Source organism: Gossypium arboreum, chromosome 1, assembly GCF_025698485.1.
Source record: "Gossypium arboreum isolate Shixiya-1 chromosome 1, ASM2569848v2, whole genome shotgun sequence".
NCBI classification, from domain to species: Eukaryota; Viridiplantae; Streptophyta; class Magnoliopsida; order Malvales; family Malvaceae; genus Gossypium; species Gossypium arboreum.
The window spans coordinates 112,668,341-112,801,749 of NC_069070.1; the positions used below are offsets into that span (position 1 = coordinate 112,668,341).

Here is a 133,409-nt window from a genome sequence, read left to right on the forward strand (position 1 = left end):
GTCTTACAAAAGCTCCCCACAGCCATTTACATAAGGGTCCCTAAAAAAGGCAACCACTTGTAATAGCATAAAAAGTGGGGAATATAATTGAACATTGCAATTCCAACTCAAGGACCCAAACAAAACAAAAGCCTATGTTAATACACAATTTGACATTTAATAAATCACCAAACTTACCATAAATCAGAAACCAATGTAAGGTGTAACACACGTACAAGCATGTACCGGGACATGAATTATTGCTTTCTTTTCATATTTGTAAAATATAGAGAACTGAAATTCTAGAAAGTAAAAAAATCAAAAGGACAAATTGTGGTTTTCCTGTAGTAATTTGAAATCAGGCAGCTGTCTTGAGTTTCTTTGTGATTCCGGCAATGTACTTCCCTTGGTGGAAAGCTTGCGCGAACTCAAGTTCGGATGGCATTCTTGTTCCGTCCCCAGCATAGGTTCCTGCACCGTAAGGGCTTCCACCCTTCACTTGCTCCATCTCAAACATGCCAGCACCAAAGCTGTATCCGATGGGAACAAAAATCATCCCGTGGTGAACAAGCTGAGTGATTGCAGTCAACCTGTGATTAATTTGGAAAAGATACAAGTTAGGTTTTCATAGCTGTTCCATTTAATATTTGGTTGTCGTAAGTCTATCATATGATGCTGATATAAGAACTTACGGTGTAGTTTCTTGTCCGCCACCTTGAGATCCAGTGCTATAGAATATCCCAGCAGGTTTTCCAGCAAGTTGCTGAGTTCTCCATAGACCACCAGTTGCATCCATAAATGCTTTGAATTGGGCAGACATCATGCCAAATCTTGTTGGGAAGCCAAAAATAAACCCATCAGCCTCAGGAAGGTCATGTGGTGTAATGATCGGTACATCACTTTTTGGTGGTGCACTCATCTTTCCAAGAATCTCATCTGACAGAGTCTCAGGGACCTGTACCAAATGTATGCCACAGTTACTTCATTTACTTTATCAATTCTATGAATGTTGCCTAACAAATAAATCTTGTGAAGCTTCTTATCTATATATATATTTGCAACAGCAGAGCTTTACAAAACTTGGTTAAAAAAATGGAAGGCAACGAATCAAATCAAGGAGGTTCAATGCAACAACAAAGCATATTTGTAAAGATTTCATCAATAAAGAATATCAAACCAAGAAACCACAAGATGTTCAAATAACTAATGGGCAATAAGATATGGGATAGCTGATTAAGATCTCTTATAGGGAAAATGGTCAAGGGTTCTCAAAAGGAGACAGCAAAATGACAAACTTTTAAAAAGCACTAATTAAGTAAAATATAGCTTGATGGAGAAGAACAGAAGCATTAGAAAAGGAGGCTGGGGAAAATATATACATTGCAATCGAGTATGAAACAGATGAGACCAAAGCCTAGTTAATGACTTGTGACCAGACATTCTAAACAATTTACCAACCTTGAAACCTTTGGAGAATAGGACCAATAGATTGCATTTTAAAATCTCTTTTCACCTTCCTTATCCATAAATAAACTGTTCATTGCTTTTAGGTTATCTAGACTACTATAAAGAAAGCAGGTATTTCAACCACAGCAGCATGCTACAAATTATTACCTGCCATAGTTTCGCTTCAACACCTTCAACAGATGCTGCCCCTTTCTTTATCTCCTCTGCTAGTTTTTCCACATGTCCATACATGGAATAGTATCTATAACATCAGCGAGAAGTTTTGATCAAAAATTATTTAAAAAAGAAGGAACAAAAGAAGTTCCAATAAAAAGAGACACTATATTTGCAAAAGGATTAAGCATAACCGAGGCTAAGAGAAAAGTATTCTAATGAAAATAATAAATACAAAAAAGAACTTGATTGAACCAAGAAATATAATAATTGAAACCAATGTATGTTTCCAGGTAATAAAAAGGACATAGCAGTTTTCACGAATTATATTATACATTATGGTCATGAAATTTTGGCTCGACAACGAGTCATTAGGCTATCATCAAAAAATAGTATGGTCAAAAAGTTTAACTAAATTTAAGACACAACTGGACCACTTAGTTTGATTCACACGACAAACTGCCAATCACAACATCATACAACTTTGTGCAATCATGATGAACAAGCTACAATAAACCACCAATCAGCAAGTGTTGAAGTCTAAGTTAAAATCACACAAAAGCTATATCACAGTTCAACATTTAGTGTGCTGGCTCATAAAACTCAATTTTGATAACTATTTTAAGGAAAAATGGAGATACACTAGACCATCAATCATGGGCAGATACATGACCCAAAGAGTAGGGGAGCTTGAAGATCAATGCCAGGATAAATTTGTGGCAGAGGAAAATTCTAGAAAGGGACATATAAGGGGTCAGAAAACAGAAAAACTATGAACCAACCAAAAATTGTCTGCCCATCTTACCATACATCAGTATTCATCTACAATAACACAGGGCAAAGAGTTCTAAGGTGAAAGCTGCCACAAACTAGGATACCAGAATAAAACCAAAAAAATTAAGCAACCAGTATTAAACTAGCAGATTGAGTGCATAATGACAACTGCATAGTATATAACTAATCACCCCTGAAGAGAGCATGCTATGCCATACATGATACCTTGTTACAAGGGAGAATAGTTTCGGTCATTTCTATAATAAACTAATGTCAGATGTCGCTTGCAGATGGTGCCAAGAAATTTATCTTATGTCAATACCTACAGATGTCATTGCTTTTGAATTCCAAGAATGCATATGAGTAAAGAATAAGCATACAACAAAAGCATCCAGAGATATCCAAAGTGCATACAATCTATAGTAATATAGTAATTCAATAACATGCCAAATGTAAGTCTAATATATGGTCATACTAAAAAACATTGCTAATGGTATACGATTTTGTAATTCAAAACAATAATGATGGAATCTAATGTCCTTAGCCCCACCATTCAGAATCTCAGATAGGTTTAGTTTCTTAAGAACTTGCTCTGGCCCCAAATAAAATAAATTGCTGACTCCACTTGAGCCCTGTTTAAACTTGCTCTTGGAGGAACCTCACAAACAAGTACAGATAAGGACAGTAGCAACTGCAACTAAGTGACATTGACTCAAGTATATATATAGGGAATAGTTGTGAGGACATTCTTGATTCATCTAAAACTCAAAAATATGTCGGCAAATACAGAACTAGATCCCCACTCCCACCCCCCTAAAACCGACAACCTGTCTCCATATTATTGTTCAACAAATTCAGTTCCTTACACAGGTTATGTCTTAGTTACCACGTCGTCTCAGAGAGCAGTACAAAAATCGCTAGTTAATGCATAATGCAAACATAGTTTCATCTTTAATACAAATACTAGCAGACATTTAAGAAAAAAAAAACAATTAATCCGACAGCATAATAATTTTAGAAGCTAAATCTCCAACTAGAACAATAAAACATAGCCTTTCTCAACCCAAATCTATATGCAACATGTAAGTTTTCCAACAAATAGCAAACAATTAAATCATGGTTTAATAAAATATGCAAAACAGATCCAGTTAAGAGTTCATGGTTTACTGACTAAAAAACTGTCCTTGATAGGCTCATTTCCTTTTCTACTTCCTAATCAGTTTTCCCATGTATCAATTCAAACAAACATAACCAAATTGAACACAGCTTTAATCTGATTGACCTTTTTGATTGTGCCTCATAAAATAGCCAAATTAATCCCATTACCAACAAAAATTAGATGAAAAAGAATCTGAAACTACTGACATCGTAACGTCTATGGTTATTTCTTAACTAATTGACTCCAAAATCAACAGCCGATAAACAAAAACCAATTGATATTGCATTTCTCCGGTATCCAACTTGAAATTAATTTCAAACTCAAATGATTAAAAATCGCATTTTTCCAGCTCCAGAAATTATACTTTGGGGAACTAAATCTTACTCTAATTATTGTAAGATTAATTGAAATTCCAAACTTTCCGTTAAATTATAAATACAGAAAAGAAAAACCGAGTTCAGCAGAATCAACTCAAAGCAATAAACTAATTTAAAAAATTAAATCAAAAGAAAGCTAAAAAAAAGGGAAAAAAATCACAAATCTCAACTCAACTGAAGTAATAAAAAAATCAATCAAGCATCACAATCAAACAGCATTTCAAACCCCACACCCCCCCCCCAAAAAAAAAAAAAAAATAATTTTTTTTCAAAATTTAAGAAGAGGGAAATAGAATTAAACTACATACACAATATACACTTTGGTTGCCATCGATGAATTCCTCAGAAAATTATGACAAGAAAATTCCCTTTTGTTTGAAGTTTGGTTTTGTTTTTTTTTTTTTTTTGCTTTTTAATCAGAAAAGAATGGTTGCAGAATGTGGGAAAATGGAGGAGGCCGAAAGCTGTATTTATAGTTGATTGCAGGGTTTAATGTAAAGGGTGTTTAATTAGTTAGTAATATTGTGATTAAGGAAACGGTGCCGTACGTAAGGGGTTTTAAAATGGGGTTGGTGGTTTATTTTAAAAACAATTATGAAATTTAATGATGAGATGTTGTTGTCACGCTCATCATCATGCGGGTCGTTACACATAATAAATTTAATGCTTCCTTTATTACTTTTTATTAAATTTGTTGACTAAAACTTATTTATACCTTTTTTATTTTATATTTTTAACTGTTCTTTAGGTCTAATTATGGCCTCAGTCTTTCTATTTTTGAACTTTTTAATTTTAATTTTTAAATTGGCCATTTAAATATTCAAATTTAATGTAAATACAATGATAATATTATTAATTGAACTTCAATTTTTTTAATTAGATAAGTAGAGGAGAATTATATATAGAGTGATTGAATTTGAAAATTCCAAAACATATAGGGAGTGAGGGCATAGTTAAACTTTTTTTGTAACGAATTTAATTGTTTATAAAATTTAAAGAAACGGTTTGGTAGATGATTTAATTTGTAAAAATGTTAGTCAAGGTTTGACTAATGGGAAAAAAATACAAAGGATATTGGTACAAATGAAAAGATTTGTGTTAAGTAAATGGGGGGACAAAAAGATGGGTGTTTTAATTGCAATGGGTGAAAATGAATTATTATTTGTTTTTTTAGATTATTGGAATTTGGGGTCCAATAGAAAAACAAAAAGGATGAAATTGAAGAAGAGGTGGGTTAATTAGTGGCATACCAAAATCGAACTAATGCTTGGCTGACAAATATGGGATGACGTCTCCCATGCTACATGCTGATCCATTTTTAGTTGAATGCCCCACTTTGAATATAGGGTTTAGGCTTAATTCCTCTTTTCATCCTTGTATTAGAGTTAAATTATCATTTTAGTGTTTGCACTAACTTTTTTATCAGTTTACTGCTAATACTATCATTCTGTGATTTCCTTGCCTAATCCAAATTTCCGTTAAAAATATAGAAAAAAAAATATTAAGTCTAAAATTCCAAACTACTGAATTTTTTATAAAATTATTTTGATGTTCTGGATGCTTATAAATTATAAAATTATTTTTTATTTCAAAATCTAGAAAAAATTATTTCATTTTCCAAATAATATTACATTACTGATCATCGATCTGACAATTCATGTTGTCTCAAGCTTCTTTTATCACAACCTTGAAATCACCTTCTATTTCAACAAACCGAAACCCATCTCTTGAGCAAATCTAATTGCTTGAGTGCTGACTAAAGCTTCTGCTATTAAACCGGCTCTATAGACAAACTTTTCCCATAATAAGTCCATCACTTTTCCTTTTCACAATGCCCATACTTGATTTAAAGCGGAAAAGCATTGAAAACCAGACAAAGAGTTGAAAAAAAAGAAGAGAATTTAAACATATTTTTTAATACTTTTAAAAATTTAAAAGCAATTGAAATATGGTTTTACATTTGTAGAGGAATAGGAAATTAATTTAAAATATATAATTAATATATTTAAAATACGTATTTTATTTTTAAAAATATAACATTAAAAGTAAATGAATTTTAAAATGGATTTTAAATAACTTTTCATTCCTTTTCATTTTTTTAAAAATAACATAAATTATAAACATTTTAAATATAAAATTAATTCATGTTTAAAACTAATTTTAAATGCTGACTAATAAAACTAAAAAGTACATTAAAATTTAATTAAATATTAAAAATTATTATAAAAAAGCATATGGAGATATATATGAGGACAAATATGTTTTGAATTTTACTTCACATTACGTTTTAGTCACTCAATTTTTAAAAATTGTGTAACAGCCATTAATATTATTAAATTGTTATATTTTAGTCACTCATCTGTTATCTCCGTTAAAATAAACATTATATTTATCTAATTTGATCAACTAGAATGCATATAAAAATATATACTTATCCTATAAAACAGTATTGAAAAATGTATATAATTTTTTAAATAAATCATTTTAAATTTTTATTTTATTAGTATAGAGACAAAATAACGATATTAAAAGTTTTGGTATGTGTTTCAAGTAATATTTTGATCTCTCAAAATTATATAAGTTTCACCTAATTCTTTCAAAATTTTAAAATTAAAATTCATATAATAATAAATTTATTCTTTTAACTTCAAATTTATAATTTAATTTTGATATCTCCTAAAATAAATTTTTGACTTTATACTTGATTATTACTAATAGTAAAATGGGTTTAGCTATCATTTTAATTGAATATGCGTTTTGTTTCTGAAATATTTTCTATTTTCATTTTTAATTATAGAACACAGTTTTTATATTTTTATTTAAAAAAACACGATAAGTAAATAAAAATAAAATTTTGTATTCAATAATGAAAACATGGAATATGTTTGGCACCTGTTTTTTTAAATAATAAAAACATGAAAAATAAAATAACATTTATATGGATTTCAAGCAATGTATAAAATTTAATATTTGAAAAACTATTACTTTTTCTTTTTTCTGTATTTATATGAGTTTGAACTAACATCAATTTGTTTAAAGTTAAAAACTTTTATTTTTGCCATTTTTTATAATTGTGAGAGAGTAACGAGGTTACTTGAAATCAAACCCAAACTCTTATACCTACAACATACTATTAGTGCTACTAGGTCAACAATTTTTTAAAGGTTTTTAATTTTCACATAATTTCATTTACCTTCAACCAAACACGATTTCTTGAAACTAAACGGAATCTTAATTTTTCATTTAAATTTAAGTAACTATTTTCGTAATAAAAGTTTAGGAGACGTAAAGCTACCTCAATTTTGGGGTTATAGTATGCCACCGACTTCATAAAGAATTGAAAATGGTACTTACAAAATACTTGTAACACCCCAAAAATCATAGTATTAGAATTAAATTAGAATTAATAAAACCATTAAGAAAGGAGGTTTAGTCTAGGTGGTAGAGAGCTTAGTAAATTTCTTAGAAAGTTAAGGTTCTAACCTCACTCTTTTAGTTTTCCTCTTTTATTTTTCAGCTAGAAACAAATTCAATCTAGTACATATATTAAATGTGGTAGAAAATAATCAAGTATGGTTAGTAGCCTAAGTGGTAAGGCTTCTAATCCCTTTTTACAACCAAGTTTGAATCATGCTAAAACCATTCCCCTATTTTTTTTAAAAAAATTTCAGATAAAAAGGGGTATATTACCATTTAGCCCTTTTACTTTTTGAAACCCTAACTATTTAATCCATTTTCCTAATTACATGTGGATTTCTACTTCTTTTCAACCCTAATTAGATTTATTCCCTTATTTCCTTTTCATAAAAATCTTCATCTTTTTTTGCTAGAAATCTTATTTTGATCCCAAGATTGAAACCGAGTCTGTTCCATCGATTTAGCGAAACACCATCAATTACATCTCTAACATACCAAGATCAGTAAGAACATTCCAAATCTTGATAATTAGATCTCGAATATCTATAGAATACCTGTTCGCAACAACTTCAAGATCGATAAAATGATCTTTTACGAATATTCCCAAAAATCTTGATAATTTTGATAAATCTTGAATGTCGATATTAATTCTTGCATATTTGTTGTTCAAAAGACCCATTGTAGGTGTCCCAAGCCAGACTTGGATGTGAGGATCATCGTGCAAAATCCAAGAAGTTAGATGTGTGTTCTTTTATGAGAAAATTGAGGCAAAACCTAACCTAGCCCAGACCACAAGAGTGTGTGGGCCACTCATGTGGACTTCACGACCCCATACACAACCAATCCACCCTTGAAACCCTTGGATTTTGCTTCTCACACGGCCTAAGTCCTTCCACACACCCATGTATTCCCTGTAGGTTGAATTATCGAATTACCACACGACCACAGTCTCTCACACAGCCTAGCCACACGATCGTGTACCCCTTCCACACGACCCAAGGCTTCCCACATTATATAGTTGTGTGTCTCTTATAACTTAGATATTATAGTTTTAACCCAAATTTTTATGTTTTGATCAGATTAGTCCCTGAATAAGTTCCGAACTATTTTTAGTGAATTAAATCATGCAAATAGGTCCCTGATGATGATGATATGAGATATGGTAGAAATCATGATTGATCGATTTAATGTGACAAATATTTGCATGAGTTATGAATAGTATATGTTAACTTTGTATATATATACTTGCAATCGTATGAATGACATGCCTATATTATTATTCATACTGAATACATGAAAAGCTTGAATTGCTACTAATTGGCCATGAGTCAGATTATTTAATATGCCTTAATGTATTGCATGGGTTGGCTTGTTATGAATGAAGGAGGATGAAGCAATATATCTGCAAGAAAAATGACAAGTGCAGAGCATAGCCATGCGACAGTTCTTATCTGCAAATTGTTGTGTATTCACAGACAAATGACAGATTCCATCTGTGGGTATTGTTGTGAACCCACAACCAAAGGTCGATTCCAACTGCGAGTTTATGCTGTAGAATCTATAGCCAAAAAATAGGTTTTTATCTACAGGACTTTTGCTGTGAACCAATAGCCAAAAGCGGATTCCAACCACTAGGACTTGTTGTATGTGCACAAAAAATACAGCAGTTGTTATCTGCCAACCAGTAGTGGTTTTTCCATGATGTGGTGTAAAAGTAAAGGAGTTATAGGGAACTTCTACTGTGGTGTGTAGTTGTGGGGTAAAAATTATTCTGTTTAAAACCCGAAACTATATGACATCATTTAAATCATGTGTATACAAATCTGAAAATTATATTATGATGCAAATGCGTGAATCTATATATATGTCTATATATGCATGGAATATGATTATTGTGGCAATTCTGATGATTTGATTATCTTGAAAATTGTTATTGTGATTTCTGATATATCAGTGATGGTTGCATTTGAAAAATCGATATTATGAACTGAATTGATATATTTGATTATTCTATGCAATATTAATAAATGTGTCCTAATGAGTATCACATTGATTTTGTTGTAAATGGACTCATACTGAGCATCAAAGCTCACTCACCTTTTAATTTCATCCTTACAGATAACCCACCAAGTTAGGACGCGGGCACGACATCTGGAGGGTGTAATAGCCCGTCTGGAGAAGTTTTAGTATCTGGTTACTGTTTGGTGTCCTAGTAAAATAAGTGTAGATATGAGTAAGTAAAATATTTATTTTCTCTAAGTATAGGATTCTTTGTATGCGCCACTTGGCAAACTCTTAGTTTTGGCATAGATCTATGGTTTGGTGGACTCTTTTGTTAAGTGTATGCCACCTAGATGCTTTGGAAAACTCGTTTGGTTTGCAGTTGAATAGATTTGTTTAATATTTTAGTAAGGAAATTTAGTTAGTTAAGTTGAGACTTAGTTAGAGTGGAACTAAGCTATTGTAGATGAAAAGATTTTAAATTATGATTAATGCATTTAATCACGGGAATAAAAAATGTTAGTGGAATTATCTGATTTTTTCATGAAACCTTGTCTCCGTGCTTAAGCATATATGGATAGTAGTGCCTTCACTAAAAAATCTTTGTGTTTTCTTTGTATTCATCTTCCTCATTGGTTTTTTTTGCACTTTCTGAAAAACTTAAGTCCAAAAAACATCTTCGAAGTTAGGTTCGCTGTAGTAAGCTAACTTACACGTTTGTTTTAGTTCATTGGTAATTTTTGATGAACCTTAGGTTATTTTCGAAGTTATTTACGTATTTTTAGTTCTACATGCATAAGTGTTAGATTGGTGTGTAAGGCATAAAACTTTTTGATTCTGAGTTTAATGTTGATGTTTCTTACATGCATGTTTAGATTCGATAGAGTAGTGATCTGATATGTTGAATTATCCATATTTTTAGCTCAAGAAGCTACTGAAGGTCCGAGTGACAAAGGCAAATGACCTGTTATATAGACTTTGGTATACTTTTGGTGAGTTCCTTCTTACTTCTATGTGTGCGGTATTTTTACCTTATAGTTTTGTACGGTAACTATTCTTACCTTGTAAAGGATAACAAATATATGTGTATAAATAATGGTTGTCCAGAGTCATCAGTCTGAGTTCAGTATGTCTGGAATAAAGACTATGAGTCATTTTCATGTTAAGCCACAATCATATGCTTCTGATATGAATGATATGATATGATCTGATATGTGGATATGAAGTTGAAGATATATGTTTGTGTAGCCTCTGGTAGACAGATATATTATAAACTAGATTGGCAGATCATGATAAAACATGTTACTGATTGATTCTGATATGGGGAGCTATAAGGAGAGAATGTATATGAATGAAATGAAAACATGTGATATGTTTCTGACTTTGAATCTGGGTATGTGGCTGACATGAAAATGGAATGTCTGAGTTATGTCGTGTTGGTTTATAGTATTCGCGCATGTGATACGCCATCAGTGTACTGAGTATGTGAGTCCTGTATACGCCATTGGGCGTACTCTATGATACTATGAGAAATTTCTTTGAATGACTGAGTTGTACTATTAGTATTCTTATTTAAGATCTCAGCGGAGCTCACTAAGTTCTTATGAACTTACCCCGTTACACTTTCCTTTTCAGGCCTATTGAGTAAAGGATAACTATTCAAAGGACTACGCGAGTGAGCACCTGCTACTGTGAGACATTTGTTTATTTGTACTATGCATGACATGTGGAAGTGATGTCTAGTTGTATTTTGATAAGGATTTGTATTTGAAACTTATGTTTGATAAACTATTTTTAATGAAGATTCATTTAAGTTTATGAAATGGTTTCGCAGTGTAATATTTCGAATGATATAAATATCTTATTGAAGTTTATACGCCATTTGACTCGTACTTTATTTCAGTATTTTATTAAAGGTTTAATTTAAACACTTAGATTTACAAAGTTTACGCTAGAAACAGTTTTAAAGATAGATGATTTCTAAGTAGTAACACGTCATACTTGATCCTTTTAAGGGATCGGGTTTGGCGTGTTATAGAGGATCTCAGCACAATCCAACTTATTTTCAATTTATTAAGACGTATTCTTTTGGTTTATTTTATTATTTAAGGCCTATAATGTTTTATTTGAATTGTGGCATGAGATTTAAGATTTAAAATGTTTTTATTGTTGCATGACATTTAATTATGATTTTAATTAGGATGTTAAATTTTTACTATTAATTGATGATGCAAGAACCCCGATTTTTATTAAAAACTTAGGTAAATACCATATTTTCCGCTGCTAAAAGATAATTTAAACGTTAAGGAATTATAACTCGACATCTAAACTAAGTTTACTATTAAACTAAATAAAAATATTAAATCAACTCTTTTCAAAAACTCTGTTAGCCCTTTAAGCCATCTCGGTTTCTAATGTAGTCTTTTGAATTCAGGTTTAACGTCTAGATTGAGTTAGGGAGGTTTCAATACTTACTGAATGAAATTACCATAAAATTGAATTTTAATATTTACTTAAATGCTAATAATTACTCAACCAGATGAATTAATATTTGAATAATTTTCTTAGATTTTAAAATTGGATGAATATTGCGAATGTTTAGGCTGCTTAACAAAAACTTTTGATAGCCACCATTATTGAAATATAGTTTGTACATTTGTAGAGGAATAAAAAATAATTTAAAATATGTAATTAATATAATTAAAACATAATTAGATTTAAAAAACATATTTTAATTTTTTAAAATATAACATTAAAAGTAAATGAATTTTAAAAACAGGTTTTCAAATAAATTTTCATTCCTTTTGATTTTTTAAATAACATAAATTATAAAAATTTAAATATAAAATTTAATTCATGTTTAAAACTAATTTTAAATACTGACTAATAAAATTAAAAAGTAGATTAAAAATTTAATTACATATTAAAACAAAATATTAAAAAAGCATATGGAGATATATATGAGGACAAAGATGGCAATTACATGTTGGTTGGAGAAAATTTCAAGGTAATGTGTATAATTTTATACAAAGTGTATTAAATCATTATAAATATTAAGATACACAAGAATAATTTTATGTAAACTACAACCATTGTCTCTTAACTTTATCTCAAATTATGTTTCAGTCATTCAACTTTTAAAACTTACGTAATATCTATTAACATTATTTAACTTTTACATTTTAGTCACTCATTTATTATTCCGTTAAAATGATGAGGAGGCACGTTAAATTAAAGGGTTAATAACTTATATGACCCTTAAATTATAACTAAAATATCATTTAAATACTTTCTAACCTTATAAACTAACTTTTATGAATTACTTTTATGTTTTAAGGTATAATGTATATGTACATACATATAATAATTTAATTTAAATCTTTTAATTTCTTTACCATAATATAAATTTTTTTAATTTGTACCATAAATAAATAAGTCTAAATACAAAATAATTTATTGTATTTTAATTAATACATACAATTAAATAATGTATTGCACAAGAATAAAATTAGTAATTTAAATACGATTATGGTAGGTAAAAAATATAAATGCAACACAAATCATTTGAACCTGACCTAGCTCTGTTCAAACATTATATCTATCTAATTTGATGGATTAGAATGCATATAAAATATATGCTTGATCATATTGAAAAATGCATATAATTTTTCTTTTAAATGAATCCTTTTAAAATTTCATTTTATCATGGTAGAGACAACATAATGATGTTAAAAATTTTGGTACGTTTCTCTCGAAAATGGTATAACTTTTATTTAATTCCTTCAATTTTTTGAAATAAAAATTTATATAATAATAAAATTACACTTTTAACTCTAAACTTATAATTTAATTTTGATATCTCTTAAAATAAATTTTTGACTTATTACTATTAGTAAAATGAGTTTAGCTATTATTTTAATTGAGTATGCGTTTTGTTTCTGAAATATTTTCTATTTTCATTTTAATTTTAGAACACAATTTTTATTTTTATTTTTTAAAATTAAAAAACCTTAAGTAAATAAAAAAATTGTTTTCAATAATGACAACATGAAATATGTTTGGCCCCTATTTTTTTATAATAAAAACATGAAAAATAAAATAATACTTATATGGATTCGAACTATAATACTGAGTTTAATATTTGAAAAATTTGAGTTTTTTTTTTTTTGTGTCTATCTGAGTTTGAACTAAGGCCAATTTGTTTAATGTTAAAAACCTTTGTTTTATCATTTTCAGTTTTACAAAATATATATATATTTTTGATAATCATGGAAGGAAAATGAGATTACTTAAAATCAAATCTAAGCTCTTATGTCTACAACTTACTATTATTGCCATTTGGTCAACAACTTTTTAATAGTTTTTAATTTTCACATAATTTCATTTACTTTCATCCAAACAACTTTTCATAAAACTAAATAGAGTCTTAAATTTTCATTTAAATTTAAGTAATTAATTTCGAAATGAAAAGTTTAGGAGGCATAAAGCTATCTCAATTTTTGGTGTTAGGGTATGCCACCGGCTTTTTATAAAATTGAAAATGGTACTTACCGAATAAAATTACTAGCGAAACTTTGAATTTTAATACTTGCTAAAATGCTAATAATTATTCAAGATGAATTAATATTTAAATTGAAATTGGATGAATATTGGGATAGCCACCCTTATTGATATATTGGATCAGAAACAATAAAACATGGAAAAGCTTGGAAGCAATTAGCTTGGCAGCATTTGGTATTAGTATTTGTAGTCGAAGGTTTGAAAGAACATTGCAATTTGCAAAAGTTCTGTTTGATAAAAAGAATTATTTTTCAGTAAAGGTTAGCTTTTGTACTTAACAGTAACTAGGAATTCTCCACATCATGGGTTACATTAGACAGCTTTGAGAAGCCAATTCAGCTTTTTTCAAGTCAACAAAATCCAACTTCCTGTCATGCATTCATTTGATTATGTATAATATGCATTTGCATGGTCCAATGCTCCAACCACATAATAATAATCATCATCATTCAATACCAAATACTAATTTATATCATTTTATGTGACTCTTAAAAAGTTGAGCAAGTTTTCACATGATTTTGAGGTCATTGGCGCTCTCTTACCTAACTGTAAACTTTAGTTAAAAGCTTATCGAAACTCCCTTTAATTACTTGCCCTGAATTTGATTGATAGTAATATATTCCTAAACATTTTATTTGAAAAAAATTGCATTTTATCTTGGTTTTGAGAAACCCTTTTAGGAGTAAATATTAAGTAATACCACTAACCTTGGTTAAAAGAATTTGAATGTTGAATCAAATGGTAAGTTAGTTGAATCCATATATAGGTCAAATGGCAGCATTTGGTTGAAGATGGAAAAGTAATCATATAAACAATAAAGGTCAATATTTTTTTTACCATAATCTCATTAATACAACCCTATGAAAAAGGGAGATGGAGATGTTGATTCTTCCAGAATCTACAACCCCTTTTACAGGAGGAAATCTTATTTGATTTGCTTTTTTTTTTTTTGTCCATACTTTTCACTTGGTCCTTTTTTCAATTTTTTCTTCATTTTTTGAATCAAAACGACGTGGTTGATATTGATGCATGGAGATTTGTTAGAAAGATTGAGGAAGTTCGAGAAGCAGATTGAAAAAAATTTTATATTTGGAATTTTCTTGAAGATGAAGAAAATTTATATAAAAAAAATCGCGTAACCAATAAAAAATTGAATAAAATTTCGTGTTTAAAATTTAGTTAGAGATAAGAAAAATTTATATAAAAGAACTAGTGTGGGTAATCGGAAGAGTTGTCCTATAACATAGGACTATCGAGTGCTATTATTAGAGACTTGAGGTATTCTATTAAAATGTGATTGGATGAAGCTTAAACTTTATTTTAATAGAATTATCGGTTGACTACTTTTGAAAGATTTTATGGGATGTGATTAAAAAAAGTTTAAATTGATCCAGTAAGAATTCAGCGAGAAGTGTATTAAAATTTGGTGAGTTCCTTTTGTTTACAATAGTTAAAGTAGTGTAACAAAAATTAAGTTGTATAAATATATAAAATTTTATTTTAATTCGATTAATTTATGTATTTATCTTTTTAAGTCAATAAATCCTAACCCCATGCTTCCATCTCTTTCATAAAATATAAATACCCCCCATAAATTATCTGAATAGAATAAAGACCCCCACCAAGAATGGAAAATTGACTTTTGCTTCAATGACCCCTCACACTGTCATCACCCCTGCCATAATGTTTCAATCCTTGTTTAAATTTTTAGTCTTTTCTTTTTTGCTTGTTTTTAAAGTTATAAAATTAACCAGCTGTCTCAGCTTTGCTTACCTATAATCTGATGATATTACCTGTATGATTGAAAAGGCAAAGACTGAAATAACAAGCAAAAGTGGTCCTGGATTAGCATCAAATTTCACATCCAGGAGGAACCTTAAGGAAGTTCAACAGCCGGCCACCACTTTTACTATTAACCTAAGCCACTTTTTTGGACCATCTTTTATGTTCTTTTTCCAGAAATGAATGATATCTAAAGGAATGGGGAGGCTTCAACAAATCCATTCCAGGATTAGATTGAAAGTTGCTGCTTACCCCCCTTTTTTTTCCCTTTGCATTCATTGTAGAAAAAAAATTTGAAAGTTGAGCCTGGAAATTGTCAGCATGACAGCATCAATAACCAGTTACAGCTTTTGCAATCACATTTGGTTTTTGCTTATCCTTTTCTTCCAGGGTGATGATCCCAAAGTCATGTCATCTTTGAAGTGATAAAATAAAAGTCCATATGTTCACATTTAAGGAGGCAAATTTGTGGAGGCCAGAAAAACGAAAAAAAACCGAAGTTTCTCTTAGTGGATATGTCCTTCACATTAAACATGTCATATTCCCATGATAAAACTGAGTTATATATGATTGAACTTCAAGGTCCTTAACTCTCATGTCCTAAAAAATTCTTAGGTGCTTTGCAACATATTTAGGGATACTTCAAGGAGCCAAATTTTAGAGGTAATTTGGTCTCAGCTCATTGTAACATATTGGATCTGGCAACATGTTCATTAGAATCTTAACTACTTTTTGTCAAAATGAATCAATATGCTGCAAAGGCTTCATGTTCCGTTAATGATATTAATCAGCATTCATGGTTTTATGGAACAGATATATGTCATGGGACCGACTCATGGTTTACTGTTAATGTCATCATTGATTTCGATTCAAGAGGGAATTCATTTTCGCTTCCCAACATCAGAACCAGAGATGACATGGTTGGTCTCCCCTTGGAATGCTATTGTGCACATATAAGGCTAAGTGGATCCATTATGATCTCCATGCCTGCCGCAAAATGAAACCCTTATAGCAATTTTGTTTCGAAAAAGTTACAGGTAGAAAATACAATATCGAATACAAAATTAATCAAACATTTCAATCATCAACCAACGAACCAGTAGGCAGTACTAACTAGGCGAATTCAACACAGTTAAACTAAAGCCAGACATGATGAGACTTGAACTTGAAACATAAAGATTCAACGTCCTACTCCCAGTCACCAAACCAAGGCTTGTTTTGCTTTTAGCATCCGTATGTTAGTTCAAGATACGAAACAGAAATAACGACAATAGTATCTGTTGACTCTTGCATGTTTAATAAGGTTGTCATTGTTTTTATGGCAAAACCCTCGAACTTTCTTCAGTTTGGGTTATAGAAAAAAAAAAATAGAAATAAAATGTACATGAAATAAGCTGGCTATTGAAATGTTACACTACAGTCTCAAGGAAGAGCACACCAGAATTTTCCAGCAATCTTTTTCATTTAGTTTGTAGATCCTAAACAGCATCAAGGAAGCAGTCAGGCTAAGATTAGCAGGGTCCAGAAATGTCAAAGCAGAGCATTAGCAGAAGCCCCATTGAATCATGAAACTATATTGTATAGGTAGATACAGATGTCACTGCAAAATCCCATAATTGTACAGGAATTTACAGGTAGTAGAACTATGGTTTCTTGGATAATACACAATCTATCCCCCAAAGCAAAAAAGAAGAAAAAGAAGGTACCTACTATTGATCACTATCATCAGGCTCTTACTCTTCATCCTCTTCTGAAGAATAATCTAAAACGAGAGATGAGAGGATATCCTTGGCATTGGGATCATCAAATTCCACTAATTTCCACCATTTTTTTGGATGAACATAGCCTAACTCGAGAGAAAGAGGAGATGGTTGCCCAGTTCCAAGCAGGGGTATCGAAAAAGGGATCTTCCTTATCTTTGAGCAATTTATTATTGAAAGATATTTGAGAGACTCGGAAGGGATTCTAACTCCGCTACTACAAATGCTTTTCAATTCTGGTAATTTGATCAAGTGCAATGTCTTTAACTTGGGAAAAGCAAATGTTGTTATAGAACCCCTTCTGTCTACATTTTGATTTTTTTCATCTTCTTCTGCAATTATTTTCTCCAGCTTTTTACAGTGCTTAACTTCAATATACTCCAAGTGTTGGAAGCCCTGCAATAGATGAACTGGAAACAATTTCTTTATGCTAGAACAATCAATCAGATAGAATTCTTTAAGAGAAGTGAAGATGCCAGGTGGTGTTGGAGTGTGAGATGTAGATGCAACTGCTGCTACTCTTACAAGTTCATTTAGGTTCCACAAGTTTCTAAGACGAAGAATCTCAATGTTCTGCAATGAGTTGCAAGACGATAATGACAAATCAACCACGCACTCTATCTCTTCACACCAACTAATGGTACATGTCTTCAACTCATTTGCTTCACAGAACAAAGAAATATTGCTCAAACTTTTGAGATTTCGACAGTGCTCAACAGTAAGTGTCTTTGTGTCTTTTGGGAGCACCACAAAATCTTCATTCCCCATCTTGCAATTAATAAAACAGACCCCTTTGTCAATTTCAACATCCTCAAGGTTATCAAACCTACGAAGGTTCTCCAAGTAGCCTGTCTTAGGTGATCCAACTCGAAGCCAGTAATTGGTTGGCCATTGACTCAATAAAGACTCGGCATATCCTTCAAAGTCTTGCAGCACATGAAAAGCTCCTAAAAGAATCTCCAGCTTTCTGAGTTTGGCTGCTTCCTCTCCATTTAAATTCAACCAAGCTTTCAAGACTTGGAGTTTAGAAAACCTTGATATTATTCCCATTGGTAGATTCTTTAGACCACTTGCATATAAATTGAGATATGTGAGGTTTTCTAGCATTTCTATACCATGAGGGACTTCCTTAATATCTGTATTAAAAAGATCCAACTTCCTCAATGCTGTGAGCTTTGCTAATGAGGGCATGTGTCTTAACTGGCGGCACTGTCTAAGTATAAGTGCAGTAAGACTTGTCAAGGTGGAAATGGAATTTGGCAGATCCCAAATTCCAGTATGAGAAAGATCTAGAACCTTTATCTTATGCATGTGCTCAAAGAAAGATCCTAAAATCTTTTCAAGGTAATAATTTTTTTGCAATAACAAGGTTGACAAATTAGGGCATTTTGGTGATATCATAAGAACTTCTGATATTGAATTATTCATCAAGGAAACCTTCTCAAGAGATTCCTTCCATTTATGCTCACTTGGTATTTTCTCCAATTCAGTACCAGCTTTTACCATAAAGTGATCACCTCTTTTGATAGACAATGCCATGTCTCTCACAACATCATGCATCTTCACTCCTTCCTTAACATTGTCAATCATTACCTTCTCTAACAAGCAATTATTTACAAGCTTATTTAGAACAGTATGACCTCTGTCATGCATTGCCTGTCTATTCTCTAATTCATCAATGAGTTCTTCATCTATCCAATTTTCAATCAACCCCTCCTTTTCAATGTGATAATCCTCAGGATACAAGGAGCAATATAAGAAGCAATTTTGGATTTTTGAATCTCTCAAACGATCATAGCTGAATTTCAGGTGCTCAAATATTATGGTATCGGATCCTTTCACACTTGTAACCCTTTCACGTAGTTCATTTAGTGCATTCTTCCACTCAAAGGCATCATCCACACCTTTCATGCTACTAGCTATAGTTACGATAGCAAGTGGTAGACCACCACATTCGCCAACAATAAGGTTCACATGTTTTTTTAAAGTTGGATATTGTAGAACACCATCCCCCACCTGACGCAAAAATAAGTTCCAGGATTCCGCTTGTGAAAGAGGCTGTACTTTAAACACCTTGCAACCCATGGAATTGCACACCTCGATTGATCTACTAGTGATTACCAGTTTGCTCCCATTATGTGATGCTGGTTCAGGGATTCCCACATCCGAGAGAGCAAACTTTTCCCAAACATCATCTAAGATCAGCACAAATCTCTTTCTCTCCAAGATTTCCATTAGTACAGTTGGCCACTCCAATTTATTTTTAGGAAGACTGTGGTCCAAAGCACATGCAAGATCTTCTTGTAATTTTACAACATTGAATTCTCTGGATACCGTCAACCAAATCACTGCATCAAACTGATTTTCCTTTAACAATTGATTGTTGATATGCTTCATGATGGTGGTTTTGCCTATGCCACCCATTCCGCATACACCGATCATTCCAACGTCATCGCCCCTCAGATACTCACAAATTTGTTCTTTTACATCCATTCGGCCTTCTAAATCTGTTGTTAGCAATGTCACTCCAGTGGCTGGAGGACCATCAACTGCCACACCTTCCGGGAAACTGCCTTGTTGGTAAATTCTCTCAACTTCTTCAATCTTTCTGCAAACAAATCTCCCTAGGCGTGCACGAGAGAAGTATGAAACAACACGAAACTTCATTTCTATCTTCTCCATTTCAACATTTGTGCTTCGGACAGTTTCAAACCACTTCTCCACTTCTTTCTTCACCACTTTTCTGCAACGAATCTCTGCTTCCTTTTTTAGTTCGAGGTCTTGCTTTCGGATATTTAAATCGTTCACTTTTCTTCTAAGGTCATTAACATTTTCTTCGAGTTTTCGGTGTTGATTTAAATATCTACTGGTTGGTCCCCCCAAACACTTTATCACTTCAAACAGTGGCACTAAAAACTCCATATTTATTAGGCCTCCTTCCTGTAGTTCACAAAACAAACATATATAATACATATATGTTAATTATATCTCCCAAAAAGCTGTTCCCAACAACATTTATACATCAACTCTCTTTGTTGTTTATATTAGGTGAATGCACATATTATTTTTCCAACTTAAAGAAAAAAACATCATAATTCCTTGAACATATATTGCCTATGGTTTGTAGTTTTGATTTACAACAATAAAAAAAAAAAGGAGGGAAAAGAAGAGAGCTAAATTAAATTTCAACAATAATAAGCATAAAAACCCTAGAAAATATTAAGGTTGTCAATTCTTGATTAACGTAATCTAACATAAGTAATGTTACATCCTTACAGAAGACGTTTGCGCTCTGTTTAGTTAATGAAAATTTACAAGGAATAAAGAAATTAAAGGAAGAAGAAAATAAATAGAAGAAAAATGACAATTCTTAGCTTGTTTAGTGATATAAGAAAAATATGAAGGAAAATTTTATCATCCATTTACTTAAATAAGAGAATATTAAATGGCAGTGCTAACCTTTTTTATTCATTCCATTAGGAAAAAAAAAATTACAAATTAAAGTGAAACTCAAGAACATTCAAACCCTATTAGTATGATCAATCACACCCAAATGAGTCAGTCGTCCAAGATTCAACTAAATAACTAATATGATCCACTGACATGGACAAAAAAGCAAACACCTGGTTTGCAACTTCAAAACTGCAAACTTCCAAGAGTTTATTTAATGTTAATCCTTTATATTTTCCTTAATTAAAGACGAGAAAAAGTTGGAATCCTTAAATTTCATTTTCCCTTTTCTCCAAATTTTCCATAAATCAAAAGGTCCTTAAGAAATGATTGCAAGAATAAAAATTGACATTAAAAGTACCTGGGTTTCTTTTCCAAATTATATTCAGAAAGATGAGCTGAAAATTAATCCCCTTGGCTCCTTGTGAAGTACAAAGATGTTGGGGGGAAAATAGCTGACATAATGCAGGGAAAAATCTACAGTGTTATACAGGTTAAAATCTAATATGTTAAAATCGTAAACTAGACAATTCCATCATTAATTACCTGGTGTGATCAAGTGATGAGGCAATTGATAAGATGATACTTCTCTTATCCTCCGTGGGTACTGTTTGTATTTGTAAAAGTATGGAAATTAAGATCACTTTCAAAGCAAATTTAGTCAAGAAAACAGCAAAAATGAATCTCTTTCTTTGCTAAACCCTCTATGATTAGAAGACAGTCAATTATCATATACCATTGGCGATAGAGAGTAAGTCAATGACAATAAGGTATGATCAAAAGTAGTGTCACCGAACTTGGATAATTAATGAAAGGTGGAGACGAAAATGGATAAAATGATATAAATATATTAATAATAATTTGTGGAATATGAGATAAAAAGACAGTAGGAAACCTACAAGGATTGACGATTAAATTTTACAATTACCGAATGGAATTTCTTGATTATTTACAATCTGGGTTTAGAAAACAATTTATATAAATATCAAGTTTTAAAATCAAGTTCCAACATTAGTCAAGGCAGCAAACTTAGACTAGTAGCTAATTATTGGGTTTTAGTAAGGGGTGAGAAATTTCTTCAATGGAATTTATTGAGTGCGCGAGATCTTAAAATTAAAATTATTTTATTTAAGTCTTTTTATAATTTATATAATTTTAAAATAATAACGATAAAATTATACTTTGATCTTCAAATAATAAAATTTAATTTAACCTTTAAAAATAATAAATATACCCTATTAAAATAATAAAATTATACTTTTATTATCGTAAAAATATAAAATTTAATCCCTAAAATTATCTGACTTCACCCTTGATGGGATCCCAAATGATAATGATCCAAACCAGAGTTAAAGTTTACAAGACTTTTTACTTGTATACTAATTTGCTTTTGCATCTGCAGCATAATTCAAGAATCTAAACATTAAATTTAAACAATTTGTTGAGGGAACAAGAATTATCACCACAACAATTATCTTCCTTCAATCTCTAACGATTACTGAAAAATATAAAACCAGATGACTCTTGCTTGATCTTATCTTGCTCAAGGTTCAAGTGAGATTAATAGTTTGGAGCATAACAAATTGAGTGAGCCATAGAACCTCTTTCTTATCTGGCCTCTAATAATGATAAACTTATTTCATTTCTCGAAGACGATCCGTCATTTCCGGATGAACAATCTGCTTCAAAGGGTTTCTTGTAAAACAAGAAACCAGGTTGTTTAGGCAAAGGCAATTCATTATGACTTCCCAACATTAGAACCACGGATGACATGTTTGGTCTTTCCACAGGATGTTGTTGTATACATAAAAGGCTAATGTGTATGCATCTTAGCAAATCGGATAGGTCTCCAGTCTCTGCTAAGAATTCATCAGCAAGATCCAAAGGTTTACCTTCTTTCCATAACCTCCATGCCTGCAGCCAAATTCAAACCTTTTAGCATTTGTAGTTTTAAGTGACAACATAATACGATAATATAATATGTGTTGATGTTTACATGTTCAATGAGGTTGCCGCTTTGATTTACATGATAAAATCCCCTGTTCTTCTTTCCACTTATAAGCTCCAACAATAATATCCCAAAACATAAAACATCTGACTAAACAGAAAACACCCCATCAATAGCATATTCTGGTGCCATATAACCACTGCAGAATATTGCCAGATAAAAATATGAAGTTATGTGAATTTGTGGATCAAATAGTATAGCAATGTCATAATAGTAGACTTACTAAGTTCCAACTACTCTATTGGTATTGGCTTCTGATTGATCTCCTCCAAAAGTTCTTGCCATGCCAAAATCTGAAATTTTTGGGTTCATCTCACTATCAAGTAGAACATTACTAGTTTTAAGATCTCTGTGGATAATCCTCAACCTCGAGTCTTGATGAAGGTAGAGTAGTCCCCTAGCAATCCCACAGATAATCCGAAAACGCTTAGACCAAGTTAAGACTGTGCGTCTCGTTTGATCTGGAAAGTAGGCATTCGTATTAGTCCTGCATCTGATTTGATCATTGAAGAAGCAAAAGTGAAAGCATTGAGAGGTTTGTAATGATTTTCATACCAAAAATGAATAAGTCAAGGCTTCTGTTAGGCATGTATTCATAAACCAGCATTCTCTCATCTCCTTGCATGCAACAACCGAGAAGCCTTACAAGATTCCGATGCTGAAGTTTGGCAATCAACTTTACTTCGTTCTTAAACTCGTTCAGTCCTTGTCCGGAACTCTTTGAAAGTCTCTTCACGGCAATTTCTTGTCCATCTGCTAGTGTCCCCTGGAAAATTTTGCAACACTTCTACGAGCTTTCAATATAATAAAGAAAGATCATTGTGCTAAATTACAGCAAATTTTACCTTATAAACAGGACCAAAACCTCCTTGACCTAGCTTATTAATAAATGAAAAAGAATCAGTAGCTTGAGCTATGGTACCAAACTCGAATACTGCAAGCTCCATATCTTCATTCTCGTCTTTATCCTCTCTACCATTTAGATTCTTGTGTTCCACTTCATCTGTAAACAGTATAAAACATTGGGTAGCATTTCCCATTGCCTATTTTCTATATTGATTGATTTATAAACATGATTCTGTACAAGCACTTGGTGCATACACTATGGGACTCTCTGTTTCTTAGATCATACAAATTTGTTAAAAATTCAAGTAAAACAGGAGAAAAGATAAATAGTCCTGTTTAGTTTTTCTAAAAAATGGGATGGAGATTAGGATTTTCCATTATGAGCAATTTCTAACTCTTCATTTTCTTGAAGCATCTAACACATTTTTGGATTTGGGTATGAGATATAATCCTCCAACTGTCCTCTGAATACATAAATTTAAAAAACCAAATATATCCATGTTGGACAAAATTACTTTGGCATTTTCAAAGAACAAAATCAGTACATTTATGAGGACCATAATTAGCGCTACCTTTAAATTTTCTCCTGCTTCTGCGAATGTAACAGACGATTAAAAGAAACCCCCAAAGCGCAGCAATTACTGTCCCAAGTATGATAGCAAGCTTCACCTTAGCCTTTTTCTTCTGTTCTGCCATTATCAATATTGATAAAGAAGCACAAATATTAATTCTTTATCCACAAAAACCCAAAAAGCATTATCGCAAGATGTAACAAGAACATGTAGTTTATAAAGCAGTACCTGCTTCTGAAGCAGACACTCTAACGTAAAGATCCTGACCATCTGATTGAAATTGTTTGATATCAAGCAGATCATCAAACCACATGGCGCAGCCACTACCTCCTCTTGTAACATATACATTAGTGTAGGCCATGCAAGAACAGTTCCTCAAGCATTTAGCCCTACATTCCTTGAGATTCATAGTTTGATTGACCCAAGAATTAGTGGCGTCTGGGGTTTTCACCTTCTCAATTCTGATAAAGCCATCTCCACTCTGGCAGTTGAGTGGCTCACTGTGTATGCACCCGGCGGAATAATCCGATGAGTTCCATCTCTCGAGCCTTCTCGGCCTGAACCCTGTCAAACATTGACAAGTCGGGAGCTTATTGCCATCACAGTCCACATTTGGACCACAACGTCCAAATTTGTCACAGTAGTCACTTGGCATCATTGAGAACTGCATCCAAGTTTGAGCTTCTGGGTTCCATGTATACCTTTGTCTTACACTTTGGGTTTGGTTCAAAACAAACCTCGACATCACTGATTTGTTTTTGAGGGAATATATGTAGTAAACCTCATTATCGTTCCAGATAAAATCAAAATCAAAGATGGGATTCAACCTTAACTTTGGTGTCCCACTAAATCCATCGCCATTCCATAACCCACTCCGTTGGTACTTTTCTGAGCCGTTCCTTAGCACCATCTCTGGGCTTCCGTGGAATTCTACACCAAAAGTAAGATCACCTGGAGATGGATCATCCCAGTTCTTCCAGGCTGCTAGTCTTCTATGGAAACCAGTTCTTAAATCAATACCAATTTTCATCCCTGGTAACATTGTATCTGATGGATAATCAAAGCTTTGCCAAAAGTAATTCTCTGGTTTACTATCCTTTCCATCTCTGACAACAAGATTACCAGAATCCAGGAGCTGCAATACTGGATTCTCAACTCTAGCTGTGGAATTAGTCGACCAAACAGCTGTTGTGTTCTGAACTTGAAGCAGGATTTTCCCATTACTTTGTATCTTCAACAAGCCAGTGGAATCGTTTATTGGGTTTATCCTGTTTGCAACCCAAACAACAGTATGAATGGGGATGTTGTTGTACCAGATTCCCAGGTAGCGGTTCTTAGAACTGCCAGGAGTGAAGAAACCCAATTCAAAGCTTCCGTCATTGGGGACCAAGGTCATGCCATCGGTGAGTGACTCTGATAGAGTAAGGGTGTCGATTGCAATTGAAGGTTTTGAGAAGATGGTGAGGAAACAACAAGCAGTGTAAAAATAGAAACCCATTTCTTGGATGTCTAATCTGATAGCAAATTGGTCTCCGAATTAAGTATAGATTCCATTTTAATCAACATTTAAGTTCATGCATTGACTAGATGACCATAGGCATGGGGTAATCGAAGACTTGCAAGGCTTGACCTAGTAAAAAAGCAAATCCTCTGCTCGGGTGCCCCCTTCATCAGGTAATGCAACGTGTTTCTTCTTTTATCTTTAAAATTTTTTTATTAAAGTTTACTTATTCTTGGGTAAATTCTCTAATTGATCACCCAACTTTTACTATGCTTTCATTTTAGTATAAAAAAATTCATTTTGGTCACCCCATAATGTCGTCGTCGTCATGAAGCAAGTTACAAGAACGAATTGATGTAGACCGAGTTTGGTGTTGGAAGCAAGGGCATGGGAGGAAAAAAAAGGTTGGGTTAAAGAAGAAGAGAATGAAAGGAAGAAAGAAAATTTTGATTGGTGCAAAAAGAAGTATTTTATAGTGTGATTTGATCAAATGGTTTAATGATTGAGTGATTAAAAGGAGAAGCTTTTTCTAATGGTAGTGAACAAATTGAATGGGATTTTTTTTTATCAAACTAAAAGTTGGATCAACAATTAAGTAGTTTATCCTTTTATTTTCTAACTAAAATGTAAGAATAAAAATGACAATAATAAATTAAAAATTAAATTAATTCATTATTTTTAATTTATAAAATATAAAAGGTAAACTACACCAACTCTGCCTAAGCTTTAAATTTTTTTGAAATGATCCTTAAGCTTTGATTAAAATTATATTTTGATCACCCAACTTTCAAAAGTTGTATAACTCACTACCATTATCAAATTGTTACATTTTATCACTCAAGTGTTAACTTCAATTAAAAAGTAACATTGCACCTTAATTAAAAGGGTTAATAACTAATTTGGTCCCATAATTAAAAATCATTGGGATATTTTTAAAATTTCTTAAATATAATTGTAAAAGAATTTTTAAAAAATTAAAAAATTTAAATATGTAAAAATCTAAAAAATTATTTAAATTAAAAATAAAATAATTTTAAAGCACAACTTTTATTATATAAAAATTTTAAAATTTTCAAACTAAATTCCATTAAATTTTCACAGTTGATAAACACATTCACGTTGTTTTACCTAGAAATTACTTTGTCAAATTTTTTTTCTCAAAGTCTCAGCAAAAGACATCTCAATACAAGATTCGAATTTCACTATTAAATTGATTGTTGCTACTCGAGTTTTCAAGAAACAAAATCTACGCTTGCAATATTGCTTTCATTCTTGAGATTCATAAAAATTTCTACCATCAACGACTTATCTTTTCTTGATAATTATAAAAAAAAAGGAGAAAAAAATTAAGTAAGAAGACGGTTCTTTGGTAAATTATTTTGTTTTTTTCTTTTAATTTATAATACAAAGTACTCTACTTTTTTCTAACCCATTAATTTTTTGTAAGTTCAATAACTAGATTGATTAGGTATTTGAATATCTTTTATATTAGAATTTTGAATTTTTAAATTTATATACAAAGTGCTGTTCTCTTCCTTCAAATCCAAAATTTCTTCTTCCAAATTTCAAGTATAAATAAAACATATATATATATATATATATATATATATATATATATATATATATATTTAATGATCTAGGAGCCTTCATCTATTTACATGAAAAGAGAAAAAAAAAAGGAAAAGAAAGATGAAAATGAAGAGAGCATAAGATAATAAAGCAAACGAAAAATGACTATGATTAAAGTGAATGGATATTTAATAAATTTTTTTTGTGAAAGTTTAAATATTGTGAACTTTGGTGAGATTCAACATGAAAAAATTAGCTGCAAAATTCTTGGGTCTTTATACAATTTATTTATTTATTTATAAGATTTTTATTTTTTTTACAATTTTGTTAAAAATTTTAAAAATATCAAAATGATTTCAACTTTAGCTCAGGGACCAAATTAACTATTAACCCTTTGAATTAAAGTGTAATGCTACCTTTTTAATGGAAGTTAATAGTTGAGTGACAAAATTGTAACAATTTGATAATGTTAGTAACTATTATGTAACTTTTGAAAGTTAGATACTAAAATGTAATTTTAAATAAAGTTTAAAGGTAATTGGTTAAATTTACCCAATATAAAACAGAAGAAGAACAGATTTTCTGATGCTAATTTATGAGGTTAGATTTGTAAGATGATTCTTGAATTGAATTTATAACATTGAATTAAATAATTAACTATCTTAAATTACAACTGTAACATTAAACAACACCTAATTATAATGTTTGGGAACATATTTATTCAATTATTTTTATTCTTAATTAAATTCTATCTTCTAATTGTTTGGAATTATATTTGTAGTTATTTTGTACTTATATTTGTATTGTAGATAAAACTTTCAAAAGAAGTTTTCTACTTCAATATTATTGATATAAAAGTTAAATTTAAAATAAATCTCAAAAGATGTATTTTTATGGAATAAATTTTAAAATTATACATGAACTTTGATTTAATGTGTAATTGTATACATGAACCTTAATTTGATATAATTATACACGTGAAACTCTAATTGTGGTTCAAATGTATACTTAAAACTTTAATTTTATTTTAATCATACACATTTAAAGAAATAAATACATAAATCTATTTTGATATTGGATAAATATAATTATTTATGTATGCAATATATAAATATAAAATGATGTTATATCAATAATTGTGTTAATAATTTACAAGAATTGAATTAAATCGAAATTTCATGTATAAAATTACACAAAATCAAAATTCATGTATACAATTATACATTAAACCATAGTTCATATATGATTTTGAGATTTATCCCTTTTTTAAGAAAAGTTAGATTTAAAATAAATCCCAACTCATATTTTTTCTAAATTCATTTCTAGAATATTCAATTCTTTATTAATGTTCAAATAGACAAGTTTTTTTAATGTTAATAAATATAATATAATTACAAATATAATTGAGTAATTGAAAAAATAATTTAAATAATATCAATATCATATTAATATATTATTATTATTATTATTATTATTATTATTATTATTATTTACTCTCATAAAAATTAACTTAAATTAAAATTGCTTTAATATGATTTAGAGTAAAATATAGGAGGTCACAAGTTTCCTTTCTGATTATTCAACTATTAAAATTTTAAATTAATCACTTAATTTAGTCGATTTTAGTTAAATGTTTGAAGGGTGGTGAGTTGTTAGTTTAAAAATTATATAATAATAAATTTAAAAGAAAATTAAATAAAATTTAAAATTCAAACTAGTATAATTTTAAACTTTAAAATTATAAAAAAAATCTCAAAAGTTGGTCCTTTTTTGGGTAATCACATGGAAATATTAATCAATGTTTATAAAAGCTCAAAGCTGGACTTACACTGTATGGTTCTAAGATCAAACGCCATAGCCAAATTGACAGTGAAATCCCGCAAAAGAAGATGATAGAAACATACCAATTTCAGCACCTCTTTCCACAACACAGACTTAGAAATCAACATTTTTTTTCTTGACACAATTGCTTGAACCTTATAGCTGCAGATAAGCCATGAAGCCAACCCCAACAATAACAACACCATAATCTATAGACAACCTGTCAATTTCACTGCTATAACTCCTAATTTCACCAACAAGACCCGTTAACCTCAAAAATCCATTTCTATTTCTTTCATGTTCCCTCAAAGAGACATGATTTGGAAAATAACAAGATGAGAAAACACAATCAAAACCTAATCTAGAGCCTAAAGAAGGTGACTTTTGATTGAAGTGTCGAGAAATATTGCCTTTTTGGAGTGGCTGTTGGACTTGCTCTATAATACCCCTACCCGTATTCATTGCCGGAATAGGGTACGAGGCATTACCGGAGTTTACGAATTAATTTTTTTTTTGATATTCAATATAGCCCCTTTATAAATATCTAACCTTCCCTGCAATATTAAATCGAGACCAATCCACATCAACCAAACCAATTCAACATATTTTCAAGATAAATTCATGCATATTTATAAGATAACGTCATCACATACTCAATAAGATTTAATTCCATATTTTGTTCATCTTCTAATTAGATTTATACAATTTATGGTGATTTTTCAAAGTTAGTATACTGCTGCTGTCCAAACTGTTTTTGTACAAGCTGTTTATTACCATTTTTCCCCTAAGCTTTTAATAAATAACAATTTCGTCCCTACTCAATTAGCCTCTCAATTGAGATGATTTTTCTCAATTAATACTTTATTCTATCACCTTAAACTAGTTTACAACCTTTACGAATCAGAATTTCAGCAATAGACTTTAATTCCAAGCATTTTCACAATTAGGTCCTAAAAATCAATTTCTATTGAAATTACCTAATAAAATCATATCATAAACAAATTAAAGATTTAATTTCATTCTATTTCATCATAAACTTACAGAAATAAATCATGGTGACTTTCAATTTCATCCATGAAATAAAAAACTAATGAATTTAATAGTAGGACCTAGTTGTAAAAGTCTTAGAAACACAAAAATTACAAGAAAAAGGTAAGGATTAACTCACTTGGTGCAAAAATTATGAAATAACAGCTTAGAGAACCCTTATATGGCATTTTTAGCTGCTGTAATTGAAGAGAAATGAAGAGAAATCTAGATATTTCCTATTTAGTCCTAGCTTTATTTAGTTAATTTTGCAATATTTCAGTTTTGCCCTTAATTTATCAATTTTCCTGCTGATTTCATGCCCTTGCCGTCCAGCCCAAATAAATTTTGGGTCTAATTTCCTTTTAAATCCTTTCACATTAGACTCTTAAGCTATTTAATCATCCCATCCACTTTTACACCTTTTACAATTTAGTCCTTTTCATTTAATTAACTACGCAAACATTAAAATTTCCTAACGAAATTTTAATACCGCATTACTAACATTTCATAAATATTTATAAAAATATTTTCAACTCGGTTTTACGAGATAGAGGTCCCGATACCTTGTTTTTACCCAATTTCTTCAATAATTTCTTTTTCTAACTAACCACTAAATCGGTAAAATTTTTCTATCAATATTTTCATACGATTTTCCTATCGTATCAATTTTCATGCAAAAATATTGAAATAAATTTCTCTTTAAATCGTATTTGTGGTTACGAAACCACTGTTCCGATAACTTTGAATTTAGGCCATTACATGCTCGAGGTCGAGTGGCAAGGCTCGTAACAGTTGCAGCAAATCTGAAGCTGAGTTCCATTGTCGAGTCAAGGAATTGTTTTCTTTGTCAAGATCCCAAGGTAAATAAATTCGTTTTTTCTTATTAAATTGAGGAAAAAAAGGAGTTAAATGTGGTAAAATTACATGTGACAATAGTGGTGATAAACATGTGACAAAATTATTCAAGTGAGTAATAAATTAGTCTAAAGGAAGATTTATTGTTCGATATGTCTTTGTTGTCAATGTTGATTACTATACCAAGATATCACCTACAAGTAAATATTTTATCCAAAGATGAAATATGATTGAGTGCTTGATATATTGATACGAGGTTTACCTTTATTCAAAGTTATTAATTTAGCTTATATTAAAGTTTTATGTGAGCTTGTTTTGTTCAATTCAACTATTACTATACCAACATTACTGTATGCATTGATTATATTCTCATGTTAAATGATATGAACTTCAAATCATGGCAAGAGAATCTTATGACAGTTCTCGAAGTCATAAATCTCGACCCTACGTTAAGGTTGATTCTCCTCCATTGTAACACCCCAAACCCGAGACCATCGCCGGTGTCGGACACGAGGGGTTAACAAGCCAAGTTCACATGTTTTGCCCACCAATTTGACATTTCCAGTCAGGCTGGAAAACTGCGTCACTGTCGCCTTAAAAATCATATCTCGAGTTTCAAAACTCGGAAACTGGTTTCGTAAATTTTCCCTGAATTTAGACTCATATATCCATCCATGGATTTATTTCTAGGATTTTTGGTTGGGCCAATTGGTACAGTTTATTAGTTAAAGTCACCCATGTTACAGGGATCGACTGCTCTGACCTTCGCGCGGTATAACTTGAATATCTCTCTGTACAGGGCTTTAATGCTGGTGTCGTTTGTTCCTAATGAAACTAGACTCAAAATGGAATCTGTACATATAAGGTATGTCTCCTAATTATTTTTGGATAATTTATAGTAAATTTTTAAAGTTGCGACAGGGAACCCAGAAACTGTTCTGGCCCTGTCTCACAATAGCTTTAATATCTCTTAATATGTAACTCCTATGACCATTTCGTTTCTTCCATATGAAAATAGACTCATCAAGGTTCATTTACATAGCTTATTCACTATTTAATTCCATTCCTACGAATTTTGGTGATTTTTCACATTCACGTCACTGCAGCTGGCAGCATCTGTTTTAAGGTAGGTCTTACCTATTTGGTAGTCTCCATGAACCAACTAGTCTTGCCATACATAGGTTCATATATGATCATTTTAACCATGCCAATGGCTGATCATATGACCAACATTCCCATTTCAAGCCATAGCCACATCATGACACCAAATATATACATACAAACCACAATTATTCTAAGTTCATGTTTCCTTTTGAGCCATTTTCGCATGGCCGTACATACTTACATCACAACATATTTAACAAACAAGGGGTAGTCCTATACATGCCATCTCAAGTTCAACCAAAATTTATACCAAAATGGAGGCTTGATAGTGTGGATGACTTGACTTCAACGATCCCAAATCCGATTGCTTGAGCGAAATCTAGAAAACCGAGAGCCAAAGCAGCGGGTAAGCATTTTTATGCTTAGTAAGTCTCAAGGAATATAATCAACTCTAATTACAGCAATACATTCACATAACCAAATGCATCATTTCATTAATACACATTCTTACTTCACACTTCATCATTATATAATTTCACAAAGTATCAATCAATTCAATAACTGAAGTTCATTAGTCGATTGAGCGAATGTTGCTCAAACATGTCGACTTTCCAATGCACATATATACATACCTCATTCTTTGGGCTTTTGAGTGTACTCATTGAATTTATTACAGCAACCAACACTCACCTCCAGCCCAAGATTCTTGAACATAACCGGATATAACCATGTGCACAAATGCCTTGGTCTTAGCCGGATAGAATGTCTCGCACGAATGCCTTGGTCTTAGCCGGATGTAGCCACTAGCACAATTGCCTTCGGTCTTAACCGGATATAATTTCCAGCATAATTGTCTTGATTTAGCCGGATATCATTCAATTTCCCATGAACACATACATCAATTATCATTGGACATACATAATTCATTTTCGTTACTAAGGCTCAAACGCAATTATAGTCACAAGCATATTCGCCTTGGGACTTAGCCGGGTAGAATTCAAATACTCATGCATACATAATCAATAATCAATACACATCCATACTTTATTTCACATAATTCAAGTAGGGTCACTTCTTGAGGACTTACCTCGGATGTTGTCGAACGGCTTTTTCGGCTATTCGATCACTTTCTCCTTCCCTTGTCCAATTGTGGCCCTCTAAGCTCTTGAGCTAATTCAAACAAATTCAATTTATTAAAACCTCATTGTGCTAGCTTATGGCGAATATGACAAGGAGTTTAAATGGTCATATGGCCACCCTTTAGCTTGAATACACAACGGTCATGCACATTTTATACTACATCAAGCAATTCAATACAATTTATTCGAGCATCAAGGAAATGCTAAGGCCTTCAATAGGCTACCCAAGGCGAATATTCATGTACATGTTGAGGTCAATTTTGCACTTAATACCTCACAAAAACAGCATGCAATTTACTAATTAATGCTTTGCACATTGTGGCCCAAAACTTATAATATAGCATCAAGCACTTATATGTGTGCTAGGCCGAATTGTGCTTGCAATTTCACAAGCATTCTTCCACATCTTCTTCTTTAAACCAATTTATTCATCACTTAGTTCATAACCAAAACATAATGTGCAATCATATATATGCATATATGAGCGTGGCCGAATTTCAAGGTGTCCATAGCCATCCAAAACACAAATTTTAACTAACATGCAAGAAGCATGAATCATGCTCAAGAATGCATCATGGCCGAATATGACAATCATGCTCCTTTTCAACTTCAATCATGATAAAACAAAAAGAAAGCTCAAAATCTTACTCATGAGTAGACAATCCATCATTGCATGCATCATCATCAAGCTTCACACTTAGCATGCAATGGCTTTATCACCATAACAACTTTGGCCAAATGCCATTTCCATGGCATAACAAAGATTTGAGCCATGGCTAACATGCACATCAAATTAGCAACCAAAACATGCATGAAACTCCCAACACAACCTCATACATACCTTACTCTTGTTGCAAGTTTAGCCAAATTTCCTTCTAGATCTCTTCTAAACAAAGAAAATGAAGCAAAATCCTTCCTTCTTCCTTAGTATTTTCGGCCAAAGAAGAGAAAATAGGTGAACAAAATTTTTTCTTTGCTTCTCTTTCACTCACGGCAAAAGGGGGAAGGATGAGCAAATTTTGATTTTTGTTTCTCTTCCTACATGCTTAATTTTTTTATCATTTATCACATCATGCATTAACAAAACATGTCATAACATGTCTTCCTTGCCCATATTCCTTGTCATGGCCGCCACTATACCATCCTTGGGGAAATTTGACATGCAAATCCTTATTTTTGCATGCATGCTCAACTAGTCATCACACATTTCCCCATCATACTTTCAAAGTTTACTACTAGGTCCTTTCTAGTGAAATTCACATTTATAATTCTAAATTGAAACATCAAAATGTCATACACAATTTAACACATATCATAGGCATCAAATTAAATTTTTAATTATTTTTATGCCTCGGTTTTGTGGTCTCGAAACCACATTCCGACTAGGGTCAATTTTGGGCTGTCACATCCATTGCTTACACATGACAATACCTTAGATCAAAAGAGGGAGATGGAAAGGTGAGTGACATCAAATCACATGTATATGATGATCATGAAAAAGGCCATTCTAGAAACATTCAAGGGCACTATGTTTGATAAGATTACCATGATTAAAGAATTCATGGTCAACACTGAAAAAAGGTTTGTCAAGAATTAAGAGGTTGAAATTGGCATATCCTTAACAAATATAACTTCAATGAGGTATACAAAGAAAAACAAGAAAGCTATGGATAAATCATAAAGGAAACAACAAAATGAATCAACTAAGATGATTGTCTCTTTTATAGTGCGATAGGTGCACTTTTCAATTTTATTTGTTTAAGGTTAACTTGATTTCGGTACCTAGACACAATTGATAGATAGATATCAATGCAACAATTCACATTAGTGTGTTTATGTAACATCTTACACCCGATCTGAATAATGAATTCCAATACAAGTTGCCACATTTGTTGCTAGAGAACTCAAACGAACAAACATACAAATTGCAAAATTTCTGCATAATTGAATAAGTAAATGCAAATACATGTAATCATAGTGGATGGGGCCCACTTATGAATGCCCGAGGTCATAGGCACTTACAAACGAGGCCAAGATACAAACTTTGAGCCCAAAATATCAAATTGCACAATCATGTCTCAAGACAATAAAGTCATGTTTTGAGACATACTTCTCTTGAAAAACTAATTTAGCTTCAAAGTTTGGTGTTTCGAGATAAGGCCTCTTGTCTTAAGACCTTAAATGTATTTTATCCTAATTTAGGTTCGATGTTTTTTGTCTTAAAATAAACGCAATGTCTTGAGACAAACATGTCATGTCTTATGACGTTTAATCAAAAGCGCATCAAATGGTAAAAAATATTCTTAATGGCTTGAGAAATTAATATAGATATATAGAACTTGCCAATTTTTATTTTGGTGAAAAATGATAAATAGAATTACAACTTAACAACTACTAAGAGATTCTAAAAGCTTTGTCTTGTTGGATTGTAACACCCTTTATCCGTATCTGACGTCGGGACAAGGTACGAGGCATTATCGGACTTAAGCATAAACAATCATACAAAATCGGGCCATAAAATTTCATTGAAATTAAAATTCATTCATAAATAAGCAAATCGTCCCTTATATAGGCCTACGAAGCCCAAAACATACATTAGATGTGGTTCGGGACTAAAACGAGAGCTTTGAAGAACTTTGGGGCAACTTAGAAAAATTTTCATAGAATAGGGTCACACGCCCGTGTGCCTTCGACACGCCCGTGTCCTCAGGCCGTGTAACTCTCTGTTTATGACATCATCAAACAAAATGAACCACACGGCCAAGCCACACGCCTATGTGCTAGGCCGTGTGATGAATTAAATTCTCGCGAATTAAGTGCAGACTTCACATGCCCTGGTCACACACCTATGTCTCTAGGCCATGTCCTCCACATGGCTGAGACACACGACCGTGTCTCTGCCTATGTAGCCAACACTTAAGCTATTTTCCAATCCTTTTGTTGCCCTTAATCCCAACCATACTTATACACATCAAAGGCACATAGCATAGCATCAATTTAATGATTAAACATCCTCAATTAAGATTCAATTATATCATTTTGCATGTCATCATACATGTCAGTCACATACTTATTTTATACCAAGTTTAAACATACTAATTCACATTCATTTAGCCTTGTCATTTTGATGGCTACATTTACCATTATACTATGTTTATCCACTTGCCAATTAATCTCAACTTAATCATCAAGCATTCTTATTCAAGGTATTATTCTCTTATTACCATATCACACATTAATTCCATGGTTATGACCACTTAGATTGGTTGCAATGCATTCATCAATCACATATATCATGACACTAACCCTTCATAACAAATAAGCACAATCTAATAACCATATCACAAGACATTAGCGCATAGTATAAGGGAATAGGCTTACAAACCCAGAATATAAGCCACATCTTATGGCTATATAAAATAAATCAATATGGGCCAACATCTTTGGCCAAAACATGAGAACACGTATCATAATAATTAAGCCCCTATACATGCCACTCACTCGAAAAAATTTAAGACTTTCAATACCCCAAATTGATAATTTGATAGTGTAATGGTACCTCCGACGATCTCCAACCCCGAGCCAACCTGACAACACTAAAAGAAATGGAAAGGAGGGAGTAAGCTTTATAGCTTAGTAAGCTCGTATGAAAATAATAAGCATTTCATTTACATGCATTTATCAAGTTCATCAACATGTTCTCGTAATTACTAATTATTCAATTATAAAGCTCGTCCTTTTTAAAACTATAATCATAGCTTATCATGCTCAGGTTTTAGTCAAGCAATCATAATCTCTTTATAAATAAGCATCTCAACATAAGTACTATAATGCATATCACTTATGTGTATTTATGTTCCTCAAGTCATATAGCTTGACATCATTCAACGAATTACAACCTTAAAGAATAAACACATCGTGTCTCAAGTCACATTGATCTAAAAATCTTACACATGATCAGTAATCAGATTCATCACATATTTATACCTCATGAATATAAATCTATACTCACATGGTCATTATAGAAATCATTCTCGTGAACATAACTTCTTTGTAAACATTCTTACCACATATTTCTCACATACAAAGCTCATTTCTCACGAGTTTGGAGTACATACCTGTACTCTTCTATCCTCTACCATTTATATTCTTGCCTTTAGCATACTCAATAACTTACTTGTTGAATTGCCAGTTGGACTTCCCGTTGAACACTTGGAATATTATTGGATACACGGAGAAATATCATGCCAATGCCATATCTCAAGTATGGTCTTACATGGGATCTCGCACCTAAGTGCCTCATATGTAGCCAATGCTACTTCACATCACATGTTGCTCGCTTTTGAGCTACTCACACAAGCTGGCAGTTAGGACGTAACTACACGGGCTGCTCACACAAGCTAACAGGTACACGCAACACATCTGGGCTACCCAACCACCAGTAGATGTACAAGACTAGCACCCGGAATGCCATAACATGTGTCATATGTCTCACGAACTCAGACCACAACTCAATGAGTTCGGATGTCACATATATCATGAAATCATACACAACTCAATGAGTTCAGATCACATAGTTCCTAGTGACATGTCATGTTGTATCCTAAACTATTCCTAAGGTTCAAACGGGATTCTTTGATACCACATTTCTGCCGAACTTGCTCATAACGTTGATTTCAATACCTATAGTACCAATCACTTATTCATGGAATAATCAAAGCATAATTCATGATAACATTTAGGCAATAAATACAAAATACAATATCATATTAAATATGTATACACTTACCATACATGCAATATTAAAGCATTTAAAGTATGGTACATGTTACATTATTTGCAAATGAACTTACTCAAAGAGTCGTTTTTACAACTCATAGAACTCTTCATAATATAAGCTTTCATTTCATTTCACTTTTTCACAATCTATGCAATTCAATAAAATATCATGTTCCATCAAATTTCCAATGCATTCAACCATCACATAGCACATTGTCGACACTTGGATTATCGAAGATTTCATGGGGTACGTCACTATCACGTACATATTATCGTAAACATATAACTCATCACAATCAAGTTAACATACCAACTTAGGTTTCAAGCATAAACAACAATAACATTAACAACATGCTTATTTTATCATACGAACTTACTTCGAATCCAAAAATGGCTATTTATTTCGATTTAGTCCATAACCTCGTTCTTTCTCGATCTAAGCCCGAATTTCATTTTTTCTCGATCTAACAAATCAAATATATCTTATTTAACACTCACATTATTCAAATAGGTCCAAAAATCATACTTTAGAAAATTTACAATTTTGCGCCTAAACTTTCTAATATTTACACTTTAGTCCCTAGGCTCGTAAAATGAAATGTACACATTTTCTTTGTTACCCAAGCCTAGCCGATTCATATTCCTTCTCATAGCAGCCCATATTTTTCTTTATTTCACATTTTTACTACTCACTTTTTCATCTTTTTACACTTTGGTCCTTTTAGGTGTTTTCATGCAAAATCACTTAGTAAATATTAAACACACATCAAACTTTCGTATTCTTCCATTAAACATCAAAACACAAGCATGGCATGCATGGGCCAAATTTTGAACATGAACCCTACTTCAAAATATGGGTAGATCATGCTACGAAGACTTCAAAAATGCAAAGAACATTAAAAACGGGGCTTGAGTGGTCTTACTATTGAGCTTAGAAGTGACAAAACCCTAGCCATGGCTTCCTCCTTGGTTCACACAGCCATGGAGAAGAAAGATGGACAAATTTTGGCCTTTATTTTGTCTTTTAGTTAATTTAATTACCAAATGATCAAAATGCCCTTCATGCATTTCTTTGAAAATTTTCCAATCCAAGCCCATTTTTTTCTAAAATTTTAGAACTTAGTCAAATTGCTATTTAAGGGCCTCTAATTTGTAATCCAATGCACTTTCATGCTAAAAGATTCTGAAACTCATATTTTACAATGTATTCAATTTAGTCCCTGAGGTCAAATTGAACACTTTTCACATAAGATTTCTTCATGAAATTTTCACACAAGCATGCAAACATATCATAAACCTTATAATATTCATAAAATAATTATTTCTACTTCAGATTTGTGGTCTTGAAACCACTATTTTGGCTAGGACTTAATTCGGGATGTTATATAGATAGCTGTAACCACCAAATTAGGAGGTACTTCAAATATTTGAAATGTAACTCGTTGTTTAAAGAACTATTCAGAGTTCCTAGAGCTCCTTATAAAGCTTATTGGAAAACCCGTTGTCGGACTTGATTAATCGTTCTTTGTTGTTCAAAATAAATGGTTTCATTTTTGTAATTTTCTAATTGTTCCAAAATCTTATAAGTTGAATTAATCAAATTCAATTTTTCTCGTTCTATCTCGAGTATCCATTCACTCAAACCGATCCACTGCATTTTTACTTTTCGTAAGCGGTCCGGCCTTTTCCATTGTTCAATAGCCACCGCGTAGTTCTTCTGAATTTCAAATAGTATTCAAGATCCTCTCTTTTTGATTATCTAATAAATCCCTTAATGAAAGTAGATTATCTTTCTATTCATTTTTTTTTATTTAAAAAATTCCATGATCCCTTCCCGAACCAAACATGAACCTTTTGATTCATTTGGCTTTTACACTCAATTATTTCTTATTTATTGGGAATTAATTCCCAATATCTTTTTTTTTTCTAATGTAATGAGCTTACATGATACTAATTTAATGACATACATATCAATTAGATCGACAAATGAATCAACAAAATCCTCTTATTTGAATTCTAAAATTTTCTCTTTTGTAGAAATCTCTCACTCTTTTGTACCCCTATACGAATCAAATCGAAACTCAGATTGATTAATTTTATTTGAAAAAAATGATAAAGTTCATAACGAACTTAAAATCATCGTGTATATCAAAATGACTAGTATTATTATTACTGATCAGTAAAATTCACATTCAAAAAAAAGGGGGGAAATTTTTTGGTTTTATGGTAAAAAATTCATTCATCTCAATTATTTTTCAAGAAAAGAAAAAGAAGAAAACAAGGGTCTGTTGAATTTCAAATAGTTAGTTTCACCAATAAGATACGAAGACTTACTTCACATTTGGAATTGCACAAAAAAGACTATTTATCTCAGAGAGGTCTACGTAAAATTTTAGGAAAACATCAACGACTACTATCTTATTTATCAAAGGCAAATAAAATACGCTATAAAGAATTAATTTGTGAGTTGGATATTCGAGAATCAAAAAATCGTTAATTTGCAAATTTTGAATTAGTCGATTTATTACATTCTGAAGGGAAGTCTGCCAAGAGAGACTAATCTTTGCCAATTGATCTGCAATTAAGTTACACTCCCTAGGAACATATTTAATTTCCCACTGAACTTCAGAGCGCGTTTAACTCTTTTGAGCAAGGTAATACTGGAGTCCACTGTTTCCTCCATGGACAAGGCCCTGACCACCTCAAGATTATTTGTCTGAATCCTGACTTTCTTGTAGCCCTTACTTAATAAAATGTGAATTCCATCAAGAATACCCTAAAGTTTTGCCTCCAAAGGTGAACATCTGCCCAAATAATGATTGAAACCCAAAATCCAATTGCCAACCCGATTACGAACCACGCCACCTGTGAAAGCATTTTCGGAAACTCTAGCCACTACTCCATCAGAAAATAAATAGACCCAATTATCTTCATAATGATAATGAATTTCTGACTTGGATGAATTAGGCTTGATCCTAATTCAAAAAGGTTCAAAATGTTGAGCCCAACTGAGGAAAGTTTTTATAACATCATAATCTGTCCAATTAATATTTTGATAGATGAAAAGATTCCAGTTCTTGCAAATTCTCCAAACAATTAACCCAAATAATCATGACCAAATAATTCCCTTATCCTAGATCTAAAAGGTACCTAAAAAAGTCTAACATACAACTGAACTTTCATGCACAAGTTACACGTATTAAAACTAACTCAAAACATGAATTTTTATAATTAATAACTGTAGCATGACAAGTAAATTAATCGAGTGACCACATAAGTGTCAAAACAGTACCAAAATGATTGCCACATAAATAATCAAAGTGACTAAACAATACAATAGAAAGCATCCTAAACAGCGCACGTCGTTTATTGCTCTAACGTAAAAACAAGATCTCTTTCTTTGCTAAACCCTATATGATTAGAAGACAGTCAATTACACATACCATTGGTGATAGAGAATAAGTCAATGACAATAAAATATAATCAAAAGTTGTGTCACCTAACTTGTATAATTAATGAAAGGTGGAGGCGAAAATAGATCAAATTATATAAATATATTAATAATAATTTGTGGAATATGATCTAAAAGACAGTAGGAAACCTACAAGGATTGACGATTAAATTGTACAATTATCGAGTCGAATTTCTTGATTATTTACAATCTGGGTTTAGAAAACTAATTACATAAACATCAAGTTTTGAAATCAAGTGATAACTGAGTTCCAAGATTAATCTGCCAGCCAACTTAGACTAGTAACAAATTATCAAGTTTTAGTAAGGGGTGGGAAATTTCTTCAATGGGATGTAGTGGAGATGGCAGGCGGAGATATGAAATGAAAAATTTTCATTTAAACACATTTATAATTTATAAAATTTTAAATTAATAATAGTAAAATTGTACTTTACATCTCAAAATGATAAAAATTTAATTATAACTCTTAAAAATAATAAAGATATAGATTATTAAAATGATAAAATTACATTTTTATTATCGTAAAAGTATATAATTTAATTTCGACTCAAAAAATTTTTCTTTCTTCACCCTTAATTAGATCCAAAATAACAATGACCCAAACCCGAGTCAAAAGTTGACAAGCCTTTTTACTTGTATACTAATTTATTTTTGCATCTACAACATGATTCAAGAATCTAAACACTAAATTTAAACAATTTGTCGAGGGAACAAGAATTATCACCACAACAATTATCTTCCTTCAATGTCTAAAGCTTTATGAAAAACCTAAAATCTTGCTTGATCAAATAAGTGGGACTGATAGTTTGGAACATAACAGATTGAGTGAGCCATACAATCTTTTTCTTATCTAGCCTCTAATAATGATAAACTTATTTCATTTCTCGAAGACAATCTGTCGTTTCCGGATGAACAATCAGCTTCAAAGGGTTTATTGTAAAACAAGAAACCAGGTTGTTTAGGCGAAGGCAATTCATTATGACTTCCCAACATTAGAACCACAGATGACATGTTTGGTCTTTCCTCAGGATGCTGTTGTATACATAAAAGGCTAACGTGTATGCACCGTAGCAATTCGGATAGGTCTCCAGTGTCTGCTAAGAAATCATCAGCAAGATCCAAAGGCTTGCTTTCTTTCCATAATCTCCATGCCTGCAGCCAAATTCAAACCTTTTAGCATTTGAAGTTTAACTGACAAAACATAATGATAATAGCATTTGTCGATGTTTACATGTTCAATGAGGTTGCCACTTTGATTTACATGATAAAATCCTCTGTTCTTTCTTCCGCTTATAATCTCCAACAATAATATCCCAAAGCTAAAAACATCTGACTTTACAGAAAACAACCCATCGATAGCGTATTCTGGTGCCATATAACCACTACAGAACATTGTTGGATAAAAGAAAATTTAGTTATGGGGATTTATAGGTCAAATAGTATAGCAATGGCATAATAGTACACTTACTAAGTTCCGACTACTCTATTTGTATTAGCTTCTGTTTGATCTCCTCCAAAAGTTCTTGCCAGGCCAAAATCCGAAATTTTTGGGTTCATCTCACTATCAAGTAGAACATTACTAGTTTTAAGATCTCTATGGATTATCCTCAACCTTGAGTCTTGATGAAGGTAGAGTAGTCCCCTAGCAATCCCGCAGATAATCCGGAAACGCTTAGACCAAGATAAAACTCTGCGTCTCGTTTGATCTGGAAAGTAGGTATTCTTGTTAGTCTTGCAACTCATTTGGTTATTGAAGAAGCAAAAGTGATAATATTGAGAGGTTTGTAATGATTTTCATACCGAAAATGAAGGAGTCAAGGCTTCTATTAGGCATGTATTCATAAACTAGCATTCTCTCATCTCCATGAATGCAGCATCCAAGAAGCCTTACAAGATTCCGATGCTGAAGTTTGGCAATCAACTTTACTTCATTCTTAAACTCATGCAATCCTTGTCCGGAACTCTTTGAAAGTCTCTTCACTGCAATTTCTTGTCCATTTCCTAGTGTCCCCTGGAATATTTTACTACACTTTATGAGCTTTCAATAAAATAAAGAAAGATCATTGTGCTAAATTACAGCAAGTTTTACCTTATAAACAGGACCAAAACCTCCTTGACCTAGCTTGTTGTTAAATGAAAAAGAATCAGTAGCTTGAGCTATGGTCCCAAACTCGAATACTGCAAGCTCCATATCTTCATTCTCGTCTTTATCCTCTCTATCATTTAGATTCTTGTCTTTCACTTCATCTGAAAACAGTATAAATCATAGACAAGCACTTGGTATATGCACTATGGGACTCTGTTTCTTAGATCATACAAATTTGTAGGAAATCAAGTAAAAAGGGGAAAAAAATCAATAGTACTGTTTAATTTTCCCAAAAACTGGGATGGAGATTGGGATTTTCTATGATGCGCAACTTCTAACTCTTCATTTTCTTGAAGCATCTCACACATTTTTGGATTTGGTATGAGATATAATCCTCCAGTTACCCTCTGAATGCATAAACTTAAAAAACCAAATACATCCATGTCGGACACAATATGAGTATCGAACACACAAGTTCGAGCAAGCAAAATGACTATGGTATTTGTAACAAAGAACAAAATTAGTACATTTATGAGGACCATAATTAGTGTTACCTTTTAACTTTCTCCTGCTTCTGAGAATGTAACAAACGATTAAAAGAAACCCCAAAATCGCAGCAATTACCGTCCCAAGTATGATGGCAAGTTTCACCTTAGCCTTTTTCTTCCGTTCTGCCATTTTCAATATTGATAAAGAAGCACAAATATTAATTCTTTATTACACAAAAACCCAAAAAGCATTATCACAAGATGTAATAACATGTAGTTTTATAAAGCAGTACCTGCTTCTGAAGCAGACACTCTGATGTAAAGATCCTGACCATCTGATTGAAATTGTTTGATATCAAGCAAATCTCCATACCACATGGCGCAGCCACTACCTCCTCTTGTAACATATAGATTAGTGTAGGCCATGCAGGAACAGTTCCTCAAGCACTTGGCTCTACATTCCTTGAGATTCATAGTTTTATTAACCCAAGAGTTTATGGTGTCTGGGGTTTTCACCTTCCCAATTCTGATAAACCCGTCTCCACTCTTGCAGTTAAGTGGCTTGCTGTGTATGCAGCCGTCGGACCAATCCGATGAGTTCCATCTCTCGAGCCATTTCGGTCTGAACCCTGTCAAACATTGACAAGCCGGGAGCTTATTGTTATCACAGTCCCCGTTTGGACCACAAAGTCCACTTCTGTCACATAAGTCACTTGGCATGATTGAGAACAGCTTCCAAGTTTGAGTTTCTGGGTTCCATGTATACCTTTGTCTTACACTTTGGGTTTGGTTCAAAACAAACCTCGACATCACTGATTTGTTTTTAAGGGAATATATATAGTAAACCTCATTTTCGTTCCACACAAAGTCATAATCAAAGATGGGATTTGACCTTAAATTTGGCGTCCCACTAAATCCATCGCCATTCCATAACCCACTCCGATAGTACTTTTCCGAGCCTTTCCTTAGCACCATCTCTGGGGTTCCTTCAAGTTCTACACCGTAAGTAAGATCACCTGGAGATGGATCATCCCAGTTCTTCCAGGCTGCTAGTCTTCGATGGAGACCAGTTCTTAAATCAATACCAATTTTCATCCCTGGTAACATTATATCTGATGGATAATCAAAGCTTTGCCACAAGTAATTCTCTGGTTCACTATCCTTTCCATCTCTGACAACAAGATTACCTGAATCCAGGAGCTGCAATACTGGATTCTCAACTCTTGCTGTCGAGTTAGCGCACCAAACAGCTGTTGTGTTCTGAACTAGAAGCAGGATTTTCCCATTACTTTGTATCTTCAACAAGCCAGTGGAATCGTTTATTGGGTTTACCCTGTTTGCAACCCAAACAACAGTTTGCATGGGGATGTTGTTGTACCAGATTCCCAGGTAGCGGTTCTTAGAACTGCCAGGAGAGAAGAAACCCAATTGAAAGCTTCCATCACCGGAGACTAAGGTCATGCCGTCGGTGAGTGAGTCTGATTGAGAAAGGGTGTCGATTGCAGTTGAAGCATTTGAGAATATGACGAGGAAACAAAAAGCAGTGTAAAAATAGAAATCCATTTCCATGGATATCTAGTCTGATAGCACATTGCTCGCCGAATTAAGTATAGATTCCATTTTAATGAACATTCTAAGTTCATGCATTGACTGTAAATGCAAGTCTTTTGTCTTGAATAGATGACCGTAGGCATGGATATCGATGACTATTGTTAAGAGAACAGGGAGACATCAAGTTTTCTTTATATTTTACTGACTTTGAAAATGCTTATATTCAAAGTGTCTTGCACGTCTTCTAGAAAAGCAACTGAGTTTGCAATAGTGTAGCATTCAAATCTAAAGTGATGCGAGGTTAAAATAATTCTAACCAAGTATTGCAACTAGGGTTGTCAACAATCCGGAATGATGAGCAGTAACTATGAGTCTGACCAAGAACGATTCAGAGCGCAACTAGAAAACATTCACTTCTATACTTTGAAAAAGAAAACATATGTTGGAAATTTGCGTATCAATAATGATGAATAAAGTGAACATGGTTTACCAAAACGTCAAGTCTTCCGGCAGAGTTTCTATGAAGAAATTGCTAAACACAGACCGTTTCAAGGATCAAATAAGGTTTGGCCTTGTTTAAATCATAGTATTAAATTTATCCCAACTCCCGACCATTTTTATTTTATTTTTGAATTAATTTTAACTCACGTGTTACATGCTAAAATATATAATTTTGGAAAATAAAATAGTATAAATTTGTAAATTACTTCATATTAAAATATATAATTTTGTATAAATTATAAATATAATTAGTCATCCTTCTCGTATTGAAATATACCATAATTACATATTTAGTATTACAAAGTAATTTTCATCAGTGATATATTGCAAAGTAACATACCAGACATAACAGTACATATCAATTCAACAGAAACGTAAGACATCTAACCACCATCATACAAAGCATACAAACACAAATGTAAAAACTTAACCCTAATAACAACCAGACAATGTTAACAAAAATCACCCCTATTATAAATCAATGTTTATCACTAGCAATGATAAATCCCTACCAATAATAAATTACTTTATAACAATTATAAACTAATAAACATCCATCCATTCAAGTATATAAATTCAAAACATGTATATAATGTAAGAAGGTCACTTCTCATCAATTTATTCGGTCAAAAGAGAGAAGTAAATTGTTTAATTTTATTTACGCTATAAACATAACACAATTTAACTTTGATATCTGGAAATATTCGATTTAGAAAATGCTTATATTGCACAATAAAAAATTAAAAATTTTAAAACTAGGCATTTGTGTTACTTGTATCAATAAACAATTTACCAAAACAGTACCGTTGTTTTGAGTTAGACGGTTTAGGTCGTTTCCTAACTTTCTATCAATACAATCTTCTTTGCTATTCATGAATCCTTGACTTGTTTAGTCTCTGAGCTCTAAATTCATGAACCAATTAACGCAATGAAAACTTTATTGATGTACCAATAGAGAATATAATTTCTCTATATGGGTTAGAAACTAAAAGTTGAACTCTATTGAAGAATATACTTTATTTGAAGAATAAATCACATTATAATTTGACAAAGTAACAAAGCTTAATATGGTATGTTTTGATCTAGTCAATAGTCTCTATTTTATAGATAACAAAAAAATAATATTTAATAGAAAATACATAGTCCCACTAGGACTACAAATACTTGCTGGGAAATGTGTCCATATTGTAGTAAACATGTAATTGTTTTCTATGTATTTGAACGATAAATAAATAAAGTTAATTTCACATTTCACAATTATATCTTTTGTGTTTCTATCTTTCATGTTTTATTTACATAGTAAAATTGTGACAAGCAGATATTAGCTCATGGATTGTCTAAGTTCAAACTGATGATAAGCAAAACTGTAAGAAAATTTACATTGCGAGAAAAACAAATTACTTCATTAAATAATCTAAACGACTCTGTAATCTCGTAAAAGAATCAAAGTTAGTGTTTAATTCAAATACTTAGAAAGATTATTATGGTGTCTTAGAAAGATTATTATGGTGTCTACAATTCCAATTGAGAGATGGCTAGTCTTGGCTATCAGAACAGTTAACTCTACGGGTAAAGACATAAATGTACTCATTGGAAGAATGATACATTGGACTAGACCCAAGTTGAATTAATTCTGAACCCGTTTGTGAATTAATTCACTAATTATGTTCATTGTGTGATTTACCTAAATATTGACTTAAGTCACTAGCCATGCGTATGTAACTCATGTGCTTTGATATAAGTGGAGGCTTATACTTGGCTTATGCTTTAAAGATGATCGAGCCCAAAGGTGGTATGTTGGGTACATGACTTTACTAGCAACAATAGAATTCATAACTCGATTAAAGAGTTAACAATATCCTCTTATTGACATTGTGTGGATTAATAAATATGGAACGTGGCCACAGGTTGCTTGTTCTCGAACAAGCAATTTATCATAGTCATTTATTAACAATGATCATATTAATCATTAAGAAGACACAATGGTGACAATGAGATAAAATAGGATTGTATGAATGACCGAATTTAACTCAAAGGAATCAATGACATAATATGAGGGTAACACACACAAGGCGAGGTCATTGGAAAAAGCAATTGGATGAATTATTTTCATAAATAGTATACAATAAGGAGTTCTCAATCATGGTACTTCTTGTGGATTGACTTCATGATTAAGTAAACAACAAATTATCAGAATGATGCTTATGGACATAATTGCAATTACTAGATCCTAATTGTAAATGTCCGATTGGTCTCTTTGCTAGCTCAACAAAAGCTCGATCAGATTGCATTTGAATTAAAAGAAAATTTTACAACTTTGGAAATAATTTAATTGGGTCGATTTATTTGACGTGGAATTAAATTGGGCAATTGTGAGAATTGTTCAATTAGAGAAGTTGATTAAAGAAATTTCTTGAAAAATTAATTTTGATCAAGCAAAATTAAATTAATCAAATTAATTAACATAAATATAATGTTTTTGGAAATTAATTTTCAAGTCAGACAATTGACCCAGTAAGTAATTAAACATAAAAATTGGACTTGAGATTGAAAATTGAAACCAAGACCCAAAAATCGAGACTGAGACCCAAAATTGGTCGAATCAAGCTTGGTATGTGAAACCGGGCTGATGGTCCAATTGGTGGTTGGGCCGAACTGGTCGGATCGTCATTGACCCAAACCGAACTAGCATCAGTCGAATTGGCTTGGGGTATCGTGAGGGTGTCGCGCCTGCGATGACAACATCGAGCACAGGGGTGCTGGCGGTTGTGACTGTAACATTCCGATGGTTGATGGATGGTCGGTGATAAGCTATAAAAGTAACATATTTTAATCTCATTCTTAATGCATTTTCAAATGATTATTTATGCAAATTGGTGAATTTGATGTTCTTAATCCCTTTAATTCATGTTCTTACACCTAGGTGAGCATTTGGGAGTAAAACGAGAAAAAATCGGAGAAAAAGAGTAGCTTTCAGAAGTCACATGGGTTGAGTATACGCCTATGTGTGCCACACGGGCTGGACAGGTGCCCACGTGCTAGTCCATGTCGATTTTGCACTCTATTTCACAATTACGGGAAAAACACAAATTTTAAGCTTTCTAAGCATTCTAAAGTCTAAAAATACTAATTAGAAGAAGACATAAGAGAGTCATAAGAGAAGATCGAAGAAAACGCTCGAAGAACACCATCGGAGCCAACTTGGAAGCGGATCTCCATCGAAATCAAAGATCTCCTTTTAGTTTCTTTTAAAGTTTTTATGAGTTCCTTTATGTCTTGTGGTTCTTCTAACTTTGAGATGTTTTATTTACTATTATGAACTAATTCCCTAGATACCAAAAGAGGATAAAACCTATGATGAATTCTATTATTTAATATATGTTTTACATGATAAATACTTGATTCTTGTTCTTTATTATTTGTGCCTAATTCTTATTTTAATATTTTTGGGATATTAATTCATATTTAATGTGCTTAATTCAGTGGAGCAAAAGTCTCTGTTTAAGATTAAATCTAGCATAATTGACTAGAGTTGTATGCAATGCTAAAAATATGACAACATAAATCTACTGGATTAGAGTCAAATCTAATAGGGAAATCCATAGATCGAGTTAATGCAATTTGGATAGGGGTTTTAATTGTGAATTGAGGATTTTTCTTAAGAACAAGCTAAAATTTAAGTGTGGGGATATTTGATAAGTTGTAAAAGTAACATATTTTAATCTCATTTTAATGCATTTTTGGATGATTAATTATGTAAATTAGTGAATTTGATGCTCCTAATCCTTCAAATTCATGTTTCTATACTTAGGAGAGCATTTGGGAGCAAAAGGAGTGAAAAACGAGCCAAAATCAGACAAATAGAGCTGTTTCCAGGATCCACACGGCCTGGGCATTTCCACACGGGCTGGCCATACACCCATGTGCCAACCCATGTCGATATCACACCCTACTTCTCAGATACATAGAAAAATCCAATTTTTAGGTTTTCTGAGCATTCTAAAGTCTATAAATACGAATTAGAAGAAAACCTAAGGGAGGCACTCAGAGAAGATCAAAGAAAGCACTCGAAGAACACCATCGGAATCAACTCGGAAGCGGATCTCCCTCAAGATCAAAGATTTCCATTTAATTTCTTTCGAAGTTTTATTGAGTTTCTTTATGTCTTGTGGTTATTCTGACTTTGAGATGTTTTCATTCAAGATTATGAACTAAATTCCCTAAATACCCAGGGAGGATGAAATCTATGATGAATCTTATTATTTAATTTCTGTTTTTATACGATAAATACTTGATTCTTATTCTCAATTATGTATGTTTATGTCGTGTTTTAATATTTTTGGGATATTAATTAGTTTAATGTGCTTATTTCAGTGGAGCAAAAGTCTCTCTTTAAGAGCATATCTAACATAATTGAGTGGAGTTGCATGTATCCTAGAAATAGGATGACATAAATCTACCGGATAAGAGTCAAATCTAATATGAGAATTTATAGATTGAGTTAATGCGACGATAGGGGTTTTAATTAGAAAGAGATTTCAATTAATCAACTTAGAGTCAGTTGTTCTTACTCTCGAAAGAGATATTAACATAATTTAGGGATTTTTACGGATCAAGACACAAGTGAATAAATCGTTTAATTCAGATTCATAATAATATGTGAAGTCTAGGTGGATTCTTTCTTGGGTATTGTTTCTCTCATTGGTTAAAATTCGATTATTTCATTGATTCATTCTCTGTTAAGTTCTTAGTTAAATTAGTTTAGTAATTTTAGCTTTAAAATCCATCACTCCAAATTGTAGTCTAAATAATAAGAAAAGGGTAATTACTAATACTTTTAGTCCTCGTGGATACAATATATTTACTTACTGTAGCTATACTATTGTTCGATAGGTGCACTTGCCTTTGTCATATTTATAGTTAGTTTAATGACCATCAGTTGCCGGCGGTGGTTCTTCGACGGTTGAGCAATGAAAGAATCGCACTCCTACTAGGATTTTACTGGATAATTTGATTTCAGATTAACTATTCCAAAAAGAATATTATTTTAATAAATCTAATATTAAATTAAATTTAATACTTATCTTGATAGTATTTTATTAATTTAGTATTAAAGTGATTATCTTAATATTAAATTAAATTTAATATTTATCTTGTAGGTAAATATTATATTAATTTAATATATTTAATATTAAATATAATCTAATACTTAAGTATTATATTAATTTAATATTAAAGTGATTAAGTTTGATTTTAGTTGAACTCTCTAAACTCTTCCTATATAAAGAGAGGATTGAGTCATTATTTTTACAAACTTAAATTCAAGAGAAAGTTGTAGAGAAAATTATATGAAGAAATTATTTTAGAAGATTTTTAAAGATATTTTTCTTAATTACAACTTGACCTAGAAGTTTAGAGAAATTGTGAAATTTCCCCACTAGTAATTTTGTGGAAATTTTTTTGATTCGAAGCGAGCCCATACTCGACAGACGTGAGCTTGAAGATCTAAGGATCTAAATAGTGTCTACTCTCTAAGGATCTAAGGGTTTGAGAATAGTGGAGAAGACTATTAGGTTAAAAGTTAGAAGGATATAGATGCTAGATTCAGAATTCATATCTGAATCTCTTTAGATCGAAAACACATACCAAATTGATAAAAATTATTATTATAGATATCACAATTAATGTCCAATTTTATAAAATGTTTTAAAATTTTGCCGTGCTACAAAATTGTTTTTTATAACCTATTTTTCCAAAACACTCTTATATTTTAAACAGTATAACTTTTCACTAAAACTTTCCCCTTGAAAATTTAAATGTAAACCAAATGACTCACTTGTATTTACTTACAATTTTACACTAAAAATGAGAGTTCCTATTTGAACAAATAAAATGCTCTCTTCGTCCTTATGAACCTAATACAAGCTGTGCAAATTTATAAGTAATTTGTCTTGATAAGTTATAATCAATTACAATCACATTCCTCACAAGTGACCATATCAAATGGTCTTAAATTTATCCTAATAATGGTTGAAAAAAGTTTAAGATCTCCTTAATATTCAAGTCAATACAATTTGGTCTTCTAAACAAAAGAACTTAAATTGCATTGAAAGACTTTGATTTGATGTTTACTTGAGTTGTTATGTTTCAACACCACACAAGGTCATATAAAGCTATCAGAGCCCAAAAACCAATAGCTTAAACAATTTTGGATAAAAAATGTGTGAACCTAAATAAAGCAAGAGCTTAAGTTGCAACTGATGCTGAAGTTGAGAGATAAAACTAACTCAAATAATGATAGAAGGTAAGATTGTAATCAAACAATTAATGTTTGCCATAGGTATGTTACAGGTATGATGTTTGCTTAAGAAAGGGAAAAAAAAAAAGAAAAAAACAGACCGTTTACACCAAATTCATCCATTTATTCGATTTGATTATCTTGATTTTTAAAAATAAAGTCAATTAGTTGGTCCGATTTTAATGCATAAACCAATTTAATTTGCTACGTGATTCAGGAAACTAAACATTAAAATAACAAGTTGAAGAAACTAGAATTCTCATCACATTCTTCCAAGCATACAACCTTCAGATTCACCAATATGGTAAAAGATAATCATTCTTTCATGTTTAACCGCTTTATGAAAAATGTAAAACCAGAAGGCTCTTGATCTCTTTCCCTAACTCCAAGTGAGACGGAAATTATAGCTGATATCTTGGAGCATTATGGATTGAATTGACCATACAACCATTTTCTTATCGAGCTTCTAATATTGATAAACTTATTTTGTCTCTTGAAGATGATTTGTTGACACTAGATGAGCAATCTGGTTCAAAGGCTTTCTTGTTTTTGTATAGGTGAACGCAATTCATTATGACTTCCCAACAGTAGGACTATGGATGACATGCTTGGTTTCTTCTCAGGATGTTGTTGTACACATAAAAGGCTAATGTGCATGCATCGTAACAACTCGGATAGATTACTGTCTCCACTAAGAAATCACCAACAACATCCAAAGGCTTGCGTTTTTTCCATAATCTCCATGCCTACATTGAATAATTCAAATCTTTTAGTATTTGTAGTTTAAGTTGCAAGGCATAATGATAAAAGTATCAGTTCATGTTTACATGTTCAACGAGGTTTCGGCTTTCATTTGCATGATAAAATCCTCTATTCTTTCTTCCACTTATAATCTCTAACAATAATATCCCAAAGCTAAAAACATCTGATTTTATTGAAAATTGCCCATTGATAACGTATTTTGGTGCCATGTAACCACTGTATAATATTGCCAGATAAAAATAAGTTAGTTATGGGGATTTATGGATCAAATAATATGGCAAAGGCTTAATAGTACACTTACTATGTTTCAACTACTCTATTGGTATTCTATTTGATCTCCTCCAAAAGTTCTAGCCATACCAAAATCTGAAATTTTCGGGTTCATCTCACTATCAAGTAGAACATTACCAGTTTTAAGATCTTTATAGATAATCCTTAACCTTGAGTCTTGATGAAGGTAGAGTAGTCCCCTAGCAATCCCGTAGATAATCTGAAATCACTTATACCAAGTTAAAACTGTGCGTCTGATTTGATCTGGAAAGCAGGCATTCATGTTAGTCCTTGATAAACCATAATATATACATATTTTTATCCCATGCTTGGAATATTTTTGGAAGGATTATCATAAGATTTAATGAATTTGATGCTCCTAATCCTTTAATTTCATGTTTTATACTTAGGAGAGCTTAGGATAGCAAAAAGAGCAAGAAACGGGCCAAAAATGGACAAATTGGGCATAACTCAGAATTGCACACGGCGTAGGCACTTCCATACGGGCAATCCACACACTCGTGTGTGATACACGGATAGGCCACACGCCCTTGTGTCATGGCCGTGTCGACATTAAACCAAGTCAGAATTGCACACGGCCTGAACACCCTGACACAAGCATGGTACACGGTCGTGTCCCTGTCGAGCACAAGTTTAATTTTATTCGAAAAATGCCAATTTTGGGCTATTTTGGGCATTCCAAAGTCTATAAAAACACCCTAGAAGAGGAATCAAGGGGGACGGAGAGTAGAAAGCAGAAAATACTCGAAGAATAGCCATTGGAATCGGCTCAGAAGCAGGATCTCATTCAAGACTGAAGATCTCCATTCAATTTCCTTAGAAGTTCATTGGGTTTCTTTATGTTTTGCTATTTTTCCAATTTTGAGATGTTTTCCTCTATTGTTTTGAACTAAACTCCCTAAATACCTAGGGGGAGATGAAACCTAAGACAGATCTTATTACTATTTGAATTATATGATAAATACTTGTTCTTATTCTTAATTGTGAGTTTAATCCTTGCTTTAATATTCCAGGATATTAATTCAAGCTTTGATGTGCTTATTCAGTGGAGCAAAAGTCTTTGTTTAAGAGTAGATCTTCCATAATTAAGTGGAGTTGCATGCAATCCTAGAGATAGGACGACATAAATCTGCTGGATTAGAGTCAAATCTAATAAGGGAATCCATAGATCGAGTTAATGTGATAACAGAGGTTTTAATTAGAAAGAGATTTCAATTAATCAACCTAGAGTCAGTTGTTTTTGGTCTCGAGAGAGATATTAACATAAATCAGGGATTTTTACGGATTAAGTCAAGTGAATAAATCATCTAATTCAAAAGTAATAAGTAAAGTCTAAGTGGATTCTTCCTTGGGTATTGTCTTCTCTATCGGTTTTCCAACAGTATTTTCCAACTTTTATCGCTGTCGTAATCTTAGTCAATTAGATAATTAGTCTTAGTTTAAACATTCCTTTAATTATTAGGCTTGTTAATAAAAAGATAGTAATTACTAGTACTTTTAGTCCTTGTGGATATGATATTTCCGGTCTCACCATAACTATACTACTGTTCGATAAGTGCGCTTGCCTTAGTCGAATTTTTAGTTAGTTTAGCGACCATCAAGTTTTTGGCGCCGTTGCCGGGGACTAAGATATTAGGAACGCTTAATTTTTATTACTTTAGTCATTTTCATTTTTATTGCAATTCAATCTTGTTTTATTTTTCTTATTAATTTTTTCTTTTTCTTTTTTTTACTGGCAGGTTTTTGATAGTTTATGATTATAAGAAACTCATCAGGACCTTTACTTTTTGACAGTTAAATCGAGAGCACAACTAGTAGAAATCGAAGAGAAATAAGGTGAAGCCTACAATACATAGAGGAAAAGCACGAGGACGACACTAATAACACCGGGGAGATGACTGAAAATCGAAATAATTCGCTACCTCATGTGGTTGTTGCAAACCCAGTAAATCAGAATCCTGCTCCTCGTACTATGTATGGTTATGCTAAACCTACTTTAACAGGAACTGAATCGAGTATAGTTAGACCTACTGTTGCTGCAAATAATTTTGAACTGAAACCTAACACGATTCAAATGATACAACAGTTTGTTCAGTTTGATGGTTTGTAAAACGAGGATCCAAACACTCATTTAGCAAATTTTTTGGGATTCTGCGACACCTTTAAGATCAATGGCATTTCTGACGATGCCATTCGCCTTCGGTTGTTTCCCTTTTCATTGAGGAATAAGGCTAAACAGTGGTTGAACTCGTTACCACGAGGGTTAATCACTACTTGGGAACAAATGACCGAAAAATTTTTACTTAAATATTTTCCGCCAGCCAAAATGACTAAATTGAGGAATGATATCTCTTCTTTTGTGTAGATGGATCTAGAGACTCTTTATGATGCATGGGAGAGATACAAGGATCTATTGAGAAGGTGCCCTTACCATGGGTTACCTCTTTGGCTACAAGTTCAAACTTTCCATAACGGTTTGAATCCCTCGACTAGACAAATGATTGACACAGTTGCTGGTTGAACTATCAATAATAAGACACCTGAAGAGGCTTATGAGTTCATAGAAGTGATGTCACTGAATAATTATTAGTGGCAATTCATGAGGACAAAGCCAAAAAAAACAGTCGGCATTTTTAACGTTGATTCGGTTGCTAAGCTTTCCAATCAAGTAGAACTTTTGAATAGAAAAATTAATGGTTTACTTGGCTCTACACATGTTCATCTAGTAATGTAGTGTGGCGCAAGTAGAGGTGGAACAAGCAATTCAGAATATCCACCCTACGGCCCTAACATGGAGAATGAGCAAATGAATTATATGGGTAACAATCCTCGACCTCAAAATAATCCTTATAATAACACTTACAATGCAGGTTGGAGGAACCACCCAAATTTCTCATGGGGAGGCCAAGGGAATAAAAGACCATCACCCCTTTCAGGCTTCCAACAACAACCTTACCAGCAAGAGAAAAAGCCGAACCTTGAGGAGATAATGACAAAGTTTATTTCAGTAGCGGAGACCCGTTTTCAGAACACTGAAACTGCACTTAAAAATTAGCAAGCATCAATTCAAGGGCTCGAGAATCAAATAGGACAACTGGCTAAGATGATTTCAGAGAGACCACCAGGGAGTCTACCTAGTAACACCGAACCCAATCCAAAAGAGCATGTGAAGGCAGTTACATTAAGGAGTGGGAAAGTGTTAGTTGAATCTAAAAAGAAGCTGCCACCAGATGCTGACAGAAAAGAAGATGAGGAGGTAAAACCCGAAAACAATGAAAAACATGTGATGAGGGAATATAAACCACTAATCTTGTACCTAGAAAAGTTGAAGAAAGATCACATGGATGCATAATTCGGTAAATTTCTTGAACTTTTTAAATAGTTACATATTAACTTACCTTTTGTTGAAGCTATCTTGCAGATGCCTATATATGTAAAATTTTTGAAGAAGCTTCTAACAAATAAAATGAAGTTTGAAGAATTGTCTATAGTGGAACTCAACTAGGAGTGCTCGGCCATACTCCAAAATAAACTGCCAACCAAACTGAAAGATCTATGAAGTTTTACTATTCCCCACTTAATTGGTAGTTTAAATGTTGAGAAGGCACTAGCTGATCTAGGTGCTAGCATTAATCTGATACCCTACAAAATGTTCAAGCAACTTGGCTTTGGGGAACCAAAACCTACTAGGATAAATATTCAACTAGCTGACAGATCTGTTAAGTATCCTAGGGGTATCATTGAGGATGTACTTGTAAAAGTAGATAAATTCATATTCCCTATTGATTTTATTGTGCTTGACATGGATGAGGATGTTGAAGTGTCTTTGATTTTAGGTTGCCCATTTTTAGCCACTGCTAGGGCTGTTATTGATGTGGGTGACTGTAAACTTGTACTTAGGGTAGGTGACGAAGAGATTATTTTTAAAATTTATGATGCCATGAGATTTTCTAGGGAACAAGATAACTTCTGTTATTTTATTGATTCTATTGATCATGCTACTCAAGATTCTTTACAGGAAATTGTACATAAGGACACGTTGGAACTGTGTCTTGCTCAAGGAGAGGAGGTAAATGATGATGATTCTGAGATAGGTAAGGTAAAATTTGAACTAAATTCTAATGAGCCTTCACTAAGACAAAAGAGCTATGAGGGTATCGAGGTAAACAATGAATTGAAATTAAAACCCTCTGTTGAAGAACCTCCTAATTTGGAATTAAAGCAACTAGCAAATCACTAAGAATATACGTTCCTTAGAAATAATTTCACATTACCAGTGATTATTGCTTCATATTTACAGCCAACTGAAAAGGACAAGTTACTCCAAGTGTTGAAGGAGCACAAAAGAGCCATGGCTTGGAAGATTTCTGACATAAAAGGGATCAGCCCTTCTTTTTGCACACATAAAATTTTAATAGAAGATGAATATAAACCTTGTGTGTAAGCTCAAAGGCAACTAAATCTTAACATGAAAGAAGTGTTAAAAGCTGAGGTAATTAAACTCCTAGATGCTGGAATTATTTATCCTATTTCTGACAGTTCTTGGGTTAGCCCTGTGCAGGTTGTTCCTAAGAAAGGAGGCATGATTGTTGTGGCCAATGAGAAGAACGAATAAATTCCAACGTGAACAGTCATGGGATGGAGAGTTTGCATTGACTATAGGAAGTTGAACGATGCCACGAGAAAAGATCACTTTCCCTTAGCATTCATTGATCAGATGATGGAATGATTATCTGGGCATATGTATTATTGCTTCCTAGATGGACTCTCTTGTTATTTCCAAATCCCAATAGCTCTTGAGGACCAAGAGAAAATGATATTTACATGTCCATACGATACGTTTGCTTATCGACGAATACCTTTTAGATTATGTAATGCTCTTGCTACTTTTTAGCGATGTATGTTGGCCTTTTTTGATGAACTCGTGGAAGACATTATGGAGGTATTTATGGATGACTTCTTGGTATTTGATAACCCTTTCCATCTGTGCCTTGAAAATTTAAAACGAGTTCTAATAAGATGTGAGGAAATGAACCTTGTACAAAATTGGGAAAAATGTCACTTCATGGTTCGTACAGGGATTGTGTTAGGCCACAAAATTTCTAGCAAGGGAATCGAGGTTGATAAAGCAAAAGTTGAAACTATTGAGAAGTTACCTCCCCTTAGTTCAGTTAAGGCTATTCGAAACTTTTTGGGTCATGCTAAATTTTATAAAAGATTTATTAAAGATTTTTCTAAAATAGCTAAGCCTTTAACAAATTTACTAGAAAAAGATGTGCCTTTCAATTTCAGTCAGGAATGTTTAGAAGCATTTAATACTCTTAAAGATAAATTAATTAATGCTCCAATTTTAGTTGCACTTGATTGGAATTTACCCTTTGAACTAATGTGTGATGCGAGTGATTTTGCAGTGGGTGCGGTTCTTGGACAGCGAAAAGACAAGCACTTTCAACCAATCTATTATGCTAGCAAAACATTGACGGTCGCACAAGAAAATTATAACGACAACTGAGGAAGAATTGTTGGCTGTGGTTTTTGTATCCGATAAATTTATACCATATTTAATATTATTTAAAGTTGTCATTTACACTGGCCATTCAGCTCTTCGATACCTCCTTACTAACAGACGCAAAACCTCAACTAATAAGATGGATTTTATTATTGTAGGAATTTGATTTAGAAATTCAAGGTAAGAAGAGAGCAGGAAATCTTACAGCAGATCATCTATCCAGATTAGAAAACTCGCATCTCAAGGAGCTTGATGAACATGAGATAAATGACTCGTTCCCTGAAGAACAACTCTTTGCTATATTTGACTCCAAGGTACCTTGGTTCGCAAACATTGCAAATCATTTAGCCGCTAACGTTACACTAAAAGGGTTGACACATCAGCAAAATAAACGCTTCTTTACTGATGTGAAAAACTATTTTTGGGAAAATCCTTTTCTTTTTCGAATATGTGCAGATCAAGTCATTAGAAGATGCGTTACGAAGTCAGAAGCAAATAGAATCTTGGAACATTGCCACTCAGAATCGACTGGAGGACATTACAGTGGGACTAGGAGCGCACATGAAACGCTCGAATCAGGTTTTTATTGGCCCACACTTTCAAGGTAAATGGACATCATCTTAAACTTTATAACGATGAGGATTTTAAAGACAATGAAGAGGCGCTACAGCTCCACGAACCTGCTTAAACATACCCACAAGGTAAAGTTGAGCTTAAACTCTGAATAAGTGCTTCTCGGGAGGCAACCCGAGCACTAACCCCACTAAGTAACTTTAGCTTGTTTTTTCATTTTTCTTTATAATCTAACTACAGGTATTCTTGGCACACACAGCCTAGCACACTGGTATGCCTAAGGCCATGGGCTCACCATGGGTAGGAGACACGGGCGTGTCCATAGCCGTGCTAAAACAGGACAAATATTTTCCCTAAGACAGGATGATACAAGGGCTGCTATAAATAGCCACGGCCGTACGAAACGGCTGTGTACACCACACGGCTAAAGGACACGGGTGTATCCCAGACCGTAGGGAACCTGCTCTTTAATTCCCCAAGAAATCAGCAGAGGCATGGCATGCGTTAAATCACCATAGTTGTGCGAGGCAGCCGTGGAAATGACACGGTCATGAATACGGGTGATAAGTCATAATTTATACATATTTTTATCCCATGTTTAGCACATTTTTGGATGAATTATCATTAGATTTATGGAATTTGATGCTCCTAATCTTTTAATTTCATGATTTATACCTAAGTAAGCATAGAAGAGTAAAAAGAGCGAGAAAGGGCCAAAAAACAAAGAAAATGGGTTAACGTGGGAAATAAAAATAGCCTGAACTTCCTTACACGGGTAGACCACACGCCATTATCTATTTAACAAGCTTTAACAAGGCCTAAACCACACCACACAGGCGTGTCTCTGCCGAACCCAAGCCTAGTTCTATTCGAAAAAGGACACTTTTGAGGGTTTTGAAGCATTCTAAAGCCTATATAAACACCCTAGAAAAGGATGAAAGAAGAACACACGGAGTGGGAGGCAAGGAATTACTCGAAGAAAGCCGATTGATCCATCTCAGAAGTCAGATTCTCCTTCAAAACTGAAGATCTCCCTTCAATTTCCTTCAAGGGTTTTTGGGTTTCTTTATGTTTCGTTATTATTATTCTTCTGAGATGTTTTCTTTTACATATATGAACTAAATCCCCTAAATACCTAAGGGGGATGAAACCTAAGATGGATCTTGTTACTATTTTCTGAATTATATGATAAATACTTGATTTGTTCTTAATCATATGTTCTTAATTCTTTCTTTAATATTCCATGATATTGATTCAAGTATTGATGTGCCTATTCAAAGGAGCAAAAGTCCCTGTCTAAGAGTAGATCTAGCATAATTAAGCGTTGTTGATTGCACCCCTAGACATAGGGCGACATAAATCTGCAGGATTAGGGTCAAACTTAATAAAAGAATTCATAGATCGAGTTAATGCAACACTAGGGGTTTTAATTAGAAAGAGATTTCAATTAATCAACCTAGGGTTAGACATTGTTAGTCTCGAGAGGGATAATAATATAAATTAAGGATTTCTACGGATCGATTCAATTGAATAAATTGTCTAGTTCAGAGTTAAATAACAAGTGAAGTTTAAGTGGATTCTTCCTTGGGTATTGTCTAAATCAATCAGTTTTCCCAAAAGTATTACCCCAATTTACTTCCTGTGCATTCTTAGTTTAGATAATTAGTTTTAGTTTAAAAACACAATTTAATTCTTAAGCTAGATAATTAAAAGCTAGTAATTACTATTACTTTTAGTCCTCGTGGATATGATATTTTCGGTCTCACCACAACTATTCTACTATTCGATAGGTGCGCTTGCCTTAGTTGTATTTATAGTTATTTTTGCGATCATTAAGTTTTTGGCGCTGTTTCTGGGGACTAAGATATTAGGAAAAATTAATTTTTATTTCTTTAGCCATTTTTATTTTTAATTTTGTTTTTTCTTTACTTCTGACAAGTTTTTATAGTTTATGACTAGAAGAAACCCGTTAGGACCTCTACTTTTTGATAGTGAAATCGAGAGCACCGCTTGCAGAAATCGAAGGGAAATAAGGCGAAGCCTACAATACATAGAGGAAGACAAAGAGGACGACATCCATACTACAACCGAGGAGATGGTTGAAAATCAAAATAATCTGCTACCTCCAGTGGTTGCGGCAAATCCAGTAGATCAAAATCCTGCTCCTCATACTATGTATGACTATGCTAAACCTATTTTAACAGGAACTGGATCGAATATAGTTAGACCTACTATTGCCACAAATAATTTTGAACTGAAACCTAACACAATTTAAATGATACAATAGTTTATTCAGTTTGATGGTTTTCAGGACGATGATCCAAACACTCATTTAGCAAATTTTCTAAAATTCCGCGACACTTTTAAGATAAATGGCCTTTCTGATGATGCCATTCGCCTTCGGTTTTTTCCATTCTCATTAAGGAACAAAGCTAAACAGTGGTTGAACTTGTTACCATAAGGATCAATCACTACTTGGGAACAAATGACCGAAAATTTTTTACTTAAATATTTTCCGCAGACAAAGACAGCTAAATTGATGAATGATATCACTTAGTTTGTGCAGAAACTCTTTATGATGCATGGGAAAGATACAAGGATCTTTTGAGAAGGTGCCCTCACTATGGGTTACCCTTATGGTTATAGGTTCAAACGTTTTACAACGGTGTGAGCCTCTTAACAAGGCAACTTATCGACGCAGCTGCCGATGGAACTTTGAACAATAAAACATCTGAAGAGGATTACGAGTTTATTGAAGAGATGTCACTGAATAACTATCAGTGGCAAGTCATGAGAACGAAGCCGACAAAAGTAGTCGGTGTTTTCAACCTCGATGCGGTTACTATGCTATCAAACCAGGTAGAACTTTTAAATGAAAAGATTGATAGTTTATATGGTTCTACTCAGGTACATTCAGTAATGAGGTGCGATTCAAATGGAGGAGGAGTACACACAGAATATCAATCCTTCAATCCTAGCACCGAGGAGGAACAAGTTTAATATATTGGTAACAATAATTCTAGACCTCAAAATAACCCATATAGTAACACTTATAATGCAGGTTGGAGGAACCATCCCAACTTATCGTGGGGTGGCCAAGGAAATCAAAGGCCACAACATCCCCCAGGTTTTCAACAACTACTCTACCAGCAGGAAAAGAAGTCGAACCTTGAAGAGATGCTAACAAAATTCATCTCAGTGTCAGAAACCCATTTTCAGAGTACCAAAACAACACTTAAGAATTAACAAGCATCGATCCAAGGGCTCGAAACTCAGATAGGCTAGCTTGCTAAACTGATTTCTGAACGACCACAAGGTAGCTTGCCGAGTAACACTGAATGTAACCCAAGGGAACAGCTTAATGCGATTACTGTTCGAGATAAAGAAGGGTTACTTGAAGCTGAATCAGAACTGAGGCCAAGAATTGTGGTAAGTAAGGGTAAAGGTGAGGTAGACCACAGTGAGCGAAAACCAGTAAGTAAAGAGTACAGACCTCGAGTGCCATACCTCAGTGCGACAAGAAAAGACCATACGGATGAACAATTTGGTAAATTCCTTAAATTATTAAAGAAATTACATATTAAATTATGGTTTATTGAAGCTCTTTCGCAGATGTCGAACGCAGTTAAATTTTTAAAGGAGCATTTAGCAAATAAATGAAAGTTGGATGAGGCGTCGCATATAGAGTTAAGCGCAGTTTGTTTAGCCGTTCTACAAAATAAGTTGCCCAACAAATTGAAAGATCCAAGGAGTTTTATGATTCCTTGTTTAATTGGTAGTTTAGATGTTAATAATGCATTGGCTGATTTAGGGGCAAGCATTAAGGTCATGCCGTATAAAATGTTTAAACAACTAGGTCTTGGGAAACCTAAACAAACTAGGATGAGCATTTAGTTGGCAGATAAAACCATTAGATTTCGTAGGGGTATCATTGAAGACGTACTTGTCAAAATCTATCAATTTATATTCCCAATTGATTTTGTTATTCTAGACATGGAGGAGGATAGTGACGTACTTTTGATTTTAGGACGACTCTTTTTAGCAACTGCTAGAACTATTGTTGATGTTGGTACAGGTGAACTCACACTTCGAGTGAGTGATGAAACAATTACTCTTCAAGCTCCTAGTTTGAGTAACACATCAAATATTGAGGGTGGTTGTATAAATCATGCTACCAATACTGATCATGTGGTGCAACCTTCTTTGCAGGAAACACGTTCGAAGAACATACATGAGCCATGTTCAAATAACAACAAAGGACCCATCTATGAAGAGCAAAGGCTACAGATCGAGGAACTAGATGAATGGCGGCCACAGAAACTGAAAACACACGATAAACTAAAACCACGCCATGACGGACTCAATGTGTTATCAAATCAACTTGAGGTTGGAGACAAAGTACTATTAGATGAAGCAAACCCTCGTATTACCACTTCTGACCCTAATGGAGCACTCTCTTTTACGGTCTTATCATTTTCCTATACGGTACAGTCGAGGTAACTCATTCCAAATTTGACACTTTTAATGTAAATAGTACTCGTCTAAAACCTTATTTTGATGAGATTGATAGAAGGAATGAGGAGTGTAAACTCCTCGCCCACCATGACCACACAACAGAAAGGTAAGTCGAGCTTAGACTATAAATAAGCACTTCTTAGGAGTCCTTGAACATAGGTTTTTCAAACACACACGGCCAGGCACACGGGCATGCCTTAGGTCGTGCTTATACCACCGGTGAAGACACGGTCATGTGAAAATAGAGAAAATTTTTTCCCAAAACACGGGATTCAATTCGTTGCCACGGCTGTGCGACATGGTCGTGGGCAATCCTGCCCAATCTCTATGGGTGTACAGCACGCCCATGGCTATAAGCCATGGTAACAACTGAAAAATTAACACGGGCATGCGGTACACTCATGCACACCACCCTATGGTCGAAACTGTCAAAATAACATGGACGAGCACATGTATACACGGGCGTGGGAGAAGTGAACGAAGTAGGACACGGCCGTGTGCACCAACACGCCCAAAGAACACGGGCGTGGGCTGAATTCCAGACGTGCCCAAATTTGAAAACTGTCTCAATATCTATATAAACCCCCACTATTCATCATCCCATTCCCCAATACCCTAACCTAAACCACCGCTCTCTCTGTTGCCGTTGCCACCTAAGCTCCTACCATCACCCAAAAATCTGCCCTTTTTCCTCTCTTTCCCCCATACGCATCAAAATCTTCCCTCTTTTCCTCCTTTCTCTACACATTCCTTCCTTCTTCCCTCTTTTCTCCACACTACAAGCCCCCACTGCCGCAGTCATCCACTGCACACTGACGCTGCACCCTTCTGCCGTCAAACACCACCATCGTTCATCAGTCGTTTGTCTCCCTTTCACCCCATCACTTTTATTTCTTTTACTTATTTTATTAGAATTCTTGACTTGTAATTGTTTTACTATTAATAATTTGCATGCTTATTAACCCTTATCTATGTTTAGTGATCTCCAATTTTACTAATGATAAAGATTTACTTAGTCATTATGTTTTCATTGATCTTTATTCTTGTTTGATTTGCCCACATGATTAGGATTATTAATAGTATTATCCATTGTCACTTGATTGATCTTTTAGCATTCACTTGGTTTAGCCTTAGCACTATTTCCATATTATATTTAGCCGTTGATTCATATACAATATCACCACGTTTTATTTTTAGCATGCTTGAATTTGTGTCCATATTATCTTACGAGCAAGTCATTATTTTTGGAATACTCAGATTTTGCTTAAAGATGTAGGAATTGTTAATTACTTAATCTTTCACTCGCAGGAACACCATGACAAACACTAGAGGTAAGAAGACTGTCATCTCTGCCTCGAAGAAGTGAAAAGGAACAACATTCTCCTCGGGTCCTACTAATGAGATACGGCACCCATTCCTCTAATTTCCACCGGGGCCCCAAGAGGAACTATTCCAGATACTACGGGCCTGACCCCTAGGTGTGGGTCGTTGCATTGCTTGGACCACCCTAGAGCAGATCCAACTCGCTGACGCAGTCCGGGCTCTCTTGACTATTGACCCATGAGAGCTTTTCTTCGAGATCGTTGAGCCGACATATCTCGAGCTCACATTAAAACTATTCAGTATTCCACCTTCAAACCGCTATGACAGAGTTTGATGATCCCAGAACGGGCTAGTTTCGTCTCAGCGGTTTAGTACAGCAGTTGAGCGTACCCGAGTTCGGTGTCGCATTAGGACTATATACGGAGGACTTCATGAACGACGATGATTTCGACAGTCTCCATCGTCACATCCACTATTCTCCTTGAAATTACTAGAAGGCCCTAGTCCCTGCTTCGGCTACTTATGATCCTAGCCGCTCCAAGGCATCGGCTCTCGCCCCATCACTGAGATACTTACACGCGATCCTAGCCCACACCTTAATAGGACGGCGAGAGAGTATCGACGTCGTCAACACTAATGATGCCTATTTTTTATTGAGCATGGCGCATGGGCACGTATTTGACCTTGCTTATTTCATCGCTTTCGCCATTCGCCATAAGACAGAGCGACATAGGAAGGGAGTCCTTTCCATTAGCCTTTATGTGACTCACCTGGCGCGGTACTTCGGTTTCCTCAACATGGCGATGGAATCATCTTACCTCACCCTTATCGGTCAGATGTCCCTACAAGGCATCTCGAGTATGCTCCATATGAGGATGATCGGGCGATGACGTGGATTTGATCCTCGTCAATACTGTCTTGTCCAGTCAGCCAAGCAGGAGGACCCAGAGGACATTACTGATGATGTCCCTCCACCTCACGAGGATCCACCATCTCAGCCACCACCTATTTATCGTCTAGTTCATGCGGCTGCTTCACTCTCTGACATCTCTGAGCATATCACTCGATTCGAGCGACAATGTTTTCAGCGCTTTGATCACATTGATGCAACCTTACATCAGATTTGTCAGCACCTTCACATCTGATCGCCACCCCCACCTCTCGAACCATCTGGCGATGAGGATTTTTGAAGACTTTTATTTATTATTTATTATTTTTATTTACTTTTATCTTTATTTATCTTTTTAAATTACTTTTTATGTTATTTCTCTTTGATACTATTTTTTTACTTCATCTTTAGGTTTTAAAATTTATATTAAGCAATTTATGTTTTCAGCCATTTCTTTACGAGTAATTATACTACTTTATATTTCCTAAAGAGTTATTAATTCTATCGCAGTTATAAAGAGCTCCAAAACTCACTACTACTTAGGAAATTGCAACTCCACTGGAAAAGGTCCTCCACGATTGCCATGCCCTGCTCAACCACGACCATAGCTACCAACAGTTATAATATTCTTTTGGCACAGCACTTGTTGACTAACAACCTCTACCAACACCGAAGTTTCCTCCTCCAATCGCACCCTTGTCTTAGCCGATTACTTTCTATAACTCCAATTCAAAGATTCCATTTAACATTCAGGAAGTTTCACTTCTCTCCCTATCTTATGATCTTATATCTATATTTTTCAGGAAATCTATCTTTGTACATTGAGGAAAATGTACATCTTAAGCGTGAGGGGTTATTTATATCGTTATCAGAAAAGCCCTTGAATTTTGTCTTATTCTCACGTGACTCACTCATATCACTTTTAGAATGAATTTTGATCAATTTATGATTTTTATTGAAATATCTTGAGTTAAAACATAGGCATTTATGCATTGATTGTTTTCATTTTAAGTAATCAGAGAATCGATCATGATAAGTTGATTTTTGAGAATTAAAATTTTTTTAGGTTATTTCCCCAAGTTTAGGTATTATCTTGAAGTTGAAATTCACAGGATTAACATAAAAAAGCCATAATTTTTGTGAGATCTTGAGCCTTCAGAGCATATATTATTTTTTTTCTTGCTCACTTTTATTGTTACTATGAGTGCGTCAATATTGATTTGTTATTCTAGAACTTGCTTCAATTATGCATGTCAAGGCCACACCATTGACTTGATATGTTGAGATGATAAAGTTACTTAGGTTTAACCCACTCACTCCATAAAAGTCTACCTTCATAATTAACCCTTAGTGAACCCCATTGAGCCTAACAAGCCATTCATTGATTTACCCTCAATGTTAACCCATAACCTATTTTTGTTGAAATCCCCTCAACTAATTTGATCCCTATTTTTGTCGAGATTTGATTTGAATAAATTGCTTAGCTATGTTTTATTTTTGATAGTTAGAAAAGTTTTATGTTACTTGATTTATTCTTAAAAAAAATGAAGTTGCTGCAATTGAGATTTTTCATCTAGCATATTACAAAATTATGTAATGCTTGGATTAAAACGATGTTATCCATGAAGAAAAGCTCAATTCTAGGAATGGAATTTGTCAATTTTAGTATTTTTCTAGTTAGGAAAATTTTCAATTCAATCTCGATTCTAACCTTCTCTTTCAGCTTGTGACCACACCCCCTAACCAAAGCCATGTTGCAATCCTCTAAAGACCTTTTGATTGATGTATCATCTCAATATATAGTAGTGGAGAATTGATTTTCACGCAAGCCTATGGTAATAACTTTTCATATTGATTGATGAGTGCTACATTTTTTGTCCTTAAACACCTCGAGTGATTTGAGTGAATCTTTAGTGAGGATGTTGAATTCTGTGGTATTTTGAATCAAATGTGATTACTTAGATAAGGGAAGACACCTATGTTTTCGTGATAAAATGCTCAACTTGTAATGTTTGAAACTTTGATGTCTTCTAGTTGAATTCTCAATGTATGATTACTTATAGGTTATTTTGAGTTATTATTGATAGGAATTATAAGTTGAGAAAAATGAATTCTTAATTGTGAATTGAGGATTTTGCTTAAGGACAAGCAAACGCTTAAGTGTGGCGGTATTTGATAAGTCATAATTTATACATATTTTTATCCCATGCTTAGCACATTTTTGGATGAATTATCATTAGATTTGTGGAATTTGATGCTCCTAATCCTTTAATTTCATGATTTATACCTAGGCAAGCATAGGAGAATAAAAAGTACGAGAAACGGGCAAAACAAAATGGAGAAAATAGGTCAACGTGGGAAATCAGCACGGCCTGAACTTCCTCAGACAGGTAGACCACACGCTAGTGTCTATTTAACAAGCTTTAACATGGCCTAAACCACACCACACGGGCGTGTCTCTGCTGAACCCAAGCCTAGTTTTATTCAAAAAAGGACAATTTTGAGGGTTTTGAAGCATTCTAAAGCCTATATAAACACCCTAGAAGAGGATGAGAGAAGAAAACACGGAATGGGAGGCAGGGAATTACTCGAAGAAATCCGATTGATCCATCTCAGAAGTTGGATTCTCTTTCAAAACTGAAGATCTCCCTTCAATTTCCTTCAAGGGTTTTTGGGTTTCTATTATTATTCTTCTAAGATGTTTTCTTTTACATATATGAACTAAATCCCCTAAATACCTAAGGGAGATAAAACCTAAGGCGGATCTTGTTACTATTTTCTGAATTATATGATAAATACTTGACTTGTTCTTAATCATGCGTTCTTAATTCTTGCTTTAATATTTCAAGATATTGATTCAAGTATTGATGTGCTTATTCAGAGGAGCAAAAGTCCTTGTCTAAGAGTAGATCTAGCATAATTAAGCGGATTTGATTGCACCCCTAGACATAGGGTGACATAAATCTACCGGATTAGGGTCAAACCTAATAAGGGAATTCATAGATCGAGTTAATGCAACACTAGGAGTTTTAATTAGAAAGAGATTTCAATTAATCAACCTGGGGTTATACATTGTTAGTCTCGAGAGGGATAATAATATAAATTAGGGATTTCTACAGATCAATTCAAGTGAATAAATCGTCTAGTTCAGAGTTAAATAACAAGGGAAGTCTAGGTGGATTGTTCCTTGGGTATTGTCTAAATCAATCAGCTTTCCCAAAAGCATTACCCCAATTTACTTCCTGTGCATTCTTAGTTTAGATAATTAGTTTTAGTATAAAAACACACTTTAATTTTTAGGCTAGATAATAAAAAGCTAGTAATTACTATTACTTTTAGTCCTCGTGGATACGATATTTCTGGTCTCACCACAACTATTCTACTGTTCGATAGGTGCGCTTGCCTTAGTCGAATTTATAGTTATTTTTACGATTATCAACAGGCGTGCTTGAGGCCGTGTGGGAACTTGCACAAACAACTGAAACTTCCAACAAGTTAGAATACAACACAGGTTGATACCATGGTCGTGCCCGAAAGTCGTGCACAAACCTGTTTACTAGACACGAGCGTGTTGGTCCTACCACGAGCGTGGGAGAAGTGAATGAATCATCACATGGCCGTGCGATGCGGCCGTGTGGGCCACATGGCCTAGTCACAGTGACGTATCCACAGGTTGTTTGCTATACTGACTTAAATCATCAGACCATAAGCACAAGTCATGAACATGGGCGTGGTGTACCTAACACAAGCGTGGGAGAAGTGAATGAACGTGCATATGGCCGTGCGTACCACATGGCCTAGGGACATGGGCGTGTCAAATGACCGTGTGCAACACTGACTTAAAATTTCAGGAAAAACACGGGCTAGGAACGTGACACACAGGCATGGGATACGGCCATGTGGTCCAAAACAGGGCCTCCACGACCGTGTCCCCCTTTAATTCCCTTTCCCTAACCCTGATTTTACCTTTCCCTATTTAAAGCCTCTCTATCACTATTCACCAACCTTTACACTATTCATCTTCTCCACTCCGGCCACCATTCTCTGACAAACCTCCCGCAACCAACACCCCACTCTCCTTTCCTTTATTTCTTCCTCTCTTTCCTCTCCCCTTCTCCATCCTTGCTCAACCCCATAACTCCCTCTTTTTCTTCTTCCCTTATATAAAGCTCAACCCCACGCCCCAACATCAGCCGACCACCACCAGTTCCCATCTCCATCGGTTCTTTCCTTCTCACATTTATTTATTTACATATTTAGTTCTTGATTTCTATTTCAAACCATTACTTTATATTTCATAATATAGAATAATTCCCATTATCTATGACATATTATGATTACCGGGACTTCTCTTTGATAGTGAGTTTACTGTTTGAATTTTACATATCTATACATTGAACCTCGTTTTAGTGTTTTCTTAAATATAGCTTTTTATTGAAATATAGTTCATTGTTCCATCTAGGACTACTTTAGTTGGGATCTTTGATTTCTCTATTTAGATTCTTAAGCCAATAATGCCTATTTATGCACATATTTTCTTCGTTGTTAGGCTCACTTTATGCATTTTATTATGATTCATTATTTGGAATTTTCCGACTTAGTGGATTCTCATTCCTCATATTTCCATTGAATTATCTCAGGATACTATGACAAACACTAGAGGCAAGAAAACTTTCGTCCCCGCCTCTAAAAAGCGAAAGGGATCAGGTGCGACCTCCTAGAGTGCCACCACTGAGATCCGCCATCCATTCCTCCATATTCCACCAAGGCCCCAGAAAGAATTATTTCAGATTCTACGTGCTCGACCCCTTGGTATGGGCCATTGCATTGATTGGGCTGCATTAGAGCAGGTCCACCTAGCTGATTCGGTTTGGGCCCTCCTCACCACCGCTTCGTGGGACCGCTTCTTTGACATCATCGAGCTGACATATCTAGAGTTCACTTTGGAACTATGCTCGACATTTCAGTTGCAAACAGTTATGGCGGAGTACGACGACCAAAGAATACTCCAATTCCGCCTTAATGGTCTAGTACGGCAGTTGAATGTCCCAGAATTTGGAGTTGCCTTGGGACTCTATACAGACGATTTTATGGAGGCCGACAATTTTTCCCACCTCCACCGCCACATCCATTATACACCTTCATCGTGTTTGGCAGTTCTCATGCCTGCTAACGACATCTATGATTCCAGTCGCTCTAAGGCATCGGCTCTCCCTCCGGTATTGCGATAGTTCCACACCCTTTTAACCCACTGTAATGACCCGAACTTTACGGTTATTGAAAAAGTATATTTTTGGGTCTCCATTTCTGAAAAATGGACTCGTAAATATTTATTAAAAATATTTTTGAAGTCAAGTGAGTGGTTAATTAGAGTTTAATGAAGTGAGTTAGCTTAAATTAAAGATAATTAGATAAAATGATTAAATTGAATAAAGTGTGAAAGTTTAATTGTAGATTAAAAGAAAATGAAAAGGACCAAAATGGCAATTATGCCATTTGTCCTAAGTGAGGTGACAAATGCTTAAAAATATTTGATTTTTATGCATAAATATGTATAATAAATTATTATTATTATTATTATTATTTTATAAATGATATTTATTAATGTTATTATTATTAATTGAATTGATATTATATTGTGAAATAAATTAAATAAATATATGTGTATGGTAATGATTTGATACAAGTGTGTTAATAAAAATACATACATTTGAAATACATGTATAAAAGATATTTATTATTTATAAAAGATATTTATTAAATAAATAATTATATTATAAGATATTTATATGATAAATAAATAAAAGTAAGACAAATGTATGGTGCATATGGTGACATGTGTGATACGAATATACATACATTTGTATAATACATGTATATTTACTTATTATATAAGTATATTATTAAATTATATATATAATTATTAGTAAAAGATATTTATATAATAAATAGGAAAAAAAAAGAAGACAAGTGAAATAATATATATGTATACAAATGTAAAATAGATATTGGACATTAAATAGATATTTTATTATAGTTATTATTGTTATATTATATTATATATATATAAAACGAAAGTAAAAGAAATAAAAAGAAACAGAATGAAGAACGAAAAACAGAGAAAGGAAAGAAAGAAGGAAAAAGAGAAAGAGGGAAAAGGAGGAATTGAAGTTTTGAAGCTTTAAACTTTAATAGCTAATGCTGTCTCGGGAAATCTCGGCTAAGCAAGGAAAAAGACAAAGAAAACGGGAGTTAGCATGGAAATTACGGTTTGTATTTCTATAATTCGAACTTAATACTTAAATTGTTGGATTTATGAGATGATTATTTGAATTGGATTGAATATTGATTATATTGAATTGATTTATGAATATATGTGAATGCTTAAATTGAATTGAATATTGATGTGGAAATTGAATAAGAAATATTTGTTATATTGCAAAATATATGTAGTTGGAAGTGTGATGAAATTGATAGAAAAATGTGATTATTGTGAAATTGAATATTTATTAGTGAAAAGTGAATGGAATTATATTGAATTGAAAATATATAGTTGATCGAGTGATTTCGTGATAGGTTTTAAATATTTATAATTACTCGTTCTTGAACTAACTATTATTGCGATGTAGGCAAGTGTACCTATCGAACAGTAGTATAGTTTTAGCAATACCAGATTGTCAAACCCAAAGGAACTAAAAGTACTAGTAATGACTGTCTTTTTATTATCTAGCCTAAAAATAAAGAGGTTTTGTTTTAATTAACTAATTATCTAAACTAAGAACTCGCAAAGAAAAGAATTGGGGAATTGCTTTTGGGGAAAATCAATTGACTTAAGACAATACCTAAGGAAAAATCCACCTAGACTTGTTATTCTGGCTCTGAATAGGACGATTTATTCATTCAACTTATTCTGTAGAGATCCCAAAGTTATGTTATTATCCCTATTCAAGACTAATAACGTCTAATCCCTAGATTAAATAACCGAGAATTTTCTCTACTTAACACTCTAGGGTTGTATTAACTCGATCTATGGACCCCCTTATTAGGTTTCACCCTAATCCGGCAAAATCTTGTCACCCTATGTCTAGGCACGCAATCAACTCTGCTTAATTATGAAAAATATACTCTTAGACAGGGTCTATTCCTCCTCTGAATAAGAGCTTGTCTTGAATCAGTATCCTGGGATATCAAAACAAGAATTAAGAACACATAATTAAGAACAAGTTAAATATTTATCATACGATTCAGAAAATAATAACAAGATTCATCTTAGGTTTCATTCCCCTTAGGTATTTAGGGGTTTTAATTTATAACTAAATAAGAAAACATCTCAGAAGAATAAAGAATACAAAACATAAAGAAAACCCAAAACTCCTGAAGGGAAATTGAAGAGAGATCTTCAGTCTTGATGATGAATCCGGCTTCTGAGACGGATCAATCGGCTTCCTTGGAGTAATTCCTTACTCCCTATTCTGCGTGTCCTTTTTTTCCTTCTCTAGGGTGTATTTATAGGTTTTGTAATGCCTAAAAGCCCTCAAAATTAGCCTTTTTCGAATTGGACTTAACATGGGCTAGGCAGAGACACGCCCGTGGCACATGCCTGTTTCGATTATTTCAGGCCGTGTTCGAGCCTACCAAATTGACACAGCCGTGTGGTCTGCCCGTGTGAGGAGGTCTAGGCCATGTTAATTTCATACTTTGGCCCATTTTCTCTGTTTTTGGCCCATTTCTCGTTCCTTTTGCTCTCCTATGCTCTCCTAACTATAAAACATGAAATTAAAGCATTAGAAGCATCGAAATCACCAATTCTAATGGGAAATCATTCATAAAATGCATTAAACATGGGGTAAAAATATGTATAATTTACAGTTTATCAAATACCCCCACACTTAAGCATTTGCTTGTCCTCAAGCAAAATTCTCAACTCATAATCAAAATAAATTCTTCTCAACTTATAATTTCTATCGATAATATCTCACATTAATCCATAAGTAATCATACATTGAGAATTCAACTAAAAGAACATAAAAGTTTCAAACATTCCAAGTTGAGCATTTTATTCATGCAAAAGGTGTCTCCCCTCATCTAAGTAATTACCTTTGATTCAGAATATCACAGAGTTTTACATCCTCACTAAAGATTTACTCAAATCACTCGAGGTGTTTAAGGACAATAAATGAAGCACTCAATAGTCAATAATGAAAAGTCATTACCATAGGCTTGCATGAAAATCAAATCTCCACCACTATAATTTAAGATGATACATCAATCAAAAGGTCTTTAGAGGGTTGTAATGAGGCTTGGTTAGGGGATGTGGTCATAAGCTGAAAGAAAGGGTTAGAATCGAGGTTGAATTGAAAAATTGCCTAGCTAGAAAAATAGTTAATCTTCACTGCGTACAACAGAGCTTCTTCTCAGAATATGAACTTACTAATAAATATACATAGTTTTTTTTTAAGAACAAGTTAAATAACATAGACTAACTATTAAGAACAAAACATAGCTAAGCAATCCATTCAACTCAAATCTCAACAAAAATAGGGATTAATTTAGGGGATTTCAACAAAAATGGGTTAAGGGTTAATGTTAAGGGTAATACAAAGAATGGTTTGTTAGGCTCAAGAGGGTTTACTAGGGGTTAATCGTGGAGGTAGGCTTTTCATGGCATGAGTGGGTTAATCCTAAGTGCCTTAATCATTTTGCCTTATCAAATCAAATGGTGTGGTCTCGACATGCATAATCAAGAAAGTTCTAGAATAACAGTTCAATACTGACGCACTCAAAGCAATAATAAAAGTGAGCATGAAAAGAATTAATATATGCTCAAAAGGCTCAAAAATCTCACAAAAATTATGGCTTTTTGATGTTTAACAACTTTTGAATTCCAACTCAAAGTAGTACCTAAACTTTGAGAAAACAGCCTAAGATTTTAAGTTCTTAAAAATCAACTCATCATGCTTAAGTCTCTAATGTCTTAAAGTTTAAACAATCAATGCATAATTGCCTATGTTTTAATTCAAGATATATCAATCAAAAGCTTTTCAAGAGAATAAGGCAATCATTCAAGGATTTTTCTGATAATGAGATAAATATCCCCCCCACACTTAAGACGTACATTGCCCTCAATGTACAAAGATAGATATTAGAGTATCAAAATAAGATAGGGAGAGATGTGAAACTTCCTGTATAATGAATTCCTCGAACTGGAGTTCTAGAGAGTAATCGGTTCCAGAGTGAGGAGAATACTCCGGCGGTCGTAGAGGTTCATTAGGCCATAAGTCATGCGCCAAAAGGATATTATCTCTAGTGGTAGCTACGGTCGTGGCCGAGCAGGACATGGCAGTCATGGAGAACCTTTCCCAGTGGAGTTTTAGTTCCTATGTGATGATGAGCTTAAGAGCTCTACATAACTATGATAAAATCAGGAACTTTTTAGGGGATATTAGGAAGAATAATTACTCAATAAGAAATAACCGAACTTAATAATTAAAAATAAAATTTCTAAAATCTAATAAAAATAAAAATTAGTTTTAATAAAAATTAAAAACATAAAATAATAAATAAATGTTTTTAAACATCTTCATCGCTGGATGATTTGCGAGGTGGGACTGGCGAAAAGATATGGAGGTGCTGACAAATCTGCTGTAGAGTAGCATCAATGTTGTCAAATCGTTGAAAAAACTGTTACTCGAATCGAGTGAGGCGCTCGAAGATGTCAACGTATGAAGCCGCCGCATGAACTAGACGAGAGGGTGGTGGTGGCTAAGTCGGTGGGTCCTCGTGCTATGGGGGGACATCATCAGGAATGTTCTCGTAGGCCTCCTCCTCGGTAGATTGAGTGAGATGATATTGGGGAGGGTAGGTTCCTCGGCGCCTCTCGATCATCCTCATGCTAAGCATGCTCGAGATGCCTTGTGGAGACATCTGGTCGATGAGGGTGAGGGATGATTCTTGGGCCGCGGTGTTGAAGAACCCGAAGTGTCGCGCCAGCCGAGTCACGTAGGGGCTGATAGAGATGACCCCCCTTCCCATGCTGCTCTGTCTGGTACTGAATCGCCAGGGCAATGAAATAGGCAAGGTTGATGATGTGCTCGTGCGACATGCACCATAAGAAGTAGGCATCGTGGGTGTTGACGACGCCAGTGCTCTCTCACCTCCTTGTAATCATGTGAGCTAAAATAGCGTGTAAGTACCTCAGGGATGGTGGGAGAACTGATGCCTTGGAGCGGCTAGGATTGTAGGAGGCCGCACCAGCCAAAGCGTACCAGCACTGCAAGGGGGAGAAGTGTATGTGGCGACTGAGAGTGTCTAAATCATTCTCCTCCTTGAACTCCTCCGTATATAAGCCCAGTGCAGCACCGAACTCTGGGACGCTTAGCTGGCGGATTAATTCGCCTAGGCAAAATTGAACCGTGCCGGGATCATCGTAGTTTGTCATTAAGGTTTGAAGATAGAACGTTGAGCATAGTTCCATCGTGAGCTCAAGGTATTTTGGCTCGATAATCCTAAAAAATAGCTCCCAAGGGTCGATGGTTAGGAGGGCTCGAACCGAATCAGCCAACTGAACTTGTTCTACAGCAGCCCAGTTGATGCAGCAACTCACAATTAAAGGTTGGGCCCGAAGTATTTGGAACAGTTCTTGCTGGGGCCCTCGGGGAAACTGTAGGAGAGGGTGATGAATTTTTGCAGTTGGACCTGCAGAAGAGGACGCTCCTTTCCTCTTCTTTGAAGCAGGTACGATGGTTTTCTTTCCTCTTGAAGACGACATTGTGTACCTGCAAGTGGAAACATCAATTCGTCTTTTTGATGAGTGGACAATTTATAATATATAAAAGGAATGCGACTAAATTCGAAAAGGAAAATACATAAATATATTCAGCCATAATTACTAAATTCAATTAGAACAATAAGTTCAATGACCCATTTCTTTATGGCACTAGCATGATGATATAAGTAAAAATGGCAAGGAATGTAATGCAAAATACTATATGAATGAAAAGGGATGTCAACACAATATGCATGGTTTATTTCAACTATCCTAGCCATGAATATTCACTTCTAACTAATTAAATGAAGTGTAGGAATCATGTAATGAGTAAGATTTTAAACATGAGAGAGATGATAACTTGTTTGATAAATGAAATTTATGTGATTATCAATATGGAAATAACATGAAAAATATAAATTAATATGATAAATAGCATTATAAATCAGTGAAATAAAAGAAAAAGGAGTAAACAAACGCTAAGGGAAGAGATTGGGTGTCAAGAATGGAGTTGGAGGTGGCGCACGGGCGTGGCAGGGAGGCCGTGTGAACTTGCAGCGGCTAGGGTTATGGTTTTTTAATGGGGAAGAAAGTGAATAGTGCAGGGTATTTATAAATTTTAGGCCACACGGCCATGGCACACGCCCGTGTTCCCCAATTTTTTCCCATGCGTTTCGCGTTTTTCCTATTTGAGCGCGTCTAAAATTCATCCCACGCCCATGTACCTCGGGCGTGTGGGTTCACACGGCCATGTTGCACGACCGTGTCTAGCTTCGTTCACTTCTCCCACGCCCGTGTGTGCAAGACCCATGCCCGTGTTAATTTAACAGGTTCAACCACGGGTGTTGGATACGGGCGTATGACACGCCCGTGTTGTTTTAATAGGTTTGCCCACGGTGTGTTGTTTACCTTAAAAGTGCCAAACTTGGGATGACTCACCTCGACCGTACCGAATGGAAAAATGCTGAGTACCGTAAGAGGGATTTCTTCATTCGGTGTGGTAGCAACAATGTAGGGATCTGCGGCATCTAATAAGACTCTATCTCCAACCTTAAGTTGATTTGGAGAGGTATCGGGCTCGTTCTGGTTAGTTTTAGTTTATCGTGTGTTCTCAGTTTATGTGTTCACCATTCATATAGCTCCTCTATTTGCAGCCTTCGTTCTTCATGAATAGAACCTCTACTGTTGTTTGAGAGTGGCTCATGTGCTTCCTTCAGACTTATCTCCTGCAAAGTGGGTTGTATCATATGGTCAGTTTTAATAGAATGGTTTAGATGATCACCTTCAATTTCTGATGTATTGTCAGAATTGCGAGCTTGAAGGGTGAGCGTTTCGTCTCCTACTCGAAGCGTGGGCTCACTTGTGCCAACATCAATAATTTTTTTAGCAGTTGCTAAAAAGGGCCTTCCTATGATTAAAGGAGTATTGTTATCCTCTTCTATGTCTAAAACAATGAAGTCAACGGGAAATATAAATTTATCGATTTTGACTAGCACATCTTCAATAATACCCCTAGGAAATCTTATAGTTTTATCTGTTAATTGAATGCTCATCCTAGTCTATTTGGGTTTCTCGAAACCTAGTTGCTTGAATATTTTAAAAGGCATGACGTTGATACTAGCCCCTAAATCAGCTAATGCATTATTAACATCTAAACTACCAATTAAGCAAAGAATCGTAAAACTCCCTGGATCTTTTAGTTTTTTCGGTAGCTTATTTTTCAGAATAGTTGAGCACATTGCGTTTAGCTCCACATGCGTTTATTTTTCAGAATCGCTCCAACTTTCGCTTATTTGCTAAAAGCTCTTGTAAAAATTTCATTGCGTTTGGCATCTGCGATAGAGCTTCAATAAACTGTAAGTTAATATGTAATTTTTTTAAGAGTTTAAGGAATTTACCAAATTGTTCATATGAGCGGTCTTTCCTTGTTGCGTTGGGGTATGGCACATGAGGTTTATATTCGACATTCGCCGTTTTGTTTTTATTGTTATCTACATCATCTTGACCTTTGCTGACTACAGTTTTTTGCCTCGGTTCTGGTTTAGGCTCAACAACTCCTTCTTTATCTTGAATATTAATTGCGTTTAGCTGTTCCCTTGGGTTGGGTTCAGTATTACTTGGCAAGCTACCTTGTGGTTGTTCAGAAATTAGTTTGGAAAGCTGGCCTATCTGAGTTTCGAACCCTTGGATCAACACTTGTTGATTCTTAAGTGCTGTCTCGATGTTCTGGAAATGAGTTTCTGACACCGATATAAACTTTGAGAGCATCTCTTCAAGGTTCGGCTTTTTTTCCTGTTGGTAGGGTGGTTGTTGGTAACTTGGAGGTGGTTGTGGTCTTTGATTTCCTTGACCGCTCCACGAGAAATTGGGGTGGTTCCTCCAACCTGCATTGTAAGTGTTACTATATGGATTGTTTTGAGGTCGAGGATTATTACCCATGTATTTTAATTGTTCGTTATCCATGTTGTAGCCATAAGGTTGGTATTCTGAATGGCTTGTTCCACCTCTACTTGCTTCGCACTGTATTACTGGGTGAACCTGTGAAGAACTAAGAAAACCATCAATCTTTTTATTTAAGAGTTCTACCTGATTAGAGAGCATGGTGACCGAATCGACGTTATAAACGCTGACTGTTTTTGTTGGCTTTGTCCTCATGACTTGCCATTGATAGTTATTCGGTGACATCTCGTCTATAAACTCATAGGCATCTTCAGGTGTTTTATTATTGATGGTTCCGCCAGTAGCTGCGTCAACCATTTGCCGAGTCGAAGGATTCAGACCATTGTGTAATGTTTGAACTTGGAGCCAAAGTGGTAACCCATGGTGAGGGCACCTTCCCAGTAAGTCCTTGTATCTCTCCCATGCATCGTAGAGGCTTTCTAAATTCATCTGCACAAAAGAAAAGATATCATTACGTAATTTAGCCGTTTTAACCGGCGAAAAATATTTTAGTAAGAATTTTTCAGTCATTTGTTCCCAAGTAGTAATTGACTCTCGTGGTAACGAGTTCAACCACTGTTTAGCTTTGTTCCTTAATGAAAAAGGGAATAACCGAAGACAAATGGCATCATCAGAAACGCCATTGATTTTAAATGTATCGCAAAACCCTAGAAAGTTTGCTAAGTGAGCGTTGGGATCTCCATCCTGCAAACCATCAAACTGAACAAATTGCTGTATCATTTGAACAGTGTTAGGTTTTAATTCAAAAGTATTTGCAGCTACAGCAGGTCTACCTATGCTAGATTCAGTTCCTGTTAAAGAAGGTTTAGCATAATCATACATAGTGCATGGAGCAGGATTTTGATTAGCCGCAATTACAGGTGGTAGCTGATTGTGTTGGTTTTCAGCCATCTCTTCGATTAGGGGTTGAGTATTGCCTTCTTGCTCGTTCTCTGTGTATCGTAAGCTTCTCCTTATTTCTCTTTGATTTCTGCGAACTGTACGATCGATTTCTTCGTCAAAAAGTAATGGTCCTGATGGGTTTCTTCTAGTCATAAACTATAAAAACCTGCCAAGAGAAAGAAAAAGTAAGTTAATAAATAATAATAAAATTAAATTAAATTGCAAGAAAAATAAATGGCTAAAGTAATAAAAATTGAGCGTTCCTAATATCTCAGCTTTCCGGCAACGGCGCCAAAAACTTGATTGCATGATTTCGTGATAGGTTTTAAATATTTATAATTACTCATTCTTGAACTAACTATTATTGCGATTTAGGCAAGTGTACCTATCGAACAGTAGTATAGTTTTAGCAAAACCGGATTGTCGAACCCAAAGGAACTAAAAGTACTAGTAATAACTGTCTTTTTATTATCTAGCCTAATAATAAAGAGGTTTTGTTTTAATGAACTAATTATCTAAACTAAGAACCCGCAAAGAAAAGAACTGGGGAATTGCTTTTGGGGAAAATCGATTGACTTAAGACAATACCTAAGGAAAAATCCACCTAGACTTTACTTGTTATTCTGGCTCCGAATCGGACGATTTATTCATTGAACTTGTTCCATAGAGATCCCTAAGTTATGTTATTATCCCTATTCAAGACTAATAACGTCTAATCCCTAGATTGAATAACCGAGAATTTTCTCTAATTAACACTCTAGGGTTGCATTAATTCGATCTATGGATCCCCTTATTAGGTTTCACCCTAATCCACTTAATTATGACAAATATACTCTTAAACAGGGTCTATTCCTCCTCTGAATAAGAGCTTGTCTTGAATCAGTATCCTGGGATATCAAAATAAGAATTAAGAACACATAATTAAGAATAAGTTAAATATTTATCATACGATTCAGAAAATAATAACAAGATTTGTCTTAGGTTTCATTCCCCTTAGGTATTTAGGGGTTTTAGTTCATAACTAAATACGAAAACAACTCAGAAAAATAAAGAATACAAATCATAAAGAAAATCCAAAACTCCTGAAGGGAAATTGAAGAGAGATCTTCAGTCTTGATGATGAATCCGGCTTCTGAGATGGATCAATCGACTTCCTTGGAGTAATTCCTTACTCCCTATTCTGCGTGTCCTTTTCTTCCTTCTCTAGGGTGTATTTATAGGCTTTGGAATGCCTAAAAGCCCTCAAAATTAGACTTTTCCGAATTGGACTTAACTTGGGCTCGACAAGGACACGCCCGTGGCACACGCCCATCTTCGATTACTTCAGGCTGTGTTCGAGCCTACCAAATTGACACGACCATGTGGTCTGCTCGTGTGAGGAGGTCCTAGCAGTGTTGATTTCGTACTTCGGCCCATTTTCTCCGTTTTTGGCCCGTTTCTTTTTCCTTTCACTCTCCTATGCTCTCCTAAGTATAAAACATGAAATTAAAGCATTAGGAGCATCAAATTCACCAATTCTAATGGGAAATCATCCATAAAATGCATTAAACATGGGGTAAGAATATGTATAATTTACAGTTTATCAATAGTTAATTAATTAAAATATGAATTAATTGAAAACTAAAAAGTGAATTAAATACCCTATTAACTAGTCGGGCTAGTCGGATATAGTTGGCATGCCATAGGATATGGAAAAGTACGGGTTTTCCCGGCTTACTGATCAGGCACTTATGTGCCGACTACTGTTACTGTTACCGATTCGACACTTTATGTGTCGGATATTGTTACTATTACCGTTACTATTACTGTTTTAGATTTGTTTCGATGAGGTACTCTGTGTACCGTACTACTACTGTTACTATTACTATTCCGGCTTCGGCCGATGAGGCACTATGTGCCGTACTGATGTGTTGGTTGGATCCGTGTATCCGTCTGGGTCTGAATCATGTTAATAGGGGTAAATAAAGGAACTAGAAAGATCGATTGTTACTGAATAATTTAATTGTTCTTGTATATCGATTTTCTTGAATAATTGATTCTATGGATAACCAATCAATTGATTGATACTGAATAACTGATTATTATTGAATAATTGATTGTTATCGAATAACCGATTCTTGAATAAATAATTGTTCGATTGGTGATTGTTAATGAATATTACCGATTGATTAATTGCTATTGAAAAATAATAAATGATTTTGAATTTAAAGTAGACCAAAACATTGGTTGGAAAGTGAATGTTTGAATACTCATTGAGTTTGAATAGTTCAATATATATAAATTAATATGTTTTATAATTGTTTAAGTGTTCAGATTATAGAAATACCACTGAGTGTTCAGATTATAGAAATACCACTGAGTGTATACTCAGCGTACGGATTGTTTCCGTGCGCAGGTTAAGTTAAGGATAAACAGTTGAATCAGCATCCCGTGCCGATCCCGAATTCGATGAGGTAAAGTATGTTGAGTATTGGTAATTGCATGTACCTAGGATATCTTATGAGAGTCATCTAGGTTGTGAAAGTATTGATGAAATAAGTAAATTATGGTTGGCAATGGTATATAGTATGAAGTTGAAATAATTGATAAAGTAAGTGATATACTTAAAAAGATTCATTAGATAGGTTATAAAATGTTTTAGATTAGTAAGATTTGAGTATATTTAAGTGTATTTGGATTATTTGAATGTTGGCAAATTGTATTGGTTGAAGTTTTAATTTGCAGGGTTAGAAACATTTATTTTAATAAATGACTTTAATTGAACTGTATAGACTGGTAATGCCCTGTAATCCTGTTCCAGGGATGGATAAGGGTTAGAGGGTGTTACACTCACACCTTAACAGGGCGACGAGAGAGCACCGACATCATTAACACTCACGACGCTTACTTTCTATGGAGCATGAGGCAAGAGCATATTTTCGATCTCGCATACTTCATCACCCTTGCCTTTCGCCATCAGACAGAACAACATCGAAAGGGAGTCATCAACATTGGCCCATATGTGACTCGCCTAGCTCGATACTTTGGGCTCCTGAACACATTGGCATAGTCCTCATTGCTCACACTTATTGGCCAGATGTCTCCACAGGGCATCCAAAGTATGCTCCATATAAGGATGATAGAGCGTCGTCGTGGGTTCGATCCTCCTCAATACCGACTAGCACGACCCACTGATGAAGATGACCCCGAGGACATTACTGATGATGTCCCTCCCCTCATGAGGACCCACACCCACCGCCACCGCTGAGTCACCGACCAGTTCATGCGGCTGCTTCACTGATAGAAATTTTTTCCCACCTAGATCGATTTGAGAATACTGCACTCAGTGATTCGATAACATAGAGGCGACTCTGCAACAAATTTGTCAGTATTTTCACATTTCACCTCCAGCACCACCACCTCATGATCCAACTGCCAACGAGGACTTTTGAGTCTATTTATTTCTACTTTATTTTGCTTTTCTTTTTCTTTTTCTTTTTCTTTTATTTTTAGTTCTATTTCCAGTTTTCATGTTTTTAAAAAAAGACTTTGATTAGTATATTTTGAATATCTCAATTTTATGGCTATTTTTCTATGAGTAATCATAACGACTCCATTGATATAACACCCTAAACCATTACTGATGATATCGCAGTTTCAAAAGGTTCAGTCAATTGGTGCCACTCAGGAATATAAAAACAATCCTATGGGGATAGTTAATTCACGACTGTCATGTTCTGCTCGACCACGACTATAGCCACCACGATAACTTCTTCGCTGGGCGCTGTGATTGTGGACCCCAACCTCTACCACCACCTTCACCTCTGTCTACATGTCACATACACATCCAATGTCTCTAAACCCACTTCCGCTCTTTCAAGGACAACATCAAAATTCAGGGTAGTTTCACTTTCCCCCTCTTCTATGATATTAGGCTTATGTTGTCATTATTCATATTTTTACATTGAGGATAATGTACATCTTAAGTGTGGGGAGGTTAGTCATATCATTACCAGAAAACCCCTAAATTTTGTCTAATCCCCAAGTAAATTTTTTCATATCACTATTAGAATGAATTTTGATTAATTCATGATTCTTATTGATATGCTTTGGATCAAAACACAGGTAATTGTGCATTGATCGTCTAACTTTAAGGCAGTAAAGAATCAAGCATGATAAGTTGACTTTTAAGTATTAAAATTGCTAGGTTGTTTCCCTGAATTGAGGTATTATCTTGAAGTTCTAAGTTTACAGGACTGACATCAAACACCCATAATTTTTGTGAGATTTTGAGCCTTTTAGAGTATTATCTTCCTTGCTCACTTATTTTATTAGTTATGAGTGTGTCAACATTGATTAGCTATTCTAGAACTTGCATCGATTATACATGTCGAGACTACACCTTTGATTTGATATACTAAAGTGATAAAGGCACTTAGGTTTTAACCCATTTACCCCATAAAAAGCCTACCCACATAGTTGACCCCTAGTGAACCCCTTTGAGCCTTAACCATTGTTTCTTGATTTTCTCCTTAATGATTAACCCACAACTGGACTCTTTTTGATTCGTTAGGAATTTCTCTTTATATTGACTCCCTTTTTATCGAGATTTGATTTGATTAGTTACCTAACTATCCCCGTCCATTTCAGTTACTGATTTATTATGTACTCTCCATTACTGTTCTTGTTCTTAAAAAAAAACCCATATCTTTATATTCAGTCAATTACGCATTGTTTTTAAGAGCTTGGATAAAGTTAAAGTATTATATTGAGGGAAAGCTCATTTCATCTTAGAAAGTTTTATTTTTGGCACCTGTGTGTAATTTAGTAATTAGCTTTATTCTTCTAAGTTGGGTAATTTATTAAATTAATCTCGATTCTAACCCTCTTTTTTAGCCTTTATCCACGCCTTTAACCCAAGCCCCATTACAACCCTATTAAAGACCTTTTGATTCGTGTATCATCTCATTTATAGTGGTGGAGATTTGATTTTCATGCAAGCCTATGGTAATAACTTTTCATGTTTGGCTATTGAGTACTTAAATATTGAACATTAAACACTTCGAGTGATTTGAGTGAATCATCAGTGAGGATGCCAACTCTTGTCAATTTGGCATTAAAGGTAATTACTTAGATAAAGGGGGATACCTATGATTTTATGATTAAAATGCTCAACTTGAATTGTTTGAAACTTTGATGTCCTTTTAGTTGAATTCTCAATATGTGATTATCTATGGATTACTTCGAAACATTATTGATGAGAATTTTAAGTTAAGAAGAATTAATTTTAATTGTGAGTTGAGAATTTTGCTTGAGGACAAGCAAATGCTTAAGTGTGGGGATATTTGATAAACCATAATATATACATATTTTTACCCCATACTTGACATATTTTTGGAAGGATTATCATAAGATTTAATGAATTTGATGCTTCTAATCCTTTAATTTCATGTTTTATACTCAGGAGAGCTTAGGATAGCAAAAAGAGCAAGAAACGGGCCAAAAATATACAAATTGAGCCTAACTCAGAATTGCACACGGCCTAGGCAGTTCCACACGGGCAATCCACATGCCCGTGTGTGACACACGGGTAGTCCACATGCCCGTGTGTCATGGCCGTGTTGACATTAAACCAAGTTAGAATTGCACACAGCCTGAGCACCCTCACACGGGTGTGGCACATGGCCGTGTCCCTATCGAGCACAAGTCTAATTCTATTCAGAAAAGGCCAATTTTGTGCTATTTTGGGCATTTCAAAGTTTATAAAAACACTTTAGAAGAGAAATCAAGGGGGACGGAGAGTAGAAAGTAGAAAATACTCGAAAAATAGCCATCGGAATCAGCTCGGAAGCAGGATCTCATTCAAGACTGAAGATCTCTATTCAATTTCCTCAGAAGTTCTTTGGGTTTCTTTATGTTTTGTTATTTTCCTAATTTTGAGATGTAATCCTCTATTGTTATGAACTAAACTCCCTAAATACCTAGGGGAGATGAAACCTAAGATAGATCTTATTACTATTTGAATTATATGATAAATACTTGTTCTTATTCTTAATTGTGAGTTTTAATCCTTGCTTTAATATTCCAGGATATTAATTCAGGTTTTAATGTGCTTATTCAGTGGACCAAAAGTCCCCGTTTAATAGGAGATCTTCCATAATTAAGCGGAGATGCATGCAATCCTAAAGATAGGAAGACATAAATCTGCTGGATTAGAGTCAAATCTAATAAGGGAATCCATAGATCGAGTTAATGCGATAATAGGGGTTTTAATTAGAAAGAGATTTTAATTAATCAACCTAGAGTCAGTTGTTTTTAGTCTCGAGAGAGAGATTAACATAAATCAGAGATTTCTACGGATTAAGTCAAGTGAATAAATCATCTATTTCAAAAGTAATAAGTAAAGTCTAGGTGGATTATTCCTTGGGTATTGTCTTCTCTATCGGTTTTCCAACAGTATTTTCCAACTTTTATCGCTGTCGTAATCTTAGTCAATTAGATAATTAGTCTTAGTTTAAAACATTCCTTTAATTATTAGGCATAGTAATTACTAGTACTTTTAGTCCTTGTGGATACGATATTTCTGGTCTCACCATAACTATACTACTGTTCGATAGGTGCGCTTGCCTTAGTCAAATTTTTAGTTAGTTTAGCGACCATCAGTCCTGCATCTCATTTGATCATTGAAGAAGCAAAAGTGTAATATCTAAAAAATTTTTACAGTAAAATATTATCTGTGATATAGTAAAATAAAGAAATAAAGTCACAAAAAGGGAAATTTTGAGTTATGACAATATTGGGAAGTATATTATGGTATATTAATTCAAGAAAGGACTAAATTGTAAAAGTGAGAAAAGTTTTGTTGCACAAGAGTAAATATTCAAAATTTGAGGGGTTAAAGTGTAAATATGAAAAAGTTGAAGAACCAATAGTGTAAATATTTTAAGGGTGGAATGATCTAGAAACTAAGGAAAATTGATGAATTAGGACCAAATTGAATAGATGAAGAACTATGAGGGACTAAATTGCAATTTTACCAAATTAAATGATGACTCAAGGATGGAATTTTAAAAGATAATGAAGGGCAAAATGGTCAATTGGAAGAGAGAGAAATCTAGAAAGTAATAATGATGCTAGAGATATTTTGATATTTTATAATTATTTAATTAGATAAATATTATTTTATTAATATTTTATTAATATTTTATTAGTATATAAAGAAAGAAAGATGAGAAATTCTCATCCATATTTCCCATGCACTAACGTGAGAGAAAGAGAGAAAGAAAGAAAATTTTACTTTCTTTACAATTTGGTCATTTTACCAAAAATTCACCATTTTCACCCAAAAATCAAAAGAATTTTCATAGCTACCAAGAGAGAAAAATGTTAAGGAGACTATGGGAAGTTAGAATATCAAGTTGGATTCAAGAAATGGAAGCTGAGGGAGAGAGAAAATCAAGATGAAGATTGAAATCAATAAAACAAGGTAAGAACATCATGATTTCAATATATTTTTAAGTTTGATATTATTGAAAAAGCATGGAATTAATGTTAATGTAGAGTTTCCTTACATATGGTCCTATGTTCTTGATATGTTAGTGAAGAGAAAACAAGAGAAAGTGGTGAGAAATAGTGTAGAGAAAGAAAATAAGGGTGTTATAAATATGGTAAATAATATCTTGCACTAAAACAGTTTTGGACAGCAGCAGTAGTATAAATTTGAAAAATCACCAAAAATTGTATAAATCGAATTATAGGATGAATAAAATATGAAATTAAAACTTATTTAGTCTAGTTTCTTATAGAAGAAATTATGTAAGCAATGGAATTATAATTCATGAGATATAATAAATTTTATGAGACAAGGTCAGAATGATTTCAGGTTCCCCTGTTCTGACTTTTGGAAAATCAAAAAAAAAATTATAAAAGCAATTATGAGCATAAATTTATATTTTTAGAATCCTGAATGAGTATATTTTTAATAGAAACAAACAAGAACATCATTTGAATTCTGTACGAGGAGATAATTAATTTTTAGTGAAGAAGGGTCAGAACTGTCAGACAGCAGAACAGGGGTAACTTTAAAGAATAAATTGTACTTATTGGCTAAACCAAAAATTATGAAAATTTTATGGTAAGAATATATATGAGTCTAGTTTTAGGGAAAATTATAGTATTTTAATTTGGAGTTATATAGCTCCAGATATGAATAATTTCGTGATTATGACACAGATGGACAACTTGAATATTCATAATAGTAAATAATAAAAAATATAGATAATGTTACTTACAAGTGTTTTATATACATTAAGGATGTGGAATGGAGAGGAGGAGGAGGAAAAAATATATGAATTTTCATTTAGCATGGCTAATTTGCTTATTTTAGGCTCAGGGACTGAATTGAATAAAAGTAAAACTTTATGTGCAATTTTGTAAAAATGTCAAAAATGACCAAATTGCATGAAATGGATTAATTTTATTATTTAAATTACAAAATTGAATGAAATTATTAATTTAGCTCAAGATAGGGGGAAAACATGTTATCAATATGTATGAGAATAATATCTGGAAATAAGGATTAAATTGCAAGAATTTTATTTTCCTGACCCTAAGGATGAAATCGTCATTAATTAAAAAGTTTAGGGGTAAAATGGTGATTTTTCCTTGAGCATTAATTAAATGCATTATAATATGAAATGAATGAAAATGATGATCAAATTTATTTATAAAGAACCGGACGACTCAAATATGAGACTTGATCGTGGAAAAGAAAATATATCGGATTAATGAAATTATGAACACAAACAAGCAATGAGGTAAGTTTGTGTAACTTGAATTGTATTTTAAATACTTGAAATATGTGGTTATGTGATGAAAATATGATTTGAATGTTCAATTCATGATAATTGATGAAATATTGCTAATACTCGATGTAAATTGAAAATAAATCCCGGTTGAATGAAAGAAAAATTCGATGGATCTTTGAAAAGGAATTGACGGTAAAAAGGATCTAGCCCGGACGGGTGATCCTATTCTGATATAGCCCTCCCGAAGAATACGTGTAAAATGGATTTAGCCCGACGGTAATCCAATTAGGTCTGAATTTAGCTTTGGACTGTAATTGGATCTAAGCTCATTAGAGTAATTGTCGTTGTGAGGATTTAGCTTTGACCGGTAATCCCGACAATACTCTATGAGTTTATATTACAGGGGATTTAGCCTGGACTGGTAATCCCACTATAAGGATAAGGTTCGTGGGAGTGTGCTCTCTGATATGAAATGTGTAAGACCATGGTTGAAAGATACCATGGCAACCTGATATGAAATGTGTAAGACCATGGTTGAAAGATACCATAGCAACCTGATATGAAATGAATAAGACAATAGTTGAAAGATACCATGGCAACGTGACATGAAAAGAATAAGACCATGGTTAAAAGATACTATAGCAACATGACAGAAAATGAGTAAGACCATAGTTGAAAGACACTATGGCATCATGTTAAAGATAAATAAGACCGTGGATGGGAGACGCTATGACATCTATTGAACAATTGATATTCAGGTAATACGTATCAGATGATGAATGGTTATATAAAATGGTTGTGTGAAATGTTTACAAGAACTGGTCATATGGAAATATATGTACAAAATAGTTGTATGAAATAATTATGAAGATAGATAAACGAAATAAGTATAAGTACATGGAATATAATTTACGTTAAGTTTGATATAAACTATTACCGGAATAAATATACATAAAATATATGGAAATGATGGAGCATGAAATATTGATATAATGAAATGAAAATATATGCTTATGAAGAAACGGTAAGAGCATGTTATGTTTCATGACATGTACATATATGATTACCTTTGATATGTTGATACAAGGAAATTATGTAAGTTGAGACTATTATTAAACTCAAGTGCGATATGTAGAGAAAATAAGTATATCAATGTTGAAACGCTTAGACAAGTGCCAAACTATTGATTGAATGGTAACATGTTTAATTATAAGGAGCATTGAAATAGTAAGTACTTAGATGAAAATAAAATTTAAGATTTAGCAAAATTTTTTTTTATAATCCCGATTTAATTCCGGTTGGTTTCTAGTGTATGTTTGGGGCTTCGAGGGCCCAATAGAGACACGTTATGATTATTTTCAAAATATGAATAATAAATGACTCAGAATTATTTGAAAATGTTCAGTAAACTCTGGTAATGCCTCGTACCCTATTCAGGCAATGGGTACGGGTAGGGGATGTTACAAAAAGTGATAACGTTGAGAGGTTTGTATTGATTTTCATACCAAAAATGAATGAGTCAAGGCTTCTATTAGGCATGTATTCGTAAACCAACATTCTCTCATCTCCTTGAATGCAACAACCAAGAAGCCTTACAAGATTCTGATGCTGAAGTTTGGCAATCAATTTTACTTCATTCTTAAACTCGTTTAATCCTTGTCCGGAGCTCTTTGAAAGTCTCTTCACTGAAATTTCATGTCTATTTGCTAGTATCCCCTGAAAAATTTTACAACACTTTTATGAGCTTTCAATAAAATAAATAAAGATCATTATACTAAATTACAACAAGTTTTACCTTATAAACAAGCCCAAAACTTCCTTGACCTAGCTTGTTATTAAATGAAAAAGAATCAGTAGCTTGAGCTATCGTACCAAACTCGAATATTGCAAGCTCCATATATTCATTCTTGTCTTTTATCATCTCTTATCTTCCACTTCATCTGAAAATAGTATAAAACATAAAGTAGCAATTCCCATTGCCTCTTTCCTTTACTGATTGATTTATATGCATGTTTTTGGACCAACATCGAAATCGAAATACACCAAGCACTTGGTTTATAGACTATAAGACTGTGTTTCTTCGATCATATATGAAAAGGTTAAAAACAATCCATTTTCAGTAAGCTTTTTAAAGGTTACAAATTTGTAGGTAATTCATGTAAAATGGTAAAAAAATCAATAATCTTTTTTTTTTATTTCCTTTTAGAAAATGGGTGGAAAAATTTAGACACTTTGTTTTTCTTGAAGTATTCATGTCCATCACATTTTCTGATATGAGAATGAAGATAAGATCCTCAAATAAGTTACTATTTTAGACACATACTAAAATCCACACACTTCAATTTGAGTAACATAGATGAGCAAAATGATTTAGGCAGTTGTAGCAGATGAGTACATTTATAACGACCTACCCTTTAATTTCTCTTGCTTATGTGAATAATGTAACAAACAAGTAAAAGTGTTGAAGCTGGCTTACATTTAAACCATGAAGCAGGCCATGAAGCAGACCAAGCTGCCCAGAGCCATTGTTGGGGTTTTTGAACAATTTACCCAGAAGAAGTATGAAGCTTAGTGAAAAACTTGAGCAACAATGTAATAAATTCGGATGAAGAATGACAAAAACTTTGAAATTCAAATTTGGAGGTTTTTGAGCAAATGAATAAAATCTGACTTGAACAATAAAAGAAAAAATTGAGAGAGTATTTTTCTTGAATGATTTCTATTGAAATTCATTAATAAAAAAGATGGCATAATGCCAATACATATACCAGTCATAAGCTGGTCAGCTTTAACATATTTACTATTTTTAGACTTCATTGTAACTTGTACCGCTTGCACATTGCAACTTGCAAATCACAACTTGCACAATTAGATAAGCTAATCTATCAATCTTATCAGTACCGAATGCATTAACTATATTACCTACTTGGTTCTAATTAAACTAAGTTACAAAATATTACTTAAAGTAACAAAATGAAACCGAAATTGAACAGTGGCATCAACTTCAGTAGTTGCATGTACTTCATCTGGAAATACTACAGCAGCTTGATCTTCATATTTCATCCACATAACTTGGACTGCATGGACTGCTCCTTGGCTATTCATATGCTGCATGCATGCCGACTTCAACACTCCTCCTTGGCTTGCATGCTGCAAACTCCCATTTTGGCTCTTAAATCTTTAAATCTTAACACACTAAAGGGCTTTGTTAAGATATCAACAAGTTGTTCTTTAGAACTGCAATGAATCAACTTCACTTCTTGAACTTTCTCCATCTCTCTAACAAAGTGAAATTTGATCTTGAAGTGTTTCGTTCTCCCATGGAACACTAGATTTTCTGCAATTGCAACAATAGATTGGTTGTCACAATTGACCTCTGTTGCTTCCTTTTGTTGTAGATTCAAATCAGCCATGATTTTTCTCAGCCAAATGGCTTGATTTACAACACTAGTAGCTACTACATATTCTATTTCAGCAGTTGATTAAGCAACAACATTTTGCTTCTTTAAACTCTAGCAAAAAATGGCTGAACCAAGGGTGAGTAGATACCCTGAGGTACTCTTTATATCATCTATCGATCCAGCCCAATCACTATCAGCATAGCCAATTAATTTCATGTTTTCAACTTTGCTAAACTGCATTCCATAGTTCTATGTACCTGAGCACTCTTTTGGCAGCTTGAAAGTGCTTTTCATTGCAGCAATGCATGAACCTTGAAAGCAAACTTACAATAAACATAATGTATAGTCTAGTGGCAGTTAAATAGAGCAAACATCCAACTAGACTTCTTTAGGTTGATTCACTAACCTTTTCAAAATCATCTTGGCTCGATAGTTTCTCTCCAATGGAAACTGGTGTACTTGTTGCCTTGCAATTTTGCATGGAGAATTTGCTCAGAATTTTGGAGACAAAAGCTTTCTGGATTAGGAAGATTCCATGTTGTGTTAGTGATATTTCCATGCCAAGGAAGTAAGAAATTTGTCCCAAATCAGACATCTCAAACACTTATTGCATTTTATATTTGAAGTCTGTCAGCATTGATTGGTCTCCTTCTATCACTAACAGATCATCAACATATAGAGACACTATCAGTTGAGTTTCACTACCTTGCTTTTTCATATACAAAGTAGGTTCATTAATACTTCTTTCAAATCCAAGGCTAGCTAGATAGCAATCAATCCTGCTATACCAGGCTCTTGGAGCCTGTTTCAAGCCATACAAAGCTTTCTTCAGTTTGTACACCTTATCCTCTTCACCAACAATTTTGAAGCTTTCAGGCTGCTCAACATATATCTCTTCTTCAAGAAAACCATTGAGAAAAGCTGACTTCAATCGAACTGATGGATTTTTCATTGCATTTGTGCTATTAAGGCAACTAGCAGCCTTATGGTATCAAGCCTAGCCACTGGTGCAAAGGTTTCAAAGTAGTTAATGCTGTACTTTTGGCTGAACCCTTTTACAACCAGCCTTGCTTTCAGTTTGTTCAAGCTTCCATCAGCACTGTGCTTGGCTTTAAACACCTACTTCACTCCAATGACTTTTCTGTTGAGTGGTTTTTCAACTAGCTGCCAGGTTTGATTCTTCTTAATCATACTGATTTCATCAGCCATTGCCTGTTTCCAGCCTTGATGAGCTTCAGCTTCTTTAAAGCAGCTTGGTTCAATAGCAGCCACATGAGCTCTTTCATAAATCTCAGCCAATGGTCTAGTGCCTTTGACTGGTTCATCATCAACATCCATTTCAGGACCATTTTGATCAGCTTCAGTCTGATCTGTCACCAAATCTTCAACAGTAGTTTCTGGTTCATTTTTATCCCAGTTCCATCTTGACTTATCATCGAATACAACATCTTTGCTCATAGAGACCTTGTTTGTTAAAGGATTAAGTATCCTATAACCCTTCTTGATACTGCTGTAGCCCACCAGAATGCCAGGTTGAGCTTTCTTAGCAAGCTTGTCTCTTTTTACTACTGGAACATGAGCATAACAAATACAGCCAAAGACTCTTAGGTGAGCCAGTGATGGTTTGAACCTGAACTAGGCCTCGAAAGGAGTTTTCTAAGCCAAAGCTTTAGTTGGGAGCCTGGTTTGGAGGTAAATAGCAGTGTTAACTGCTTCTACCCAAAATGACTTAGGCAAATTTATTTCAAACATTAGGCACTTGGCCATATCCATCAAGCTTCTGTTCTTTCTTTCACTTACACCATTTTGTTGATGTGTATAAGTGTTGGTCAGCTGGTGTTTGATGCCTGCTTCATCACAAAATGTATGTAACCCAGATGTTATCTGACCTTAATGTTTTCAACTTGCAACTTGTTTTAGTCTCTGCTGCAGCTTTAAACTTCAAAAATACTGAAGCCACTTCTGATTTCTATTTCAAAAAATAAATCCAACAATATCTCGAGTAATCATCAATAGATAAGATAAAATACCTGTTTCCATTCAAAGATTGAGTCTTCATTGGACCACACACATTAGTATGTATAAGTTGCAGTCTTTCAAAAGCTCTTTAAGCTTTGGTTGTAGGAAATGGTAGTCTAGCTTGTTTTCCTAGCTAATATACTTCACAAACTTCTTTTTTTTTCAGCTGAGTTAGTGAAGTTTTCAACCAAATCTTCTTTAGTTAGCTAAGTCATTGAGTTGTAGTTGACATGACCAAGTCTTTTGTGCCACAACTTGGATTCATCTTGAACAGCTGTGTAGGCATTGTCTGCGCCCTTGTTCCAGTCCACCACAAAGCTTTTGTCAGCCATTGTTACTGACATGAGCTTGGATCCACTTGGATCACTAATTTGGCACTCCTTACCTTTAAACACCACAGAGTAGCCCTTTTCAAGCAACTGAGCTATGCTGAGCAGGTCTCTATCTATTTGAGGCATAAACAAGACATTTGTAACAAGTTCGGTACCTGTAGGAGTGTTAATTTGGACATCTTATTTGCCTTTAGCTTTGATGAAGTGTCCATTTCCAGCCTTTACCCTTTTTTTGAAGCTTCTATCTATTGAATTGAAGATAGCAGCATCTGGAGTCATGTGGTTAGTACATCCACTGTCAATCAACCATCTTTTTGTGGCTTTTCTTTTGGCAGCTGAGCTAGAAACTGCAAAGACTTGCTCTTCTTGGTCACTACCTTCTTCTGCTACTTGAGCTTCAGCTCTTGGCTGTCGAGGTTGATTTGGCCTTTGTTTGCCTTTGTTTTTGCAAACTTTGTTTGCATGACACATCTTTTTGTAGATTTTGCACTGCACATTATGCCTAAACTAACATACTTCACCCGGATGACTTAGCCTTTTGCAGTGTGGGCAAGGTGGATATCTTTTTGCACCATCTGTTCTAGGCTTATCTGCCCAAGTTTTCTTCCTCTTGTAGACAAAGGAGTTTGAGGCTGGTGAGGTTTTAGCTTTAAAGGCACCTTCTTGATGCTCCTCCAGTCTACTTGCTCTCATTTGCTTTTGAGCATAAAGAGCATTTATTAGCTCTGTCAATGAGATATTAGTCAGGTCCTTCGAGTCTTCAAGAGATGAGATCTTTGCCTCATACCTTTCAAGTAAGGTTGAGATCACCTTCTTCACAATTCTTTTTTCACTAAATTATTCTCCAAGTAGCCTTTTACTATTTACTACAACCATGATTTTGTCTGAGTATTGCTTCACTGTTTCTTCTTCCTTCATCTTTAAGTTTTCAAAGTCCTTTCTTAAATTCAGTAGCTGTTGCTGCCTTGTTCCTTCAGTTCCTTGGAACTCCTCCTTAACTTATCCCAGGCCTACTTTGGTGACTCACAAGCTATGTTTCTTGTGAAAATCACATTAGACACATTGTTCTGAATGCAAGACATAGCTTTGTGCCTTTTGGTTCTTTCATCAGAATGCTGCCTTATCTGAGCCACTGTTGGGTTGGCTCTTAGAGGTGTTGGTCCAACATCTGAGTTGACAACCTCCCACAAATCAAATGCTTGCAGTTAGGTCTTCATTTTTACTACCCATATGTGGTAGCTTTCTCCATTGAACACTGGTGGTGGCGCTGGTGAGAATCTTGATGAAGATATGGTTCTAAGGATTGAAAATGATAGGTCCACTAAGAATAAGGCTTTGATACCAATTGCTGGGGTTTTTGAAAAATTTACCCGGAGGAAGTATGAATCTTAGTGTAAAACTTGAGCAACAACGTAATAAATCCGGATGAAGAATGACAAAAACTTTGAAATTCAAGTCTGGAGGTTTTTGAGCAAACTAACAAAATCTGGCTTGAACTATGAAAGCAAAAATTGAGAGAGTATTTTTCTTTAATTATTTCTATTGAAATTCATTAATAAAAAAGATGGCATAATTCCAATACATATACCAGTCATAAGCTGGTCAGCTTTAACATATTTACTATTTTTAGACTTCATTGTAACTTGCACTGCTTGCACATTGCAACTTGCAAGTCACAACTTGCACAATTAGGTAAGCTGATCTATCAACCTTATCAGCACCAAATGCATTAAATACATTACCTACTTGGTTCTAATTAAACTAAGTTACAAAATATTACTTAAAGTAACAAAATGAAACTGAAATTGAATAGTAGCATCAACTTCAGTAGCTGCATGTACTTCATCTTGAAATACTACAGTAACTTGATCTTCATACTTCTTCCATATAACTTGGACTGCATGGACTACTCCTTGGCTGTTCATATGTTGCATGCATGCCAACTTCAACAGCCATGTAAGTTGCTGCTGAAGATCATGTAAACGTTTTGTTACTTCAATTAGATGTTTTGTTCCTTAGTTAGATATGAACTAAGTTGTTATCATGTTTGATGTAAATAGGTGATGATAGATTGATAAATCAACTTTACCAAGTGTACAAGTTATGCTTATCAAGTTTCTATACTACTTAGTGGAGTTAGGTAAATGTTTAGGTAGCATTTTTCATCATTTTGGCCAGCTAAATATCTGGTTTATCTGATGGTTTTATGCCTTTATTCAATGTAATGAAAATCTTTCATTCATTTTTTGGTTTTACTTAAACATTTTTAAGTTCATAAAACTATAGCCGATTATTTTGTTTGGTTAGTAAGAAATGGAAGCTTATTGCTTAAGTTTCTGTCAAAGTTTCACATTTTGTTTTCTTAGTTCCAACAATTGGTATCAAGAGCTAATTTCTTAGTGGACCTCACTCTTTTCAATCCTTTAAAACAATGTCTTCATCTATTTTCTCTCCAGCACCACCACTAGTGTTCAATGGTGAAGGCTACCACATCTAAGTAGCGAAGATAAAGACCTACCTACAGGCATTTGACTTGTGAGAGGTTGTTAATACTGATGTACCTTTGAGAGCCAAACCTACGGTGGTTCAGATCAGACAACACTCTGATGACAAAGCCAAGAGATACAAGGTAATTCCCTGTATTCAAAACAGTGTGTCAGATTTGATTTTCACAAGGATTATGGCTTGTGAGTCTCCAAAACAAGCATAAAACATGCTTAAGGAGAAGTTTCAAGGAATTGAAAGAACAAGGCAACAAAAACTCTTGAATTTAAGAAAGGATTTTGAAAATTTGAAGATGAAGGAAGCAAAAACAGTTAAGCAGTACTCAGACAGGATCATGTCTGTCGTGAACAGCATTAGATTGCTTGGGAACCAGTTCAGTAAAGCCAGAGTAGTGGAAAAGGTTATTTCAACCTTACCTGAAAGATATAAATCCAAAATCTCCCCTTAGAAGACTCAAAAGATTTGTCGAGCATCTTTTTTACTAAGCTAATCAATGCTCTTTATGCTTAGGAACAAAGAAGAGCCAGTAGACAGGAAGAGCATCAAGAAGGTGCCTTCCAAGCCAAGAGCAAACCAAACTCAAGCTCCTCTGGCTATAAAGGGAAGAAGACTTGGTTAGATAAGCCTAGAAGAGATAGAGTAGGAAACATATATCCACCTTACTCACATTGTAGAAGGTTTAGCCATCCAGAGGCAAATTACTGGTTTACACCTGATGTTCAGTATAAAATCTACAAATAAATGGGTCATGTTGTCAAAGTTTGCAGAAATAAAGGTAAGCAGAAGCAAAATCAGCCTCAACAACCTAGAGCTAAAGCTCAAATGGTAGAAGAAGGTTGTGATCAAGAAGAACAAGTCTTTGCTGTCTCTTGTTTAGACACCAGAAGAAAAATCATAAAAGGATGGCTAATAGACAGTGGTTGCAAAAACCACATGACACCTGATGAGACCATTTTCAAAAGCATTGAGAGATCCTTCAGCACAAGAGTAAATGTGGGAAATGGACACTACATTAAAGCAGAAGGCAAGGGAGATGTACTGATTGACACTCCTACAGGTACCAAACTTGTTTCTACTGTTTTGTTAGTACCTGAAATTGATAGAAATCTGCTTAGTATAGCTTAACTTCTTGAAAAGGGTTACTATGTGGTTTTTAAGGATAAAAAGTGCCTAATTAGTGATCCAAGTGGATCCAAGCTCATGTCAGTAAGCATGACCAATAGAAGCTTTGTTGTCGATTGGAGTAAAAACTCAGTTTGTGCCCACACAACTACATTAGATAAATCTAAGCTATGATATAAAAGGTTGGGCCATGTTAACTACAAATCTCTAGTTCAGCTGACAAAAAGAGACTAGGTTGAAAACTTCACAAAATCAGTCACAAAATAGGATATTTGTGAAGTGTCTCAACTAGGAAAATAGACTAGACTGCCATTTCCTTTGAACAAGGCCTGGAAAGCCTTTAAGAAGTTGCAATTAGTCCACACTGATGTGTGTGGCCCAATGAGAACTGAATCCTTAAATGGCAGCAAGTACTTTATTCTCTTTATTGATGATTACTCAAGATTTTGTTGGGGCTATTTTCTCAAGCACAAATCAGAGGTGACATCGGTGTTTTGGAAGTTCAAGACTACAACAAAAATAGAATCAAGCTGCAAGCTCAAGATACTAAGATTAGGCAATGGCACAGAGTATACTTCAGCAATGTTTCAAAGTTTTTATGAGGAAACAGGCATTAAACACCAACTCACTAACACCTACACACCTTAGCAGAATAATGTCAGTGAGAGAAAGAATAGAAGCTTGATGGATATGGCCAGATGCTTGATGTTTGAGAGAAATTTGCCTAAGACTCTTTGAGCTGAGGCAGTTAACAGAGCAATATATCTTCAAAACAGGCTGCCTACTAAAGCATTGTTTAAAAAAATACCATTTGAAGCTTGGTTTGTGTTCAAGCCATCACTCACTCACTTGAGGGTGTTTGGACGGATATGTTATGCATATATTCCTGTAGTTAAAAGAGACAAGTTAGCCAAGAAAGCTCAGCCTGGCATTCTGGTGGGCTACAGCAGTGTCAAGAAAGGCTATAGGGTTCTGGATCCTACAACCAAAAGGGTCTTTATGAGCATAGATGTTGTATTTGATGAGAAGTCAAGCTGAAACTAGGATAAAAGTGAACCAGAAGCTACTGTTGAAGACTTAGTGACTGATCAGATTGAAGGAGATCAAAATGTTCCTGAAATGGACATAGATGATGAGCCAGTTAAGGGAACTAGACCTTTGAGTGAAATATATGAGAGGGCTGATGTGGCTGCTGATGAACCAACTTGTTTTGAAGAAGCTCAAACTCAGCAATGAGGGAAGCAAGTTATGATGGATGAGATGACCATGATTCACAAAAATCAAACCTAGAGTTAATTGCAAAACCATCTCACAAGAAGGTTATAGGAGTGAAATAGGTGTTTCGAGCAAAAAAAAAATACTGATGGAAGCTTGAACAAACTAAAAGCAAGGCTGGTTGTGAAGGGATTTAGTCAGAAATATGGAATTGACTACCTTGAAACATTTTCACCAATGGCAAGGCTTGATACAATCAGACTGCTGCATTGGCTGCACAAAGGCAGTAGAAAATACATCAACTTGATGTAAAATCTGCCTTCCTCAATGGCTCTCCGGATGAGGATATCTATGTTGAACAGCCTGAATGTTTCAAAGTTCCTGGTGAAGAATGCAATGTTTACAAGTTGAGAAAAGCCTTGTATAGCTTAAAACAGGCTCTAACAGCCTAGTATTCTAGAATCGACTCCTACTTGGTGAGCCTAGGATTCAAAAGAAGCATTAGTGAGCCAACTTTGTATGTGAAAAAGGAAGGTGATGAAACACAGCTCATAGTCTCATTATATGTGGATGATTGATGAACGCCAAATTATACATAGTTTTAGCGCAAATACTTAGCATATTTATGGATGTTTACTACTAGATTTGTGGATTCTAGTGCTCTTAATCCAGTTATTTCAAGTTTTGTACTCAGGAGAGCACCAAAAGTCAAAAGGAGCCAAAAAGGAGCTAAAAAGGGACAAAACGGACTAAATCGAAAAGATCACACGGCCTAAGCCTTGCCACACGAGCTGCTCACATGCCCGTGTCCTTCGAGGGTGTCGACCAAGGCTCTCACGATTCACACGGCCTGGTCATTAACCCACACGGCCGCGTGCAATTTAACGGATCGAACATGGCCTGGCAAACATGTCACACGGTCGTGGCACACGGGCGTGTCCCTTTTTCAAAGAGTTGTATTTTACACGAAAAATGGTACTTAGGGAGTAAGAAAGCCAATCCAAAGCCTATATAAACACCCTAAGTATGACCTAGAAAAGACCCTTTTCCATAACTTTTCTGGAATACAGGACCACGCGCCAGGAATTAATTGAAGGAAGCCAGACGATCCATCCCAAAAGCCGGACCTACTCCAAGACTGAAGATCTCTCTCAGAATTCCTTCAAGGGTTTTAGAGTTTTCTTTATGTTTTGTTATTTACATACTTTGAGATGCATTCTTATCTTATTATGAACTAAACCCCTTAGATACCTAAGGGGGTTGAAACCTATGATGGATCTTGTTATTATTATCTGAACTGTATGATAAATACTTGATTTGTTCTTAATTATGTGTTCTTAATGCTTGAGTTAATATTCCGGGTATTAATTCATGATTTGATGTGCTTATGCAGAGGAGCAAAAGTCCCTGTCTAAGAGTAGATTTGACATAATTAAATGGAGTTGATCGAACGCCTAGAAATAGGGTTATGAGATTTTGCTGGATTAGGGTGAAACCTAATATGGGAGTCCATAAAGTGATTTACTGCTTCCCTAGGGGTTTTAATTAAGAAAGAAATTTCGATTAATTCAACTGAGGGTTAGACATTATTAGTCTCGAAGGGGATAATAACATAGGTTAGGGATTCTCACGGATCAAGTTAAGTGAATAAATCATCCGGTTCAGAGTTAGATAACAAGTGAAATCTAGATGGATTCCTCCTTGGGTGTCGTCTTTATCAAATTAATTTTCTTCAAGTCTTTTTCCAACTTTTCTCTTTACTTAGTTTAATTATTTAATTAGTTTAATTAATTAGTTTAATAAACAACCTCTCTCTATTTCTTGGTTAGATAATAAAAAGATAGTTATTACTAGTACTTTTAGTTTCCTTCGGTACGATATCCTGGTCTTGCCATTACTATACTATTGTTCGATCAGTGTGCTTGCCTTTCGTCGTGATAATAGTTAGTCTAGGTTTGATCTTAATTATAAATATTTATTACTTGTTACGAATCATGCAATCAAGTTTGGTGCCATTGCCGGGGAACTGAAATATTAGGAACGCTAAATTTTTATTACTTTAGCCATTTATTTTTCTTGCAATTTTATTTTATTTTATTATTTATTAATTTACTTTTTTCTTTCTCTCTTGGCAGGTTTTTATAGTTTATGACTAGAAGAAACCCGTCGGGACTATTACTTTTTGACGAAGAAATCTATAGTACAATTCAAAAAAAATCAAAGAGAAATAAGGCGCAGCTTAAGATACATGGAGAACAAGCAAGAAGACAATACTCAACCTCCAACTGACGAGATGGCTGAAAACCAAGGCAATCAGCTACCTCCTGTAATTGCAGCTAATCAAAATCCTGCTCCACGTACTATGTATGATTATGCTAAACCTTCTTTAATAGGAACTGAATCTAGCATAGTTAGACCTGCTATAACTGCAAATACTTTTGAACTAAAACCTAACACTATTCAGATGATACAGCAATTCGTTCAGTTTGATGGTTTGCAGGATGAAGATCCCAACGCTCACTTAGCAAATTTCCTGGAATTTTGCGATACATTCAAAATCAATGGCGTTTCTGATGATGCCATACGTCTTCGGTTGTTTCCCTTTTCACTGAGAAACAAAGCTAAACAGTGGTTGAACTCGTTACCACGAGGGTCTATCACTACTTGGGAACAAATGATCGAGAAATTTTTATTAAAATATTTTTCGCCGGCTAAAACGGCTAAATTACGTAATGATATCTCTTCTTTTGTGCAGATGGATTTAGAAACACTTTATGATGCAGGGGAGAGATACAATGACTTACTGAGAAGGTGCCCTCACCATGGGTTAACATTTTGGCTATAAGTACAAACATTCCACAATGGTCTGAATCCCTCGACTCGACAAATGGTTGACGCAGCTGCTGGCGGAACTATCAATAATAAAACACCAGAAGATGCCTATGAATTTATAGAGGAGATGTCACTGAATAACTATCAGTGGCAAGTTATGAAGACAAAGCCAACGAAAACAGCCGGTGTTTATAACATCGATTCAGTCACCATGCTCTCTAATTAGGTAGAACTTCTCAATAAAAAGATTGACGGTTTACTTGGTTCTACGCAGGTACATCCAGTAATGAGGTGTGACTCATGTGGCGGAGGTGTGCATACAGAATACCAATCCTTCAATCCTACAACTGAAGAAGAACAAGTCAACTATATGGGTAACAATAACTTCCGATCTCAAAATAACTCATACAGTAATACTTATAATGCAGGTTGGAGGAACCACCCAAATTTCTCCTGGGGTGGTCAAGGGAATCAAAAGCCACAAAATCCTCAGGGTTTTCAACAGCCACCTTATCAACAAGAGAAGAAACCAAACCTTGAAGAGATGCTTTCTAAATTCATCTCGTGTCAGAAATCGGTTTCTAAAATACCAAGACAGTCCTTAAAAATCAACAAGTATTGATTCAAGGACTCGAAACTCAAATAGGCCAGCTATACAAATTAATCTCCAAACGACTACAAGGTAGCTTATCCAGTAATACTGAACCTAATTCGAGGGAACACATCAGTGCAATTAGTACTCAAGATAAGGAAGGATTCATTGCACCTGAGCCAGAATTATAGCAAGACAACGCGATGAACAAAGGTCGAGAAGAGGTAAACGACGATGATCCTAAATAGGTAAGTATGTATTATGAACCTCGTGTGCCATATCCTAAAGCGATGACAAAAGATAGAACAGAAGAACAATTCGGTAAGTTTGTCAAACTCTTAAAAAAATTACATATTAACTTACCATTTATTGAAGTTCTTTCGCAGATGCCCAACTTAGCAAAATTCTTAAAGGAACTTCTGACCAATAAAAGAAAATTAGACGCTACATCGTATGTGGAACTCAATGCAGTCTGCTCAGCTATTTTAAAGAATAAGCTACCTAACAAATTGAAAGATCCAGAGAGTTTTAGAATTTCTTGCTTAATTGGTAGTTTATCTGTGAATAATGCTTTAGCTGATCTAGGGGCAAGTATAAATGTTATGCCATATAAAATGTTTAAACGACTAGGTCTCGGTAAACCCAAACAGGCTAGGATGAGCATACAATTGGCTGACAAAACGGTTAGATTTCCTAAGGGTATTATTGAAGATGTTCTCGTTAAAATTGATAAATTTATTTGCCCAGTAGACTTTGTCGTCTTAGATATGGATAAGGATAATGAGGTACCTTTAATTTTAGGATGACCCTTTTTAGCAACTGCCAGAACCATTATTAATGTAGGCACAGGAGATCTAACACTTCGTATAGGTGATGACACAGTAACACTCCAAGCACGCGACTCAGTCAAAACCTCTAAAACTTAAGATAATGCTACAAAACCTGTCGATGATAAAACTAATATTCAATCATCCTTGCAGGAACTTCTTCGAACCAAGACAACGGAGACAGTGCACTATTATCATGTAGAGAATAAAGACACCCATACAGAATGAAGGCTTCAAATAGATGAGCTAGATGAATGGCGAGCACATAAACCGAGAACACTAAACCAAAATTACGCCAGAATGAGTTCGATACCTCCCCAAATTTATTTAAGGTTGGAGATAAAGTCTTACTAGATGCTACAGACCCTCACATTGTTAAGACCAACCTGAATGAAGAAACCCCTCTTACGGTACTTAGTATTTTCCCGTTCGGTATGATCGAGGTAAGTCACCCCAAGTTCAGCACTTTTAAGGTAAACAATACCCGTCTAAAACCTTATTTTGTCAAGGCTAATAACAGGAATGAGGAGTACGAACTCCTCAAGCTACCCTGACCATCCACTAGAGAGGTAAGTCGAGCTTAGACTATAAATAAGCGCTTCTCGGGAGGCAACCCGAGCACTAACATATTTTGATTTCTTATTTTTAACACTTTAAATAATTAAATTTATCTTTGAATTGCAAAGTTTTTCAGAACACACGGCTAGGAACACGGGCTTGCCTAAAGCCGTGGTAAACTAGGGGAAGAGACACGGCCGTGTGAAAGCAAGACATGATTTCCTCAAAACACAGGATGCGATAAATCCCCACGGCTGTTTGACATGGCCGTGGGTGAACTTCATAGGTGACCACAAGCGTTCGAATGAACAACCACAGGCGTACCAGGGGCAAATCTCGATTCTGTTTCTTCGACACGGGCGTGCGACACGCCCATGCCGTTAAGCCGTGGACAACAATACACGGGCGTGGTACCCTAACACACGAGTGTGGGAGAAGTGAACAAAGCTAGGCATGGCCGTGTGACATGGCCATGTGCCACACACGCCCAAGACACACGGGTATGGGATAGTCGCCGGGCACAACTTAAATCAAAAAATTTGAAAAAAAACGGGCTCACTCTCAAAGTACACGGGCGTGGCCGTAGGCCGTGTGACCCTCTCCTATATAAGCAAACCATTGTTCATCTTTTTCTTCCTTTCAAAACACTAGCCGACATCTACCCTTCCCCACTCCTTAATCCCTATTCCAGCCACCATTCCCTAGATTCTCACTTCCCCAACCCCCAAACCACCCTCAAATCCACTTTCCTTGTATTAATCCCCACTTTCCCCTCTCTATACCCTCTATTTTTTCCTCCACACGGCTATATCCCCGCGTCATACGCCTGTGCTCGCTATCAACACGCCCGTGCGCCACCCTACCGCAGCCTTTGGTTCACTTTCTCAACCTTGTTTTTTTAATTTATGTTGCTACATTGGTATTCTAGATACTCTACATAGATATTGTTAATATTTTCCAATCTGTTCTAATTAAGTTAGGAATTTGCTTTAGTATTTTCTATGTTTGAATTGTTAGCATATGCTAGTTTTAGACCTCTTGCTTATTTGCTGATGCATCTTGGATTCTATCAATGATCATACATTTCAGGTATATTATGTCGTCATCGAGAGGCAAGAAGGCCGCGGTCGCATCCTCAAAGAGACATAGGGCACCGGGTTCTTCCTTGGTACGTGCTATAGCCGAAGTTCGGCACCCGTTCCTTGAATTTCTGCAAGCTTCACAAGAGGAGCTATTTCAGATACTACGCGCGCGACCCCTCACTACAAGTCACTGCATCGACTGGGCTACCGTAGAGCAAGTCCAACTAGCTGATGCCATCCGCGCCCTCTTGTCCACAGACCCATGGGAGCGGTTCTTCACTATCACTGAACCGACTTATTTAGAGCTAACTTTAGAATTATGCTCTACTTTTTATTTACAGGTGGTGATGACGAACAATGATGACCCCGGCACCATTCACTTCCGATTAGGCGGTCTAGTTCGCGCGATGAGTGTCCCAGAGTCTAGAGTCGCTCTGGGACTTTACACCAATGAGTTTATTGAGGAGGAGGACATGAATGCACTACCACGCAATATCCACATTTCTCCCTCCTTGTGCTGGAAGGCTTTGGCACCACTCTCTTTCACCTACGACCCCAGCTGCTCGAAGGCCTCAGATCTCCCTCCTTCTCTATGGTATCTCCATGCCATATTGGCACACACCTTGACCGAAAGGAGAGAGAGCACCGGTGTTGTCAACAACCACGACGCCTATTATTTATGGTGCATGGCGAATGCACACGTGACTGACTTGACATACTTCATCGCCTTCGCCATTCGCCATCAGACCGAGGGGCATCGGAAGGGAGTGATCTCTATCGGCCCCTACGTGACGCATCTTGCCAGACACTTCAGCCTCCTCAACACCGTGGCCCAGTCATCAGCGCTTACACTGATAGGTCAGATGTCCCATGGGGCATCATGACTATGTTACATATGAGGATGATCGAGCGCCGACGTGAGATCGATCCTCCTCAGTACCGCCTCACTCATGCCATTGACTAGGAGGATCTTGAGGACATTCCTGATGATGTCCCCCCACAGCACGAGGAGCCTTCGACCACGCCACCTAGGGAACGACTAGTTCATGCGGCTGCTTTATTGGCACACCTTTCTGACTGACTCGCTCACTTCGAGCAGTATTGCACTACATAGTTCGAGATGATTTACGAGCGAGATCGGTGATGTGATAGACAAATGGATGACATGCAGGCCATGATGCAGCAGCTATGCCAGCACTTTCACATCGCCACTCCAACACCACTACCTGAGAGCCCTACCGACGAGGATCATTGAATCCTCTTATCTTTTTATTTTTATTTTTATTCTTCTTTTTATTTTTATTTTCATTTAAATTTTATTATTTTCTTTTGAAAGGCATATCTATATTAGTAAATTCTACTTACTTTATTTTTCTGGTATTTCTAACAAGTAATCCCACTACGCTCTCTTCCACACCAACTCTTAATAAGCTCTTCATGATTCTACAGACTTCCAAGCAAAGTTGCTAAGAATATTTTACGAAATGAGGAAACAAATAGGGAACAATACAAAACGAATACCATGTTCAACAACCTAATTTCTTCATCTAGCCAAGAACAATGACAGCTACTACTTTCCCCAAACACTCCAGCCTCAGAATCAAGCTCCGCATCCATATAACAGGGAGTTTCACCTCCTTTCCTCTTATGATTTTCTTTATTTTGAATAATCTATCTTTGTACATTGAGGGCAATGTACATCTTAAGTGTGTGGCGTTGAATATGAAACCTAACTTTTTGCATTATTCTCAAATCCCTGAATTTGGTCTTGTGCTTAAGTGATTTTCTCATAATCTTGATCGGATGAATTCTGATTGATCTATAATTATTGTTGATATATCATGAATTAGACCATGGGAATTATGCATGATTATTTGATTATAGGACATTAGAGAATCGGGCATGATAAGTTGATATTTTGAGAACTAAAATTTTTAGACTATTTTCCTAAATTGAGGTATTTTCTTGAAATCTTAAGTATACAGGAATGACATCAAAAACCCAAATTTTTGGTGAGATTTTTGAGCCTTTTGAGCATATAGCTTTCTTTCTTGCTCACTTCTTTTGTGGTTTGAGTGTGTCAACATTGAACTGTTATTCTAGAACTTGCTTCGATTATACATGTCGAGATCACACGTATGATTTGATATACTGAGATGATAAAGGCACTTAGGATTTAACCCATTTACTCCATAAAAAGCCTTCCCACATAATTAAACCCTTAGTGAACCCCCTTTAAGCCTACTAACTTTTTTTTATTGATTAACCTTCATCATTAACCCATTAACCTATTATTGTTGAAATCCTCTTACTTAATTTACCTTTTTTTTTATCAAGATTAAATTTAATATTGTTACCTCACTATGTTCACCATTTTTTGTTACTGAATCATGAAGTATGATTTCTATATTGTAATGACTTAACTCGTTCTAAAAACAAAAAACTCAGTATTATTATTCTCAGCAAGCTAAAGTTGTCATGAGCTCATGTAATATAGTTCTAGATATTTTTTTGTGGTTCAGTAATTAAGTTTTTGATAGTGGGGTAATATATTGAAATTATCTCGATTCTAACCTTTGTCTTTTCAGCTTGTATCCATACTTGTAACCTAAACCCCGTTACAACCATGCAAAGACCTTTTGATTAGTGTATCATATCATTTACAAGTGGTGGAGATTTGATTTTCTTGCAAGCCTATGGTAATAACTTCTCATGTTAGACAATCGAGTGCTTAATCTTGAACCTTAAACACTTTGAGTGATTTGAGTGAATCTTTAGTGAGGATGTCATCTCTTGTATATTTAGGACTAAAGTTAATTACTTAAAGGAAGGAGATTACCTATGATTTTATTATCAAAATATTTGATTTAGATTGTTTGAGGTTTTTAATGCCCCTATAGTTGAATTCTCACTGTATGATTTTCTGTGGGATAACTTGTAACATTATCAGTAATGATTATGTGATTGAGAGGAATGAATTCTAGCAGTAAATGAGAGTTTTGCTTGAGGACAAGCAAATGCTTAAGTGTAAGGGTATTTGATGAACGCCAAATTATACATAGTTTTACCCCAAATACTTAGCATATTTATGGATGTTTACTACTAGATTTGTGGATTTTGGTGCTCTTAATCCGGTCATATCATGTTTTGTACTTAGAAGAGCACCAAAAGTCAAAAGGAGCCAAAAAAGAGCTAAAAAGGGACAAAATAGACCAAATCGAGAAGATCACACGGCCTAAGCCTTGCCACACGGGCTACTCACACACCTGTGTCCTTCGAGGGTGTCGACCAAGGCTTTCATGATTCACACGGCCTGGCCATTGACCCATACGGCCGTGTGCAATTTAACGGATCGAACATGGCCTGGCAAACACGTCACACGGTCGTGGCACACGGGCGTGTCCCTTTTTCAAAGAGTTGTATTTTACACGAAAAAGGGTACTTAGGGAGGAAGAAAGCCAATCCAAAGCCTATATAAACACCCTAAGTATGACCTAGAAAAGACCCTCTTCCAGAACTTTTTTGGAATACAGAACCACACGCCAGGAATTACTTGAAAGAAGCCAGACGATCCATCCCAAAAGCCGGAGCTACTCCAAGACTGAAGATCTCTCTTAGAATTCCTTCAGGGGTTTTAGAGTTTCCTTTATGTTTTGTTATTTACATACTTTTGAGATGCACTCTTATCTTATTATGAACTAAACCCCTTAGATACCTAAAGGGGTTGAAACCTATGATGGATCTTGTTATTATTATCTGAACTGTATGATAAATACTTGATTTGTTCTTAATTATGTGTTCTTAATGCTTGAGTTAATATTCCGGGTATTAATTCATGATTTGATGTGCTTATGCAGAGAGCAAAAGCCCCTGTCTAAGAGTGGATTTGGCATAATTAAGCAGAGTTGATCGAACGCCAAGAAATAAGGTTACGAGATTTTACCGGATTAGGGTGAAACCTAATATGGGAGTCCATAGAGTGATTTACTACTTCCCTAGGGGTTTTAATTAAGAAAGAAATTTCGATTAATTCAACTGAGGGTTAGACGTTATTAGTCTCGAAAGGGATAATAACATAGGATAGGGAGTCTCACGGATCAAGTCAAGTGAATAAATCGTCCGATTCAGAGTCAGATAACAAGTGAAATCTAGGTGGATTCCTCCTTGGGTGTCGTCTTTATCAAATTAATTTTCTTCAAGTCTTTTTCCGACTTTTCTCTTTACTTAGTTTAATTATTTAATTAGTTTAATTAATTAGTTTAATAAACAACCCCTCTCTATTTCTTGGTTAGATAATAAAAAAGATAGTTATTACTAGTACTTTTGGTTCCCTTGGGTACGATATCCCGGTCTTGCCATTACTATACTATTGTTCGATAGGTGCGCTTGCCTTTTCGTCGTGATAATAGTTAGTCTAGGTTTGATCTTCACTATAAATATTTATTACTTGTTACAAATCACGCGATCAATGATCTGCTGGTGATAGGAGAAAACAAGGCTATACTGACTGACTTCAAAGGCAAGATGGAAAGTATGTTTGAAATGTCCTACTTCCTTGGCACGAAAGTGTCCCAGACTTAGCAAGGGATTTTCTTGAGTCAAAAGGCATTTTTTTTTGAAGATTTTGAACAAGTTCTCTATGCAAAATTGCAGAGCAACTAGCACTTCAGTTGCTGTTGGAGAAAAATTGTCAAGCCAAGGTAACTTTGAGAAAGTATGTGAGACATCTTATAGAAGTGGGATGTTTACTCTACTTAACAACTACAAGACCAGATATAATGTACGTTGTTAGTCTCTTATCTAGGTTCATGCATTGCTGCAATATGAACCATTTTAAAGCTGCAAAGAGAGTTCTCAGATACATCAAGGGCACTCAAAGCTTTGGAATAATGTTTACCAAGGTGGAAAGCATGAAGCTATTTGGTTTTTCTGATAGTGGCTGGGCAGGATCGATAGATAACATGAAAAGCACCTCAGGGTATCTGTTTACCCTTGGTTCAGCCAATTTTTGTTCGAGCTCAAAAAAGCAAACAGTTGTTGCTTAATCAACAGCTGAGGCAGAGTATGTAGCAGCTGCAGAAGCAGTTAACCAAGCAATTTGGTTAAGAAAGATCATGGCTGACTTGAACTTACACCAAAAGGAAGCAACAAAGATTAAATGTGACAACCAATTTGCTGTTGCAACTGCAAAGAATCCAGTGTTTCATGGGAAAACAAAACATTTTAAGATCAAGTTTCATTTTGTTAGGGAAATGGAACAGTCTCAAGCAGTTAAACTGATTCATTGTAGTTCTAAAGATCAGCTAGATGATATCTTGACAAAGCCTCTTTGTGTGTCAAGATTCAAGGATTTGAGAGCAAAACTGGGAGTTTGCAGCATGCAAGCCAAGGAGGAGTGTTGAAGCTGGCTTACATGCAAACCATGAAGCAGACCATGAAGCAAACCAAGCTGCCCAGAGCCATGCAAGTTGTTGCTGAAGATCATGCAGATGTTTTGTTACTTAGATATGAACTAAGTTGTTAGCATGTTTGATGTAATTAGGTGCTCATAAATTGATAAATCAACTTTACCAAGTGTACAAGTTATGTTTATCAAGTTTCTATGCTACTTAGTGGAGTTAGGTAAATGTTTAGGTAGCATTTTCATCATTTTGGCCAGCTAAATGTCTAGTATATGTAATGACTTTATGCCTTTATTCAATGTAATGAAAATCTTTCAAATTCTTCTTCATTTTCTGGATTTACTTAAGCACTTTTAAGTTCACAAAACTATAGCCGATTCTTTTTTTTTTTTTTTTTGATAAGCAAGAATTTGAAGCTTATTGCTCAAGTTTCTGTCAAAGTTTCACATTTTGTTTTCTTAGTTCCAACAAAAAGAAACCCCAAAAAGCGCTGCAATAACTGTTGCGAGTATAATGGCAAGATTCATTATCAATATTGATGTAGAGGTACAGATATTAACTATTTTCACACAAAACCCAGAAATTATTATTACAAGATGAAATAAGAACATATTCTAGCTTCATAATCAGTACCTGCTTGTGAAGCAGATACTCTGATGTAAAGATCCTGACCACCTGATTGATAATGTTTGATATCAATTAGATCACCGAACCACATGACGCAGCCACTACCTCCTTTCCTAACATCTAAATTTGTATATGCTATGCATGGACAATTCCTCAAGCACCTGGTCCTACATTCCTTGAGATTTATGGTTCTATTAACCCAAGAACTTGGGGTGTCTGGGGTTTTCACCTTCCCAATTCTGATAAACCCATCTCCACTCCGGCAGTTCAATGGCTTACTGTGTATGCAGCCGTGGGACCAATCCGATGAGTTCCATCTCTCGAGCCATTTCGGTGTCCCACTAAATCCATCACCATTCCATAGCCCACTTCTATAGTACTTTTCTGAGCCTTTCCTTTGCACCATCTTTGGGTTTCCTTGGAGTTCTACACTATAAGTAAGATCACCGGGAGATGGATCATCCCAGTTCTTCCAGGCTGCTAGTCTTGATGAAGACCAGTTCTCAAATTAATACCAATTATCATCCCTGGTAACATTGTATCTGATGGATAATCAAAGCTTTGCCATGAATAATTCTCTGGATTACTCTCCTTTCCATCTTTGACAACGAGATTGCCAGAATCCAGGAGCTGCAATATCGGATTCTGAACTCTTGCTGTCGAATTAGTCGACCAAACAGATGTTGAGTTCTGAGCTTGAAGCACGATTCTGCCACTACTTTGTATCTTCAACAAGCCAGTGGAATCGTTTATTGGGTTTACCCTGTTTGCAACCCAAACGACAGTTTGCATGGGGATATTTTTGTACCAGATTCCCAAGTGGCGGTTCTTAGAACTGCCAGGAGAGAAGAAACCCAATTCGAAGCGTCCATCGCTGGAGACTAAGGTCATGCCATGAATGAGTAACTCAGATGGAGAAAGGGTGTCGATTGCAGTTGAAACTTTTGAGAAGATGATGAGGAAACAACAAGCATTGTAAAAATGGAAACCCATTTCCATGGATGTGTAGTCTGATAGCTTATTGCTTGCAAAATTTAAGTATAGGTTCCATTTGATTCAACATTCTTAACTCATGCGTTGACTGTAAATGCAAGTCTCTTTGTCTTGAATAAATGACCACTGGCGTGGGGTACTCGATCATTAGTGGATAAAAAGACTTGGAAGTTTTCAGCGATAATAGCTGTAGGAATGGAAAAATATCTGACTTGGATTTTTTTTTTTTTGTTTTTTAAATCATATTGGAAGAGACAGAACCGGTTTTCACTTAAAATTTTCGGAAATTGATAAAACTCGCATAGTTTTATCTCGAAAAATTTATAAAAAATATTTATAATTTTGAAATTTAATTTATTTATTTTAAAATTTAATTTACCTATTTATTCAAATTTAATTATTAACACTATTAATTTTGTTGAATTCAATTATAGTACTACAAAGTGTTTACTTTTTATTTTAAAAATCGTACTAAAAAATAATATAAAATTATATTATTAACAGTTGAATTTAAATTTTGAAATTTAAAAAAGGAAAGAAACTAAATTTTTATAAATAAAAGTATAGTGATTAAATTCTAAATTTATAAAGAGAACAAAAACTTAGTATACATTTTAATCTTAGTTTTATATATTTTAAATAAAAGATTGTATTATATAATTATTTTTATATTTTAGATAATTCTTAAAAAATAATTTTATAATATCTTTGTAGATATTAGGATTTGGAGAATGGTGCGACGTTCTCATTTTGGAGTGATGAGCGTCTTCTTTTGTAAGTGTGTTCTCCTATTCCTAGTGACCGCATGTTATACATACATACTTCCGAACAAGTATCCTTTCTTGATATTCTTAGATGAGACAAGGTCTTGCTAATGCATATGTTAGTCCATATCTCTGAACCATGAGTCACCTTGAAGTCAGAAGGCTTTACAAGTGTTGTATAAAGCATGACAAGCTGTTTGCCATTAATAAGACAGTGGGCCTTAACATGGTCTCTACTAGAGCAAGGCGGAGTGAGGTGTGGCATATAATAACTATCCTATGTTGAAGGGAAAGTTGTACAATTACATTCTTCAAATTTTAAGTTATGGTTTTTTCTGAAAGGGTTCTAGGGAAGGGAATTTTCATGGCATTATGGTTATGTTGCAGGAAATTTGGACGTAGAGTATTACACTTGTGGCTATGAAGCAGGGGATTGTTGAAAGGATGCACGTGTAAGATTTAGAAAAGAGTTGGTCGTTTGATATGATTATTTAAGGGAAACGACGGATGTGGAAAATTCTCATTTGGCTTTCAATTGAATTCAAAGCCTTTTAGGAAATTTTCTTTGTGCTTTGGTGTTGCCATCTAGAAAGCCAATTCAAAGCTTCCATCACCGGAGACTAAGGTCATGCCATGAGTAAGTAACTCTGATACATAAATGGTGTCCATTGCAGTTGAAGCTTTTGAGAATATGATGAGGAAACAAACACACACTGTAAAATTGACAATAGAAACCCATTTCCATGGATGTCTATTCTGATAGCTCATTGCTTGCAAATTTTAAGTATAAATTTGATTTTATTGAACATTTCTATATTCGCATAGATTATGGATGCAAGTTTTGTCTTCAATAAATGATAGTAGGCGTGAGATGGTGGATGATTATATTCAACATATTGTTTCAAGGGTCAAATAAGGTTTGGTCTTGTTTAAATGCTAGTATTAAAATTCCCCTTTTCTTTTTAACTTTTTTTTATTATTTCACAACCTGGCTATTTTTAAAAATATATTTTTCTATATATTTCTATAAAATAGTTATTAACCTCTAACTCTATTTATAGAATTTAAAAATTCTACTAGTGGTATGTTAAATATTTTTTCTTTTATTACTATTTTGGTATATTAAAAAATAATATCATAAACGGATTGTGTAGATTTTTTTACCTTCAAAAAGAGTCCCTCATTAGTTTTTCTTTAAATTCTCAAACTTGGGAACTTTGCTCCTTGTTCATTGTCAACTTATTTTACTTGTTTCTCACACTAAGATAGATAATATATAACACCTCATACCTGATTTGATCGTCGAATCCGAGTTATAGGATCTTGTATCATTGTCGAGTAATTACACTTATAATTTTTAATTTTGTACTTATCTTTACATTATGTATAAAATGTTAATTCAACTTTTATTTTTAATTTGATGATTTTAAATTTCTATAATTTAGTCATATTATTTTTGTATTATTTGAATTTGAATTGAGATTTAAAATTAAAAAATACAATTATTAAAATTGGAGAAAGTATTTGCAGCAATTTAAACTCACCTCCAGCACAACAGTTAAATGTGTTTCTGCATGACTCCTTAGGGCTGTAATTTATGTACAAAAAATTATAAACTAATAACAAAATTTGATTTTAACAATTACTTTTTATTTCATATATTTATTCTTATGTTATAATCAAATTAAAATATCTTATAATCTTTATACCTTTTGATACATTAATAATCATACTTTTCATATTTTTGTAATAGGCAACCACTTTAACAACTTCATCCCATATTTTATATTTTAGTTGTTAATTCATCCATTTATATTTTGTAATAATTATTTTAATCATAATTATAAGGCTGTATTGTTTATATTTATAATTTAATTTACACATTATATTGATTAATTCTAATTATACTCGTATAAATATATTACTCGTAATTGTAATTTTAATTTGAAAAGAAATTAGTGGCATAGTTTGTTGGAACATTTTCAAATATTTATAGTGTTTCAATAACTATAAATGAGTGGGTATAATTAATTAAAAATTATATTATTTAATTTTTTGAAAAGAATTATAATTATTTAAATAATATTATTTGAATAGTTATAATATTAAATGAATAATTATGTGTTTATTTTAAAGATATTATTATTCGAAAGATACCTATTGAAAGATGTCTCCATGGAGAGACATGAAAATTCCTATAAATAGGAATGAGACTTCATTTGGAAAACACACAAACAAATTCTAATATTCTTTCTTTCCTTCCTTCATTTTCTAATATGATTAGATTATTCTTTAAAGTATTACTGTAGAAATCCTTTGTAGAAATTGAGTTTTTCTTGTTATACATTGCTCAGTGCGTAGTGGGCTATTCTCGTCAGTGCAAAACAAAAATAGTTATTGGCTTCATTGTATCCTCGAGGTTAATTGTAACACCCCCTAACCCTAAACCGTCGCCGGAACAGGGTTACGGAGCATTACCGAACATATCGGATAATTTACTAATAATTCACAAATAAAAAATATACATAGTATAATTTAATTAATAAGTCCTTATAATGGACCATCGAAGTCCAAAACACGTATTAAAAGTGGAACGGGACTAGTTCGAGTACTACGAAAATTTTTCGTAAATTTTTTTTTGAACTCAATATAATCCCTTTATAAACATCTAACCTTCCTTGCAATTTTCAAACCGCAACTAATTTGCAACCAATATAATAAAACATACATTTCCACACTCAAACATACCTAATTATGCCTACATAACATTAATTTAACAATTTATCTACTTGACCACTCATAAATAACTTTTTAATTGAACTAATAATTTCATTCATTTCTCATTTTAGTTTCATGCCACATTTTACCAAATATGCCATACTAATTCATTTCATACTTATAACCCATATTAGACATCATTTTACAACCAAAGTTTCTAGACTTAAGTACATAATTTATACAATACCTAAGTACATGCCACTTTTACCAAAAGAGGGATTACATCACCAAATTGTCTCTGAAGTCGGGATTGATCTGGATGCTGGACTGGGACCTTTGATTTCTATTGACCTGCGCACGGAAACAACCATACGCTGAGTATGCCTATACTCGTGGTATTACCATAATTCAAACTATAATAACAAATAATAATGTATAAACATATAAATATCAAACATATAATAATTTATTAATATATATTAATTCATACTTTAACTTTCAAATTTTCAACAATAAAAATTAATCAAATTGATATTGTAAGAGCCCAAATTTGTCCGGGCCTTAAACAACCAAGCAAAAAATAATAAATAAATAAATATTTTAAAAGTCCACTCAAAAAAATAAACAGTCCAGGTTACAAAACTAACCCCTACTCAGCAAGCCCACTATTGCCACCCATAGCCTACTAACCCAAACCCAGAAAGACCCAATTAAACCATTTAGCCCAAAATGCCTATACCCGTTACAAACCCAAAATTTCCTAAGGCCCAATTGACCCAAATGGTTGCAGCCCCAAGCAAGAAACCTTAGGGTTTCTGCCCACTATCTTCTCGCCATAAGCGAAGGTTCCAGACGCGTCATCCAATTTTCGTGATCGCGCCTTGGCACCAAATTCGTCACCACCACCATCAACGCTACGAGACATGCCGAATCTGGCGTTGGATTCATTAACGTCACGAACATCGGTGATTGAGAGAGATTCTCGTTGGGATACCGCAAGAGAAGGAAACACATGAATCTGAAGAGCAAGAAAAGGAAACTAAAAGAATCTCAAAGATATCACCAAAGATACCATAGACAAGAAATCGAGATTTCTTTCCTTATGTAATAAATCAAGGGCTATAAAAAGCCTTTGTAACTCTTGTAACGATTACAGACACACACAGATACTCATACGTAAATAAAAGAGAATACAAGCAGTTTCAAAGAAAAGGTGATTTAACTGTGTGTTTTTTTTATATGCATGTATGTACATTATTTTTAGCAAAAATAGTAGCTTTTAAGAAGGGGGAAGAGATTACCTGTGGAAGGACGAGGATTTTAACCTCGACCACCGTGAGGTATGCGTGGCGCGTGAGGAGATCCTCGATGAAGCTCACAGCCTCGGGATCGGCCCCTGAATCCTCTTCAGAGGATTTTTTGTTTCTTTTTTTAAAAACGGAGGTTAAAATGATTTTTAGGGGTGAAATGTGGCTTATATAGTCTGTTTAAAACGGTGTCGTTTTACAACTATAGGATCCGCTGCGTCGACCGATTACCCGGGAAGGTCCGCAAGATTTTTGAGAATTGGGCTAATTGCCCAATTGATCCTCTCGCTATTTTTATACTTTCAATTCTATTTTATTTATTGTGAAATTTGGCATTAACATTTTATTCTGTTTAATTCGACCCCTAATGATTTGCAATCGTATTAGGGAAACAATGACGCTTTTGGAAAGAGGGTTATTTTCTCAAGAACCCCTTTGATTTTATGGTGTTTCAAATTGAGCCTTAATTCAGTTTTAACTTTTAAATTTACCTGTAGCTTTACAAAACCTTAAATTTGCTCCTATTTTATTACTATATATATTTTATTAATATTTGATTAATTTTAACTTTACTTTTATACTTTAAAATTATTAAAAGTGTTATTTTTATATGTATAATATATAATATTTTTCTCAAATTATCACTATTTTTATATATTATTATATTTTTCACATATATTATATATTTATTAATTATATATATATTTACATGTTATTTTATATTATATCTATTATAATTCTTATATATTTATATTACATTTTATTATATAATATTTATTTATTTTTATATATGTTATGTATATCATGTATAGTCAATTATATTATTTACATTTATATTGTATATATTATTTCAAAAAATGAAAATTATTATTATTAAATCATATTTTTAACTCACACTATATATTTTTATTAATTATTTATTTATTTACTATATATTATTTTTAAAACTAATATTGTTATATTATGAAATCTCTTACATACTTCTAAACCAATATATTATCATATAATTATTATTCTTTTTATTATATTATCTATTAAATGTTATTTTAAAATGGTTATGAAATGTCTTGTTTTTTAATTGTATGTATATTTTGTTAACAATCAATTATTTTTTTATATATATTAGTTTCTTTTCATATGTTTTATATTGTATGTATCATGTATGTGTTAAGTTTATTTTTATAATATGCACTATATTTCTTTTATTTGTATACCATACATTATTTGATTTATGTTTTTTTATATCATGCATCATTTAAATATTATTTCGTGTGTTTATATACTTTGTTTATTCATTTTCAATACATGTTATACATATATCTTCGTTTGCATTTTTTGCCTCGTATGAATTATTCTTTATATCATAGTATTCATTTTTATCTACCTAGTGCAATAATATATTATTATGATTTATAATGTAATACGATTTCCCATGCATCATCTTTAAAAAGATAAGGCTCCAAAATTTTCAAAAGTTATAAAGGCAATACTTGGTGTTTGAAAGCTTCGAGAAAAGTAGTGCCCTAACTTATTGGGTTGCAACTTTTCTCGTTGAGTTCGAATAGTCAAGTACCCTTCTAAGTTTTTAAGATTTTCAAAATACGAGCAACTGTCTTGGAATTTCAAAGTGTTGTGTCCTAACTTATTGGATATGGTGATTTGTCGTTTCGAGATAGGGATTTCCAAAAGGTTAACTTAGTGTCAATGTTTTGATACGAGTGAACCCAAATTTTCAAAATCAAAGTATTTTAAAGAGGATTATATCTTAAAATTTTTTAAATTTCCGACATTAAAGACATTTGATAATCAATTAGGTACCAATTTTTGGGCGTTACGAGGGTACTAATCCTTCCTCGTACGTAACCGACTCCCGAACCCATTCTTTTATTTCGTGGACCAAAACTAATGATTTTAAAACAAAATGTTTTAAAGGTGATCCAATCACACCTAAAAAGATTGGTGGCGACTCCCGTTTTCGTTTTTTAAAATCGATTCCCATTTTCCAAAACTCGATTTGAAAATGGTTTCGACAGCTTGGCGACTCCACTAGGGACTAATAAGAGAGTCAAGCCGTGTAATTGATTATCTCTTGTCTTAATGTCGGAAATTAAAAATTTTAAAATTTAATCTTCTTAGTATTACATGTGTTTGTGTTATTGCATGTGTTGCTATATTCTAATACGCATTGCATTTGCATGACCGTTGTCTTCACACCCTTAAGTGGGAGTGAGAAGCTACGCCTTCGTGAGGTTTTCACCTCCGTGCAGGATAGTGGATCACTTTCGGGATACATCCGTACCTATGGTTTCGTGAGATTTTCATCTCTGTGTAGCCACAGGGAAATGTGTCCCCCTGAACTGAACTCGATTCAAATGAGCCTATAATGGGTAAGGATCGAGGAATCTGCTGGTTCAGGTACCTCAACTTTAGAACTAAACCACATATAGAAGGACCGTAAGAGCTCAACCTAGGTAGAATTATGCCATAATTATTACCCTTGCAGGTTATTTTTGAGTTTATTGTTATCATGTGATACTAATTATCTCCTTTCTTTTGTTGCATATCATTTTGCATTTACAAAGGTATCGATTCACGGTCAGTGTCTAAATTAGAGAGTTTTATTATGGAGAATGGACTTCTTGATAGAGTGGAGGGCAACGCCAACGTCCATAGATGGTCTGAGCAAACTCAGTTAGAAAAGGGAGATAGTATAGTCATGGGATATATATCGAGTCGCTGAATATACTCGCATCGAAGTTACGCAGAGAATAATCTCCAAGAGCTTAAGGAGATTTGGGATCAATGGGCAAGAAGACTAAACAGTTATTCTATGGTAATTACGGAGACTTACCTTACTTGCTCGATGTTCAAATAGATGAGCATTTGTTCCGAGCCCTGGCTCAATTTTGGAATCCAGCATACAGTTGCTTTACTTTCGGGGAAGTAGACTTGGTGCCTACCGTAGAGGAGTACACTGCCTTGTTACGATGTCCCAGGTTCCAGGCGGATAGAATCTATTATCAAGCTGTTAATGTCTCAACCTTTTGGAAGAAATTGATGGCTATTACAGGGATGAGTGAGCAGTGGATTACAGCCAGGATTAAAGAGAAAGGTGAGTGCAAGTGCATTTCATGGGATGCTTTGAAGGGCCTGATTTTGACGCATCCCGATGAAACAAAAAGGGTAGATGTATTTGCCTTAAGTTTGTACGGATTGATGGTGTTCCCTAGGGCTTTGGGATATGTGGATGAGGCAACCACAGATCTTTTCCATAGACTCAATAAGAGGGTCACTTCTGTCCCTGCAATTTTGGCAGAGACATTTAGGTCCTTAGGCGCATGTAGAAAAGCTGGTGCAGGCAGGTTTGTTGGTTGTGGACAATTGCTTCTAGCTTGGTTCTATAGTCATTTTCGGTTGATAGATAAGGTTGTTTGTCGGGTTTTCTTCGAGGATTACTCACCGCTGAAGGATATAGTTACTTCGACTAGGAAAGTTGATGTTCCAGAGGAGAATTGGATGGCACTACTGCAAAATCTTCATCCGAAAGACGTTGAGTGGAGAGCTCCGTGGATGATTCCTAGTGAGATTATTTACCGTTGCGGCAGTTTCGATTGGGTCCCTTTATTGGGAATTTGGGGTGCCATTGGTTATGCCCCTTGCTCGTGTTAAGGCGCTTCGGTTTGAGGCGATTCGTGCCAAGAACTCATGGGTTAATTCAAAGTGAGTTCGCATATAGAGGAGCAGATTACAAGAAAAAGGTTAGTGAGATCTCTAGCGCTTGGAACAAGACGTGTCGATTAAAAGGAGTAGTTATTGGCCCTACTACGACTCCAGAATATGTTGAATGGAGAGGTAGAAGGATTAATGATAATATTCTTGAGCCAAATATGGAAGGAGCTCGACCAATGGAGGAATATCTGAAAGTGATGCCCTCGGAGTTAGAAATTATGAAACAAGAATTTGAGAGGAAAAATCTGGAGCTCGAGAAAAGGATAGCAAAACTTGAAGAAGAAAAGATGTACTTGAGTTTAGATATTGATGTCCAGAAGATGGAGGTTGAAAAAGAAAGAAAGGAAAAGAGGAAAATTGAAGAGGATAGAGATGACTTGAAGGAACACTACAAAAAGGCACAGGTATCCTTGAGAAGAGCGAAAATAGGAGGGTCTTCAGATCAATTACAGAAAGAGGTCCAAGAAGGAAAGGCTAGAGCTGAGTACTGGGAAAAGAAGTTTCAGGAGATGCAATCACGGAATTTGGCATTGGAAGAAGAGAATAAAGAGTTGAAGTCTAAAGTAATCGAGCTTGAAGATCCTTCGTTGGCATCGCAACCAAGATCCTACAGTCGAGTTAAAAGAGCTAAAGATTAAAGTTGAAGATTTGGAAGCAGCATTACAGGAAGGTAAACTTCAGATCGAGCAACTCGAGATGCAAGGAAATTATCTGAAAGGAGAGCTTCATTAGTCTAGAGGGTAGATTAGAGAAAGGGATCATGTTATGAAAGAAGCCATAGCTCAGATTCGAGATGTTGCTGAATATGTGCAAGACTTGGCTGTACGAGCCGATGTATTGAGTATGATGTATGGGACGTCGTCAGACATAGGAAGAGAGTTAGCCCTTTTATTAAGTAGAGTTAAAACTTTGGGCATTAGGGCGAAAGCGTACTTGTAATCCATTTATATGTACAGATATTTTTTTTCTAAATAAAGTTTTCTAAATGGGATTGAATCGAGATTGATGCCTTTGTTGCATTCATACATTTTGCATTATATCATATCATATACATTCAAGGTTATAGAAAGACCCTAATTAGTTAAAGTTTCTTTATAAAGGTAGAAAAGAAAAACTAGAAATTACACATCCTTACGGCACTCGCACTAAAACTAAGAACATGGATCAAAGGTTTGAGCAGTTGCAAAAGGATATGCAAGACCAGTTGCAAGAACAGTTGGCTAAAATGCAGAACGAGATGAGGGAGCAAATGATGAAAGCTCAGAGGAATATAATGGCCGAAATGGCTCGATTCATCGAGGGCCACTGAGAAAGGAAAGGCTCCTATGGCCATCACTGAAGAGGAAAATGAGGGTCCTCCTCCAGGTTTTACACCGCCGCATGTATCATTGCAAACTGAAGCACCCCCTAGAAGGCCATCTACTACTGTGAGGCCTCAAAGATGGGCCGATTGATGTCAAGGCCCCTGTGAATTTCCGATTGGTTCAGACTTAATATGGTGACATCTTACTAATCCTCTTGTTCCCGATCTAGATATGGTGGAAAAAGAGGATTTGAAGGTCGAAGCTGCAAGGTAATTGGATGAACACTGCAGATGGTTAGAAGAAAAGTTCAAGGCTTTGGAAGGCACTGGCAATAATCACAGGGTTGATGCCAAGGACTTAAGTCTAGTCCCAAACCTAGTGTTACCTCACAAATTCAAAATGCTAGAATTTGAAAAGTACAATGGCACTACTTGCCCAGAGGCTCACATCACAATATTTTGCAGAAGGATAACGGGGTATGTAAATAATGACCAGCTGTTGGTCTATTGTTTTCAAGATAGTTTAATAGGCGCGGCAGCTAGATGGTACAATCAGTTGAGCCGGGCTAGAATAAGTTCATGGAGGGATCTTGCACAAGCCTTCATGCAACAATACAATCATGTAATGTACATGACCCCAGACAGATTACCTTACAAAACATGGAGAAGAAGCCTAATGAGAATTTTAGGCAATATGCACAGAGGTGGAGAGAGGTAGCAATGTAGGTCCAACCACCACTGTTGGAGAAGGAGACCACTATGTTATTTATTAATACTCTGAAAGCCCCATTTATTACTCATATGATTGGAAGCACTACTAAAATTTTTGCGGACATAGTTATGGCAGGAGAGATGATAGAGAATGCCATAAGAGGGGGAAGAATTGAGGGGGAAGTAGCCAAAAGACCAGCCCCAAGAAGAAAAGAGAACGAGGTAAATAATACAAGTGATTTCAATTCAAAAGCAGTCACATTTAGCCAACCCAAAGTAGCCACAGTTGGGCAACAAGGTTCTCAAAAGTAGGAATCTAACACTAGGCATGAGAGGATGCAATTTACACCTATACCCGTGACGTATAGAGAGCTCTATCAAAATCTATATGATGCACATGCTATAGCCCCTTTTCAGTTAAAACCATTACAACCTCCGTATCCTAAATGGTATGATGCAAATGCCAGATGTGAGTATCATGCTGGAATATCGGGGCACTCAATCGAGAATTATACTGGATTCAAGAAAGCCGTAGAAAGGTTGATCAAGAATGGGGTTTTGAAATTTGAGAATACCTCAAATACGGAGAATCCTTTACCAAATCATGACAATCAGGGAATAAATGCCATTGGTAAAGCCGGTGAAGTAAGGGAAAAGGAAAATGTTGAGGAGATAAGGATGCCTATGAGGGTAATCAGGGAGGAGATGATGAAGAGGGGTATGTTGACTTCTAAAAATGCGTGGGACTACGGTGAGTTCCGTGAAAATTGCTAGGAATTCAAAGCCTTGGTGCAAGGCTTTATGGACAACAAAGAGTTACAGGTTTATGAAGGTAGCTCTAGTGAAAAACAAGTATGTGTGCTGGAAAATGAATAGCAAAGAACCAGTAGACCGAGGATCATTATCTCCCTGCCAGGGAATAATGAAATAGGGACACCAGTAGCGCCCAAGGTTATTATCCATACACCTACTCCTTTCCCTTATAAAGATAGCAAGAAAGTACCATGGAGTTATGACTGTAGCGTAACGGTGCCGGGAGAAGGAAACATAGCCAGTGCATCTAAAGACGTACAAGATGAAGGTTCCCATACGCGGAGTGGGAAGCGTTATGATATGGGGGACGTTAGAGTAGAGCCCACAAAACCCAAGAATGTTGAAATTAAGAAAAAAGATGAAGTACCTGTTAACGAGCCAGTAGGGGAGGAAGAAGCTAAGGAATTTCTAAAGTTCCTTAAGCATAGTGAGTATGCAAAGGTGGTCGAGCGATTATGTAAACAACCAAAGACGCATATCGATTTTAACCTTCTCGCTAAGCTCAAGTACATCGAGAAGCATTGTTAAAAGTACTCAACGAGACATATGTCACTCATGATATATCTCAAATAAGTTGGACCGGTTGATAAATAACATTAATGCTGATAATTTCATCTACTTCAATGATGATGAAATTCCACCCGGGGGCATAGGGTCAACTAAGGCTTTGCACATCACCATTCGTTGCAAAGGATACAGGCTTCCAAGTGTACTTGTTGATAATGGGTCCGCTTTGAACGTCCTTCCATTATCTACATTGAATAGATTACCCATTGACAGCTCGCACATGAAGACGTGTCATAATGTAGTAAGAGCCTTTGACGGAACTGAAAGGAAAGTAATGGGGCGAATTGACATCCCTCTGAAAATTGGACCAAATACATACGAAGTTGACTTCTTGGTAATGGATATCAAGCCCTCCTATAATTGTTTGTTGGGGAGGCCATGGATACACTCAGCAGGAGCGGTGCCTTCTTCACTGCACCAAAATTGAAGTTAGTGATGACGGACGCTTGATAACCGCTAATGCAGAGGAGGACATCATAGCAGCTGTCACTAGTAAAGCCCCTTATGTGGAGACAAACGAGGAGGCTATCGAGTGTTCTTTTCATTCCTTAGAAATTGTTAATGCTACTTTCATTTCGGAGGGAAGTAAGGTGCCGCTTCCCAAAATATCTAGAGCAACAAAGATGGCCTTGCAAACAATGATGGGGAAAAGAGCATTGCCGGAAAAAGGACTAAAGTTGCAAGGAGGGGTTCAAGTCCAAAAATTGATAGAAAAGAAGGATCGCTTTGGTTTGGGTTTTAAGCCAGACTATAAACAAAGGAGACAAGAGATGGAAAAGAGTCAAGCGAGAAGGAAGGCACGTTTGAACGGAGGAGAAGTGGAGTGGGAACTGATGATATTCCCACCTATATCCAAAACCTTTAAGTCAGGAGGGTTGCTGGTAGAAGAGAGCCATCAGATCAATGTTGTACATAGTGAGTGGTTTGGACAGGAAAACCTCGAGGGTATTCGCCCTTACGAACTGGGGAGCTCTCTAAACAATTGGACTGCGGAAGATCTTCCTGTAGTCTTTAGAAATTTTTCAGAGTAATTCTCGAAACATGTTTATTACTCTAGAGCCTAGGAGTAGTAAGGTTACATTTGTGAGAATAGGCTTATGTTCATCTATTATTATTCAAATAAAGCATAATTTTTACCAATTTAAAAGAGTATTGTCTCATTTTTTATCAACCAATATTCCTTTAAATTCTAACAACTTCTATTCTTTTATTCATAGCACATAAACAATCATTCTCAAATTCATTCATTCTTTGTATATTCTTTCATACCCCTCACAGGTCTCTAGATATCAATGATATGAGCGCTAATACTGCTGCCTCTGATTTCTCTTGTAAGCAAGACATGTGTTTAGAGGAGTCTCGAGATTTTAAAGATGTTCAAGATTGTGGCGATCTCTCGATCTATTAAGAATGGTAAAACAGGAGGAGAAACAAATCATGCCACATGAAAAAGAGGCAATAGAAAATGTAACCTTAGAGGAAGGGAAGGAGGTGAAAATTGGAACACTGATCGCTAATAGCACAAGGCATAGCTTGATTGAGTTGCTTCAGGAATTCAAAGATATCTTTGCATGGTCTTATCAGGACATGCCCGGATTGAGTACTGACATTGTAGTACATCGTCTTCCGATAAAACAAGAATGTAGACCGATACAACAGAAATTGCGAAGAATGCGGCCAGACATTGTCCTGAAAATAAAAGATGAGGTCAAAAAGCAGTTTGATGCAGGATTTCTGCAGGAAGTGAAGTACTCTGAATGGGTAGCTAATATTGTACCAGTCCCTAAGAAAGACGGGAAGGTACGAATGTGCGTTGATTACAGAGATTTAAACAAAGCAATCCCAAAGGATAATTTTCCTCTGCCATACATCGACACTTTAGTAGACAACACGGCGGGATATTCGCTGTTCTCTTTCATGGACGGCTTCTCAGGATACAATCAGATAAAGATGCATCCAGAGCATATGAATAAAACTACTTTCATAACATTGTGGAGCACCTTTTGTTATAAAGTAATGCCATTTGGGTTGAAGAACGCAGGGGCAACATACCAACGAGCCATGGTAAACTTATTTCATGACATGATGCATAAGGATATTGAGGTATACGTTGATGATATGATTGCCAAGTCGCGAACAGAAAAAGAACACATTGAGGTCTTGAGAGGATTGTTCTTAAGATTAAGAAAATTTCAGTTGAAGCTCAATCCAGCAAAGTGCACCTTTGGAGCCAGATCAGGGAAGTTGTTAGGCTTCATAGTCAGTGAAAAGGGAATTGAAGTTGACTCAGACAAGGTCAGAGCCATACGAGCGTTGCCTCCACCACGTACTCAAAAAGAAGTTCGAGGATTCCTAGGAAGGTTGAATTACATTGCTCGGTTCATTTCACAATTGATTGAAAAATGTGATTCTATCTTTCGTCTCCTCAGAAAGCACAATCAAGGTGTTTCGGATGAAGAATGCCAGAATGCTTTTGAAAAAGTCAAACAGTATTTGTTGAATGCTCCAGTGTTATCTCCGCCTAGTCCAAATAAACCATTAATACTATACTTGTCAGTGTTCAGCAATTCTATGGGATGTGTGCTTGGTCAGCATGACGAGTCAAGGAAAAAAGAAAAGGCAATTTATTATCTCAGCAAGAAATTCACTGACTGTGAAATGAGATATTCATCAATCGAAAAGCTATGCTGTGCGTTGATTTGGACCACACGGAGATTGAGGCAGTACATGCTATACCATACAACTTGGCTCATCTCAAGATTAGATCCATTAAAATACATGATGGAATCAACGGCTTTAAATGGAAGAATGGCTAGATGGCAAATTTTGCTTTCAGAGTTTGATATAGTCTATGTAAGTCAAAAGGCTATCAAAGGAAGTGCTGTGGCAGACTTCTTGGCCAGTAGAGCTTTGGAGGATTATGAGCCATTGAACTTTGATTTTCCAAATGAGGAGTTAATGTGTATAGCAGCAACTGAAGATTCTCCATGGAAGTTAAATTTTGATGGGGCTTCTAATGCAGTCGGAAATGGAATTGGGGCAGTCTTGGTATCCCCGAATGGTCACCATTACCCTTTCACATGCAAGTTGGATTTTGATCTGACAAATAATATGGTGAATCTGAAGCATACATCATGGGGCTCCAAGCGACCATAGAAAGAGGCATAAAACCCTAAAAGTATATGGAGATTCTGCGTTGGTAATTTATCAGCTAAGAGGTGAATGGGAGACAAGAGACCCTAAGTTGATCAATTATCGAATGGTAGTTTTGGGGTTACTAAGAGAGTTCGATGATATCACCTTCAACTATCTCCCACGAGATGAAAATCAGATGGCAGATGCTTTAGCAACTTTGGCTTCAATGATTAAGGCGAACAAAGAGGAAGAGATGAGACCAATTCAAATGAGTGTCTATGAATTTCCAGCTAGCTGTTGTAACCTTGAAGAGAAAGAAAAGGATGATAATCCTTGGTATCTAGACATATTACGATATGTAAGAGATCGTAAATATCCAGCATAGGCATCCGAAAATGACAGACGAACCCTAAGAAGATTAGCTTGTGACTATGTTTTGGATGGGGAGATTCTGTATAAGAGAAGGAAAGACCAAGTACTTTTGAGATGTGTCGATGCTGTAGAGGCCAAGCTAATTCTAGAAGAGGTCCATGAAGGTGTATGTGGTACGCATGCAAATGGATTCACGATGGCAAGACAAATCATGAGGTTTGGCTATTACTGGGCCACTATGGAAGGAGACTATATCAATTATGCCAAAAAATGCCATAAGTGTCAGATTTATGGGGACAAAATTCATGTACCACCCTCACCTTTACATGTCATGACGTCTCTATGGCCATTTTCCATGTGGGGCATGGATGTCATTGGACCAATATCGCCGAAAGTTTCGAATGGACATCGGTTTATTTTTGTAGTTATTGACTACTTTACAAAATGGGTAGAGGCTGCTTCATATGCAAATGTTACTAAGACAGCTGTAGGTCGATTTTTGAAGAAGGAAATCATTTGTCGGTATGGAATGCCTGAGAGAATCATATCCGATAATGCATTGAATTTGAACAACAAAACGATAGCAGAGGTTTGCGAACAGTTTAAAATTAAGCATCACAACTCCTTACCCTATCGCCCAAAGATGAATGGGGCAGTGGAGGCTGCCAATAAGAACATTAAGAAGGTCGTGGGAAAGATGACTGAGACTTATAGAGACTGGCATGAAAAGTTACCGTTTGCACTCTTAGCATATCGGACATCTGTTAGAACTTCTACCGGGCAACTCCGCTCTCGTTAGTTTACGGATGGAAGCGCTTTACCTATTGAAGTGGAAATACCTTCTCTCCGAATTTTAATAGAGATAAGGTTGGATGAAGTGAATGGGTTCACTCGATATGACCAGTTAAACTTGATTGAGGAAAAGAGGTCAAGGCTATCCGACATGGTCGATGTACCGAAGCGTATGATGCGAGCTTATGATAAAAAGGTTCGCCCAAGGGAATTCCATGAGGGGGACCTTGTGCTAAAGAAAATCCTTCCCATTCAGAAGGACTTTAGAGGAAAATGGATGCCAAATTGGGAGGGCCATACGTCGTGAAGAAGGCTTTTTCGGTGGTGCATTGATTTTGATGAAATGGATGGAAAGAGTCTACCCAATCCGGTGAACTCGCACTCACCAAAAATACTTTGTCTAAAGAGAAAAGAATCCAAGGTGAAAACCCGCAAAGGGTGCCTTGAATTTTGAAAAAAAAAAAGGAGAGGCCAGGGTGAAAACCCACAAAGGGCACCTTGAGACCAAAGGGATTTTGAGTTGAAAACCCGAAAGGGCAGCTCAAATTTTGAAGGACACACAGCAACCTTATTTGACTTAACAGAGAGTGAGGCACAAGGTACATTGGGGCATCAACAAAGTACTTTGGATCTTTTAAACACATGTCGAAAAAAAAGAGGGCTTGGGGAGCTAATGTATAGATGCTCAAGCGGCGATATTTAGAGCATCTGATTTTATCCTATTTGCTATCTTTGGATTCTATTTCTTCTTAAAGATATGCTATCAGACTTATTTCCTTTGTACTGTTAACAATTCAAATCCAATTATTCTCAAAGATTCACTCATCTCCCGATATTTTTAAAGTATGTTGCATTGAAATAATGATAGATGAACTAAAATATTTTCACAAATGAAGTTTTGCACATTACTTTGGGGTTTCTAGATAATGTAAGAAACTAAAACAGGACAATTGTTCGAGAAATTCACATAAGTAAGGGATGAAGGAACTCGAGGGATTTCTTTTCCAATCCAAAAAGAAATGGATGATTCAATTCTTATAGACATCCTCAGTAGATCATAACATGGGATGAAGGCCTACAGAATAAAATTTTGAGAAAGACAAATGAAGGAATGAATGATGACACCTGAGATAGGGGTCATATTCCCAGCACTTTGCATCATAACATGTTAAGGACATTTGACTTATTCCAATCATAGCATACTTAGGCATAGACACATACTCATCTTACAGGTCATGTCCTCTAGGGGACAATGAAGATTAAAGATTTCAACATGGCATCCCTGTGCTTATGGGGAACAAATTGAAGACAGCAGATCTAGACTTCAGACATTTATGCTGAAGCAGATCCAAGATGATTTGGGAACAAATCGAGGACATAGCAGATTTGACTTTCAGACGTTCTCAAAGGTAGCAGATCTAGACTTCAGATGTTTATATTGAAGCAGATCCAAGATGATTTGGCATCCTTGTGCTTACAAGGAACAAATCGAGGACATAGCAGATTTGACTCTCAGACGTTCTCAAAGGCAGCAGATCTAGACTTCAGATGTTTATATTGAAACAGATCCAAGATGATTTGGCATCCTTGTGCTCACAAGGAACAAATCGAGGACATAGTATATTTGACTCTCAGACGTTCTCAAATACAGCAGATCTAGACTTCAGATGTTTATATTGAAGCAGATCCAAGATGATTTGGCATCCTTGTGCTTACAAGGAACAAATCAAGGACATAGCAGATTTGACTCTCAGACGTTCTCAAAGGCAGCAGATCTAGACTTCAGATGTTTATATTGAAGCAGATCCAAGATGATTTGGCATCCTTGTGCTTACAAGGAACAAATCGAGGACATAGCAGATTTGACTCTCAGACGTTCTCAAAGGCAGCAGATCTAGACTTCAGATGTTTATATTGAAGCAGATCCAAGATGATTTGGCATCCTTGTGCTCACAAGGAACAAATCGAGGACATAGCAGATTCGACTCTCAGATGTTCTCAAAGGCAGTAGATCTAGACTTCAGATGTTTATATTGAAGCAGATCCAAGATGATTTGGCATCCTTGTGCTCACAAGGAACAAATCGAGGACATAGTAGATTTGACTCTCGACGTTCTCAAATCAAAGCAGATCTAGACTTGGATGTTTATATTGAAGCAGATCCAAGATGATTTGGCATCCTTGTGCTTACAAGGAACAAATCGAGGACATAGCAGATTTGACTCTCAGACGTTCTCAAAGGCAGCAGATCTAGACTTTAGATGTTTATATTGAAGCAGATCCAAGATGATTTGGCATCCTTGTGCTTACAAGGAACAAATCGAACACATAGCAGATTTGACTCTCAGACGTTCTCAAAGGCAGCAGATCTAGACTTCAGATGTTTATATTGAAGCAGATCCAAGATGATTTGGCATCCTTGTGCTCACAAGGAACAAATCGAGGACATAGTAGATTTGACTCTCAGACGTTCTCAAATATAGCAAATCTAACCTTCAGAAGTTTATGCTGAAACAGATCCAAGATGATTTGGTATTCTTGTGTTTATAAAAAAACAAATCGAGGACGTTGCAGATATGACTCTCAAATGTTCTCAAATAGACTCAAGATAATTTGGCATCCTTGTGCTTACAAGGAACAAATCGAGAACATTACAGATATGACTCTCAAATGTTCTCAAACAAATTCAAGATGATTCGCTACAGATTCAATATCTCTATTCGGCGATGAGCAGATCAAAGATATCAACATAGCAGTCGTCAAAAAGGGGATTGAAAACCGTAAGGCTGGTCAAATTTGGTCTTTCTATAAGTCTTTGCCCGATTCCTGTTACACAGCAATGAGCAAAGAGGGGCAGCTGTAAGAGCCCAAATTTGTCCGGGCCTCGAACAAACAAGCAAAAAATAATAAATAAATAAATATTTTAAAAGTCCACTCAAAAAATAAATAGTCCGTGTTACAAAACTAACCCCTACTCAAAGAAGCCCACTATTGCCACCCATAGCCTACTAACCCAAACCCGAAAGACCCAATTAAACCATTTAGCCCAAAATGCCTATACCATTACAAACCCAAAATTTCCTAAGGCCCAATTGACCCAAATGGTTGCAGCCCCAAGCAAGAAACCTTAGGGTTTCGCCCACTATCTTCTCGCCAAGAAGCGAAGGTTCCAGACGCGTCATCCAATTTCCGTGATCGCGCCTTGGCACCAAATTTCGTCACCACCACCATCAACGCGAGACATGCCGAATCGCGTTGGATTCATTAACGTCGAACATCGGTGATTGAGAGAGATTCTCGTTGGGATACCGCAAGAGAAAGAAACACAGCAGATCTGAAGAGCAAGAAAAGGAAACTAAAAGAATCTCAAAGATATCACCAAAGATACCATAGACAAGAAATCGAGATTTCTTTCCTTATGTAATAAATCAAGAGGCTATAAAAAGCCTTTGTAACTCTTGTAACGATTACAGACACACACAGATACTCATATAGAAATAAAAGAGAATACAAGCAGTTTCAAAGAAAAGGTGATTTAACTGTGTGTTTTTTTTATATGCATGTATGTACATTATTTTTAGCAAAAATAGTAGCTTTTAAGAAGGGAAGAGATTACCGTGGAAGGACGAGGATTTTAACCTCGGACCATCAGACAGGGCGGCGCGTGAGCGCGTGAGGAGATCCCTAGACAGAAGCTCGGAAGCTCAGCAGCTCCGGGATCGGCCCCCGAATCCTCTTCAGAGGATTTTTTGTTTCTTTTTTTAAAAACGGATGTTAAAATGATTTTTAGGGTGAAATGTGGCTTATATAGTCTGCTTAAAACGGTGTCATTTTACAACTATAGGATCCGCGCGTCGAATTCGATTACCCGGGAAGGTCCACAGATTTTTGAGAATTGGGCTAATTGCCCAATTGATCCTCTCGCTATTTTTATACTTTCAATTCTATTTTATTTATTGTGAAATTTGGCATTAACATTTTATTCTGTTTAATTCGACCCCTAATGATTTGCAATCGTATTAGGGGAAACGCAATGACGCTTTTGGAAAGAGGGTTATTTTCTCAAGAACCCCTTTGATTTTGCGAGTGTTTCAAATTGAGCCTTAATTCAGCTTTTAGCTTTTAAATTTACCTCGTAGCTTTACAAAACCTTAAATTTGCTCCTATTTTATTACTATATATATTTTATTAATATTTGATTAATTTTAACTTTACTTTTATACTTTAAAATTATTAAAAGTGTTATTTTATATGTATAATATATAATATTTTTCTCAAATTATCACTATTTTTATATATTATTATATTTTTCACATATATTATATATTTATTAATTATATATATATTTACATGTTATTTTATATTATATCTATTATAATTTTATATATTTATATTACATTTTATTATATAATATTTATTTATTTTTATATATGTTATG

At 34.7% G+C, this 133,409-nt stretch overlaps 5 protein-coding genes, 3 non-coding genes and 2 pseudogenes across 12 annotated transcripts; 1 reads left to right on the forward strand and 9 right to left on the reverse strand.

Moving 5' to 3' along the window:
- Positions 1-155: 155 nt before the first annotated feature.
- LOC108480237 (probable NAD(P)H dehydrogenase (quinone) FQR1-like 1) lies at positions 156-4,373 on the reverse strand. Its single transcript, XM_053030483.1, has 4 exons — positions 4,218-4,373; positions 1,594-1,687; positions 672-934; positions 156-569 (listed from the first exon to the last, which is right to left on the reverse strand). The coding sequence occupies exons 1-4, from the start codon at positions 4,238-4,240 to the stop codon at positions 338-340; spliced, it is 612 nt and encodes a 203-aa protein (XP_052886443.1). The 5' UTR covers positions 4,241-4,373; the 3' UTR covers positions 156-337.
- Positions 4,374-17,112: 12,739 nt separating this feature from the next.
- LOC108480731 (probable disease resistance protein At1g61300) lies at positions 17,113-21,826 on the reverse strand. The gene is made up of 3 exons (XM_017783817.2): positions 21,426-21,826; positions 21,241-21,334; positions 17,113-20,369 (listed from the first exon to the last, which is right to left on the reverse strand). The coding sequence occupies exon 3, from the start codon at positions 20,349-20,351 to the stop codon at positions 17,403-17,405; it is 2,949 nt and encodes a 982-aa protein (XP_017639306.1). The 5' UTR covers positions 20,352-20,369; positions 21,241-21,334; positions 21,426-21,826; the 3' UTR covers positions 17,113-17,402.
- Positions 21,827-22,117: 291 nt separating this feature from the next.
- LOC108483644 (G-type lectin S-receptor-like serine/threonine-protein kinase At4g27290) lies at positions 22,118-25,975 on the reverse strand. 5 transcript variants are annotated; one of them, XM_053030496.1, is made up of 7 exons: positions 24,534-25,975; positions 24,306-24,422; positions 23,733-23,890; positions 23,443-23,653; positions 23,111-23,348; positions 22,876-22,977; positions 22,118-22,793 (listed from the first exon to the last, which is right to left on the reverse strand). In XM_053030496.1, the coding sequence occupies exons 1-6, from the start codon at positions 25,801-25,803 to the stop codon at positions 22,935-22,937; spliced, it is 2,037 nt and encodes a 678-aa protein (XP_052886456.1). In that variant the 5' UTR covers positions 25,804-25,975; the 3' UTR covers positions 22,118-22,793; positions 22,876-22,934. The 5 variants fall into 5 exon arrangements, with proteins under 5 accessions (XP_052886456.1, XP_052886455.1, XP_017642640.1 ...); XM_053030495.1 differs by having other exon boundaries at positions 22,876-23,026; XM_017787151.2 differs by having other exon boundaries at positions 22,876-22,973; positions 23,443-23,674.
- Positions 25,976-42,190: 16,215 nt separating this feature from the next.
- Positions 42,191-46,143, reverse strand: LOC108481889 (G-type lectin S-receptor-like serine/threonine-protein kinase At4g27290). Its single transcript, XM_017784957.2, has 7 exons — positions 44,442-46,143; positions 44,215-44,331; positions 43,664-43,821; positions 43,375-43,585; positions 43,043-43,280; positions 42,806-42,956; positions 42,191-42,726 (listed from the first exon to the last, which is right to left on the reverse strand). The coding sequence occupies exons 1-7, from the start codon at positions 45,715-45,717 to the stop codon at positions 42,421-42,423; spliced, it is 2,457 nt and encodes an 818-aa protein (XP_017640446.2). The 5' UTR covers positions 45,718-46,143; the 3' UTR covers positions 42,191-42,420.
- Positions 46,144-53,029: 6,886 nt separating this feature from the next.
- Positions 53,030-91,174, reverse strand: LOC128280752 (G-type lectin S-receptor-like serine/threonine-protein kinase SD1-1; annotated as a pseudogene).
- LOC128281911 (small nucleolar RNA R71) lies at positions 55,884-55,990 on the reverse strand. The gene has a single exon (XR_008272194.1). It is a non-coding gene; the product is annotated as a small nucleolar RNA R71 (small nucleolar RNA).
- Positions 62,167-62,263, reverse strand: LOC128281521 (small nucleolar RNA R71; annotated as a pseudogene).
- LOC128281972 (small nucleolar RNA R71) lies at positions 79,941-80,047 on the forward strand. The gene has a single exon (XR_008272278.1). It is a non-coding gene; the product is annotated as a small nucleolar RNA R71 (small nucleolar RNA).
- An 11,395-nt stretch (positions 91,175-102,569) lies between the features above and the next one.
- Positions 102,570-102,676, reverse strand: LOC128282426 (small nucleolar RNA R71). The gene has a single exon (XR_008272696.1). It is a non-coding gene; the product is annotated as a small nucleolar RNA R71 (small nucleolar RNA).
- A 9,053-nt stretch (positions 102,677-111,729) lies between these two features.
- LOC108481888 (G-type lectin S-receptor-like serine/threonine-protein kinase At4g27290) lies at positions 111,730-112,760 on the reverse strand. Its single transcript, XM_017784956.1, has 2 exons — positions 112,303-112,760; positions 111,730-112,252 (listed from the first exon to the last, which is right to left on the reverse strand). The coding sequence occupies exons 1-2, from the start codon at positions 112,758-112,760 to the stop codon at positions 111,730-111,732; spliced, it is 981 nt and encodes a 326-aa protein (XP_017640445.1).
- Between the last annotated feature and the right edge of the window lie 20,649 nt (positions 112,761-133,409).

Excerpts from the sequence above, each read along its gene's own strand:
- LOC108480237 (XM_053030483.1), bottom strand. The coding sequence starts at position 4,240 with ATGGCAACCAAAGTGTATATTGT. Across the intron at positions 1,688-4,217 it reads GCAACCAAAGTGTATATTGT|ATACTATTCCATGTATGGAC; the intron begins GTATGTAGTTTA and ends CTGATGTTATAG. Across the intron at positions 570-671 it reads GGCGGACAAGAAACTACACC|GTTGACTGCAATCACTCAGC; the intron begins GTAAGTTCTTAT and ends AATTAATCACAG.
- LOC108480731 (XM_017783817.2), bottom strand. The coding sequence starts at position 20,351 with ATGGAGTTTTTAGTGCCACTGTTTGAAGTGATAAAGTGTTTGGGGGGA.
- LOC108483644 (XM_017787150.2), bottom strand. The coding sequence starts at position 25,803 with ATGGGTTTCTATTTTTACACTGCTTGTTGTTTCCTCACCATCTTCTCA. Across the intron at positions 23,349-23,442 it reads CCTTGACTTATTCATTTTTG|ATCAAACGAGACGCACAGTC; the intron begins GTATGAAAATCA and ends CCTACTTTCCAG. Across the intron at positions 23,027-23,110 it reads AATAGAGTAGTTGGAACTTA|TGGTTATATGGCACCAGAAT; the intron begins GTAAGTCTACTA and ends AATATTCTGCAG.
- LOC108481889 (XM_017784957.2), bottom strand. The coding sequence starts at position 45,717 with ATGGAAATGGATTTCTATTTTTACACTGCTTTTTGTTTCCTCGTCATA. Across the intron at positions 43,586-43,663 it reads GTTTTGGTCCTGTTTATAAG|GGGACACTAGGAAATGGACA; the intron begins GTAAAACTTGCT and ends AAAATATTCCAG. Across the intron at positions 42,727-42,805 it reads GTGGCAACCTCATTGAACAT|GCATGGAGATTATGGAAAGA; the intron begins GTAAACATCGAC and ends ATTTGGCTGCAG.
- LOC108481888 (XM_017784956.1), bottom strand. The coding sequence starts at position 112,760 with ATGGGTTTCCATTTTTACAATGCTTGTTGTTTCCTCATCATCTTCTCA. Across the intron at positions 112,253-112,302 it reads GATTATCCATCAGATACAAT|ACTAGCAGCCTGGAAGAACT; the intron begins GTTACCAGGGAT and ends GTCTTCATCAAG.